Source organism: Pituophis catenifer, unplaced genomic scaffold, assembly GCF_029215685.1.
Source record: "Pituophis catenifer annectens isolate HBS135680 unplaced genomic scaffold, rPitCat1.0.hap2 SCAF_2, whole genome shotgun sequence".
Lineage (NCBI taxonomy): Eukaryota > Metazoa > Chordata > Lepidosauria > Squamata > Colubridae > Pituophis > Pituophis catenifer.
In genome coordinates this window covers 188,691,414-188,835,592 of record NW_027256882.1, presented here as the reverse complement: position 1 = coordinate 188,835,592, position 144,179 = coordinate 188,691,414, and the positions used below count along the sequence as shown (strand labels likewise).

Below are 144,179 nucleotides of genomic sequence, written 5' to 3'. Positions count from 1 at the left end.
TTTTCTCATCCTGCCTTGAGGAAGTATTTCCCAAACTAGACTGGGCAAAAGATGGAATTTGCAGATGATGTTGTCAGACTGGCCCCAGCCTGCTCCCTAGGAAAGAATGACCCTTGACTCCATAGGTGTTAGAGAAAAGGTACTTTTACTACAGTGAAAAACGGGGTGATTCATTTCAGGTTCTTTGGCAGTCCTAGTTGTACCATGACCTGATTTATAATTTTGCTAATAGGCCTATGTATTTTTTTGACTGTTGGATGGACTATATGTATTTTTTTGACTGTTGGGTGGACTATATGTATTTTGTGGACAGGTATACTCTGTCACCCACTTTAAACTCTTTTGGTTTGGCACATTTTTTATCAGCCTGTTGTTTGTAACCTTCCCACACTTCTTCTAATACTTTGTGGGCTACCGGTCATGTATTTTGCAATTGCTGTATTCACTCTAATAATAAGAGGTTTTGGGGTTTTTGCAGGGATAGCTTGGGGATTGCAAGACCTGAACTTGGGATAAAGACCTGAACTGAAGCTACCTTAAAGAAAGTAAACCCAGTGCTGCTATGCACAGAGTTATTATATGCCACCTCTGCAAACGGGAGGAGATCAGTCCAATTGTCTTATTGATAATCAATGTAGTATCTGAAATACTGTTCTAGTACTGAATTATGTCTCTTGCATCCTCCATTTGTTTGGGGGTGGTTGGAGGAGCTTAAACCCTGAGCGGTTCCCATCAATTTCAAAAATTTGTACCAAAACCACGAAGTGAATTGTACCCACCCACCTACCCTGTCTGAGTTGATGCCATCAGGGATGCCATGAAGTCTGCAAATGTGTTACACAAACAGTTTGGCCAGGTGTGGGTTGATGGGATCTTTGAGCATGGGATGAAATGAATTTATTTTGAGAACAAGACCGTAACCACCCAAATCACAGTATTCGCTTCACTCTCAGGTAGTTGCACTATAAAATCTATAGAGATCTCTTTTCAAGGTGCATGGAGATTTGCCACTGATTGTAGTAATCCCATGGGTTTCCCTGGTTGTCTTTTTGCCGAAGCACATACTGGGCAGTTGGCCACATAACCCTCAATGTTTTTTGAGGGATGGCCACCAAAATTGCCTTTTGACCAAATGTAGGTTTTTTACAAAGCTGAAATACCCTTTTGCCTTTGAATTGTGGCAAGTCTTGTAAAATCATAGCTCGCAGGACTGGCAGGAACATATAATTTCACCCCTACCCAGGCCAGTCCATCCCTCAGGATGCACTCTCCTGTGTGGGTTATTAGTCATTCATCATCTTTTAAGGCAGTTTTCAGTTTGTCTAGCACTTCCCAGGGAATGATCGGTTCTGCTTTCCCCTGGCCCCTCATGATTACTGCTGCTGCCAATTGATTTGATGGAATGACTGGACAGATGATTTCAGGTCTGGCACTGTTGTATTGCGTAATTGGGACAGGAAGTTCCCCCTCCCTTGGAAAAGACAAGAGAGAAAGACCTGCACATGGATTAGAGAACAAATTGAAGTATTGAGGGCCCAACTGGCAAAAGAAAGCTCAGGACCATATTGGTTGGAAACATGCGGAAGAGTCCTTCATCCTGCAATGGATAGACAATGGCTAAAATGATGATAATGCTGCTGCTGCAATATTATTTATTTTTTATTTATTTCTATACCGCCCTTCTTCCGCAGGACTCAGGGCGGTGCACAGCCAAAATAAAACATTGTATACAAAATTTAAAAAACAATTTAAAAACAATTAAATAATTTTGGCCCAAATAATTTAAAACAACCCAAATTAAAACCGAATCAATTAAAACTGAGAGGACGGGATCAAGCCAGCCCAGCTAGATGGAATAAGTGTGTTTTTAGGGCCTGACGAAAAGTCCGGAGGTCTGATATCGTGCGTAACTCAGGGGGAAGGTTGTTCCAGAGGGCTGGTGCCGCCACAGAGAAGGGTCTCCTCCTGGGGGTCGCCAGCCGGCACTGTCTGGCCGACGGCACCCTGAGGAGGCCCTCTCTGTGCGAGCGAACCGGCTGGTGGGAGGCTATTGGCGGCAGAAGGCGGTCTCGCAAATACCCCGGCCCTAAGCCATGGAGCGCTTTAAAGGTGATCACCAACACCTTGAAGCGCACCCGGAAGACCACAGGAAGCCAGTGCAGCTTGCGCAGGAGAGGTGACACATGGGAGCGCCCCGTCGCCTCCGGGTGCACCCCAAGGGAAGCCCCATGTAGAGAGCATTGCAGCAGTCCAGGCGGGAAGTGACGAGTGCTTGAGTGACCATGCATAGGGAGTCCCAATCCAGAAAGGGACGCAACTGGCGTATCAAGCGAACCTGATAGAAAGCCCCCCTGGCCACGGCCATCATATGCTCTTCTAAAGACAGCTGTGCATACAGGAGGACGCCTAAGTTGCGAGCCCTCTCCGTGGGGGCCAATGATTTGCCCCCAATAGCCAGCGATGGCACCAGCTGGCTATATCGGGACGCCGGAAGCCACAGCCACTTGGTCTTGGAAGGGTTGAGTCGGAGCCTGTTTCTCCCCATCCAGGCCTGCATGGCCTCCAGGCACTGGGACATCACTTCAAGGGCATCGTTGGGGTGGCCTGGGGTGGAGATGTACAGCTGAGTGTCTTCAGCGTACTGATGGAACTCCACCCCAAAGCCACGGATGATCTCGCTCAGCGGCTTCACATAAATGTTGAACAGAAGGGGCGAGAGGACCGACCCTTGTGGCACCCCATAAGCAAGGTGCCTTGGGGTTGACCGCTGCCCCCCTGTCAACACAGATTGCGACCGGTCAGAGAGGTAGGAGGAGAACCACCGCAAAACGGTGCCCCCCACCCCTAGCCCCTTCAACCAGTGCAACATGATACCATGGTCGATGGTATCAAAAGCCGCTGAGAGATCTAACAGGACCAGGATAGAGGAGCAACCCCTATCCCGAGCCCTCCAGAGATCATCCACCAACGCGACCAATGCCGTTTCCGTGCTGTGCCCAGGCCGGAAGCCGGACTGGAGTGGGTCCAGATAGACAGCTTCATCCAGGTACTGGGGAAACTGCTGCACCACCACACTCTCAACAACCTTCGCAACAAAGCGAAGGTTGGAGGCTGGACGATAGTTAGCCAAAACAGCCGGATCCAGAGAGGGCTTCTTGAGGAGGGGCCTCACCACCGCTTCTTTCAAAGCGGCCGGCAAGACACCCTCACCCAAAGAGGCGTTAACAATCCTCTGGAGCCAGCCTCGTGTAACCTCCCGGGAAGCCAGCACCAACCAGGAGGGACACGGGTCCAATAAACATGTGGTTGCGTTCAGCTGTCCCAGGATCCTGTCCACGTCCTCGGGAGCCACAGGATCAAACTCCTCCCAGATAACATTCTCAAGGCCTGCCTCAGTCATCCCGTCTGGACTTACCCAGTCAGAGGCCAGGCCTTCCCGAATCTGAGCGATCTTGTCATGCAGATACTGCACAAAGTCCTCAGCTCGGCCCTGCAAAGGATCATCCCGCGCTTCCAGATGGAGGAGGGAGCGGGTCACCCTAAACAGGGCGGCTGGGCGATTATCTGATGACGTGATAAGAGCGGCAAAATAGCTAGATTTTGCCGCTTTTCGCCACTAGGTAGGTCTTTTTTTTTTTTAATAAAAAGTTTTTATTTTCTGATCAAACAAGTATACAATATAAACAATCATTCAAACTATCATCAAGAAAAAGAGAGAAAAAAAATCAATCCTTGGTAAACTCAATCTTCAACCCCTCCTCACCACCCCCCACCCCCGACTTCCCAGAACAAAAACAGGGCATAGATTTCACCAAACATTCGCTAAAATAAACTAGCTAACTGCAAGATTTAATAACTCCCAAGATCCCTTAACTCCCCTTTTACAATTTCATCAACCTCCCTTTTTATAGACTCAAAGTAGCATGTAATCCAATAACTCTAAGAGTTTTAAAACCATTAACAAATATTAAACATTCAAACCTAAAAACATTTTCCCCCTCCTACTTTTCTCAAAGTTCAGATATTTTGAAATCTCATAACAAAAAATAAACCTTAGGTATTCACTAATTAAATTTCTACATTTTTTAAATTTCTAAATTTCCCCCCTTCATTATTCCTCCCTCCAACTTTTAAAATTTTGAAAGATAATCATCAACATAATTAACCATTAGTACATAAACTAGAAAACCAAAAAGGATTAATCAACCATTAATACATCATATTTAAAAATCAATATTTAACTTTGTACTTTTTCCCCCTCAGTAGTTATAACACCTAAAACATAATCATTTTTAACCATGAGTAGAACAACTACAAAGCCAAAAGAAAAGGTCAATCTTCCATTCTTGCTTTCTTTTTATATTTTTTCCAATCTTTCTGCATCCCTCCTACTTCTATTTTGAGGAGGTTTTTCATTTTAATTTGAGGTTGATGTAACTGCAAAGATTGTCCCCTTTTTGAGAAAATTTCCTCTGATTTAGAGCCCCCAAATCGCCTCTTCATGCTTATATAAATCAGTTCATTCCTTCGTCTGTAAAACCAAAGTTTGTCAAAAGTTTGTGAAAAAAAGTTCAGTTGTTTCTTTTCTATTAAATGTATAAATGCCACTGGCAAATCTCCTTCATTTTCTGAAACTTCGAAAGTCTGGTCATTTACTACTTTTTTCCAAACCAAGTCATAATTTTGAAAGATTCTATCAATTTTTCCGAAAAGAGCAGAGAATAAGCTCGAAAATTCTTGAGAAGATTCTTCCACCCTCTCTGCTGCAATCAGAATATCTCCTGAATTGTCATCATGCTCCGTAGTTGTTTTTGTCTCCTCAGTCATTTCTGTTGTTATCCCTTTAAGAATTGCTATTTGATTACTTATAGTTGCAGTATGATTATTCATGGCTTCTTTTATAAATTCTGTAAATTCTGCATCAAAATCCTTATAACTCTGTAAATCAGACAACTGTTTCGTCTCTGACACCTCCAAATAGCTTCCAGCACTTTCAAGATCTCCTTTCTTAGAAGCCATTTTATTTTAAAAAGATTTTCTTTCTTCCCACAACCATAAAATCATAAAGTCAGAGCCATCCTTTTGAGCAGCTTTCAGCAATTTCTTTATAAATCACCAAACGAAATAATATTTTCCCAAACAGCTCTTCAAAATCTATTCCAGCAACTTAAAGCCAGTCTCTGAGCACGAGTCTATTAGCAAAGACTTTCCTTCTAACTTTCACTTTTAAAATCGCAACAAAGAAACGCCATCTTAACTTCCAGCTCAGAAAATCCAATTAGAAACATTGTATCCCCGGAGTTAAGTAGTATACTTGCAAAAAGCTTGTCCTCCTGCTTCTGTTCCTCCTGCTTTTTTGAAATAATTTAATCTTCTGTTTGACAGCAGAAATTGGACGCAACACCTAGCTCTGTAAAAAAAAACAGAGTCCCCCCGGATCCGGAGCTTCAGTGGGCTGAACGGGGAGCTCTCGCCCTCCTAACCCCTGGAATTAATCCAGGGGTTTTCGGGGAGCTCTACCCTCACCCACCTGCTCTCCTCCCCTTCTTTTCCCGAAGGGGAGATTTTCAAGCCGTTTGACAGCTGATTAACGCTGTCAGAACGGCTCAACGGAATCACGGGGGCGGCGGTCTAAAAAGACCGTCAATGGCGCTGCGGAGCCAACCCGGAAGTCGCCACTAGGTAGGTCTTAATATGAGACCTCACCAGTGTTCGGTCGGTTTCGGAGCGGCTGGTCCTCCAACTACTCTCCAGGAGTCTTTTCCGGCGCTTCATCTCCCTCAGCTCCTCGGAGAACCAAGGAGCTAGGTGAGTTCGGTGCCGGGTCAGAGGCCGCAAAGGCACGACACGGTCCAAAGCCCCGGCGGCCGCACTGTCCAGGCGGCCACTAGGTCTTCAGCCGAGTCATGAGCCAGAGTCTCAGGAAATGGCCCAAGCTCCATCTGGAACCTATCAGGATCCATCAGGCGCCTGGGGCGGAACCATCTAGTTGGTCCCGCCTCCCTGCAGCAGGGTGCAGCGGTTAGAAAGTCTAGTCGAAGGAGCGAATGGTCAGACCATGACAAGGGTTTGATGACTATATCCCCTGTATTAAGGCCACTCGACCACTGACCAGAGACAAAAACTAAATCCAGAGTGTGTCCACCTGTGTGAGTAGGGTCATGAATTAACTGAGTAAGGTCCATGGCCGTCATGGAAGCCATGAACTCTCGAGCCACCTCAGACGTTTCGCCGACGGATGGCAGGTTGAAATCCCCTGTCAGCCTCAGCTTGCCTGCTTCAGCTGCCATAAGAAACGGGGAGGGATTAGTTATGGAGCAAAGCGGGGGAAGAGAGCAGGAGGTGGTTTTGTCTTTGTAGGAGGGGACTTCGTGAGAAATGAAACTGAATCTTCAAAAGGGGACGGCTGACCAACTGTCCGACATTCCTGATGAATGACGCTGCCAGACGTGTTGCCACCTGACCTTTGGAAGACCTTTGGATTGGCTGATGATTTATAAACACGAGGGGGGGAAGAAGCTTAGTAGATGCATTTCGCGCGTTTTGCTCACTTCCAGCTTTAACTGGGTTGTTAATCATTTCTTATTCAGTAAAAGTACCAAATTCTTCAAAATGCTTGAGTTTGGGGTTTTCTTTCCTGGATATTGAAGGAAGCATACCTGACATTAAGCTGGAAGTCACAACCAGTCATCCCGGACAAAAACCGAGGGGACTGTAAATCCAAAATATGTCAGATCGGGGAGTGATGGAGAAGAGAAAATGGGGGCAGCCAGTTCAACTGCCCTCCAGTTGGAAAAGGAGACTGCAGAATGGTTGGGAAAACTCCGTTTGGAGACGGAAGAGGCTAGATGGTCAAAGGGAGTGGGGAGACTGCCAGACTGGGGAGAGGAACCCCGGGGAGTGACAGGAGGCAGTGTGGATGCAACAGCAGAAGGAACGCCTCATGATAGACCAAGCCTTGCAGCTTATCCGTGATGTGGAAGAAAGCAGGAAAAACCGTGAGTCTTTTGAAATTCCTGTGGAGAAGGGGGAAGCAGACCCCAGGGGGGAGCCCGAAGAGACAGCCTGCGGGGGAGAGGAAGATTTTGAGGAGGGAACATCCCAGGCTTCGGCAGCTCGAGGGAGAGATGCAGCCGGCCAGAGAACCCCAGCCTTGCAGGCCCCCCCCCCCGCAGACGTAAAAAACCAAAAATCCCCCCCTTCCTGGGAAGTTTGATGGGAATCCTAAAGCCTTGGGATTTTTCCTGACCCAAGTGTGGAACCACATGCAGGACTGGGGGGAGGACTACGAAACAGAGGCGGCAAAAGTCAGAAGCGTCGCGAATGCCCTAGAGGGAGTAGCTGCTGAGTTCTCCACAATAACAATTCCCCCTTGCTGAGAAATTACAACCAGTTCATGAGGGCCCTTAGAAGGCGTTTTGAAGACCATTTAGCTGAACAAAAGGCGAGACTCAGAATGAAGAGCATTCAGCAGGGCCGGAGGCCGGTGGCAGAGTATATCCAAGAGTTTCATGAACTGGCACCCTATATGACAGGCTGGTCAGAAATGGCTCTTTTGGAGAGTTTCAAAGATGGATTGAATGAAGAGATATATCGAGACTGCAGGAGCATGGGGGTCCCCGATGATTTGGATAGATGGTACATAGTAGCTGAGGATGTGGAGATCGAGCTAAAACGGAGCGAACTCCGAGGCAGACGGATGGGGGACCAGTCATCCTCTTTCTACCGTAAGGGGGCGCCCAAGATGACTGGCGGGAAGACCGAATTCAAACCCAAGTCAAAGCCCTTCACCTGTTTCAAATGTGGGGAGGAGGGTCACCGGGCAGCCAAATGTTTCTCCAAACCACCGCCAAAAGCCACCGGGGCCAGCCAAAAGAAAGGCGATAAAATACCCGCCAAAACCCGCGGCACCGCCCTGAAAGGAGAAGTCGTTGAGTTCACTCCCCGGAACCAGGGTGAGTTGGGAACTCCGACCAACGATGACGACAGCGAGACGGACTCCGACTCTGACACCGACGAGCGGGTGAGTCACACGGAAGAACCCTTACTCATCCCCGTAGAAGTAAGGGTGCCCTCCACAGGAACTCACGCGCAATTGTTAGCCCTGTTGGACTCGGGGTGCACTAGGTGCATAATTAGCCCCAAAGTAGTGGAGGAAATGGGACTGAGACTGAAAACTTTAAAAAGACCCATTGCATTTTGTCAATTAGACGGGTCGATTGCAGGAGGGGGCCCAGCTAGTTTTATGACCGAACCCCTTGAACTGCAGTTGGGGAATCATGTAGAGAAGCTCAGCTTTATCGTAGCACCTGGCATGGAAAGGCCCCTCATTCTAGGACTGCCCTGGCTTCGTAAATGGAACCCACGAGTAAATTGGAAAACGGGGGTCCTGCGCATCCGTACGGCAGAACCAACTCCGGAAAAGGAAGGCCCCTCCCTAAGGGACGACATAAGACCAGAAAGGGCAGCAGTAGCCATTAACTATATTGAGGGAGAAGAGAAAATTCCAAAGGAATATTGGGACCTCAAGGAAGTGTTTAGTGAAAAAGCATCGGATGCTCTGCCTCCCCACAGGGCCACTGACTGCACCATTGAAATACTCCCAGGGGTGAAGCTTCCCAAACCAAAAATATACCCCATGACACCTCGAGAATTGGGGGAATTGCGAAATTTTATTGACAAAAACTTAGAACGGGGATTCATCGAACGAGCCAAACCCAAGGTGGCAGCGCCAGTAATGTTCCGCGAAAAGAAAGATGGATCCTTCAGATTAGTAGTTGATTATAGAAACATGAACGCCATTTGCGTGGAAAATGTCTATCCCCTCCCACTTATGAAGGACATGTTGGCCCATTTAGGGAAGGGAAATTTTTTTACCAAACTTGATTTAAGAGAGGCATACTACCGAGATACCTGCCAGGTCCGCTCCCCCCTCCTGAATAAGATTGTAGATGAGGGGGGCTTTATTTACCACGGACCTGGCATTACATAACAACAGCCGAAGACTCGGGCCCTGAGAGTCTGAACAGCCTGGGGTGGGAGAAGGGCTTTGGGGACCGGGGTGCGCCACCACTCGAAGATAGCGAGTGCGTACCCCCACCACATGATACAGCCCCCTGCTCACACCATATCTGCCCCTCCCACTCAGCACATTGATAGAAAGGCCCTCGACAGAACGGACTCTAATGTCCCCCTTACCCCCGGAATCCGCACCCTCCGTGGCCCCACTAACAGCTGGACTGGATCCCTCCCCCCGTGGGTTAACCCCCAAACCCACACAACCCTCCCTCCCCTTAAAATCCCTTAAAAACCTATCAAAAAGTTTCCCTAAAAAACCCCTCAATCCCCTTTTTGCGACATGCCACCTCTCGGGGTGCCAACGCCCGTCATAAAGGTAGGCCCTTGATAAAGTGGAGGGCCACATCTGCGAGAGGGGGGAGTCTCGCAGAATAAGAAGTTCTGTTAGCGAATACATCCAATCAATCAATCAATCAATCAATCAATCAATCAGGGGGAAAATCCATGGCCTGGGGGTTGATCAAGATAGTCCAAATCTGGAAAGGGACATTCAATCAATTCCAAGTTAATAAACTCCACTGCCCTCTCACAGCAGTGGATGGAGTCTTAAGCCACTTCAGGCCAGATGTTAACACCAGCCGCCCTCTCACGAAAGCTGGGAAGGGCCAGAACCGCAGTCATCGTCCGGCTCCATGCGAAACTTGAAATCCAGAATATCTCCCTCTACAATTGGGGGGCATTGATGACGGCCACCAATCTACAGGTCTGAGGACCAAGAGAAGACTCCGATGGCTCTGGCGGCTGAACCTATGAGATCTCACTTGGAATACTGCATCCAGTTCTGGTGGCCATGATGCAAAAATGATGTTGAGACCCTAGAAAGTGTGCAGAGAAGAGCAATAAAAATGATAAAGGGTCTCAGGCTAAACTGTAAGATAAATGGTTAAGGGAACTACTGTATGTACAGTATATCTAAGCTATTGAAGAAATGGATTAGCAGTGAAGCTGTCTTCTAGGAGCTGTCACAGAAGAGGGAGCGAACATTTCTCTGAGAGCAGGAAAAGAAGCAATGGATGGAAGCTTGTTAAAGAGCAATCCAACCTAGAACAAAGGAGAAATTTTCTGATAGTGAGAACAATTAAACAATGGAACAACAACAATGGAGTTGTGGGGGCTTAATTGCTGAAGATTTTCAAGAATAAATTGGACAACCATTTGTCTGAGATGGTATAAGTCTCCTGTCTTGAGCAGGGGTTGCACTAGGTCCCTCCAAGGTGACTTCCAGCCCTGTGATTCTACAAACACAGACATATAGACACTTGATTTTTGTATTGTGCAGTAGACAAATATGTGTAAATATGACTGGTTTTGCCTAAAACAAAAACCTAGCAAGAGCCAGTTTGGATTAGTAATTAAGGCAGTAGACTAAAAACCAGGAGACTGTGAGTTCTGATCCTGCCTTAGGCATGAAAGCTGGCTGGGTGACTTTAAGCCAGTCATTCTCTCTCACCTCAACTCATTTCAGAGGCTTGTTATTGTGGGGGAAAGCAGGAGTTCACCAGCTTGAGTTACTTATAAAAAGTAATAAAGGAGGGATTTTTAAAAATCTAAAAAAAAAATAAATCTAATTTAAAAATCAAAAACAACTTACCTACCAATACCAAGTCTATGAAATTTTAGCTGACATTTAGTTCCTGAATGTGAGATTAGTGAATAAATAATACTTATAACAATGCCTGTTCCTATGATTTGATAGTTTGTGGAAATCAAGATATATTATACAGTATATTATACAGTATTTACAATATTTACCCTCAGGAAATTATGCAATAAAATGTAGTTGATAAGGCAGGAATCTCTGATTCTCAACCCAGCAAAAGCTTATAAACATGGGAGAAGTGTCAAAAATGCTAACAATTAAATTGTTACATGGTTATTGACTAAAAAAACCTAGAAGAAAGCGATTTCAAATATAAGGTAGATACATTACTGGATGCTATTAGGGAAAACATCCTGTATGTGGGATTTTTTAATTCTTTGCCATATCTAACTTTGACTCTGTTTGAGAATGTGGGCTGCAAAAAGTCTAATCTCTGTACTATTACAAAATATATAAGATGGTAGATGGAATGTTAGATAGTCTCCTTTCCCCCATCTTTGAAGATAGGAGGAAACAAGGCATAATTTAGATGGAAATATTTTAAGATTAGAGAAGTGACTTCAATTAGAATATTGTATCGGGTTCCATACATTGAAAGTGGAGTTAGGGAGGGAGAGAGGATGGAAAAGCAGTGATGGGAAGGGAGACATAGAAAAAATAGAGTGGCAAATTGGCATGTAATCCTGAAAATTTTTCAGGTGACAAAACAAAGGAAGGGGTTATCAGTTTTTCTTGAAAAAGCAACTTCTTTTCAGAATTATTTGACACCAATAAGTTCTATTTACATTACTAAGTGATGATTTGGCAGAACAATACCCATTAAATATCATTGAAAGATTACATATTATTTAAATTATTCTCTTCCCACTTTTAGCTTTGGTCATGACCACCAATGATGCACAATCCCTGGAAGATCCAAAAAACAAATGCAGCTCTTAGTATAGGCTATTATCTAGGAATAACTCCTAATCAATTATAACATTTATTTTAACAAAAAAAAAGCTAGATAATTTTGCACTATAAAATTACAGGTAAACCATTATACTAATATCTGCAAGCATCTTTAGAAATGTGTACAGCAATGATGTGAGGGAAACCAGAAATCAGTTTTGGAGGTCAAATTGTACTTCATAGGTTCTACATAATCAGTTATGCTATTAAAATCAGCAAGATGGCAGAGCAGTGTTTCTCAACTTTGGCAACTTTAAGATATGTGGACTTCAATTCCCAGACTTCCCCAGTTTGCAATGATAAGAGACTTTGCAAGTTTATTCCTTGTAGATATTTGAGGCTACAGTACATTATTTTTTAATTCCACATTGTATATATTTCTTACTATTCCTTTGATATATTTTACCTATCTTTGGTCTTTTTCTTACTGTTTCTCTATTCATATAATTCTGGTACCGGGTCATATGGATCGTTTATTACATAAATTGTATTTTAGTCTTCCTTCCTTCCTTCCTTCCTTCCTTCCTTCCTTCCTTCCTTCCCTCCCTCCCTCCCTCCCTCCCTCCCTCCCTCGAAAAATCTCTCTGTAACCTCTCACTGGGTTTCAGATTTGTCTTTGGCTCTTCCTTAGCTTGGGATGAACCCCTCTGCTTCCCTTGGGATGGAGGCAGGTGTTGCTTCAGTCGAGCGCATGCAACCAAATTACAGGACCGTCTGTCATCTCTTATGGGAAATGAAGAAGAGAGGGAGGGGGAGGGGGGAGGATCAGGGAGGCTGGAAGCCACTTCTTCAGAAAGAAAAGCAGATTGGTACTGATAACAGAATGAAAAGACAAGTCTCTTTCGTCCACAATCAGCTCCACCCCAAAATATTTCCTGAAATAGAAACATCATTGATACAGCCAGATGAAAACTGAGAAGAGGAATTGACTCAAGGAAAACATAGCTTGTGTTAAGAGACTGTATTCTGCGTTCCTTTCCATATATCTATGAAAGCAAAGCCTGACCTTTGTCATGATTCTTTTGTGCTCTCTAATAGGCTTAAAATATCAAAAGAAAACTAATTTCAACCTATCTTTATGTAATAGCAATATTATAAACATATTACGCACCTATGATTTGGTCTGATAATTCAGAGAAAAATCCCCTTTTTTTGGGGGGGGGGGGTTCTTCATAAACATTAGCCAACCCCTTCTTAATAAAATATGTCTTTCAAATTTCAAACTAACAGCCTATCTTCTAATTAAAAAATCCATTTTTCCCAAGTCCAACCTTATCAGTGAAAAAGGGTAAACATGAGTGCAAATATAATGAGTAGACTACTGCTTGATCACTTTATTCTCAATAAACTTGGGAAAATGTGCAAACAATTTTATTACTTTTGGTAGGAGTTGATTTTACAGGTCACATCATAAAGTGCAAAGTACTGCCAGACTCTTGTTAGTAGGGAAAAAAGAAAGGGAGGAATAGCATTTGCACATTGCTTTCCTTCTTGTTTGTTCTTCATTTAATTGATATTGCTCAAAGCAATGAGGAGGAAGTAATCCATTCTAGCCCATACTGGTAACTATTTTGTTTTGTGATAGTGATGAAGGACCAAGAAAACTATAGATCATATTAGGGTTTTCCCAGCATCTTAGAACCCAGCCCAACACTGTGTTCATTTGAAATGTAGCCCAAATACATAGTCTGAATGGGTAAAAAAAGGCACCCACTAATTATTTAGTATAGGAAAGACATATACAAATTGCCACATCATTTTTATTTTCATCAGGATGAGATTAACATTTTATTAAAATTTAGAACTATCATAACTTCCCAAATGCAGAGGATTATTAGGTGACAAAAAAGCTAAGAATTTTTTGTATGGCTATGTATTACCATCAACATCAGAAAAAATGCAAGGAATTTTGCAGCTGATATGTCAGAATATTTTAAGTAAAAAGACTGTATTGAATATTATGCAGATCATATAGCTTTGTAATATTATGAATGTATATTGTTGTAAACATACATGTTTGTATACATACGTTTGTGTACACTTCATTATACAGAAATGTTTAAAAATGCAAAAAAAGAAGGAAAAAGGAAAAAAAAATTATAAAAAGATGACAGAAACATATTATAATCCTATCTAGTTATCTAGTCTTTAACTACAGCATTAAGCATTAACTATGTAGATCAATATTGATCATGCTTTCCATTAAGCTAATAGAGAGCCACTTTATAAATAAACAGAGAACAATACATTTCAGTCCTAGATTGAAATCACAGTCCAGTTTGTGATAATTTTTTCTTATGTGTAGCAAAATAATTTTCTTGGCTATACCTGATATTTGATCATCCAAAGTTTTGCTATACAGATAATCCCCGAGTTATGAAAGTTCACTTAGTGACCATTTGAAGTTATGACCTAACCCCACTCACCCCAAATATGATACGGTCCCAAAATACGAATGTTGCAGTACCACAGCAGTTGTTCACACTTACGAACAACTGCAGAAGCTCAGGAGTGTTCCTAATTAATCTGAATCAAATTATGAAGTACATGAGATATACTTCAATTAACTAAATAATCTGAAAATTTAGCAAATCAATAAACTTTGATACAGGACACCGAAAATTGACAATAATATATAATGTACCATCAACACATAATAACAATTTGTGTTAATTGCAGCAAGTGTTGCTAGTATCAGTTAAAATATTTGAGGAAATAGGAGTTATTCTTGACAAATTGCACAAGTCAATTTAATGGATAATGAAACAATTCACTTTGCAATGACCATGAGTACAGTACTATGTGTGTTGTATCTGCCTTCAAAATCAGTTACTGTATATGTCTCAATGAATAAGGTCAGGAAAGAAATCAAAGATTTCTAGCAATATGAGAGTTAAATAAAGTATAATCAAATAAAATAAATATATATCTTGTACAAGTTGATAGGATCAGCAATTTTTCCTGTTCTCACAGATTCAGTAGTACCTATTATTTCCTGGAGGGATAATATATTATCTAGATAAGCAACTTAAACACTCTGTAATCTTCCAAAAACCCATTTTATTTAAAAAAAAAATGATTGCTTTCTTCCTCATTATTGTAAAGTCAAACATAAAAAAAAATATTTTATCAGAAATCATTATATTGTCCAAACTATTGAACTCTGATTAAAAACAAAATGATAAATCTTATCCATTCTACGTATGTTGGTCAGAACACACTTAAAGTACAGTATTGTGTCCTGTTTCAGGGACATAGAGAACTAACAGAAACAAAAACTTTGTATAATGCAGATATAAATTACCTTGCATAGATTTCAAAAATTTCTTACTATTTTCCAAATTTTCTAGATTTATTATTTAAATCTTTTTTCCATGAATGGTAATTGGTAATATGACTACAAATATGTCTTAAAAGCACCCAAACATTAAATTCACCAAGCAATGAATAAGTTAGGCTGGGATCAAATGAAACAAAGAAGTAGAAATCTTTTTAATCATATTTAATATTTAAATATTTTTAGGGAGATAGCATGGGGGAAATTTCTTTATTATAGCTTTAATATGTCCCTTTTCTATCCTTATGATCCTTCCTTCCTTCCTTCCTTCCTTCCTTCCTTCCTTCCTTCCTTCCTTCCTTCCTTCCTTCCTTCCTTCCTTCCTTCCCTTTCCTTCCATCCATCCATCCATCCATCCATCGCATTTGTACTGTCCTTTCTTCAAATTTTTAATAATATCTAGTATAACATAGTTTATTGAATAGCCCGAAGGCCTTTTCAAACAAAACAGAAAAGAAAAAGGGAAAAAGATAAAACAGTTACAAAAATAGCAATCTAAAAATATATGATAGATGACATTAAAATTTTACAATATCAAATTTCAATAGCTAAGTTGCCAAGACTAGATAACCCAAATAGGATAGCTCCTCTCTAACTGAGCTCATCTTCCTTACAATCGATAATTTTTTTTTATATATAACTGGCTCATATTGCCGCATTCTTTTAAGGTATCGAAATGCTAATTTTTGGCTTATATTCCAGTGGGGAAATTTATTTATAATTGGGGACAGATATTGTTTTCTTACTTCTTGATAGAGACTACATTCGAATATTATATGCGCCGTGTCCTCCACGACGTTTACCCCACATATGCATATTCTTTTGTCATACGGGATTTTCCGATAACGGCCGAATCTAACGTTGGTATCTAGAAGTTCGAATCTATAACAAATAACTGTCTCTCCACTGATGGCATTTCTAAATGTAAATACTTTTCCAGAGTGAAAGTTGTTTTAACTGCTGTCAGCAGTTTAAGGGAATGATTAGTTGAAAGGGTTGCCATGTCCATTTGCCCATATATATCTTTAATCCGTTGTTTAACTTGGTTCAATGTGTCACACAACAGGAACCCTACGCCATATCAGTTCAATATTTCTGACAGCCGGGTTAGCCAGGAATACCTTTGAGGATTTGAAATCTGCTGTTCCTCTAGACATATTTTAGGGAGTCTGCTGGCATCCATCTGAGTCATTTTTAGCCAGTAGGCTACCGCCCTAGTGATTGTATAGGTGTACAGTGAGAAATGTCCCAATTCAGCTCTGACAGCTGCAGCTGAAGTGGAATTGTTTACCCCAAGCATCCTCCTTAACAAATTATTTTGAGTTCTCTCTAATATGGGGGCCTCAAATTTCAGCACCATAGAGCATGATCGGAACAAGTTTAGCCTGAAAGACAATAATATCCTTTCTTCTTTTTGTACTCATGCTTATGTTTTTACAGTTTGTTTTTTAATTTTATCCAAGTTAAATATGCATTTTTTCTTTTTCCTTGCTCTGTTTTTATATAACATTTTCAACCAAATTGTCTTTAGTTGCTACCTGGACAGTAAAAGGTCACAGTTATTCTTATTGTACAGGTATTGATTAAACTGAACAATTTCAAATTGGAACTTTTTATAATGAACTCTTATTATTCTAGGTAAGAAGGATATTTTATGTAGAAGATGAAGTAGGTCATATGTATATTACAGATACTTCAAAATTTACTAGAGGCATTTTAACTTTGACTAGTAAGTCTTAAAAACTGTTGTAGAGCAAATACTTTTAAAACATTAATGATAAAATGTACTGGTAATTGCATGGCACTAATTAATTAATATGGCATTACTAAGGATTATCCAGATGTTATATACAGGTGTTTTGAGTATCTTTCTAGTTTAGCAAGCAGATCAGATAAATGTCACTAGAGATTTTAATCAAGTTTTGGATCCTTTGTTAGATCATAATGTTGTTCCAGCTGATTTAATTCTTTTAAATCAAAAACTTTACAAGCTTATTTGCAGGACTTTAATTTAATGGATACATAGCAACATTTTAGTTTCTCTCAGCAAGAATATAGTACTTTTTTCTCTCATTTTCACATTAGGCTTGCATTTGGTTTGTTTGTTTTTTAGTGTCTCAATCATGTTGTAATATTGATAGTGTTTCAATAGCCAATTATAGCAACATTATAAATTGTAACATCTTCAATTTTAAAAAAATGAAACAAGACCTTGGATTCTTCATTTCAGCAACATGAATGTAAAATCCTTCAATCTTGAATGGCAGGAAATATGGCAACATCAGTTGCACTGTCCCAATGCATTAGGGATTGTCCCAATGGTTGAGACTTATTTTGCCTCACTGACAAGCTTACGAATAGCGCTGAGCATAGAATTTGAATGCAGGAAAGTACAAGGATGGATCTCCTGTCTGCATTTTTCCTAACACATATTATCATATCCCAGCTGGAAAACATCAGTTGCGATCCTTTTAACATTTGGTGGGATGGACTATAGGCTGGTGCCTGGGGTGGTAGCTTTAGCTATCTTTCAAGTTGCCCAAATGACAGATAAATAATATGGATGTTTCCCACAGTGCTACCCCATTACTCAGGTTATTTCTGAATTTGGGATGAGAAGTGTTTCTGTTTAAACACATGTCCAAAATGTAGCCAAATTTAATGCCACAGTGTTTACTGTGATAAGTATCAGCAGCATTCCTTTCAACAACTAGAAGTTCATAATCTGAAGGGCTTTTCCTCACCACAATGCTCAGGTAGTAATGTCATCCATCCATTATGAAAGTAAATCAGAAATGAAAGAACGCTGTAAGTGAATTACAGGTTATACAATTGTTTATACATCAAAAATGAGTTTGAGCTTTAAGTACAGGCAGACAAATCTGATTTAATGGAAACTTGAGGGCATGATTACCCCAAAGTAATTCCACAAACAGGAGAGAAGCAACAGAAAAGCAGAATGAGCTACATTTCATGTTAATGGTAGTATACTTAGGAATCCAAAGGAATGAAAGTAATAATGAAGAGCATCTGGATTAAAATTTATAAAAGCATCTGTCTAATCAAGAAGACAAGGATAGTTTCCAAAACTAAACTTTCGGTTTGATGGAGTATGACTTTCCTTAAATTTTGTTCTTGATTTGTCTTAAACTCTGTCTTTCATATTGTAGATACTATATCTTGCTTTTATCAAAGCGTTTGTCAAAATATCTAAATAATATTCTGATTAGCAAGTTTGTTAAATGTGAGCTGGAAGGTATGGTAATTAAGTGGATACACAACTGGTTTAAAGAATGATGTGTCAAGTGAGATGCCCCAAGTTTTAGGCCTGTAGTTCTCAATATTTTTATTCATGGTTTAAATAAAGAAGTAGCGGGAATTGTTATTAGAATTGATTGTTGCCAAAAATGGTGAAATTGCTAATTTCCTAGAAGACAGAAATAACAGAAACCTCTTTAACTGGGGTAAAAAAATGTCAAGATATGACTGCATGATCAGTTTTTCTCTTTTTTAATAGGCAGCACATGTTTTAAAAAGGGCAGAGCTTTGATCATACAATTAGACAGCATTTTGTCTAATTGCATTTGTTAAGTGAGTTTGCCCCATTTTATCACTTTTCTTGCCATAGTTATTAAGTGAATCATTGCATTTGTTAAGTTAGTAACATGATTGGTAAATGAATGTGGCTTCCTCGTTGAATTTGCTTGTCAGGTCACAAAAGGGGATCACATGACCCTGGGACACTGCAACTTTCATAAATATGAGTTAGTTGCCAAGCATCTGAATTTTGATCATATGTCCATGAGGATGCTGCAACAGTTGTGTGAAAAATGGTCAAGTCACTTTTTTCAGTGCTATTGTAACTTTGAACGATCACTAAATGAATTGTTGTAAGACAAGGACTATCTGTATGTATCAATTAATTTAATAATAATAAAAACATAGCTCTGTGAGGGTCTGTATACAGGAGGAGCTGAGGAGGTTACTGTGGGGGAGGCGGGCTAGCAGGCAGGCAGCTACCGTATTTTTCGGACTATAAAACACCCCGGACTATAAGACACCGCTTAATTTTTGGGGAGGAAAACAAGAAAAAAAATTCTGCCTCTGCCTACCAGCATCAGGATCAGCGGCATCCTCACTTCCACTCGGATTTTGATAACAAGCAGCACAGATCTTTTTATCCGTTTAAAACAAACCTATAGCCATAGGTGTTGAAAGCCTGGCTTTCTCGCAGCAAGGCCCGACAGAGAGGCAGCACTTCAGTCCTCCTGGATGCTGCCATCTCGTAAACATGGTGCCAGGCTTTCTGGCAAGCCCCCTGCGCCTTTGCTGCCTCGGTCGGAGCCTGATTCCTGAAGTGGCCTGGGGAAGTGCGGAGGTCGGGACTCGTTTGGAGAAGCAGGCGCTGTGCAGGGGGCATAAGGCAAGGCACTGCCACCCAAAAACTGTTGCCGCGATCTCTGCCACCTGGAACTGCCTGAAAATGCGATGCTCTTTTTTTGCTTCCGCATGCCCCATTTTTGGAATCAGGAAGGAAAAAGAGCATCGTGTTTTTGGGCGCTGTGCAGGAGGTGTAAGGCAAGGCGCTGCCACCTGAAAACACTGTTGCCGCAATCTCTGCCTTGCCTTACGCCCCCTGCACTGCCACCCGAAAACACTTTCCTCCCCGATTCCAAAAATGGGATGTGCAGAGGCAAAAAAAGAGCATCATGTTTCAGGCAGCGGGCGGTTCCTGCTGGTGCTGCCGCCCGAAAACACTTTCTTCCCCGATTCCAAAAATGGGATGTGCAGAGGCAAAAAAAGAGCATCGTGTTTTCAGGTGGTTCCAGGCAGCAGAGATCACAGCAACAGTGTTTTCAGGTGGCAGCGCCTTGCCTTACACCTCCTGCGCAGTGCCCGAAAATGCAATGCTCTTTTTCCTCCCCAATTCCAAAAACAGGGCATGCGGAGGCAAAAAAAGAGCATCGCATTTTTGGGCACTGTGTTTACAAGATGGCACATCCAGGAAGACTGAAGTGCTGCATCTCTATTGGGCCTTGCTGCGAGACCCGGCTATAGATAGGAAGATGGGGGCATCATGAGAGTGGAGTCTTCAGTGCCAAGTCCCTCTTCTGTCCCCATGAAAATCATCCCCCACCCCACCTTACCCACTCCAGTTAAATGTGCGTAGGGTGATAGGGTTTGTTTTAAATGGATAAAAAGATCTGTGCTTCTTGTTATCAAAATCCGAGTGGAAGTGAGGATCCCCGCCACCTGTAACCACCAGAAAATGCGACGCGCGGAGGCCAACAACCTCCAAAGGGTCGAGGCTGGCGGGTGGGCGTGGCTACATTCGGTGTATAAGACACACCCAATTTTTAACCCTCTTTTAGTGGGGGGGGGAGTGCGTCTAATTCTCCGAAAAATACGGTAGCTAGCTAGCTAATGGCAGATAGAGGAGATATGGTGAGAAGCTGCAAGCAAGCCATTCACAAAAATGACAGGGCTAGCAATTTGGTGGTTGGTAAATCTAAATAAAGTATACTGACAGCTTTGATCAGGGTAAGGAAATATGGTGCTTACTGGTACTAAAGAAAGTGAAGCTACCATGTTGTTTGGGATCTCTGGGATCTCATTCAGCATTTCCAATAGCCAAGAGTCTCATTCATGCAACAAGCTTTTCCTGGCTTTTGGAGCTGTTGAGGTTTCAAGGTGATGCAGAATCACACTGCTGCCATGGTACAAACAATCTCTAAGATAAAGCCATCTTAGAAGCTTTAAGAAGCTGCTTCTTATAAATTTCATACAATATTTGTAAACTAAAAAAAAATCCTTGATAAAGAGACTTAACTTCAGAAGTTGTTTTTATGAATAAGTAACAAGCCATGATACAACTGCAGTTATGTTCTGCCATCATGTTGAAATTTCTTTTTTTATTTTATTTTTTTCTGGCTTTTCTTCATCAGGAATAATACACTGTGAGCCCCATTATAATCCCCAAAGGTGCTGATACAATAATGGTCAGAGCTTTGTGTGGTACAGAACTTTGGGTATATCATAACTCCTTTCAGAGTAGGTGACAGCAATGATCCATTTTTACCAAAAGTCAGACCTGTTTGAAGCCTCTGTTTATAGAAATAATAAGCTATTCTGTATAACTCATAATCATGAATATAAGTACTCTTGTATTAAGTTTTTCTTTCCAGAATAAAACTTTAAATTCTGAGATTTTGACTGCTTTATGGGATATGAGTAAAAATAAATGCTGTACACATATAAAATGCTACACCTAGATCTTAGGTTTTAGAATTTGGCCAAATCTGTAATTAGGGCAGCATGCTGGTAGAGCTGCATAAATCTTTTCTTACAAGTGTGCCAAAATTATTATTTTCTAGTAATTAATATTAATATTGAAACATGATGACACCCAGCTGTACATTTCCACCCCAGGCCACCCCAACGATGCCCTTGAAGTGATGTCTCAGTGCCTGGAGGCTGTGCGTATCTTGATGGGGAGGAAGCTCAACCCTTCCAAGACTGAGTGGCTGTGGCTCCCAGCATCCCGATATAGTCAGTTGACTCCATCACTGACTATTAGGGGCGAGTCTTTGGCCCCCACAGAAAGGGCTCGCAATCTGGGAGTCCTCCTGGATATGCAGCTGTCCTTGGAGGAACATCTGACGGCTGTAATCAGGGGGACCTTTTATCAGGTTCGCCTGATTCGCCAGTTGCGGCCCTTTCTTGATCGGGATTCCCTGTGCACAGTCAGTCACGGCCTCGTCACCTCTCACCTTGACTACGGCAATGCTCTCTACATGGGGCTCCCCTTGAAGAGCACCCGGAGGCTCCAGCTGGTCCAGAACGCAGCAGTGCGGGTAGTGACGGGAGCAGCATGGCGCTCCCATGTAACACCGCTCCTGCGCGAGCTGCACTAGCTCCCGGTGGTCTTCCGGGTGCACTTCAAGGTGTTGGTTATCACCTTTAAAGCGCTCCATGGCATAGGGCCTAGCTATCTTCGAGACCGCCTGCTGCTACCAACGACCTCCCATCGACCCGTGCGCTCCCACAGAGAGGGCCTCCTCAGGGTACCATCAGCCAAACAATGTAGGCTGGTGACCCCCAGGGGGAGACCCTTCTCTTTGGGGGAACCTACCCTCTGGAATCAGTTGCCCCCAGAGATAAGGAGAATCCAAGACCTCAGTGCCTTCCGCCATGCCCTTAAAACCCACTTTTTCCAGCAAGCCGGGCTGGCTTAAGAAGAAATTTTTAAATTTTTAAAATGTTTTAATTGGTTTGTGATTTTTAAATTTCTGGGCCAAATTTATATATATTTTAATTGTTCTTAATATTTGTAGTTCATGTTCTTAATTCTGGCTGTGCACCGCCCTGAGTCCTTAGGGAGAAGGGCGGTATATAAATTGAAAAATATATAAATAAATAAATAAAACATACTGAATAGCACAAAACTGACTTTATCATATATTTTTCTGAGAAATATCATGTGCATTGATTGTAGAGCAATACCAATTCAATAATGCATCAACAATGTGATTGCATATACAGCATGTGTGCTCACATACAAATATATATTGATACAAGCAGTCTGTCTCCTTCCTTTCCAGCTTTGTGCACATTATAAAGGCAGAAAGAGATGACATATTGGCTAAGTCTGATGCATCCTTTTATTTTTAATTTTTGGAAGGTGCTTTATAGAGCAGTTGTTCTTTCTCTTGCCTGAATAAAAGCCATAGAGGAGTATGAAAGGGTTGCATGTGTTGCAATGTAGCCCAAGGATATGTGTTATTATTCTTTGCCTCTTGACCAGCAGGGTCTCAGATCTCTCTTCCTCTCAGGCTTTTGTTTGAACAGATGGGATTGGGGAACAGAAAGAAAGAATAGCAGTCTCTTCTCATTAACTCTCCCAGTACACAAATACAGGGCTGAGCACTGGGGACCCAGAAAACAGGCCAGCTTTCACTCCATACCAATTGAGGCCAGATGCACTGGTGCACAAAAGAATGGAACATGATGCAGAAAAACATGGACATTTACCTAAGAGGGTTTCTCTATTTCGATATCAAGTGGTAACCATTAATTTATTTCATTTTAGTCAGTCATGTAGGTCTGAAATCAAAATAAGCTCCATGTATAAGACCATCTAACTGATTATTCCTGGGCTGGATGATGAGGCCAACCTTGGGCTCGAAGGATTTCTGCATGGGTACTTTGCATATTTAAAGTCAAGAGTTGTACCAGGATAATGTACCCTATGAATGAAAAATAACAGTAACAGTTGGAAGGGATCTTGGTGGTCATCTAGTCCAACCCCCTGCTCACACAGGAGACCTGTACTAGGGATTCGAACTGCCGACCTTTCTGATTGACAAGCTCAGTGCTTTAGCCACTGAGCCACCTGGGATGGTTCCTCCAGTCAGCAGGCCATTTGTCTATGAGAGATAAATTATACCTTCCCATATAGATGCTGGAACTCATCAAATAATGGAGGCCTGCTCTACGGCCTATGTATGATTTTGAGCAACATATGAATGGGAGAAAGGATTTGTATTTGTTAATTTTGAGAAAATATCTTTTAATATATTCACTCTAGTAAATAGGTTTGAATTATTTTATTTTTATCCCACCTTTATTATAGGTGGAGAACATACCTAATACTCCTACCTCCTCCAAAAAACCCTGTCAGGTGGGTTGGGTGAGTGAATGATTGGCCTAAAGTCACCCAGCCAGCTTTCATGCCTAAGGTGGGACTAGAATCCATGATCTCCTGGTCTCTAGCCTGGTGCCTTAACCACTACTCCAAAATGGCTCTTTTGGACTGTTTTGCACAAATATAGAATTGAAGGTTGGTTGCTGAATGCAGTATGATAGAAGAGAAGCCTGCAGATAATCAACAGAATGCTTAGCAAATGATTCAACGAGTAAGACAAGAATGTGTGATTTCCCCTTGATTTGTTTATGGATAAATCCATAATCAACTGTAAACCATTTTACTGTCCACATGAGTTCTCCTCATTTCTACTAATTGCTGTCTATGTCCCTCCACAAGCCTGTGTAAACAAGGCATTACGAACTCTAGCTGACCAGATTATGGAGGCTGAAGCCAAATACCCCGATTCACTGGCCATTATTATGGGAGATCTAAACAAGGCAAATTTAAGGAAAGAGCTACCAAAATACTTTCAGCATCTCAATTGTCCCACTAGAGGCAAGAATACCTTAGATCATTGCTATACAACACTAAAAGATGTCCCAGCTGTGGGACACTCTGATCATTGCATGATTCACCTTGTACCTGCTTACAGGCAAAGACTTAAAACCACAAAACCAACAATTAAATCACTGAAGACCTGGACGGAGGAGGCAAAGTTAAAACTACAGGCCTGCCTTGACTGCACTGATTGGAATGTTTTCAAAAGTACCTCTGCAGACTTAGATGAACTCACAGATACTGTAACATCATATGTCAGCTTCTGTGAAGACCTATGTGTACCCACCAGGAACTTGCGAATATACAAATCTTGCTTCACAGCTAAACTTAAGCAGCTACGTCGTTCCAAAGAGGAAGCCTACAGAAAAGGTGATAAGCTGTACAATCAGGTCAGAAATGTATTATCAAGGGAGATCAGAGCAGCAAAAAGAAGCTACTCTGAAAAGCTAAAGAATCAGTTCTCAACAAATGAACTAGCAAACATGTGGAAAACTCTTATTTTTAATATTACTGGTTATGGCAAACCTCCTTCCCAGGCTGAAGGAAATCAATAACTGGCAGATGACCTGAACATGTTTTACTGCAGGTTTTAAACGAAATTACAGCCACCTATCTCCACATCCCCCATCTCAGGCTCACCAACAACAGCCAAATGTCCTACAACTGACCCAGTGGTGAAATATAAAATTTGTTACTACCGGTTCTGTGGGCATGGCTTTGGGGGGGGAGTAATATGACTCGGTGGGTGTGGCCAACTTTTTTTTTTACTTTTAAAAGCATTTTTTCTACAAAGTTCACAGATGACACAACAGTGATTGGTCTCATTCAAGACAATGATGAATCTGCATACAGACGGGAGGTTGGACAACTAGCCTCATGGTGCGACCAGAACAATCTGGAACTGAACGCACTCAAAACTGTAGAAATGGTGGTAGACTTTAGGAGAAACTCTCCCATACTACCACCTCTTACAATACTAAACAACACAGAATCAACAGTAGAGACCTTCAAATTTCTAGGTTCTACCATATCTCAAGATATAAAATGGACATCTAACATCAAAAACATCATCAAAAAAGCACAACAAAGAATGTTCTTTCTGCGCCAACTCAGAAAGCTCAAACTACCCAAAGAGCTGCTGATACAGTTCTACAGAGGAATTATTGAGTCTGTCATCTGCACCTCCATAACTGTCTGGTTTGGCTCTGCAACCAAACAAGACAAACACAAACTTCAACGATAATTAGAACTGCAGAAAAAACAATTGCTACCAGCCAAGTCCCCAACCATTGAGGACCTGTATTTTACAGTCCCCTCGCATCCTGGACATAAACTGTTTCAACTCCTACCCTCAAAACAGTGCTATAGAGCACTGCACACCAGAACAACTAGACACAAGAACAGTTTTTTCCCAAATGCCATCACTCTGCTAAACAAATAATTCCCTCAACACTGTCAAACTAGTTATTAAGTCTGCATTACTATTAATCTTCTCATTGTTCATATCACCCATCTCCTCCCACTTATGACTGTATGACTGTAACCTTGTTGCTGGTATCCTTAAGATTTATATTGTCTGTTTCACTATGACTATCATTAAGTCTTAGAATCCTATGATTCTTGACGAATGTATTTTTTATGTACACCGAGAACATATGCACCAAGACAAATTCCTTGTGTGTCCAATCACACTTGGCCAAAAAAGAATTCTATTCTGTTCTATTCTATATGAAATGCACGTGGTGATATAGTTTGTTGATATGAATGTACTTTGTGCATAGAAAGTGCCATATTATTGGCTGAGAATTTAATTTGCAGAATATATTAGATAGATTGTATGATAAAATCTATATAAGAACCATGGACCTCAAAATTTTAGAGACCAAAATAGTTTTGTTTGAGAAAGAATATGTAGTGAATTATTTTAAGTTATATATAATAAACAATTAGAGCCAGTATATTAATCTGTATATCTTAATAAAATGTTAACTGAAACTGGAAATCAAGAATAAAACATAATCTGTGAAGCAGGGCTGGACCTATCTATATAGGTCTGTTAGAACAGAATAAAAATACAATATAAATGCAATACAAAGTAAGTTATCTACAAACATTAAAATAGAATGTAAATAAACCAGCAGGTATTGCAAAGGCAGGGATGTGGTGGCTGAGTGGCTAAGACGCTGAGCTTGTCAATCAAAAGGTCGGCAGTTCAGCAGTTCGAATCCCTAGTGCCGTGCAACGGGGTAAGCTCCCATTACTTGTCCCAGATTCTGCCAACCTAGCAGTTCAAAAGCATGTAAAAAAAATGCAAGTAGAAAAATAGGGACCATCTTTGGTGGGAAGGTAACAGCGTTCTGTGCGCCTTTCGCATTTAGTCATGCCGACCACATGACCATGAAGATGTCCTCGGACAGTGCTGGCTCTTCGGCTTTGAAACGGAGATAAGCAACGCCCCCTAGAGTAGGGAACAACTAGCACATATGTGCAAGCACATACTGTATGTTAACTTATTGCAAAGGCAGTAATTATGACTAAAACTACTTAAAATGATTGTAGAAAAGAAAAAGAAATCTTTGCCTACAATTTATGTACCAAGAAACCTCGGGTGAAGGATGTTCCATAAATTGGATGTCATTACTAAAAGCTTTCTCACCTGATCTCACTATATATTTAAGGTGACCAGATTTTAACATTGGTAAAGCGGGACACCCACCATTTTGTGGGCGTGGCTTGGAGGTCATGTGACTGGGTGGGCGTGGCTAGCTGGTCATGTGACCAGGTGGCCATGGCTATGTGTATAGAAAAAAGTCATTTCTGACAGGTCCTCGCACTTTTGACTGGTCCTCACACTTATGACCATCCTCACATTTATGCCCGTGCAGCATTCTTAACAACCATGTCACTCATTTCACAACTGCTTCTCTTCACCATGGTGACAAGATAGGGCAAAAACGTAAAATGTGAGGACAGTCGTAAGTTCGAGGACTGGTCAAATGTGTGAGGACCAGTCAAAAATAACTTTTTCAGCCCTCTGAGTAGTCCATATGCATAAAAGGATACAGCAATAGAGAGGGATGAAGGAAGGGAAGGGAAATTAGAGTAGGAGTGAGGGTAAGAGAGGGAGGAAGAGAGGAGGAGAAGGAGAAAGGAAGAGGAAGTAGGGAGGAGAAGAAGAGAGGGGGAAGAGAAAGTAAGAAGGAAAGAAAAGAGAGAGGTGGTAGGTTTGAGGAGAAAGATTGCTGTACAAAAAAAAAGATGAAAGGGAAGAAAGCCAACCCCAAACAAATATAAAGATATTAAGATAAAGAATGAATTGTTAAACTTTAAAGAATAAAAGAGAACAAATATGAATAAATAGCAATAATTAGAAACACACATACAAACATACAATGTATTTTCTTTGAACAGAATATTTGGCTGGTTCACAAATTTAAACAGTGTTTAGTCATTTCAATTAAATTTACAATTTCTATATTTCCTTTTTGCCATATTTATTCCTCATCTATTTTTTTAAAAAAACAATATTACCCTTCATCCTCATCTCTAATCTTAATCAAATTCAATTTTTCCCTTCTATTCTATATTATACCCCTTCCCATTGTCATCTATTTTTATATCCATCCTCACATTGATTAATTATGTAATTATGTAATACAGTTGTTTAATACAAATTCAACATTTTAATATAAATCAATTAGTTATATAACTATCTTTTTTGTATATTAATCAATATGAACATGAATATTCCAATTATTTCCATGCAATCCAATTTCTTACAAATCAATTAATTATATTTACCAATAATAATAAACCAAATAATTTCCCCCATATATTCCTCCAAACCACAACTTAACCATTTCTGCTTTCAACACAGTATACAATTAATACTATCTCAATTATTACAATTCTCTAGTTAAATTTTTTCTTTTGTGTTTTAAAATCTTGAACTCTCCTCTTTTGCCCTAAATTTCCCATTGTTTGCAGTTTTGCACCTACCTTTTTTGGTGAGGAAAAAGAAAAAGAAATCTCTCTCTGCCTCATTTTGCCACGTTGCACCCTGCTTTACTTTCAGTTTCGCTTTTAAAGCATAGTTAGGGGGAAAAAATCTCCAGCACTCTGCAGCTAACAACTACAGAGCCCTGAGCAAAACAGCTGAGAGCAAATCAGCTGAGAGTAGGGAAAGCCAATCTAATCAACTTGTGCTAATTAACCTATGCTGAAGCTTTAAGGGGCTGTTTTTTCTATTTTTGCAGGCATCGGTCTACTCATTTGTTTTCTTTTAACACTGATCAGCTGTAGGACGGCCCTTTGAAGCCCCGCGGCAAGAGTTTAAACAGTTTTTTTTCCCTCTAGCCATACGCTGGGACTCAGGAGGCAGCCGGGAGCAACCCACCACTGCGCCGTGCATTCTTTCCAAAAATTGGGACTTTTTTAAAATGGCGCGGGACGCGGGACAAATTGTTCAAAAGCGGGACTGTCCCGCCAAAAGCGGGATGTCTGGTCACCTTATATATATATTGGAACCTGGAAAATTGCCTCATGAAGGCCTCAGTAAAGACTCCTTCAGGTAACCTGAATTTCAGTTAAATACTTAACAGAATAGGAAAGGTAAAATAGCAAAAACCGAGCCTGAAACTTTTTCCAATGGTTGACAGGTTTATCATAGTCTAAATCAGGGTTCACCAACCTTTTGGACCTCCGGGACCATTAAATTCATAATTTTAAATCCCGTGGACCACTAATATGATCTGCCTAATGACTGGCTGGGTGGGTATAACTAGGTGGTCACATGACTGGGTGGGCATGGCCAAATCAATCTCACTCATGTCAAGGGGCGCTTTGCCAGCCTCTACTAGCCCCTCCCCTGCCAGCCACTCCTTGCCTCCCCGCCTGGGCTTTTTAGGGTCCCAACAGGAAGCAGTTGTTGGAGCTAAGCAGCCACCATGAGAAAGAGTCGGCAAAACAGATCAGTTCAAATTGGATCTGATGAGAAGGAGGTTCAGTAGAAGCACCTCACTGAGGACTACGAGCATAGGCTTTCCAAGCAGAGGGAAGACCTGCGGGAGTGCAAGGCCAGGTACTAGCGCCTAGAGGCTCAGCGGGCTGAGATGGTCATCCAGTTCCAGGCCATGATGCAGTCCCACTGGAATGAGGCCCTCCGGCTCTTTGCCACCAGCGGTGCTTCCCTCCAGTCTTCACCCAAAGCCCCACACCAGGAGGCTGAAGCAGACCCCAAGTTGGAATTTCTGCCCCCCTCTGCCCCACACAAGAAGACCCCGAAGGGAGAGACTCTGCAGCAACACAAACATTCATTGCACGTATCTGTCCCGTAGTTTTAGGACCCCTGATTTAGTGCAATATAAAAAATGCAAATAATTTTTCTGTGGACCACCAAAATTTTCTTGCGGACCACCGGTGGTCCACGGACCACCGCTGGTCTAAATGCAAGGAATTAGAGCAGTTTTTCAGCTTTGGCAAATTTCAGATATATGGACTTCAAGTTCCTGAATTCCCCAGAGAGCATCCATACAGTTCATACATCTTAAAGGTTGAGATACCCTAAATTAGAATATGCACAATGGGATTAAAGGGAAAGTATATGCAGGAGTGTTGGGATGGATGGGATATGGAAGTGCAAATGAAGGAGGCATTCTAAAAGCAGTGCAATAAATGTCTCTAATTTGTGGAAATTGCATGTGTCATCTGCAAGGATGGCTTTCTATTTGGGGATATATAAAAATGTGGGTGTATATAAACCATAAGTTAAAAAAAAATGTTCACATGGTGTTAATTATCTTTGTGTGCCATGATCTTGCTTTTCTCCACCACCCTCCTGCCCCCATTGGCTTACTGTGAAGCAAAGAAATACATATTCAACACTGCAATCATAGTATCAACTGTCATTGGAAACCATTGTTTATAGCATGCACTTAATATACAACTATCTACAACCGTTCCTTTCACTGAAATTGCAGATGTATAATATGCAAAGGACATTAAATGGCCCTTTGCTAGCTGTATCTCCTAAATAGGTGAGGAAAATACATTCCCGTACAAGGTAAAGCATTAAAATCAATTGTACCACTGCACTTCAGTGTTCCCAAAAGATCGCCTGGGCGATGAACAGGGCTTGGCTGCTACCATAATAAGGAGAAAGTATCCAGATGACATGGCGGTTTAACAAACTGCTCCTGACTGGACTTTTTGCCATTAAAGAGAGATGCGGCTCCCGTTTGAATTAGGTTTATGATACTGCGAAGCGTTAGCTTTCAGTTTTTTAAAAAATCAGATCTCACCCAAATTGCTCGTGATCACAGGAAATTAAAAATAAAAGACTGGAGTGAGACTTTAGTTTTTCTGTTCTTTAGCTTTTGATATATAGGGGATGGGATGTTAGAAATTGTGAGAGAAAGCATTTCTGAAAGCAGGAATCTGATGTCGGCAAATCAATAGCAAAGCAGGGTTTGCGTCAGAAAGGAGATTTAAAGAACATTAATCACAGAGATCAACAAACCCGCTACATCCGTTCAAAGACCACATGCTCTATGCACGTGCCCAAGAAGAAAGGAAGAAGGAAGTGACCTCTGATTAGGAGTTTCACAGAGAAAGAGCATATAGAGAGATTGACGAAGAAGGGACACAAGTACTGTAAATCCTTAACTCTCTATCTACACCCTACTGCCCTCTTGTGGTCAGTGAATCTGACCGCCAAAAGTTTGAAGAGGATGTTTGCAAGAACAGTACCGCTAAAAATCTAATCCAAATCTCTCCGCATTACCATGCAAATAATATCAAATCCCCCTTTGAGGTAAAAGGATTTTCTCTTACAGTTTTGTACACTATTCACAGAAACAAGAGCCTAACAGGGGGAAAAGGTTAAGAGGAGAACAACATATGGATTTGTCCTACAGGCACCCAAAGTTAATAGGGAGTTGCTGCACAGAATAACAATTGCACAATCAAAGAACTACTTTGATATAAGCTTCCTAAAAGCATCTGCCTGGGTACTTTGGAAAAGGCATACTGGATTCCACAGATGTTTGGACTTCCAGCAAAAGGTGAATTATTGAAAAGTGTTTATAAGTACAACTTGTTCCCAGAGTTTAACCTCAACTCTATAAATTCAAATGGCCCATTTCAAGGTCCATTCCAGGGGTGAAATGCTCCCGGATCGGACCGGATTGCCCGGTCCGGTAGCGATCTTGGCTGTTGGTTCAGCGATCTGGTAGCGATGGCAGAGCAAAGCTCCGCCAACCCACCTGGGTGTGATTACTTCCTGGTTTTAACCAGGAAGTAATGTGTTTTATGCATGCGCAGAAGGTCTGCGGCCTCATGACGCGCACGCTTCCGAACCGGTAAGGAAGGTAAGTAGATTTCACCCCTGGTCCATTCAACATACTCATCTAAAAATGTCTTCATGAATCTGTAGAATTGTTTCTAATTGTGTGTGCTTGTTCTATTAGACTTAGTCCAGTGGGTATGCTCTAGGTTGCATAAAAATTCAAACATACTGTAGGTCTACAGAGCTCTGCCTCATCTGGGGCTGCCTTTGCCCTGTGATATAGTATCCTCCTCCACTGAAATCACATGACCCAAGATTATATGTCATTTAGTAAGAGAGAGAGAGAGAGAGAGAGAGAGAGAGAGAGAGAGAAAGAAAAAGAAAGAAAGATTGTTTATTAAAATAAAATTCATTTGTGAACACCTAGAAATGAGCAAAATGTTTACTAGAAGTCAGACCTATTGCCTTTGTAGGAAGAAAAATCCATCTGGTTCAATTCCGAGCTGGAAGAAAGGTGCTGGAAATAAAATGGAGGCTGCTTGGAAAGAAGGATTGCGTTTATTGATGAGCAAGACCAGCATGTGGTTCTGGGACAGTTGACAAATTAGTTTGATGAGTGCAAGGATTTTTATAGTTTCTGAAATGCTACAGGGGTTGTGCAATGTAGTGAGCCCAGAGGTGAGATTTACTTACCTTCCCTACCGGTTCGCAAATGTGAGCGCGTGCACGCTCACTTCTCTTGCATGCACCACCTCTGCGCATGTGCATGGCCTGTAATGTGCAGTAGTCGCGCATTGCGTCCAGGTGGGTGGGCGGAGCCTCTCACAGTTGCCGTTACTGGTTCACATGATCCGGACAGAACCGGATGAATCCCACCACTGAGTGAGCCTGGTATCTTTTGCTATTCTAATGGTGGTGGGTTAATCTTTTTTTTTTGAACAATTTTTTTTTTATTTTTAAACAAACATAAATAAAACCATCTTCAATTGCAAACAGTGTGTCGGTTGGTTATCAGTGTGTCGGTCTTTTGTGCATCATTCACCAAATTCATAGCTTACAGTTTACCTAAATTCTCATATCATTAACCTAATAAATATCTATATATTATTATCCTCATTATGTTCTGTCCCCGTACCACGCACACACCCAACCAGCCAGCCGAGGGTTAAATAAACTCTTCAAACACTCAACGTCAGTGATAAGGAACTTGGCAGCAACTCCGTGGCTGCCTGCCAAGAACTTTTACTCCGATAACACAGACAAAAATACACACAGTTTGAATAGTCCAGTTTGTAAATCCACAGCAAATAGGTGTTGTGTCCGAAGGTGCAAAGTGCCTTGCCAGAGATTAGCTTTGTCCGTCACAGAGTCCGAATGGCCACCACACTCCCTTTTATAGCCTGTGGGGTGTGGTCCAGTGACTCAGCTTAATCTCTGGCACGCCTCCTTTTCTGCTGCGCCCACTTGTCTCTCCGATGCTGGCGTGGGTCCAACCACAATGATTCTTCGTCACTATCCGACGGCTTGGAAACACCTGGCTCCTGGCCAATCACTTCTCCTTCAGGAGATACCTGAGGCATTGCCAGAGAGGAGGGTCCTGGAGAGGGAGGCCTGGCCGTCTCCTTTCCTTCATGTTCAGAGCCTTCTTTCTCCAATAAGATAGGCTCGGAGGATGGAGCCACAACACATTAATCATTTATTTGACTATGGCTATTTCTTCTCTCATTATTTAAAATATTCTAAGATTTGAGTTAATTTTTATTATAACATTAATTTCATCCTCCTGAATCTATCCAGTAATAATACTGTTATGTCCTTATATGGGCATCCCCGCCGGATTGGTTAGTCCACCGGCAGGAGTTTTGAAGATCTGTCATTGGCCGGCCTGCCTGCCGACTCCCTTTATAAGGCGAGCCCGGCAGCACAGTCCAAGTTCTGATTCTCTCTAATAAAGTACTGAACGGACCACTCACTGCTCGCGTATTCTTTTCCCTGCGCCAATCTAACACTGGCGACGAAGGATTTCAAGAACCACAGCGAAGAACCTCATGGCACGATCGCCACCCGGCCCGACTCAACAGAGCAAGTCACTGAGCTGGAGTCACTTAGAGCTGATAGCACGAGAACCATGGCAGTGCCACAAATCTCGCTGGCACCATTCAACCCCGATCAGGAGAAGTGGAAAGCCTATATGATTAGGTTCCGCCAATTCCTGACCAGCAACGGCTATGAAGACCTGGAGGACAACCGCAAACGAGCCTTGTTCCTGGCACATTGCAGATCGGCAGTCCTGGAGCTGGCCATCGACCTCGTGGCACCCCAGGACATCGAGACCATGGCGTGGAGCGACCTCCAAGACGTTCTCCAGGAACACTACGCCCCAACTGGCACACCGATGGCGAACAGATTCACCTTCAGCCAACGGAACCAACAGGAGGGCGAATCCATAAAGGACTTCATGGCTGCACTGCGGAAGTTGGCTGCCAACTGCGAGTTCGATCACGTGGACAACGCCATCTGAGATCACATCATCTTTGGGATGCGGGACATCTCCCTGCAGAGAAAGTTGCTGAGCAGGAGAAAGTCTCGCTAAAAGACGTGATTGAAGAGGCCACAGCCACAGAAACATCAGAGGTGGCAGCGGCAGCGATGCAGAGAACCAAGGCAATCCACAAAATCAAGAAAGCTCCCCAGACCTCATCCGGAGAATCCACCACGGGATCCAAGTCGGACGAGGAAATGGTGGTCCATTAAGGTCTCCAGGCCACCAAGACGCGAAGCCACACAAAATGGCGACCGAGGGGAGAGCTGTACCAGCTGCAACAGCGACCACATGAGAGCCAGATGTCGGTGGAGAGATGCGACCTGCCGACGTTGCCAATGAAAAGGCCACATCGCTGAGGCCTGCAGAGCTCCAGAACCAGTCTGGGAGAAAGCCAAGCTGGAAAATCGCGATCACCAGAGGACATCCAGATGGTCCTATCAACCAAGGCGCGAGGGAGTCGGGTACCTGCGAAGCAGAGCGGTCCACCAAACCACCATTGCCCAGACCGATGAGCACAATGCTACAAAGTTCATCATGACCGTGCACGTGGAAGGGACTCCATGTGCCATGGAAGTAGATTCGGGCTCAATCTACTCCATCATGGACTGGCAGCATCTCAAAAAGCTGAAACCGCAAATCTCAAAGAGCCAACTGCAGCCGCTTCATGCAAGGCTCATCAATTTCGGCGGAAACCCCATCGGGGTCCTGGGGAGAGCTTCACTGAGTGTCAGCTACCACGGTTTCAAGGGCGACCTACCCATCACCATCGTCAAGGACAGCCGCCCGACCCTGCTTGGAGTGGAGTGGTTTGAGCCTTTAGGGCTCTCAATCAGAGGAATCCATCAGATTCGGCAGGATGAACTCGACAAGCTCCTCGAAGAGTTCAAGGATGTCTTCGATGGCAGCTTAGGTAAATTCCTGGGGAAACCCATATCTTTCAATTTAGATCCCTCAATCACCCCAATTCGGCTCAAGCCTCGCAGGGTTCCATTTGCACTTCGGCCTAAGGTAGATGCTCAGTTGGATAAACTGATTGCCAAAGGCATATTGGAACCAATTGATCATGCTGCATGGGAGACCCCCATTGTGACCCCAATGAAGCAGGATGGATCTGTGCGCATCTGCGCTGATTATAAATGTTCCATTAACTGGGCATTACAGCAGAGCGCATACCCAGTCCCAGTGGTGCAACATCTGTTGCATTCACTCGGGAGTGGGACCGTATTTGCAAAACTGGACCTGGCCCAGGCTTACCAGCAACTGCCAATCGATGAAAAGACTGCGGAGGCTCAGACTATTGTCACCCACTGGGGTGCATTCAAATGCAACCGCCTCCAATTTGGAGTCAGCGCAGCCCCTGGCATTTTTCAATCAATGATGGAGCGCCTTCTCCAAGGCATTCCAGGGGTGGTGCCATACTTTGATGATGTACTAATCTCCGGCACCTCCAGATCTCAACTCTTGGAATGGCTTAGGCTCACCCTGAAGTGGTTCCAAGAGAAGGGTCTGCGTGTGAGGAGAGATAAGTGCATCATTGGGGTCCAGGAGGTCAAGTTCCTGGGCTATTTAATAGATAGCACTGGCATACACCCCACCAAATCTAAGGTCAAGGCGATTCATGAAGCTCCAGCTCCCCAAAATAAGCCAGAGCTTCAGGCTTTCTTAGGATTGCTAAATTTCTATAGTGTTTTCCTTAAACAGAAAGCCACGGTTGCTGAGCCACTCCATTGCCTTTTGGGAAAAGCGGCCCCTTGGAAGTGGGGTAGAGCCGAAAAACTGCTTTCAAGAACGTCAAGGGGCTCCTATCCTCGGACAGCTGGCTGATACAGTATCACGAGACATTTCCGCTGGTATTGACCTGTGATGCATCTCCATATGGAGTTGGGGCTGTCCTCAGCCACCGACTGCCCAACAACACGGAAGCCCCCATCGCCTTCTTCTCTAAGACTCTGGCGGCAGCTGAGCGCAACTACAGCCAGCTGGATAAGGAAGCCTTGGCCATCGTGGCTGGCATCAAGTGCTTCCACGAATACCTCTATGGGAGGGCATTCAAAATCATCACTGACCATAAGCCCCTCCTCGGGCTATTCGCAGGCGACAAACAAACACAGACATATATGTCGTCCAGGATGACACACTGGGCCATTTTCCTCGCCGGGTATTCGTACACTCTCACACACAGACCCGGTAAAGCCATCAGTAACGCGGATGCCCTCAGTAGGTGCCCAACGCAGGAACCGGTGGAAGACCCCGCACCCACCCTCGGCCTTTTCCACATCGACGGAGACCTGCAGTGCCCAGTATCTTCCACTGACATGGCAGCCCAAACGAAGAAGGATAAGACCCTCAAGCAAGTCATGTCCTGGGTCCTGAGGGGTTGGCCAACAGAAAAAGTGGGCGAAGAGTTCAGCCCTTTCTTAAGAAAGCAGCAAGAACTCTCAACCATGAAGGGCTGCCTACTCTGGGGCGACAGAATAGTGATACCACGACCGCTGCAGGAGAGGACCCTGGAGAGCCTTCACATCGGGCACCCGGGCATCGTGAAAATGAAGGCGCTGGCCAGAATCTATGTCTGGTGGCCCACCCTGGACAAGGACATTGAACATTGGGTATCCAGATGCACCCCGTGCCAGGAGGTCAGACTAGCGCCAGCACAAGCCCAACCCACAGAATGTCCCACATTCACATCGACTTTGCAGGGCCTATGGCAGGCAAATACCTCCTCATCGTAGTGGATGCATTCTCCAAGTGGCTGGAGGTCATCCAAATGCCCACCATCACCACCGAGGCAACTGTCCGGGCCCTGAGCAGGCTCTTCACCACCCACGGCATTCCAGACGTCCTGGTGTCGGACAACGGGCCACAGCTCACTGCCAAGCCGATGGAATCATTCCTGGCCAAGCTGGGCATCTACCATGCCCTCATTGCCCCATACAGGCCGGCTGGAAATGGAGAAGCTGAGAGGATGCTGAGACTCACCAAGGAAGCCCTCACCAAGATGGGCACCGGGATTGGCAGGAGAGGATCAAAAAATTCCTCTTCACGCAGCATATCACCCCGCACGCCACCGCACACAGAAGTCCAGCCGAATTACTCATGGGGAGGAAGCTGAGGACACCATTGGACCGGCTACACCCCCAGTACAACCCCCAAGAACCAGCGAGCACAACCCAGCTGCCGCGCACCTTCACCGTGGGAGACCCGGTCTACACTCTCAACTTCCGCGAGCCTCCGAAGTGGCTGAAAGGAGTGATCAGCAGAACAACGGGCCCAAGGTCATACCAAGTGGAGCTGGGAGACAGGCAGATCATCAAACGCCATGTCAACCAGCTCCGGAAAAGGTGGAGGGAAAGCGGTGGAAACAGCAAAAACCAGTCCGATGAGGTAGGCCTACACCACCCAGATGAGGCAGGCCTGCACCACCCCGATGAGGTAGGCTTACCACAACCAGACGAGGTAGGCTTGCGCCACCCCGACAAGGTAGGCTTACCACACACAGACGAGGTAGGCCTGTGCCTCCCCGACAAGGTAGGCTTACCACAACCAGATGAGGTAGGCCTGCGCCACCACGATGAGGTAGGCTTACCACACCCAGATGAAGTAGGCCTGCGCCACCCTGACAAGGTAGGCTTACCACAACCAGATGAGGTAGGCCTGCACCACCACGACGAGGTAGGCTTACCATGACCAGACGAGGTAGGCCTGCGCCACCCCGACGAGGTGGGCCTACAACACCCAGTCCAGGCAGACCTACCTCACCCAGACGAGGTAGTCCTACAACACCCAGATCGGGTGGACCTCCGACACCCTGGCAAGGTCGGGCTGCTCCACACCAGCAGAGCAGGCCAACTACCACCACCGGAATGCGAGGACTCCCAATGACAATCGCGACGGCTGCAGCGGCAACCGAAACCAAGGACCCGGATGACAGCGAACGCCTCCAGCGCCGAAACCCAGCCACAGAGCGAAGGGAAAAGAACCATCGACTTACCGGGTTCCTGGGGTCCAGTCCTGATCAGCAGCGAGTTGCAGCGGCCAAGGCATCGTTCCCCGGGACTGCCGGGGAGTCCCAAGAATCCAGCCGGAGGTGCTGGGCCAGAGCCCGCACACTCGACGGCCGAGTTCCAGACGGTTCCAAGGAGGGAACCGGGTGATCTGTCCCCGTCCCCACACACACACACACAGCCAGTCGAGGGTTAAGGAAACACTTTGGAATGCACCCAGTTCTTATCTCCAACTTGGCAGCGATAGACACACCGTCTGCCAAGTTACTTTATTTTCACAAATAGACAGATAAGATACGAACGTTCAAGAAAGTCCAAACAGAAATAATATTCCTCCCAGCAGTTCCGGACGAGGCTTTAGTGACTCCAAGGTTTTGCTTTGTTCGTCACAAAAGATCCTTGACCACCACTCTCTATTATATAGTCTCTGGGGTGTGGTCTCTGGGGTGTGGTCCAGTGACTCAGTTCTAATCCCTAGCACGCCTCCCAAGCTGCTGCAAACGTTTATCACGCCTTCGGAGGCGTGCGTCCAGGAATGATGTGTCATTATCACTTTGACTCGAATCAGCTGTCTCCTCTCCCTCGGCCGGCACTTGAGACAATGCCAGAGGGGAGGGGCCTGGAGAGGGAGGCCTGGCTGACTCCTCTTCCTCATGCTCGGAGCTTTCTTCCTCCGATGGGACAGGCTCAGAGGGCGGGGCCACAACACTATCCCCCACCGCAGGGCCCTTCCCCCGGGTCTGACGGTCGGGATTGGGTCGGGACGGGAACTGTTCGTGGAAAGCCCGCACCAGGTCAGGGGCCTGAACGGCAGACGCGTCCACCCAGGTGAAATCCTCGGGCCCGTACCCCTTCCAGGCGATGAGGTATTGGAAGCGCCCCTTCAGCCAACGGGAGTCCCGGATACTGTCCACCTCGTACGTCGAGGCGTCGTCCTCGTCGGCTGCGGCTGGGGGGGCAGGCGTCGGCGGGGTGCGGAGATGGCTCGCGGGGGCCTCAGGGACCAGGAGGGACCGATGAAAAACAGGGTGGAGCCGCATGGAGCAGGGTAGAGTCAACCGGTAGGCCACCGGATTGATGACCGCCTCGATAGGGAAGGGACCGATAAAGCGTTGGGCCAGTTTCCGTACCGGCCGGTCCGTGGGGAGGTGTTTCGTGGACAACCACACCCGATCTCCTACTTCCAGCGGTGGCGTCGCCCGGCGGGCGCGATCGGCGAACCGTTTATAATCCTCTTTCGCCCGGATCAGCTGCCGCCGCACCAGTTGCTGCACCGCCTGCAGCTCTGAGAGGAAGTCCCGGGTCTCGGGAACAGGGGAGTCCATGATGGTCAACGGGAAAAGCCGTGGATGGTATCCGACGTTGGCATGGAACGGGGTCATCTGGGTGGAGGTGTGTTGGGAGTTATTAAAGGCGAACTCCGCCAGGGGAAGGTACTCGGCCCAGTTGTCCTGCTGCTGGTTGACAAAACAGCGGAGGTACTGCTCCAGTATGCCGATGACCTTCTCCGTGCCCCCGTCAGTCTCCGGATGGTGCGACGACGACAGGCACACCTGCACCTCCAGCGCGGCCATCAGGCTTTTCCAGAAGCGGGCCGTGAACTGGGCCCCGCGGTCCGAAACCACCCGGTCCGGCAGGCCGTGGAGGCGGAAGATATGTAGCAGGAACAGGCGAGCCGTGGTGCGGGCCGAGGGCAGGCCGCGGCACGGGATGAAATGTGCCATCTTCGTGAGCGCATCCACCACCACGAGGACGGTCGTGTACGTAGCGGACAGGGGCAGGTCTGTCAGGAAGTCCATGGAGATGGCTCCCCACGGTCTCTCCGGTGTCGGCAGTGGCTGGAGGAGTCCAGGAGGGGGGCCGGACGCGGCTTTGGCCTGTCGGCACGTCACACAGGACGTCATGTAGGCGTGCACGTCGTGCCGTACCCGAGGCCACCAAAAAGTCCGTGTCACCAGGTTCAAAGTCTTAAAGAAGCCGAAGTGCCCCGCCGCGGGGTTGTCATGACACTGGTTCATGACGAGGGCTCGGAGCGGACTCGTGGGCACGTACAGCCGACCCCGATGTCTGAGCAAGCCCTCCTCCACAGTCCATGGGGACGCGGGGCCGACGTCCGCTCTCCGCTGCTGCGACCAGTCGTCCCGTCGCTGCACTTCCAGCACCTGAGCCCGCAGGTCCACCGGTTCCTGGACCGCGGCCAAGGAGTCCGCTGGCAGCACCGTCCGGGGGGGAAGGGAGTCCTTGGGGCAAAAGTATTCCGGCTTACGGGATAGCGCGTCCGCCCTCTGGTTGAGGTTGCTCGGAATGTAGGTGACGTGGAAGTTGAACCGGGCGAAAAACAACGACCACCGGATCTGCCGCTGGTTCAACTTCCGTGCCGTGGTGAGGTGCTCCAGGTTCCGATGGTCCGTCCGCACCTCCACCTGGTGTCGGGCCCCCTCGAGGTGATGTCACCAAGCCTCGAACGCGGCCTTGATGGCCAGCAACTCCTTTTCCCAGATGGTGTAGTTGCGCTCGGAAGGGTTGAGTTTCCGGGAGTAGTATGCGCAGGGAAAAAGAGTGCCGCCATCCACCGGAGCCTGTAGCAGCACCGCCCCAATCGCCACGTTGGACGCGTCTGTCTCCACCACGAACGGACGGTGTGGATTGGGGTGCCTCAGGACTGGCTCCGTGAGGAAGGCCTGCTTGAGGACCTCGAAGGCCTGCTGCTGCGGGGGCCCCCACTGGAACGGGACCTTCTTCCGAAGGAGCTGGGTCAACGGCAAGGTCAGGGTGGCGAAGCCCGGGATGAAGGTCCGATAGTAGTTGGCGAATCCCAACAGACGCTGGACATCCTTCACCCGACGCGGGGGTTCCCAACTGCGCAAGGCCTCCACCTTGTGCGGGTCCATCGCGATGCCCTCGGGGGTGATGATGTGCCCAAGGAACTCTATGGAAGTCTGGAAGAAGTAGCATTTCTCCAACTTCGCATAGAGCTGGTGCTCCCGCAGGCGCTGCAGGACCTGGCGGACATGCTGGAGGTGACTTTCCGGGGTCCGGGAATAGATCAAAATGTCATCCAAGTAGATCACCACGAACCGATCCAGCATGTCCCGGAACACATCGTTCATCAAGTGCTGGAAGACCGCGGGGGCGTTGGTCAACCCGAACGGCATGACGGTATACTCGAAGTGTCCGTACCACGTGCCGAACGCCGTCTTCCACTCGTCCCCCTCTCTCACGCGCACCAGGTTGTAAGCCCCTCGGAGATCGAGCTTAGTGAAGATCGAGGCCTCCCGCAACCTCTCCATCAGCTCCGGGATCAGCGGCAGGGGGTAGCGATTTCGCACTGTGATGGCATTCAAGCGCCGGTAGTCGCAACACAGGCGCAAGTCCCCCGTCTTCTTTTTAACGAAGAGGACCGGGGCCGAGAGCGGGGAGGTCGAAGGCCGGATGAACCCACGGGCCAGGTTCTTTTCCAGGAAGTCCCGCAAGGCGGCCAGCTCGGGCTCCGACATGGAGTACAGGCGTCCCGAAGGCAGAGGCGCGTTGGGCATTAGGTCCACCGCACAGTCGTAGGGTCGGTGCGGGGGCAAGCGGTCCGCCTCCTTCTCGCTGAACACGTCGGCGAAGGGCGTCAGCTCCGGAGGCAAGGAGACGTTTGGGGCAGAGACGTCCTGGCCGGCGCAGGTGTGGCGAAGGTGGTCGACACACTGCAGGCTCAGGAACGAGATGGCGTTTCTCGACCACGCCACCTGAGGGTCGTGCGCCCGAAGCCAGGCCATCCCCAGGACCAAGGGAAAGTGCAGATCCGCCGTTACGTAAAACTGGATCGCCTCCTCGTGGTTTCCAATGGCGAGGCGCAAGGGCTGGGTAGCGGTTTTGATGGGCCCCGCCACGAGTTCCCGCCCATCTATAGTTTCAACCCTCAACGGAGGGTCCACTGGAACCAAGGGGACTTTGTAATGGGCCACAAAGGCCTGGTCCATAAAGTTCATGGTGGCCCCCGAGTCCACCAGCGCGTGCGCTTGGAGCCCCTCCGACCGGTTAGCCAACAACACCCGGGTGTTCAAAATCAGGTGCCGAGGGGGCTCACAGTCCACAGCCGCCGACTCCGGCGGGGCATGGTCACGTGCCTGACCCAGAGTTTCCCCTAGGCCAGGCCTGGCCCGTTTCCCGGCAGGTCACGCCGAGACTCCGGAACAGGCCTGAGCGGTCCACTCCGCTTCCGGGGACACGAGGCGGCAAAATGTCCCGCCTCGCCGCAATAGAGGCACAACCCCCCTTGACGTCTCCGCATCCGCTCCTGGGCCGTCAGTTGAGGTCTGGCTGCTCCGAGCTCCATAGGCTCTTCAGCCGTCGCCACAAAACGCTGTGCGGTTCGGAGCGCTGTCGGTGCGAAACGCGGGGGTGCCGACGCTGTCAATGGTTCCGGAAGAGCCCGACGGGGCCGTCGCCGTTGCAAGCGGGCGTCGATACGCAGGCATTGGGTCACCAGCGCGTCGAGGGTCGGTGGCGCCTCCACACGAACCAGCTCGTCCTGCATCTCATCGGAAAGGCCGTCCTGGAAGGTGTCCATCAGCGCCACCTCATTCCAAGCCGAATCCTGGCCTAGCAGTCGGAACTCTGCAATATAGTCCTGCAGGGGGCGCTTGCCTTGGCGGAGGTCCTTGATGCGCCTCGCTGCCGTCTGCACCCGGAGGGGGTCCTCAAACATGGTGCGCAGGTGTTGTAAAAAGCCCTGAAAGTCCAGGAGCAAGGGGCTATCTTGCAACAACAGGGGCGTGGCCCATCGGGCGGCAGTGCCCGAGAGGGAGCTGATAACAAATGCCACCCGAGCCCGGTCATCCGGAAAATCCTCCGGCCTCATTGCCATAAACAGTTGGCATTGTCCCAAGAAGGCCGGAAACATCTCCTGCTGCCCAGAAAACCTATCTGGCACGTTCACTGGGCATCTCAGGCGGGGAGGGGGAGGAGGTGGAGCTGCAGGAGCATTTCCCAAAGCAAGTTGGGCAGTTAGCTGTGCTACTTGCTGTTGCAGAAGCTGATTGGCCTGCAGTATCTGCTGTAACTGCTGCTGCAGCTGTTGGTCCATCGTGGGTTAACGATGGAGTATGGGGTGACGAACAAGATGATCTGTCCCCGTCCCCACACACACACACACAGCCAGTCGAGGGTTAAGGAAACACTTTGGAATGCACCCAGTTCTTATCTCCAACTTGGCAGCGATAGACACACCGTCTGCCAAGTTACTTTATTTTCACAAATAGACAGATAAGATACGAACGTTCAAGAAAGTCCAAACAGAAATAATATTCCTCCCAGCAGTTCCGGACGAGGCTTTAGTGACTCCAAGGTTTTGCTTTGTTCGTCACAAAAGATCCTTGACCACCACTCTCTATTATATAGTCTCTGGGGTGTGGTCTCTGGGGTGTGGTCCAGTGACTCAGTTCTAATCCCTAGCACGCCTCCCAAGCTGCTGCAAACGTTTATCACGCCTTCGGAGGCGTGCGTCCAGGAATGATGTGTCATTATCACTTTGACTCGAATCAGCTGTCTCCTCTCCCTCGGCCGGCACTTGAGACAATGCCAGAGGGGAGGGGCCTGGAGAGGGAGGCCTGGCTGACTCCTCTTCCTCATGCTCGGAGCTTTCTTCCTCCGATGGGACAGGCTCAGAGGGCGGGGCCACAACACTGGGAGAGACAAGAGCCTCATCTGCACGGGTCGACAGCGAGGCAAGAAGTGATCTGCGCAGGTCAGATAGGACGGGGAGGCGCCCCGCCTACCTGCGCGACTGCGGCACGTATGTGACCAACGGAAAAACAGACTAAGAACTAGGAGGGGAGGGGTGTTATGTCCTTATATGGGCATCCCCACCGGATTGGTTAGTCCACCAGCGGGAGTTTTGAAGATCTGTCATTGGCCGGCCTGCCTGCTGACTCCCTTTATAAGGCGAGCCTGGCAGCACAGTCCGAGTTCTGATTCTCTCTAATAAAGTGCTGAACGGACCACTCGCTGCTCGTGTATTCTTTTCCCTTCGCCAATCTAACAAATACCTCTTTATGTTATATTTCACATAGTTCTAGAATTCTTGTATTGTGAAGATCTCTACCATATTTCAATTCCATATTTTTTTATCTAATCATTGATAAAATAGATCCCATATCTTATAGTATTGTTTGTCTTCTTGTTCTCTAATTTCAAATGTCAATTTGCTCATTTCAGCACATTCCATTATTTTCTTAATAACTTCATCCTGCATTGGTATTTTCTCATTTTTCCAATTTTTAGCAAACACAATCCTTGCCGCTAATACATTTACAATCAGATATCTCAATTCTCTATTATATATTTCAGGTACAATCCCCAATAAAAAAATCTCTGGTTTAAAATCTATGTGTTTTTTTATCATTTTTTCCAACTATGTGTGGATTTTAGTCCAGTATCTTTTGGCTTCTGCACATGTCCACGGTGATGGGTTAATCTTATTACATCCTAAAGGTCATGTCCTGTTCTTAGAATTCGGGTGGAGTGGGATGTAAATTTTAATCCCGTCACTGGAGGTGAAGATGTTTTGTTTGTGAATAGAGTGGCCTGATCTTTCTTAATGGGCACAAAACATCCATCTCTAAAGACTTCAGGCATCTGCTGGAGGCTATTAAGAAAGACTGGGGCTGCTTTCTGCCTTTAAGAACATGTTTCTCCATTTCTCCTTTGGGGAAATATAATATTCTGCTTCTTAATATTCCCCAAAATATTTAATTCTTCAGGGAGGTGAGGGGGCTTCCCACATCTTCTTTGACAAAGTGACTAAATGAGTGGACGATTGAAATTCTGTGATATAGTATCCTTGGACTTCAGTAAGACATTGGACAAAGTAGATCACACCCTACTTCTTGGTAAGACCGAAAAATGTGGAATAGAAAACATCACCACCAAATGTTAAATTTATATTTACCGACAAAGAAATAAAAGGAGACTAGTATAGATTTATTTCAAGCTGTTCAGCTCTCATCTCATCAGGATTTGAACCCAGGCTACTTGGGTAGACCAGGTTGCCCTGATAGATCGGTCTCATCGGAAAACACTAAATCTCTCCTCTGGTACAGCCAACAAAACAAGGAGAACCCATGATTTAGAGGTTAATACATCTACCTAATATGTAAATAGCCCAGGTTCGAATCCCAGAAGGTTCAAGTAGAGTTTTTAAATCTTCCTATCGTGTTACTGCAGGTTTGCTGTCAGCATTGTTGAATAGATAGGATGTGCATCAACAACAGCAAAGTAAAAATTTTGTATAATAACGGTAATTCATTTCAGTCCTCTAACTTAGTTCTGTTGATAAAAATGTACCTTGTTATGCTCAAATGGATAACAGCAATACTGAATATGGCCACTAGATGGGAGCTTAATTTCTCTGTCAAGAAATAACATGCTTGGATATGAAAAGGTGAAAAATGCAGCAAATACATTTAATGCATGTATTGAATATATTAAGACCTACATCCCCCAAATCTTCCCATTATATATTGTTCTATAATGTCAGTAACTTTTAGGAATATGTTGCAACTAGTGTCATATTTCAAGGAGAGCAAGTATAAGCCACTTTTGAGTTCTTTCTAGAGGTGCTGCTGCTGCAGTTTTTCTAAACATGCTTAAGTAATACTGAGAGGAAGACATTTAATTAAACCAGATGCAATAAAGAGTCTTATAGCATCTTGAAGATGATTATTGCTTTGGCTGGCTCCTCAGTCTCTGACCTTGACGACTTTTCTCACTGTCCACTCCAGAATGTTTAACTGAACTAACATTTCCTGTGGCAACATTCTGTCTTTATAACAGAATAATATTTGCTGCTATACTATGTAGATAACCACAGAAGAAGGCACAAACATATTTTGAGAGTATTAACTGGCAAATATGGTGAGTGGAAGTCCTTCCACACTGAAGGCCCCCTGCAGCAGCACAGTGTAGAGCTTAATACAGGCACCATTGCTTAGCCAGTTTTTCCCATTAGTTGTCAACTGGTTTTGTCACTTAACTAAGGAAGTAATGGGAAGCAGGGTGGAAAAATACACAGCTAGGTGTAACTCCACTGGCAACACTAACTACCTGTCTTTTAATAGCCAATATGTTGACAAAATTATTGACTGGATCAATAATTATTGGCAAAGGGATTTTATATGCTTTATATGCCTTGGAAATTTTTTAGCTGATCCAGTCAGTAAGTGGAATTATCTTAACCAGCCTCTCCTCCATTTCTGCATATTAATCTACAATTATCCAATTTGGTTCTTTATTAAGGTGACCAGATGTCCCGCTTTTGGCGGGACAGTTCCGCTTTTGAGCAATTTGTCCCGCGTCCCGCGGCGTTTTAAAAAAGTCCCGATTTTTCATTCTGCCTCCTGAGTCTCGGCTGCCTCCTGAGTCCCAGCTGATGGCTAGAGGGAAAAAACCTGTTTAAACTCTTGCCGCGGGGCTTCAAAGGGCCGCCCTACATTGATTAGCTCGGCTTCCCCCTCTCAGCTGATTTGCACAGGGCTCTGCTCTTGCTAAATTGCTCAGCAGTTTTTTTTTTCTCTTTGTGCAAACCAAGCTCAAAACGAAACTGAAAGTAAAATAGGCTGTTGGCTTTGCTGCTTGCTTGCAACGTTGGAAAATTAGGCAGCAGATTTATTTTCCTTTTCCTCACCAAAAAAGGTAGGTGCAAACAATGGGAAATTATTTAGGGCAAAAGAGGAGAGTTCAAGATTTTAAAACACAAAAGAAAAAAAAGCTCTTTTTAACTAGGGAATTGTAATAATTGAGATAGTATTAATTGTATACTGTGTTGAAAGCAGAAATGGTTAAGTTGTGGTTTGGAGGAATATATGGGGGAAATTATTTGGTTTATTATTATTGGTAAATATAATTAATTGATTTGTAAGAAATTGGATTGCATGGAAATAATTGGAATATTCATGTTCATATTGATTAATATACAAAAAAGATAGTTATATAACTAATTGATTTATATTAAAATGTTGAATTTGTATTAAACAACTGTATTACATAATTACATAATTAACCAATGTGAGGATGGATATAAAAATAGATGACAATGGGAAGGGGTATAATATAGAATAGAAGGGAAAAATTGAATTTGATTAAGATTAGAGATGAGGATGAAGGGTAATATTGTTTTTTTAAAAAAATAGATGAGGAATAAATATGGCAAAAAGGAAATATAGAAATTGTAAATTTAATTGAAATGACTAAACACTGTTTAAATTTGTGAACCAGCCAAATATTCTGTTCAAAGAAAATACATTGTATGTTTGTATGTGTGTTTCTAATTATTGCTATTTATTCATATTTGTTCTCTTTTATTCTTTAAAGTTTAACAATTCATTCTTTATCTTAATATCTTTATATTTGTTTGGGGTTGGCTTTCTTCCCTTTCATCTTTTTTTTTGTACAGCAATCTTTCTCCTCAAACCTACCACCTCTCTTTTCTTTCCTTCTTACTTTCTCTTCCCCCCACCCTCTTCTTCTCCTCCCTATTTCCTCTTCCTTTCTCCTTCTCCTCCTCTCTTCCTCCCTCTCTTACCGTCACTCCTACTCTAATTTCCCTTCCCTTCCTTCATCCCTCTCTATTACTGTATCGTTTTATGCATATGGATTACTCAGAGGGCTGAAAAAGTTATTTTTGACTGGTCCTCGCACTTTTGACCAGTCCTCGAACTTACGACTGTCCTCACATTTTACATTTTTGCCCTATCTTGTCATCATGGTGAAGAGAAGCAGTTGTGAAATGAGTGACATGGTTGTTAAGAATGCTGCACGGGCATAAATGTGAGGATGGTCATAAGTGTGAGGACCAGTCAAAAGTGCGAGGACCTGTCAGAAATGACTTTTTTCAGCCCTCTGGTTAGTCCTTTTGTGCATATGGACTACTCAGAGGGCTGAAAAAGTTATTTTTGACTGGTCCTTGCACTTTTGACCAGTCCTCAAACTTACGACTGTCCTCACATTTTACGTTTTTGCCCTATCTTGTCACCATGGTGAAGAGAAGCAGTTGTGAAATGAGTGACATGGTTGTTAAGAATGCTGCACGGGCATAAATGTGAGGATGGTCATAAGTGTGAGGACCAGTCAAAAGTGTGAGGACCTGTCAGAAATGACTTTCCAGCCCTCTGAGTAGTCCCTATACACATAGCCATGGCCACCCGGTCACATGACCAGCTAGCCACGCCCACCCAGTCACATGGCCTCCAAGCCCGCCCACGCAATAAGCCACGTCCACAATGGTGTCCCTCTTACCAATGTTAAAATCTGTTCACCTTACCCTATACACATAGCCATGGCCACCCGGTCACATGACCAGCTAGCCACGCCCACCCAGTCACATGACCAGCTAGCCACGCCCACAAAATAAGCCACGCCCACAATGTCCCTCTTTACCAATGTTAAAATCTGGTCACCTTATTCTTTATTACAGTAACTTTATACAGTATAACATGTTTTATATATTTTATTAATGTTATTGTAAGCCACATAGAGTCGGTTGATAGTGAGATGGGGAGCTAAGTACTGTAAATTGAATAAAAAATTAAAAAGTAACCAGTACCACAGAAAAAGGCAAATAAATAAAACAATACAGTAATTTGCATAATGAAGCCAGATAGAGGAGAATGAAACATAACCAGAAAAGGATCAACATGCCAATTTACTTTTATAACTTATAAGTTATCTATTATAGTACCACATTAAGACTGCTAACTAAAATAACAGCTGACAGATTACCCAGCCGTAATTAAATTCTTCATACTATCAAGGAAAATTTGGCTACATTTGAGTCCTAGTAAAAAAAATAGACATATGTTCCTCAGGTCATCAAGGAAATAATATACTTTTAAACTATTACAGAAATCTCAGTAAATGAAAATATAGCAGGGCATAAAGGAGGAATTCAGATAATCTAACCATGGAATGATCTCCTTATAAAAGAATCCATCCTCTTGCTACTCTTCTCCTTTCCAGGACAGAAAATCCATATGAAGAGTCTGTCAATGTATTTAGGGCTACATCTGAAAAAAGCTGTATGTTGTAACAGTCATGAATCCTGAATAAAGCCCGCTAGCAAAGCATGTTTACATGTTTAAACGTAACAGAAATTTTGAATTTCACCCTAAATCCATCTCTGTTGATACAACAATCAAAGTAGTTGGCAAATCAAAGACTCCAATCCAGTCACTGCCCTTCTTGTCAGACCTGCCTGATCCCCTAGCCCCCATTTCCTTCCCATTGATGACACATACAACTCTTTAAATTTTGGTGCTGCCATAGGATTTATAATTCTTTAATTAAGGTTTTGGAGAGATCATTTCAAATTTTTCTACAGATGTCATCTTTCCAGGATTGTCAGCTTTTGGAAATGTTAGAAGTAGCTGTTATTTCTAGAATGAAATGTAAAAATATGGGATCCTTGATGCTCTCTGAGCTTGGTTGTTTTCTGGCAGACATTTTATTACCAAACTTCGTAACATTATCAAGTGCTAGTAGTGTTGAGTCCTCACAGTTACGACCAGCGCGCCCGGCTGTTGCCGGGCTACGCTGATTGGTTCTGTTGAGAGCTTCTGAAGTGAAGGGAAATTGCTGCTCGCTCATTGGTTCTCACGTTTGACAGCTTGCTATTTAAGCGGCTGTCAGGAGTTACGTTTCGCTCGGTTACTTCGTCCAGTTAGTTGTTGTTAGTTGCTTGAAAGTTAATAAAGCTGAGTTTGAGCAATCAAGCCTCATGACTATGTTTGCCCACTGAACTTTACACGTGGCGACGAGGATGGGATAAGCCTGAGGTGACGGTTGCAGGGCACTGACCAGCTATAACAGCGACAACTCAAAGCAATCTCTCCACGATGGCAACGGGTCTTCCAGCATTCACGCCATTTGATATTGCCTCGGAAACTCGGGAAGATTACATCGAGAGGTTCGAGTGTTTCCTACAGGCGAATGACCTATCTGAGGTATCTAGCACCCGGAAGAGGGGATATTTCCTCAGTGCGTGTGTCAGAGAGATCTTTGGAACAGCCTGAGCCCTTGCTGCCCCTCAACCTGTGTATACGGTTCCCTGGGAGACCTTGGTGAGAAATTTAAACATCATTACTCTCCTGCTCCCTCGAAGATCGCACGGCAGCACGCATTTCACCAGAGGTCTCAACGAGAGGGAGAGTCCATCGATGATTACATGACTGCCTTAAGAACAGCGGCTCGGCATTGCGAGTTTCGTGAACTTGATGACATGCTCTTGGATCAATTAGTGTGTGGGGTGAGAAACCTGAAGTTACAAGAGAGACTGCTGGCCCGCCCTGATTTAACCCTCCCCATTGCGCTGAACGAGGCATGGGCCGCCGAAATGTCTGCTAAGTCTGCGGCAGAGATCCAGCGTTACCAGCCTGGCGGTGGAGGTCAGACCAACGGACATCCGTCCGTCCACTATGGGGAGGTGGACCATGATGGTGTTTTTGAGGATGATGACATGAGCCGCCTCAAGTCTAACTAGAGGAAGAAGTGGACACCCACTCCTAAGCGGCCCCAGAGTGGCTGCCTGGGCTGCGGCAGCTCGCACAACCGCGCCGATTGCAGGTTCAAGTCCGCTGTTTGTCGACGTTGTGGAAAGCGAGGCCATATCTCCAGAGTCTGCCGCGCGAGTTTCCCAAGTTCGGATGACACAGAGGAGCCGGGGCTTAAGCGACAGAAGTTTAAACAGCCTGGTTGCAGAGAGCGAGAGAGAGGAAGAGAGAGTTTCGTTATCTCTCAGGATGCCGAGGTGTCGGCGCTGGCCATAAGCCACGCCTCTTCCCCACTCTCTGACAGTAAGATTTATCTGACTGTCCTACTGGAAGGAGCCCCATGTAGAATGGAAGTTGACACGGGCTCCTCCAAATCCTTAATCGCATGGCCCACACTCAAGGGTTTCTGCCCCTCTATCTCCCGGCGGAAATTACAGCCCTGTCATGTCACGTTAAGGGACTATCAGGGAAAATTGATTCCAACCCTGGGGTGTGGATCTTTCCGGGTTTCTTATGGCTCATTTTCTGGCCACCTACCCTTAGTCATTGTGTGAGACAGCCTCCAGTCCTTACTTGGTCTAGATTGGTTCTCTGCCCTTCATCTTGGTCTCTCTGGTATCCACTCCACTGGCCCTGCTGTCACTACTGACATCATGAGGGAATTTGCTGATGTGTTTGATGGCCGCCTTGGTAAATACAACGGCCTTCCCATCTCATTCAATCTCGACCTGCAAGTGGCGCCCATACGTCTGAAACCGCGCAGGGTGCCCCTTGCATTGCGGCCCAGGGTTGATAAAGAGCTGGATAAGCTCATCGCTCAAGGGATCCTTCAACCAGTAGAACATTCCAAGTGGGAGACCCCCATAGTAATTCCCCTCAAGTGCGATGGTTCAATTAGAATTTGCGCTGATTACAAAGCGACGCTTAACAGGGCGCTTCAAGCCAACAATTACCCGGTGCCCATTGTCCAACACTTATTACACTCCCTTGGCCAGGGTAAGATCTTTGCAAAGCTTGATTTGGCCCAGACCTATCAACAACTCCCAGTCGATAACGAGACGGCCCTGGCTCAAACCATCATCACCCATAGGGGTGCGTTCAAATGCACCCGGTTACAATTTGGCGTCTGTGTGGCCCCGGGGATCTTTCAAAGCCTTATGGAGCGGCTGCTCCATGGGTTACAGGGGGTGGTGCCATATTTTGATGATGTCCTGATCACGGCTGCAGATCAGGGCGACCTCGTCAACAAACTTAGGGCTGTCCTTACCCGTTTCCAAAAGGCAGGACTAAAACTTAAGAGAAAAGTGTCACATAGGAGTTCCCCGGGTAGAGTTTTTGGGGTTCCTTATTGATGCTTCCAGCATCCGACCCGACCCGCCCCGGCCAAGGTGGAGGCTATTAAACAAGCCCCTACTCCCACATCCAAAGCCCAACTCCAGGTTTTCCTTGGCCTCCTCAATTTTTATTCTGTCTTTTTGCCCCACAAGGCTTCCTTGGTGGAGCCTCTCCATCGGCTCCTTGACTCCAAATCTCCATGGCATTGGGATCAGTGCGCCGCAGATTCTTTTAAGGCCATTAAAACAGTCCTCTCCTCCGACGCCGGCCTGGTGCAGTATGACAACTCTTTGCCTCTCTCTTTGACCTGCGACACCTCCCCCTACGGGGTGGGGGCTGTCCTGAGCCACATTTTGCCTTCAGGCGCCGAGGCTCCAGTCGCCTACTATTCCAGGACCTTGTCAGCTTCAGAGAGGAATTATAGTCAGATTGATCGTGAGGCTTTGGCAGCCGTAGCCGGAATCAAACGATTCCACGACTACCTGTATGGCAGGTTTTTTTTCCTAGTCACTGATCACAAGCCCCTTTTGGGCTTGCTGGCTAATGACAAGCAGACTCCCCAAATCTTGTCTCCGAGAATGTTGCGCTGGGTGGAATTTTTAGCCGCTTACTCCTACCAGTTGCTGTACAAACCAGGCAAAGCTATCGGGCACGCGGATGCCCTTAGCCGCTGCCCAATTCCCCTGCCTGTCCTTGACCCTGCCCCCTCGGCTGCTGTCCTTCTAATGGACGAACTGCCTTCCTTGGTCATGGCTGCGGATGTTCGCGCCCGCTCGGCTGTGGACCCAACACTCTCCAGTGTCCTGGACTGGGTGCGCAGGGGGTGGCCAACCTCGCAGGGCCCTGTGGAGTTTCTTCTCTTTTTCCGTAGGCGCCATGAGTTGTCGGTGTTACAAGGCTGCCTACTTTGGGGTAACCGGGTGGTTGTGCCCCCGGATCTTCGGGATCAGGTCCTATCGAGCCTACACACTGCCCACCCCGGGGTAGTTCGCATGAAAGCCCTCGGCCGCAGCTACGTGTGGTGGCCGGGGTTTGATCAACAGGTTGAGGACTGGGTGGCCTGCTGCCGCCAATGCCAACGCACTTGTCCCGCCCCCCCTCAGCGCCCATACAGGATTGGGAACCCCCAGGGGCGCCATGGGCGCACCTCCACCTAGACTTAGCAGGCCCCTTTTTTGGCCAGACCTTTTTGATTGCAGTCGATGCCCACTCTAAATGGATGGAGCTCACTTTAATGCAATCAACCACTTCCTCGGCCATCATCAGGATTTTGGAGGGCTGGTTCGCCACCCATGGGTTACCGGATACCATAGTCACAGACAACGGGCCTCAATTTACAGCAGCCACTTTCCAACTGTTTCTTCCCCGGTTGGGCATCTGCCATGCCCAAACAGCTCCACTACATCCGGCGGCTAATGGGCAGGCGGAACGGGCCGTGCGCTCCGCCAAAGAGGCGCTGCGCCACTTAGGGTCCACCGATTGGCACCACAAACTCCACCTGTACCTGTTAGCCTAGCACACGACCCCTTGCACGTCTATTAAGCAAAGCCCCGCTGAGCTGCTCATGGGCAGACGACTCCGAACAACCTAGACCATCTGCACCCTAACTATGCTCAAAAGCCATCTCCCGGGACGTGTTTTCCGCCACAAGTCTTCAGTGTGGGGGACTTGGTACACGCACTGAACTTTGACAAAGACATATGATGGCTACCAGGACAGATAATTCAAATAACGGGGCCCTATTCTTATAGGGTCCAACTCGCCGAGGGGAGGATTTGGCGACGACATATAAACCAGCTGAGACGGCGAGTCGCAGACCTCGACCTCCGGCCTACGCCAACAACCATATGCCATCCAGTTGAGACACCTCCCAGTGCGGAGCCCATCCGGCCTCCCCTTCCTGCAGCATCCTTGCCGGAGAATTTACCAGACATCCCGGGTCTGGCGCCGAGTTCGAGTCCTCCTCGTATGAATGACAACCCACTTCCCGCAGCGCCAGAGAAAGAAAGCGGGGCACCTGCCGAGCCTACGGTGCGACGCTCTGGGAGGTGCTGTCATCGTCCCACGTATTTGGAGGACTACGAGTGCGCGAGCTGGGTGCGAAGGGGTGTTGAGTCCTCACAGTTATGATCAGCGCGCCCGGCTGTTGCCGGGCTACGCTGATTGGTTCTGTTGCGAGCTTCTGAAGTGGAGGGAAATTGCTGCTCGCTCATTGGTTCTCGTGTTTGACAGCTTGCTATTTAAGCGGCTGTCAGGAGTTACGTTTCGCTCAGTTACTTCGTCCAGTTAGTTGTTGTTAGTTGCTTGAAAGTTAATAAAGCTGAGTTTGAGCAATCAAGCCTCACGACTATGTTTGCCCACTGAACTTTACAAGTAGGGAATAGGATTTGCTCTCACTTTATATACTAGTGGCTTGCCCTATCAGTTTTGGTGGGAATAGTCTTGGAGGTTCTTTGACTGGGCTGTCTACTATTAGTTTGTTTAGCAGTTCCTTGATTTGACTTCTTGATTGTTGGGCTAATGTTAATATTGGTAATAATCTCAACTCATCTGGGTATTCATTGCTGGTGTTTTGGTTTTTTGGCTTCCCTTTTGGCTTTTTGATTGTCTCTTTTGAATGATATGTAGATGTTTGTGTCTATGTGCCCACTGATGGTGATTTGTCTGAGTGTTAGACTTCTGGGAATTCTCTAGCATTTTTTTGATTTGGCTTGGTTCTGGATGTTCACAGCTTCTCAGTTGAAACTATGGTTATACATCTGCCCATGTCTTGTGATATTAAGGAGTTTTCATCATGTCTCCTGTAATGTAAAAATGATATAAAGCAAATGTAAAATTGATATAAAGACTATTTGAGAAATAATCCAGTAGACGACTCTGTTTTCAGTAGAGAAGGATGATAATTCCTTGAAATACCCCTAATGCTTTCTCAATGTGAGGGCCCAGCTCTTAAGTGAAAGAAGCCACAGCAGCAGTTCTTATGTGAAAAGACATGCCTACTATTAAATTAATAACATTAATGTAAATTGGTGAGGTAGGCAGTAACACAAAGTTCAGCCTGAATAGATGACATGAGGAGAGATCAGTTTTCCTTTCCAGGAGAACAGGAGCTAAAAATAATGGTTCGCTATAAGAAAGGAGTTCATCTTTCTTTGCTCATGCTGCATTTAAATCCCCTTTTGATTTATAAGGAATTGAGAAAAACCTGTCTGACTCCCAAGTTTCCTCTAGCTTTTTTTTTTTAAATCTGATAAATCAAATTACTAAATTTCAATCTGAACAACGGCTCACAGAAGATAAATGCAGAACATTTGTTTACATATTTTTTTTTAAACTGCAAGCTATAGGACAAGTTTTATGGCCTGGAAATGACTTATAATTAGATGGTACATCTGAAGCAAATGGAATCCCCCTCAAATCCCACAAAAAAGAAAATCCCAGAAGCATTTTATGGAGTTTTTCCTTCATAAAATGAATGATAATTAAAGGATCTCATTTAAAACAGTCTTTAATTGTTTTTAGTAAAATAAATAATACAATAAAGTATTTGCAAGGGAAATTGCCATAAACTTGTGCATTCTGGTTGATGATTGCCAGTTTTCTGCACAAGGAAGAATGTAAATCTCCCTTGAATTCTTCCCCACCCTCTGCTTTTCCTTTCTCTCACTCAGAGGCAGTGTGCCAGCAGTCTCTCAATCATGTCATATCTTTCCTTTTTATTCATTGTAGGATCTATTAATAGCTTTAAACAACTGCTTCCTAAAAATGGAGTTCTGAATGACACAGAAGCTGGCCTGAGCTATGTAAGGTATCCAGGGTTTGGTCTCTCAGCTTCTCCTATTTTTTTTTTTTTGCCTTTGTCTTCAAACAAGGGTTACTTACTTGCTACAGATGCTTCCTGGTGACCTGAATCCATCTAGATCAATTTACTGGAAAAACGTGGGGATCAAAACAGTGCATAGAGATTGCTGAATTTCTCCAGGCTTTTCTCCTAAAATTTCCTTTTCTTCTCCCAGATAAACTCACAGAAGTACAGCAGTATGAAGGCAGCTTGCTGGTTCCTGGCAGTTTTTTATGTGCTTGCTTGCTACAGGGCTGAAGAAGGACTAGACTTCCCAACCTATGATGGGAAAGATCGTGTGGTTGACTTGAGTGAGAAAAACTACAAGCAGGCCTTAAAGAAGTATGATATGTTTGGTGTACTGCTCCATGAACCAGTGACTTCCGACAAAAGCTCTCAAAGACGGTTTCAAATGACTGAGATGGTGCTCGAGGTATGTGTAACTACAGGTTTATGTAATTGTTCATGGAATAATTTGGAGTCTAAATTGGAGTAGGATACAGATCTTCAAATAGGCATTTGAGAGAAATATCAATGCAGATTTATATTATTTTTGGCAATTAATTTCTAAATCTTAACAATGCTTTTATAAGTAAAACTCTGCTTTTCAAACTGTACTGTTTCACTTATTTTAAGCAAAAAGTTTCTTTCATCCATATATTGTATTCAGTTATTCTCCTTCCCATTAGGAACTGAACAAGAAAACATTTAGTAAGCCAAGCTGAAACAACTTCAGGTTCCATGTTCTTTGCAGGTTATCAGTCTTGGTTAAGTATTCATTTCTGAGGGAAAAAACCCTGATTAATATTCTAGAGATGAAATGGTTCCAATATTAATGAAGCTAATCTAATAAAATGGAATACTACAACTGCCAGAAATATTCTAGAAAAAGCAGCTAACCACAATTGAGAGAGAAATATTTTTACAGACTGTTAATGGGAAACAATAGCTACTTTATAGAAATAGGGTAGATTCAAGGTCATATTACTAGCTAGTGAAGTCTTTTTATCTATAGCAACTTGTGTTTTCAGAATAAGCAAGTACCTAGAACCACCCACAATATTGTCTAAAACTCATAGTTAGGTCTCATTTGAGCACAATGTCTTCTAGATTTTGTAAGACATGATACTGGAGTCTTATATGGTTAGATAATTTTGTGCAGTTTTTCACAGAATTCAAAACTAATGATATATGAGATGGTTACTATCAAGAAAGAAAGCCAGCTTATGGTTCACTATTACTTGTATGAGAGAAGTACCTATTGACAATATCTGTGTCAGTGCCTAGCTACCCAAAAGCTTCAGTCACACAATTATTCACCTTTAAAGGTTAGGTTCTGGCAGCGGAGGAACAACTATACAGCAGCTTTTTCCTATATTGCTAAGGCAGTGTGAGAAATCACAATGCATATAGAAGAAGTCACTTCTTCAATGTCTCTCTTTATCAGCAATAATATCCAAAGCAAATACCACAATGAGAGAATATGCAGCATCTGTGATCTATCTCTGTGATTTGGTGCTTTCTTTATCACCTGTGAAGGAGTGATACTGTGGCCATCCCTTTGCCAGTAAGGCAACATAACGTCAAAACCAAAAGATACCTGGATTGGGAACACCTTTCATGATCATGACCAGTATGTGGCAAAATTCTCAAAAATTACAAAAGCATATTGGTGGCACATCTTAAATTGTCACAATTTGTCTCTGAGCTTTGCCTGACCCATCAAAAAAAGGAGCAAGAAAACAAAATGCAAAGTTTTGCATAATTATTTACTTTACAGCTATTGATCAAACATAATTTGCTAATCTGCTGATAGATACTATCTGCTCTTGAGAATAGGTTTTTGCTTCTCAGATTCGGATAACCTCCATTGTGTCACTATTGATAATAGGGACACACTTATAGCAGTCCTGTTTTAAGCATTTAAAAAAAGGTAAAGGTTTCCTCTGTTCAATCATGTCTGACTCTGGGGGATGGTGCTCATTTCAGTTTCGTAGCTGAGGGAGCCATCATTATCTGAAGATGCTTCTGTGGTCATTAGCTGACATGACTTTCTTCATCATCATTCTATTTTGCTACAATTTTACCCCCATCTGTGATATGTTCTGTTACTTTCTCATTGAAATGGTTTGTCTGCCACTGAGCATGATTTGAGGTTTGGACTACAAAAACTAGAAACCAAACCTTGCAGTTGCCCATTTCTTAAATTGTATCTTGGAGTTCTTGTCTTCTATGTGCATAGAATATGTATCTTTCCCCTCAGAAGTATAAATAACTAGAAACTCAGAAACTGTTGGTGCTCATGGTCACTTCCACATGAGATTTCTATGGCAATGAAAAAGTAGTTCCTAACTATAAGAGTCTCTTGATCCTGTCATTAAAGATTTAGCATTGCTTATGCATATTATCATCATGCTATGCTCCAGAGTTCTTTATCAGCTAAACCAATGACCTTTTGAAGTTAATCAACGTAAGTGCTGCTCCTCCATAGCTGGACTGGGCATTTCCCAATGGGAGAAATTCCTGTCTTGCCCTGCTTTGGCTCCTGGACACCCCCACTCTCCCCCTCCCCCTCCCCCCTCTTCTCCCCCCCCCTTCTGAAACAAAGCATTCATTACTATCATTCCTTCATCACTTGCTGGGTGCTCTGAGTGGTTGCTTTATCAGCACAGTGCTGGGGATGGGGTTGACCATTTACCTTTTTCAGCTCACTTTTTTCTCCTTTATTACTAAGAATAATTTTGGCAAAGGAAGAACAAGGAAGGGGCAGCATACCAGCTAACTGCCATTTAACCTCCCATTTGCCCCCATTGGACAGCATCAGAGAGTTTTGGCCAATGGAAGGGCAGAAGGAGGTGAGGAATGCTCGACAGTGGCACAGAACTGGTGCATGTAGTTCGTTATGCCGTTGTGAGTTCAGCTGCATTATATAGTTGAAACTACTTTACCCTTCTTTCTGGCTCCTGAGATTTAGGTCCTTTAAGAGCTAAACCTGTGTGAGTTCCTCCAGCAATCCAGATGAAACAACTGAAACTGACATGAGTTTTGTTTCATTTCTTACTTTTCTTCAGCAACAAATATATAGAATCAGCCTACTGAGTATTTTTTTCTTCTTTTCCCTTTTCTTTTGGGAAGAAAAGGGAATAGCGAGAAAAGGGTATAGCGAGAGTGAAAGATTTTGTTCCTGAAGAATCTGCAGAAACTTGATCCACAATGGTATTCTTTATTCCTTGTTCTTGGCTTTTCCAGTTCTTAGAGATGACGGTATCGGGACTGAAAATGATAGTAGTACCTCACGTTAATAAAACCTTTGTATAGGCATGGGTGTTTGTATCCAAATAGCAATGTCATTCATTTGGAGCTTTTTAGATGCTCCTCCAAGTGGTTCTGTTTTTTCCCCCTTATCAAGGAAAATCTGCTAGGGAGAATAGAGCAAAATAACTGCCTATCCATAGCTCCCTGAGTCCTCCAACTAAATGCATTAATTACCAGATGAAAAAATAATGGAGTAGTAAAATACACAAAATCATTATGCCTAAGAGATATAATAATGTTAGTGATAAAGGCTGTTTTCATTCCTTGTGGCAAGTCACTATATTTTCTGTACAATGGACTGGTGGAGCAACACATTCATATTCCATTTTTTAATTGTTGTTCATTGGGAGGCAGCCATGACTGCTAGTTTTCCATAGGACACCTACATCTTATCTGGTTACTTCATCAACAGGAGAAAGATTTTTCAACTCATGCTGTAGGAATGTGACATACAGAGGTGGACTGGTTTGAATGCTGATTGTCTCTTGGAGTATCTCACAAAAGGTTTCATATGACTTGGCTGGATCATATTTTTATTTGGACAGAGTGTTCCTAATTTTAGTGACCTAAGCAAAGTGTTTCAGCTTTCTAAATTTAAAGGGGATCATGGTGAACTTTGGACTTCTTTGTTAACCTTTATTGCCAAGGCCTGTTATGGAAATGCTAAAAGAAAGTAAAATCAGAGGTTTTGCAGTAGCATACTTAATAACTGTAAGAGTGGGGTGCCCTCAAGTCAGTCTTGACTTCTGGTGATTGCTTGGACAAGTCCCAACAGTTTTCTTAGCAAGCTTTTGGGAAGTAGTTTGCTATTATCTTCTTCCTAGGACTAAGAGAGAGGGACTGGCCCAAAGGCCAAAAATTTATCCATCTAGAAAATACTACCATCATTGGCAACCTTCAGTCTTAAAAGACTATGGTATCGTGCTCTGGAAAGAGGTCCTAAAACAGCATCTGGTGTGACTAAAAAGGCCAATTCGACAGTGGCAATCCCTTCCACATTGAGGGCAGATACAGTCTGTCCCCTGCTCAGCCCCCAGATTTTGTTGGTTCTGGGACTGCCTCTTTGCCTTGGCCTGCTGAACAAGTGTCTCTTCGAATTGGAGAAGGCCATACTGTTGTAGCGCGGGAATAACGAGAGGCACAAGCAGGCTAGTAACAACAGCTCTTTAATTCAGGGTGAGACTTCAGCGAAAACTCACAGGCAACAGCCCTCTTTATATACTTTCCAGAGGCAACCCAGAACCAATCAGAATTCACTGTGCATTTGAATTTCCCGCACAAAATAGATACATACACAATACCCCTCCCCTCCCAGAAGGCACTTATTCTATCTATTTACATATTTACATACAAAATCACGCAGGTGACCAGGGCGTGTCTTAATCCTGGTTGACCTGCGCAGTTCAGTTGTTGGCGAGGCGTCGAGCTGGTCGGAGGGACCTCCTGTCTCTCCCGGCTCTGCCAATGGAACCTCCTGGATTTCTCCGTAGGTGTGGCTATCTCCGGCTGGGAGTGTCGGCTCGCTGGGGCGGCGCTGGAACTCAGGGTTGCCAGATAAGTATTCCGGCTTACTCACGCTTGAGGTAGCTGTGTCAGGAAGACTTGGATAGTTAGGACACGAGTTTTCATTTGGTAAACGTTTACGCAATTGATCTATATGTCTCCTCCAGATTTTACCATGCCCTATATCAACTGTGTATGACTTTGGACCGGTAATTCCTACAATGGTTCCCTCTACCCATAAAGGCCCATTGGTGTAGCTTCTAGCAAAAACTGGTGATCCTACTTCGAAATGTCTTAGTCCTCCCCCTTCCCCGGTGAAGCTATCGTAGGAGTAATTAGGATGCAGTCTGTCTAGAACGCATCGTAGCTTTCGGCCCATTAAAAGCTTGGCTGGGCTGCGGCCCGAAGTGGGGCACGGGGTGGCATGCTGTACCGCTAAGAACTCATCTATTCTAGCCTGCCAGTCCCCTGCATCGAGTTGGGAGAGGGCTTCTTTGGCCGTTCTTACAAATCTTTCAACAAGGCCATTAGAAGCCGGATGAAAAGGAGCGGATAATGCATGTCTTATGCCTAATTCGGCTAAGTAGCCTTCGAATTGAGTCGCCGTGAATTGGGGCCCATTGTCGGATACCAGGGTGTCCGGCAACCCGTGTGTTGCAAATAGTTTTCTGAGTACTTCGATTATGGCCTCAGAAGTGGTAGATGGCATTAAGGCAATTTCGAGCCACTTAGAATATGCATCTACAATAATAAGAAAGTTCTGGCCATGGAACGGGCCAGCGAAATCGATGTGAATTCTCCCCCACAGTCCTTTTGGTTTTTCCCATTCCCGAACGGGCGCTATGGGAGGATCTGGGCGGGACTCCTGGCAGGGCCTACACTTCCCCACCCACTCAGTGACATCGTGGTCGAGATATGGCCACCAAACATAGCTACGAGCTAGGCCTTTCATGCGAACAACACCAGGGTGTCCCCCATGCAGCATTTCTAGAACTCTGTGCCTTAACCACAAAGGAATGACCACCCTGTCTCCCCACAACAAGCAACCCCCCAACATTGACAGTTCATTTTTTTTGTTAAAGTACAATTGGAAGTCACCACAGTCCACCTTGGTAGGCCAACCCCTCGTTACCCAGCCCATTACTGTGCGCAAAACAGAGTCTCTGGCAGAAACCCTCACCACCTCGTTCGAAGAAATGGGGCCCAGGGAAACAATGTCAAGCAGTAAGACCGGGGCTTCCGGGGTCGGGTTGTCCAATAATTCGGGCAAAGGACATCGGCTGAGGGCATCAGCATGTCCTAAGGTTTTGCCCGGCCGGTGGAGCAGTCTGTACGAATAAGCGGCCAAGAAAATGGACCATCTGGTCATCCGGGGGGAGAGAGCTGCTGGGGTCAGTTTATCTCCAGCCAAAAGTCCCAAAAGAGGCTGGTGGTCTAGAATAAGTTCAAAGGTGCTGCCAAACAAATACTCGTGAAATTTTTTGACCCCTGCTACAGCCGCTAGTGCCTCCCTATCTAGCTGGCTATAGTTCCTTTCAGCACTAGACAGAGTGTGAGAATAATAGGCGATGGGCGCCTCTAACCCATTCAGCAGTCTATGGCTTAAAACCGCACCTACGCCAAAGGGGGAAGCGTCACAGACCAATACTAGAGGTAGTTCAGAATTGTACTGGATAAGGAAACTGTCCTCAGACAAAAGTCTCTTTACCGCATTGAATGCGGTCGCTTCTCGCTTTCCCAAAACCCATGGAACGTTTTTTCCCAGGAGCCTGTGTAGAGGCTCCGCAACGGTGGCTTTGTGTTTCAAAAACATCGTATAGAAATTGAGAAGGCCCAGGAAAGCCTGCAGCTCTGATTTTGACTTGGGGGTGGGCGCGCTTTGGATGGCCCTAACTTTGCTTTCTGTGGGGTGAATGCCTGTGCCGTCGATTCTGTAGCCTAAGAATTCCACTGATGGAACCGCTATCCTGCATTTATTTCGTTTGAGTTTAAGTCCCGCTTCCCTGAATCTGGTTAGGACTTGTCTGACCCTTTGGCCCAACTGAACTTCGTCTTGGCCACTAATCAAAACGTCATCGAAATATGGGACGACACCTGGGAGGCCTTGTAGAAGGCGCTCCATTGTGCTTTGAAAAAGTCCTGGGGCGATGCTGACCCCAAACTGAAGCCTGGTGCATTTAAAGGCACCTCTGTGAGTTACTATTGTCTGTGATTCTGCCGTAGCGTCATCTACTGGCAGTTGCTGGTACGCCTGCGCAAGGTCTAGTTTTGCGAATAGCTTGCCAGGCCCCAGGGAGTGTAGTAGATGGTGGACTATTGGAACCGGATAGGCGCTCTGCTGCAACGCCTTCTTAATCGAACACTTATAGTCAGCGCAAATTCTAATTGAGCCATCCGATTTGACTGGCGTGACTATTGGGGTTTCCCACTTAGCATGATCCACGGGAACTAGCACCCCTTGCTTAATGAGCTTGTTGAGCTCCGCATCAATTTTGGGCTTTAAAGCAAAGGGAACTCGCCTTGCTTTCAGTCTAATTGGCGCTACGTTGGGGTCTAGATTAAAAGATATAGGGGTCCCCACATACTTGCCTAGAGTCTCTTCGAAAACGTCTCGTGGAGCAGGGTTTCTTTAAGTGATGATCCGCTGATGCTGCGAACGTCCGTGAAGCCCATGCCGAGGGCCCGGAACCATTTCATGCCCAGTAGACTTGGTAGGGGCTTGCTAACGATGGTCAGGGGCAGCTCTTTCTGGAACTCACCGTAGGTGACCCGGAACGTGCCCACGCCTTCAACGGGAACTCGATTTCCCTGGTAGTCGAGTAGGCGGGTTTTCTGATGGGACAGCTCGTTCTTCTGAAGCTTGGGCAGGAGTGCCTTGAGGGTTGACCAGGACATGATCGATAACGTAGACCCGGTGTCGATTTCCATTTCACAGGATTTGCCGTTGATTTCTACTTTCGTGTAGACTTTCTCGTCATCGGTTGTGCTGGCTTGGCCGATTCTCGTGCTGTAGGTCTCCCACTTTTGAGGTTCGCGCCGTTTTCTCGTGCCGTCATCTTTGATTGGCTGTTTTGAACGAGCTGGTTCTGGTTGGTCGCGGTAGTCACGTGGCTTTCGACTACGCGGAAATTGAGCTCTGCAAACTCGTGCTAGGTGGCTTCTATCACAACGCCTGCAAATGGCTTCTCTGTATTTACACGAATGTCTCTCGTGATCCCCACCACAGCTAGGGCAGTTCTCGTGGCGGCGGCTTTGTTCGCTCAATTTCTTTTCTGTATGGAAGACGTCCTCGTCCGACTCTTCCTCTGTGCTGGTTCGCACCTCTTCTCTGTGGACGGGGGCTGTTTTTGGCCTGTCTTTGCTTGAACTTGGTCGCTGCAGCGCTTCCGAAGCTTTCGTTGAGGCCTCATGTGCTCGGGCTTCATCTAGCGCACCAGCTAGCGTTAGGTCTGGCTTAGCTAGAAGACGCCTTTGTAAACGGGTATCTCGAACCCCGCAAATCAATTGTTCAAGCAGCGCGTCGTCTAAATCTCTGTAGTCACAATGTGTTGCGGCTTTTCGAAGTGCAGCCACATAAGCGCTGACCGGCTCTCCTTCTTTTTGAACTTGTTATTGGAGTTCGTAGCGCTGAACGAATTTAGATGGAACTGGAGCGTAGTGGGCTCTCAGGTTGGCCTGGAGGACGTCCCAGGGAACCGTCTGGACCGGGGTTGGCTCGCAGAGTGATTCGGCCATCTCGAACACGTCTGGTCCGCAGTGGCTTAAGAACAGGGCCCTTTTCCTGTTTGCTGAAAGCCCTTGCATTTCGCTCGCTTCCAGGGAGCACTCGAACCTGGTCAGATACGAACCCCACTTCTCTCGGGTCGGGTCGAAGGGTTTTGGCGGAACGTAGGCAGACATGCCGTGTCTCCGTGTTCGCTAGTCACCCTGGCTGAAACTCCAAGCTCTTTTTGATTTGCCTCTTGTGGCCTCTATCCCATCCTCGTCGCCAATGTTGTAGCGCAGGAATAACGAGAGGCACAAGCAGACTAGTAACAACAGCTCTTTAATTCAGGGTGAGACTTCAGCGAAAACTCACAGGCAACAGCCCTCTTTATATACTTTCCAGAGGCAACCCAGAACCAATCAGAATTCACTGTGCATTTGAATTTCCCACACAAAATAGATACATACACAACAATACTGTGTCTTTAGCATCCATGCTGAATGATCAGAGGTCAAGGTTTCCCAGTCATTAATGTCTATTCCCAAGGCCTTTAGATCCCTCTTGCAAATATCCTTATATCGCAGCTGTGGTCTCCCTCTAAGGCACTTTCCCTGCACTAATTCTCTATACAGGAGATCTTTCGGAATCTGACCATCAGCCATTCTCACGACATGCCCAAGCCAGCATAGACGTCACTGTTCCAAGACTGTGCTATTTGGAACTTTGTCATGCCAGGTAATGCCAAGAATATGTTGGAGACAATGCATATGAAAGGTGTTCAACTTTCTCTCCTGCCGTACGTAAAGTGTCCAAGTCTCACTGCAGTACAAGAGTGTGCTCAGGACACAGGCTCTATAGACCTGGATCTTTGTATGTTCCGTCAGCTTCTTATTAAGCCATACTCTCTTTGTAAATCTGGAGAATATGGTGGCCGCTTTACCAGTATGTTTATTCAGCTCAGTATTTAAAGAGAGAGTATCGGATATGGTTGAACCGAGGTACACAAAGTCATGGACGACCTCCAGTCCTTGTGCAGAGATTGTAATACAGGGAGATAAATCCATGTCCTGACCCATGACTTATGTATTTTTCAGGCTGATTGTTAGCCCAAAGTCTTGGCAGGTCTTGCTAAAACAGTGCATAAGTTGTTGAAGGTCTTCGGCAGTATGAGCAGTAACAGCAGCATCGTCAGCGAAAAGGAAAACTTGTAAGCATTTCAGCTGGACTTTAGACTTTGTTTTCAATCTAGAAAGATTAAAGAGTTTTCCGTCTGATCTAGTCCGGAGATAGATACCTTCTGTTGCAGTTCCAAAAGCATGTTTCAGCATGACAGCAAAAAAGATCCCAAGTAAAGTTGGCGCAAGGACACAGCCCTGCTTCACTCCACTTTGAATGTCAAAGGAATCAGATGTTAAGCTATCAAAAACTACAGTGCCTTTCATTTCCTCATGAAAGGACCTAATGATGTTAAGGAGCTGAGGTGGACATCCAATCTTGGAGAGAATTTTATAAAGGCCGTCCCTACTAACCAAGTCAAAAACCTTTGTAAGATCTATGAAGGCTACGAAAAGTGGCTTCTCCTGCAGCTGTCTAAGGGAAAATACCATGTCAGTAGTGGACCTGTTGGCTCGAAATCCACACTGTGATTATGGATAGACTCTCTCTGCAAGCACCTGGAGCCTCTTCAGTATGACACGGGCAAGCAGCTTCCCTATGACACTAAGAAGAGAGATGCCGTAGTAGTTGTTATAGTCACCCCTGTCGCCTTTGTTCTTATACAGTGTGACGATATTTGCATCCTTCATGTCCTGTGGTACTCCACCCTCCCTCCAACAAAGACAGAAGATTTCATGCAATTCAGTGGAAATGTTCTCTTTCAAACACTGCAGAACTTCGGCAGGGATATTATCTTTCCCGGGTGCCTTGTCAGAGGCAAGGGAATCCAGGGCCACGTTTAGTTCTTCTAAAGTTGGTTCACTATCAAGCTCCTCCAAGACAGGCAGGCATTCAATGTTATTTAATGCTTCTTCAGTTACCACGTTTTCTCTAGAGTATAACTCAGAGTAATGTTGCACCCAACGTGCCATCTGCTGTGTTCGGTCCTGGATAACCTCACCTTTAGCTGCCTTTCTGCTACCAAATAGGCAGGTAGGCCTCTTTCCTCCCCTCCCCCCTATTCCTGATCCTGCCTTTCTGCTACAAACTTTCCAAGATGGCGGCGGCAGCCACAACACCACTGCGGAAAACAACACCAGGAATTCTTTGGCTCCTCCCTTACCTATCGAGATGAGGAGTGCTGGAGGAGTAATACCTCCCCCCAAAAAATCCTTGGTCCAGCTGGCCTGGCTGATAGCACCTCATAAGGGCTTTCCAGGGTTACAGGAGAAGGTGGTCAATGGTTTTTGACAGCGGAAGAGGGCTTTATGCCCCAATGGTAGATAAAACAACAGAACCATCTTCTAGGAGAAGGGAAACTCTGATTACAAACCTCCACTGCTTTGTGGCTATATCTACTACTGGAAAAGGCTTCAGGAGTCAACCTCAAGGCAAAATCCAGAGCCAGAGTCCCGGAAGCAGTTTGTGATTGTGTACAATCATGTTCTGATAGCTGCTGCGACGTAGCTGGAACTAATCGTATCGGCTCTGCCATTCCATTGGACTACTCCAGCAACAACCGCCTAGAGAGCAGTTGGAGGGCCAGCCGATCTGAATCTGACTTGACACTGGTAAGGTCTCATATTAAGACCTACCTAGTGGCGATAAAAGCAGCGAAATCTAGCTATTTTGCCACTTTTATCGCGTCATCAGATAACCGCCCAGCCGCCCTGTTTAGGGTGACCCGCTCCCTTCTCCATCTGGGAGCGTGGGATGACCCCTTGCAGGGCCGAGCTGAGGATTTTTTACAGTATCTCTTTGATAAAATAACTCAGATTCGGGAAGACTTGGCCGCTGACTGGGTTAGTTCAGACGAGATGACTGAGGCAGGCCTTGAGAGTGTTATCTGGGAGGAGTTCGATCCTGTGGCTCCCGAGGACGTGGACAGGATCTTGGGACGGCTGAACGTGACCACATGTTTATTGGACCCGTGTCCCTCCTGGTTGGTGCTGGCTTCCCGGGAGGTTACACGAGGCTGGCTCCAGGGGATTATTAACGCTTCTTTGAGTCAGCGTATCTTGCCGGCCGCCTTAAAAGAGGCGGTTGTGAGGCCCCTCCTCAAGAAGCCCTCCCTGGACCCGGCTGTTTTGGCTAACTATCGTCCAGTTTCCAACCTTCGCTTTATTGCGAAGGTTGTTGAGTGTGTGGTGGCAGTTCCCCAGTACCTGGATGAAGCTGTCTATTTAGATCTGCTCCAGTCCGGTTTCAGACCTGGGTACAGCACGGAAATGGCATTGGTCGCGTTGGTGGATGATCTCTGGAGGGCTCGGGTTAGGGGTTATTCCTCTATCCTGGTCCTGTTAGATCTCTCAGCGGCTTTTGATACCATCGACCATGGTATCATGTTGCACCAGCTGGAGGGACTGGGAGTGGGGGGCACCGTCTTGCGGTGGTTCTCCTCCTATCTCTCCGACCGGTCGCAATCTGTGTTGACAGGGGGCAGCGGTCGACCCAGAGGCGCCTTGTTTGTGGGGTGCCACAAGGGTCGGTCCTCTCGCCCCTTCTGTTCAACATTTATGTGAAGCCGCTGGGTGAGATCATTCGTGGTTTTGGGGTGGAGTTCCATCAGTACGCTGATGATACTCAGCTGTATATCTCCACCCCAGACCATCCCAACGATGCCTTGGAAGTGATGTCCCAGTGCCTGGAGACCATGCGGGTCTGGATGGGGAGAAACAGGCTTCGACTCAACCCTTCCAAGACCGAGTGGCTGTGGCTGCCGGCATCCCGGTATAGCCAGCTGGCGCCATCGCTGGTTATTGGGGGCGAATCATTGGCCCCCACGGAATGGGCTCGCAACTTTGGCGTCCTCCTGGACGCACGGCTGTCTTTAGAAGAGCATATGATGGCCGTGGCCAGAGGGGCTTTCTATCAGGTTCGCCTGATACGCCAGTTACGCCCCTTTCTGGATTGGGACTCCCTATGCACGGTCACTCAAACACTCGTCACTTCTCGTCTGGACTATTGTAACGCTCCAACTGGTGCAGAATGTGGCCACGCGGGTGATTATGTAAGCGACGGGGCGCTCCCATGTGACTCCTCTCCTGCGTGAGCTGCATTGGCTTCCGGTGGACTTCTGGGTGCGCTTCAAGGTGTTGGTGATCACCTTTAAAGCGCTCCATGGCCTAGGGCCGGGGTACTTACAGGACCATCTTCTGCCACCAATTGCCTCCCACTGGCCAGTTCGCTCCCACAGAGAGGGCCTCCTCAGGGTGCCATCGGCCAGACAATGTCGGCTGGCGACCCCCAGGGGGAGAGCCTTCTCTGTGGTGGCACCTACCCTCTGGAACAATCTACCCCCAGAGATACGAGTGATCCCAGACCTCCGGACTTTTCATCGGGCCCTTAAAACCTACTTTTTTCAGTTAGCCGGGCTGTCCTGATTTTATGATGGGTTTTTAAAATTTGAAATTGGTTTTAAATTGAAATGTTTTAAATTATGGGCCAAATTTATTTAATTATTTTAAATCTATTTTAACTTTTGTGTATAAAGTGTTTTACTTTTGGCTGTTCACCGCCCTGAGTCCGAAAGGAGAAGGGCGGTATAGAAATCTGAAAATAAATAAATAAAATAAATAAAAACATGAAGAGGGGGGATCTGCTGCTTAGGTAACAGTCTATCCTCCATATTAATATACCCAGATGGCACTTCCCACCAGCAAGACTAGCCAAAATGATTAATGATATATCAGCTAAATGTTGGAAGTGTAATCAGACTCCGGGCTCGTACTACCACATGTGGACGTGCCCAAAAGCAAAAACATATTGGACAAAAATACATACTTGGATAGAAAAAATGATAAAGGAATCTATAGATTTAAAACCAGAAATATTTCTGTTGGGTATCATATCAGAAAAATATAATAAAGGGACTATGTATTTAATATTACATGTGTTAACAGTGGCCACAATTGTATTTACACAACATTGGAAAAGTGTGGAGATCCCTACAGAAAATAAGATAATAAAAAAAATATTACCATGTTTCCCTGAAAATAAGACTCTGTCATATTTTTTTTGAACCCTGAAATAAGCGCTTGGCCTTACTGCCATGTGTTCAAAAGCCTGATTGGGCTTATTATCAGGGGATGTCTTATTTTGGGAGAAACAGGGTAGAATGTGCAGAAATTGATAGATTAACACTTGAAATTAAAGAGAAGGAAGATACGGAATATTTTGAAACATGGGATTCATTTTATCAATGGTTAAATAACAAAAACAGAAGTCAGAATATTTAAAATTATAAGAGAAGGATTAATTTTACTGTGAGGGTTTATTATGATATGTTTATTATTAATATGATTTGGTATCAACAATTAAGTATTAATATTATGTTGAGAAAATACTGTTATTATATGATCACTACTAATGAACATTATTATGACTATTGCTCAAATTAACTATAACCATTGTTTATATAGACTTTGAAATTGTTGCTCTTTCTTTATATAGTAAAAATAAAAAAAAATATTCAAGAGAAGTGTCAAGAGCAGAATCATGAATTGTCCACCACCTTTGTGGATCTCACCAAGGCTTTTGACACTGTCAGTCGTGAAGGTCTGTGGCATATCATGTCAAGGTTTGGGTGCCCTGATAGATTCATCCTGATGGTACATCAGTTCCACGACGGCATGACGGCTCGTGTTCTGGATGATGGAGGAACTTCAGATGCCTTTCCCATCACAAACAGCATCAAGCAACGGTGCATGCTCACACCGACCCTGTTCAGCGTAATGTTTTCAGCCATGCTGTCAGACCCCTTCCAGAACAGTTCCTTGGGAGTCAGCCTGAGAAACAGGACCGATGGGAAACTGCTCAACCTGCAAAGACTCCAGGCTGTCACCAAGATAAAGGAGACTGTGTTACGAGACCTCCTTTTTGCTGATGACTGTGCCCTGAATGCTGGATCAGAGCAGAAAATGCAAGCCAGTGTGGACAAATTCACAGCAGCATGTGACAATTTTGGCCTCCTCATTAACACAAAGAAGACTGATGTGATGCCCCAGCCAGCTCTGAAAGCCCAACACCAAGAGCCCATCATCACAGTGAAGGGACAAAAGCTGCAAGCAGTGGACCAATTTACATATCTTAGCAGCCCCCTTTCCCGTGACAATTGACATTGAGGTCAACTGCTGAATCGCCAAGGCAAGCTCTGCATTTGGCAGACTACTGACCAATGTGTGGGATAAGGTGACCAGATTTTAACATTGGTAAAGAGGGACACCATTGACCGGGGGCGCGGGGAGGACAAGATACCTATTCTAGCTGCTAATGAAAGCCAAACCAATTGAAACTACCTTTTCCTCCAGCAAAGGATAAAATTGCAGTTACATTTAGGAGCAATTAAAATATCCTCTACTCCAGAATACTTTCATTTTATCTCTCAGTGGGCCAAAATAATGTCACACTATCGTTATTCAACTGTCCATTCATCTATCCTTCCTCTCGCTTCTATAGATGACCCTGAACACCTGTTAAGGGACATTTGGGAGCCTATCCCACCCAGTCCCATCGAGCAAGTGGCTCCCCTTGCAGTCACATGCCCGCTGTCTCTCCCAGCCGGCGTCCTCCACATTCCCAAGGGCAATCGCCTTTCCTTTGTGGCTCATTCACCTTGCTCTCGAATGGAAACGGCGACCGCTTCTCGTGTTTATTTGCACTTACCAAGAACCTTGTGGAGCTGGTCCCTTGGTCGATGGCTCCCACTAGGGGACCAGTCGCTTCCCCCTGGGCCACAGCAGCGGCCATAGGGAGGCTCTGTCAGCACGCCCCTGGCCCATTTCCTAGGCGACCCTGCCCAAGCAAGAAGCGGCAGAGAATCCACAGGCTCTCACACCAGAGCCCTCAAAGCCAAACGCGTGTGTCTTCTCAAAGGAGAGACTGAAGGCGGAGTAGAGGGTGCTGCCCAACATGCTGCCGCTTGGCCGCCAATCAGCAGGCGAACTGGAGTAGAAGGGGGTGGGGTTTTCCACCAAGTGCAGGAAATAGGCTAAAGGTTCTGGAGTGGGCAATTGCCTCTGAGATGACTGATCACATGCCTCTGACGTATCTGATGGGATTTCAGGTTAACTCGAGATTTGCTGGCTGTCGCTGTCTCGGATTGCAAAACGTTGAGGAGAGAATCGTTGCCTCCCTTGCCAGGAATTTAGAACAATTTCCGCGTTCCTCTGCCTATTATGAAATAATCCGTCATTCCAGTCCGTCAATATCCTGGCTAAATAGCCACATGGCCGCCAAAAACCATATATTCCCTTCCTGTTCTCCCACTGTTCCCTAGCTTGTCGTGCATTCTTTCCAAAAATCAGGACTTTTGTAAAACGCTGCGGGTAGCGGGACAAGTTGTTAAAAATCGGGACTGTCCCACCAAAAGCGGGATGTCTGGTCACCTTAATGTGGGACCACCATGGAGTAAGTCTTGCTACAAAGCTCAAAGTCTACTGAGCAGTAGTGCTGACTACCCTGATGTATGCCAGTGAGACTTGGACCATATACAGGAGGCATGCTAGCCAATTGAACCACTTCCACACGACCTGCCTCCGCAGACTTCTGAGGATCCGGTGGCAGGACAAGGTACCAGACACAGAAGTCCTCTCTAGAGCAGGCCTGTCATCAATTTACACCCTGCTGATCAAAGCTCAGACACGCTGGGCAGGCCATGTTGCAAGGATGCCAGACCACTGCATCCCCAAACAGCTCCTCTTTGGTGAGCTGTCTCAAGGAAAGTGATCACACGCAAAGACATGCTGAAAGCCTCTCTCAAGTCCCTGGATATCGACACTACTTCCTGGGAAACCCTGGCACAAGATCAATCGACATGGCGCATATTGAGCCACCAAGGCTGCCAGACATTTGAAGACACAAAGATAACCATAACACAAGAGAAGCGAGCACTCCGCAAAGCCAGAGCTGCAAATGCTGCAATAGTGGTGCCGACATGTGGCAGAACATTCTGTGCCCATATGGGCCTTACCAGCCACCTGTGGACACACTGTGGACAGCCCACAACTTGTTAGATGTCAAGGTCCTCTTCGAAAATGATGGCTGATAGAAAAATGGTTTAACTCTGGTACATTTAGGGCCTTTTCACATTACTGTTAGGGTACTAGCTATCATCACTTGACTTCTTCCTAAGAATAGCAAGATTTTACATATTGTGAAGATGTCCTTGGGCAGGGTTGAAATATGGCAGAAAATGAATAGTATTCTGACATTTATTCAATTAAGGACAAATGAAACACCATGAGATGAAGGCAATGTACTGGCAACGTAGAAGAAAAAAAAATATGGCTGGGGCATATTTGAGCCATGGTAACATGCAGTATATGTGGCTTTAGTGACAACATAAGATTGGGATGAAATGAAGATAATGTATGACCAAAAGGGTTGCCAAAGCATGATGAAGTGTGCTAAATTGCCAATGAGGGCAGGGTATAGATCTTAACTACAATAATAGAGACCGTATTTCTTAGATTTTTAGATACACTCAATAGTTGTACAAGCAGTGTCTTTTCCAAAATTGAAATAAAATGTAGTTTCTCTTGAATATTCCAACTTTAGTCTCACAGAATATGATTTGAAGGGCCTATTATTATTATATCAGTTAAACCAGGGGTGAAATGCTCCCGGTTGGGACCAGATCGCCTAATACGGTAGCGATGGCGGTGGGTGGTTCGGAGAACCGGTAGCAAAAATCCCTGCGCCCCCCCCCCATGCCCAGCTGAGCTGCATGATCATCAGAGGCTTTTTTTTTAACTTTTAAAAGCATTTTTTCTACAACTTCTTCCGCCGAAAAAATGCTTTTAAAAGTAAAAAAAAAAGCCTCTGATTATCGCGCAGCTCAGCTGGGATCTCAGAGGCTTTTCAAAGCATTTTTTTCTGCAACTTCTTCCGGGGAAGAGGTGGTTTAAAAAATGCTTTAAAAGTCTCTCTGACGATCCCAGCTGAGTTGCCTGATTGTCAGAGCATTTTTTAAAACGATCAGGCAACTCAGCTGGGATCATCAGAGAGACTTTTAAAGCATTTTTTTCTGCAACCTCTTCAGCGGAAGAGGTGGTTTTAAAAATGCTTTGAAAAGGCTCTGACGATCCCAGCTGTGTTCCTGATCGGCAGAGGCTTTTCAAAGCATTTTTTTGCATTTGCAAAAAAAATGCTTTGAAAAGTTAAAATTTAAAAAAAAAAGTTGGCCACGCCCACCCAGTCACATTACCACCCCCCACCAAGCCACGCCCACAGAACAGGTAGTAACAAATTTTACATTTCACCCCTGAGTTAAACCCCATTTTTCCTCCATCCAGATAAATAAACTTTTCTCTGTAAATAGTGTAAGGCCAGAAAAGTGCTCATAACTTCTTTCTTCCTCATAATCAGATAAAGCAAGATTAGATTAACAGAATTAGATTTTTCTTTAGGCTTTCTGCTGGGTTGTGTTTAATAGTTAGGAATAATGGTAACCTATATTTTAAGTAATTTTATTTTTTTTCTTTCAAATTTTTTTTTGCAATCTGAAGTGTTTTTTCTAGCATGTTATATGTTTAAGGATACTGAACAATAACACAATGAAAGTTATAGAAAACTGGAATGAATAGAACTCTGCTGCCATAAATTGGATTTCATTGTTAATCATCAGGCATGCTACACGAAATAATTTCTGAATTGTGCAATTGCTTTATTAAAATAACTTCAGGCAGAAAAAATATAGAATAGGCACATTGTCCTGTCAATTAACACAAATTAACTGCTAATGTTTATCAAAAAGGCTGTTGTAATTAAAGGTTAAGTTCATTGTGTTAGTTTTGTTGATCACAATGTTGAACATAATGTCTCTTTAATGTGCTCACAGTAGTTGACTAGATTATTCATAATCTTAGTGAATGAAGTCTAGGATTTCCTATTCCATAAAGTCTGCTTCCTGTGATTCCCTTTCCCATTGACTTGGGGTTCTTCCTTCTGGACATATTAATGTGGTATTCTGCCTCAGGAGCAGTGCAGAAGCCTACTGCTGTCTATGTACATTTAATATGGAACAAATTAAGGGATGTGTTTGATAGATTTGTCTAATTTTGTTAGGAATAACCCAGGCTTCTGCCTCATTCTCGAGGAAAATAGGGTTACCCATCAAAGCATTTCAAATTACATTGGCATGCTTTTATGCCAACTCAAGAATTAGAAGAATATGCAATAATGTAGTCATGAGGAAGAGACTCTAGGAATCAGATTATTTAAAGATTAACAGAGTTAGAAGGGACCTTGTAGTCCAACCGCCCACCCAAGCAGGACACCCTACACTATTTCTGACCAATGTCAGTTCAATCTCTTCTTGACAGTCTCAAATGATGAAGCTCTTACAACTTCCGAAGGCAAGCTGTTCCACTGGTTGATTGTTCTCACTGTCAGAAAGTTCCTCCTTATTTCCAGGTTAAATCTCTCCTTGTTCAGTTTCAATCCATTATTCCTTGTCTGGCCTACAGGTGCTTTAGAAAATAGCTTGACTCCTTCCTCTCTGTGGCAGCCCCTCAGATATTGGAAGACTGCTATCATGTCTCTCCTAGTCCTTTTCTTCACTAGACTAGCCATGCCCAGTTCCTGTAACTGTTCTTCATATGTTTTAATCTCCAGTCCCCTAATCATCCTGGTTGCTCTTTTCTGCACTTTTTCTAGAGTCTCAACATCTTTTTTTATACAGTGTGGTGACCAAAACTGGATGCAGTACTCTAGGTATGGATTTACTAAGACTTTATGGAGTGGTATTAGTATCTCACTTGATCTTGATTGTATCCCTTTGTTAATGCAATTTAGGATTGCATTGGCTCTTTTGGCTGCCACTGCACACTGCTGGCTCACATTTAGCTGGTTGTCCATTAAGACTCCAAGATGCCTCTCACAGTCACTGCTATTAAGCCTGGTTTCACCCAGTCTATATGTGTACTTTTGGTTTTTCTTTCCTAAGTGTAGGACTTTACTTTTCTCTACATTGTATTACGATTATATTACGTCTCCATCCACAATAGATCCAGTAAACCTTTTCTCAAGAAATTTTATTCTTAAAAGTTGAGAACAGAGAATTCATAGAATTTATCTTAGTGTGCAAATAGATCTTATATTAAACTTTGTTTTCATCCACAGTTCTAAAGGGTGTTTCACAAGTTAATTTTCCAAACACTGTCTTTAAAACCCACACTAAAAATACATGGAAACTGTCACACCAAGGTTTCAGGTACTCAATGCAGGTAGGCAGAAAATGAAGAAAGGAGACAAGTGCCTTGACTGTTTTCAGTGGTTTTGCCATGGGATGGGGGACCCCCACAGGGTGGATAAAAATCTTTAATATATGGTTTATTCATCTCATCGCAAAACTAAGGCAGCAAATCAGAATGGCATGTGACCTTCAAATGGTTTGAATAGATATTTATATCTGTGGTGCAGAGTTCTTTCCATTCTAAAAATATAGACCATTATATGGCAGTAACCTCACAATACTTTCATAACCTTTCATACATACTTTTAACACAAAGCCTAAAACATAATAGGTCATACATTCTCTCACACATTCCATTTTATATAGTATAATTGAGGGCATGCAGTTCTCTAGGCAATGCAATTCACTACCTATACTATTATGTCTTTCTGGAATAATATATATATATATTTAAAGTGTTCTCTTCCCAAGTGTAATACTAACATTTTAACAAAAGTTTGGATTCCTGCCTATAAAAGCAATACTCTAGACCAATTCAATAGCAGTAGAGAGAAATTAAGTTTGATGTTTCTTACCCCCTTTAATCTCCTGGTACTTTCCTGGGTTCAGGTTATTTATAGCATAGTAAAACTAAGCAACAGCACTTCAACAAGAGCTAAGCTGCTGTATGACATTTCAATAATTCTAAGGAGATATGCAAGGAAAAGGACTTTGTACTGCTAGAGTTTTCATTGTTACCAAAGTGGCCTTCAGGATCGGTTTTCTTCTTTTTACACATAATAGGTCACCATAAAATGGAAATGCTGGGTCTGCAGGGTCACTGTTTCCCAAAGGTTTTGTGCCCTATTTTTGTTGAGAGGAAAACTTTCAGCTCAGATATTATGACACAATTCAATGTAAGAACAAGAGAAAGTACTGCTGTTTCCAGATAAACCTTTTACAGTGCTTGTGTTAAGTACTTATGGTAGTTTCGTGATGGTGTCTTCGTTTAGCTGTTTCTTATACATTTTTAAGGCATTTCTAAACTGAAGACTCTTAAAAATTTTTGTTTTATGTTGTAAATAATAGAATTGCAAAATAGCCTTTAAAAGGGAGAAATGTAAGGTATTTCATTCAAGGAAAAAAGAATTAGGATATAGGTATAAGATACAGCAGTCATTACTTGAAAACACTACATATGAGAGGAACTTTGCTGTGAACATTAGTTTAGTTTAGTTTAGTTTAGTTTAGTTTAGTTTAGTTTAGTTTAGTTTAGTTTAGTTTAGTTTAGTTTAGTTTAGTTTATTAAACTTCTATACCGCCCTTCTCCCGAAGGACTCAGGGTGGTGTACAGCCATATTAAAACACACATAAACTCACAAAATTTAAAAACAATTTAAAATGAATATATAAAATTTGGCCCACAAAGTTAAAAATTGACAAACAACCCAATTTAAAATTCATATTCTAAACCAGCCCGGCCTGTTGGAACAAAAGAGTCTTAAGGGCACGGCGAAAGGTACGAAGGTCGGGGATCATACAAACCTCCAGGGGCAGGTCATTCCAGAGGGCAGGTGCCCCCACAGAGTGGGTGTCGCCAGTCGGCATTGTTTGGCCAATGGCACCCTGAGGAGTCCCTCTCTATGGGAGCGTATTGGCCGGTGGGAGGCTACTGGTGGCAATAGGCCATCTTGTACATACTCAGGTCCTAAGCCATGGAGCGCTTTAAAGGTGATAACCAGTACCTTGAATCACACCCGGAAGACCACCGGGAGCAAGTGCAGCTCGTGCAGGAGAGGTGTTACATGCGTGCGCCGTGTCGCAGCCATAATTACCCGCGTGGCCGCATTCTGGACCAGTTGGAGCCTCCGGGTGCTCTTCAAGGGGAGCCCCATGTAGAGAGCATTACAATAGTCCAGTCGGGACGTGACGAGGGTGTGAGTGACCATGCGTAAGGCGTCCCGGTTCAAAAAGGGACGCAACTGGTAAATCAGGCAAACCTGATAGAAAGCTCCCCTGGCCACAGCCGTCATATGGTCTTCTAAAGACAGCCGTGCATCCATGAGAACACCCAAGTTGCGAGCCCTCTCTGAGGGGGTCAGGATCTCGCCCCCAATAGTCAGCGATGGAGCTAGCTGGCTATATCAGGACGCCAGAAACCACAGCCACTCGGTCTTGGAAGGGTTGAGTCTGAGCTTGTTTCTCCCCATCCAGATCCGCACGGTCTCCAGGCACCAGGACATCACGTCAAGGGCATCATTGGGGTGGTCCGGGGTGGAGATGTACAGCTGAGTATCATCAGCATACTGATGGCACTTCACCCCAAAACCACGGATGATCTCACCCAGGGGCTTCACATAAATGTTGAACAGAAGGGGTGAGAGAACCGACCCTTGTGGCACCCCACAAACAAGGTGCCTCGAGGTCGACCTTTGACCCCCTGCCAACACAAACTGCGTATGGTCAGAGAGGAAGGAGAAGAACCACCGCAACACAGTGCCCCCCACTCCCAACCCCTCCAATCGACGCAGCATGATACCATGGTCGATGGTATCAAAAGCCATTGAGAGGTCTAATAGGACCAGGACAGAGGAACAACCTCTGTCCCAGGCCCTCCAGAGATCATCAACCAATGCGACCAATGCCGTTTCCATGCTGTACCCCGGCCTGAAGCCCGACTGGTACGGATCTAGATAGACAGCTTCATCCAGGTACTGGGGAAGTTGTCACGCCACCACACTCTCAACAACCTTCACCACAAAGCGAAGGTTGGAGACTGGACGATAGTTTGTTAATACAGCTGGATCCAAGGAAGGCTTCTTGAGGAGGGGCCTCACCACCGCCTCTTTTAGGGAGGGAGGGAAGAACACCTCACTCAACGAAGCGTTAATAATCACCTGGAGCCAGCCTCGTGTGACCCCCCGGGAGGCCAGCACCAACCAGGAGGGACACGGGTCCAATAAACATGTGGCAGCGCTAAGCCTACCCAGAATCCTGTCCACGTCCTCAGGAGTCACATGGTCAAACCCCTCCCAGATAACATTCTCAAGACCCACCTCCGTCACCCCATCTGAATCTACCCAATCAGAGTCCAAACCTTCCTGAATCTGAGTGACTTTATCATGCAGGAATTGCACAAAATCCTCAGCCTCATTGACACAAACTGAGCATAAATCAGCAATATAAGAGAGCTACCAGAACAGCTCAATCAATTTTTTATTATGGTCACATACCAGAGTTAAAAACTAAAACATTAAAATAAAATAAAAAATACAGCAGAACAAGACTTAATAGTACATTATAGTTAGTGGTGAGATCATTGATAGATGGCCAAGTCTGCCTAATTTTACAGACAATAGAGCAGAATTTAGCTACATTCAAAGACACTATATCAGGGTTGAAATCCAGCAGGTTCTGACAGGTTCTGGAGAACTGGTAGCAGAAATTTTGAGTAGTTCAGAGAACCGGTAGCAGAAATTTTGAGTAGTTTGGAGAACTGGCAAATACCATCTCTGGCTGGCCCCAGGAGTGGGGAGGGAATGAGGATTTTGCAGTATCCTTCCCTGGAGTGGGGTGGGAATGGAGATTTTGCAGTATTCTTTCCCTGCCATGCCCACCAAGCCACGCCCACAGAACCAGTAGTAAACAATTTTGGATTTCACCACTGAACTATATCATACTGATCTGTTAGTAATAGTTGTAAATAAAAGAGAACAGAACTTCCTGCATATTTTACCAGTTAAGAAATTATAAAATGAGTCCATGAATCCTAATAAAGGGAACAATATCATAGGATATGAGCTGTAGTTTCAATGGACCCTTGTCCAAAGAGCCACAATGGGACTTTTTTGTATCAGCCCTCCAGAACAGTGAGGAGAGCATTACAATGTGCTAGAATTAGTGCCATTCAAAATTTAGAAACAGTTATATAATATAGATGTCAGGGCTGCCTCTGATTAATTCCTAGGAAAGAAAACCTTTTACTCCATAGATTCAGAGAAAAGATACTTTTACTAAGAAAAAAACTGAATGCAGCAAAAGTCAGGCAAGGTCTGAAGCAAACATGCATGAAAAAGATAAATTGAAAATTTATCTAGAGTTAAAACCAGAGATATTCTTATTGGGAATTTTACCAGAGAATTATAGCAAAGAAGATACATATTTGATTATTCATATAATAACAGCAGCTATAATTGTATTTGCACAAAACTGGAAAGCAGATAAAATTCTGTTGGAAGGAGAAATTATAAAGAAAATTTTAGAATGTGCAAAAATGAATAGATTAACATCTGGGCTTGACAGGTTCCTCATCGATATCCAGTTTCTCCAGGCATTCTGCTTTGTCTTGGACGTGATATGATCTAGGAAGGAACTCCCCTGGAGCCCTAGTCTTCAGTTTTCTCTCATTGCTGGACATTTAGATGCTCAGTCTCCACAGTAGACTGCAGTCTCCAGGTTGACCGTTAAAGCAGACCTTGCCTAATGTCAGGGTTGCCTCCGATCAATTCCTAGGACAGAAAACCCTTGACTCCATATATTCAGAGAAAAGGTACTTTTAGTAAGAAAGAACTCATTGCAGCAAAAGTCTAGCAAGGTGTGAAGCAAATAAGTGTGAAAAAGACAAATTGAAAATTACCCCAGACCCCCATCCCCCAGTAGTCAAGCAGATAGAGTCCAATCATCAGCCAGGAAGTTTTGGGAATGTTTCTGATCCAGATGCTCCACACTGCTCTCGTGCATGCCATTCCCAGGAGGGCTGGCCTTGAAGATGTTAAAAACTCAAGTTGGCCTCTCTGAGTCCAACCCTCCCCATCAGTTCTCAGCAGTTCCGCTCTCACACCACCTGCACACTTCCTCTCCCAAATATCCATTGCTCCCTGCCTCCCCATTTCCATGGCAGCTGACAGCAAGCTTGAAGGAAAGCAATGATGGTCAGTGTTATGTCTGCACAGGTGTGACATATTTTAAAATTATTGGTTAAAGGCTGACAGTTTTCCTTTAAAAGGGGCTTGTTGGTTTTACTGAGTCATTATCTGCAATAAACATTGCTGCTGGAAGTTTGGCTTCTCCTCTGTGTTCCTACACCCATACATTCCATTGGCGACGAAGGTGGGATTGCTGGGCCATGAGCCAACGTAGAGATAAAAGAGGCACGTGTGAGTGGCGACTGTTTGTTTTGGAAAGAGAATGGCTAACTCACCACAGTTTGTTCCATTTGATCCTGAAACACAGATGTGGGATTTTTATCTAATCCTTTTTGACTGTATATTGGAAGCTAATGACTATACAAATATCACAGACAATCGTAAATGAGCACTTGTTTTGAGCATTTGTGGAAAAGAAGTGTTTGAGATGGTGAACCAGATCACAAATGAGGGGGGCTTTATTTACCACGGACCTGGCATTGCACAACATCAACCGAAGGCCCAGGGCCTGAGGATCTGGACAACCCAGGGTGCAAGACGAGCATTGAGGGCTGGAGCACGCAATCGCTCGCAGACAGCGAGTGCGCCCTCCCATAACATGATATGGCCCTCTGCTCCCGCCGTATCTGCCCCTCCCACTCACAATGCCAATGGAAATGCCCTCCCCAATATAGGAACTAACCCACCCAGCCCCCTCCGACACTAGTGGGTTACCCCCCAAACCCACCCCAGTCATTGTATTCTCCCTCCCACCCCTTAAAAAACGAATTAAAAATGCATACAAAGAACTCTTAAAATCCCCAATGCCTTCCTGCCACCTCTCGGGATCCCAGGACCTGTCTTTGAGGTATTTCTTGGCAAGGCCAGTGGGCCACTTCCAGGAATGGGGATATTCCTTAAAGCCTATAAATCCGATCTTGAATATAATCATGGAGCCATAGACAGCCATGGAGGAGGGTGCGAAGAATGGCAAACAGGAGATGTTAATCATGGGCTAGAACTGGCTGATTCTCCCAAACATCAGGAACTTCCGTGCCCAGGCGTCCCCTCACAACACCTGGGTGAGGCAAAGCTAGTAACCACCATCGTCCTCTCACCACGACGGCAACCCGAAGTTCACTGGGAGTTCTGTCCGGTGGTATTCTCGGCCATTTACAGAGCTTCCACCCCTGCAAGGCCAGTTCAGTGTCATAGAACCACAACTGCCCTCTCACTGCAGTGGAAATCCCCACCCAAAAACAAGCCAGTTCCATGAGGGAGAAAAAAACCAGCGCCTTCCCAGCCGTCCAAGTCCAAGTCCCAGCTCGCTGATTGCTGGTCTTGGGCGAGGTCCCCAGATGGAACTAAGGGGCCCAGGTTTCAACAGCCCTCTCGGGGGGGGAGATAGAGAAATTATATAGGGTTAATACCCCAAGGACCCCTCATGCGCAAGGAGTGCCCAGAAGAAACAATAGGCACAGCCGATGTAGCTCCAGCTTGTAGTCCCGGCAGCAACCAGCAGAGAGCAGAGGTGGTCCCTTTGATGTCCCATGGGTACAGCAGGTCTTGTCAACGCCGTCGGACTAGTGTAGTAAGACCTGGGCCAGCGAGCCACCTCCAACTCCAACTCCCTTCGGCTCCGCCACTCCGGCTCTCGCCCCCTTCGTCCAACCAGCCTGGGACCCCGCAGACTTCCCAAGTGACCCTCTCTGACACTCCTGGAGAGGGCCCTCGCCGACCTCGCTCCTTGGCCTCTCAACGACCTGGCCCGCCGACTTCGCCACTCCAGCCTCTCCAGGGCCTCGCAGCTCCATCGCCGACTGCCGAAATCCATTACCGAGAGGCCAGACACCGTTTGCAACTTGCCGAGCCCCACCGCAGCCATCGGTCTCGCCCTCGCCCTCACTCTCGCCCAGGCAGCAACAGCGAGCAGGTTCAAGGACTCACGACGACCCTCCGGTCCGCCGGTAAATCATCTCACCGCCCATGTCGGGGGGGGGGTAATAAACAACACCCCCCAAACAGTCCTGTTTTAGCCAGAAATCGCTCACCCTTGGCAGAGGCTCAACATTCAGTGGCCATCTTGAAGGCGGAAGTTGGTCATAAATGTTTGGTTTTACTATTAATACAGATGCTTGTTGTTCAGTGAGGATGAGCAATCAAACCGGGATTCCGGGAAGTAGTAAAATTTGCATTACTACCCTTATTGTGGGATCTCCCTGCTGGATGGAAGTGGATACGGGGTCGGCAACAACAATTGTATCCTGGCAGACTCTACAGAAATTGGTGCCACATGGAGCCGAGCGGAAGCTTATGCATAGTCGTATTCGTTTGAGAGGTTATCAAGGAAATAACATCCCCATTAAGGGTAGCAGAACATTCCAAGTAGAATATAAAGACTTCTCCGGGCCATTTAAATTGGTTGTTGTTGAAGGTGCACTGCCTAGCCTCATGGGACTGGATTGGTTTGCAGAGTTGGGGGAGTTTTGAGTCATCGCCTTCCAGACAATCGTGAGGCTCAAATAGCGTTCTTTTCCAGGACATTATCATCTGCCAAGAGGAACTACAGCCAACTTGATAAAGAGGCATTGGCTGCGGTGGCTGGAATTAAGAGATTTCATGAATAAGGAGATTTGATTTAGTGACAGATTATAAAACGCTTTTGGGACTAATTGCGGGGGACCGGCAAACACTGCAGGTCCTGTCCCCAAGAATGATGCATTGGACAGAGTTCTTAGCAGCATATAGTTATTGACTTATACATCAACCCGGCATAGAACTGGGCCATGCTGACAGCCTAAGCCAATGTGGCAGCACCCGCCCTCTGGAATGACCTACCCCCTGAGATACGCACGATATCAGATCTCCGGACTTTTCGTCGGGCCCTGAAAACACACCTATTCCATCTAGCTGGGCTGGCTTGATCCCATCCTCTCAGTTTTAATTGAATTTGGTTTTAATTGGGCTGTTTTTAATATTTTGGGCCGAAATTATTTAATTGTTTTTTAAATTGTTTTTAAATTTTATATGCAATGTTTTATCTTGGCTGTACACCGCCCCGAGTCCCGCAGGAGAAGGGCGGTATAGAAATAAAATTATAATAATATAATAATAATGTCCAATACCTAATCTAGTGGAGGATCCAGCTCCAGCAGCATCAGTACTGCTGATTGAGACCATGCCGTCTGTTCTTATTACGGCCACAGATGTGGCAATCCAGTCAAGAAAAGACCGAACGATCATGCAAGTGTTAAACTGGGTGTGGAGGGAATGGCCTAAAGAGACACAGAGTGTAGAGTTTAAGCCATTTTGGGCAAGGCAATGTGAACTTTCAGCACAGAAGAGTTGCCTATTGTGGGGGAATCAGGTAGTGATACCCTCAAGGCTAAGGAAATCATTATTAGAGACTCTACATGAAGGCCACCCCGGAATTGTAAGGATGAAGGCATTGGCCCGTAGTTATCTGTGGTGGCCAAATATAGATAGAGATATTGCGGAGTGGGTGGCGTGTCTAGCATGCCAGGAATCGAGACCGGCACCTCCTGCAGCACCACCACGGGACTGAGAAACACCGAAAGGTCCCTGGTCTGGAATACATCTCAATTTTGCAGGGCCAATAAAGGGGTTGTCATTCCTAATTGTTGCGGATGCCTATTCCAAATGGCTGGAGGTGGCCATAATGAGGTCAACCACGGCGGACGCTGTTGTTAGAGTATTAAACAAAATGTTTGCGACACATGGGTTGCTGGATGTGTTGTATCGGACAATGGGCCACAATTTACAGCATTCGAGGTATTCCTAGTAAACGAGGAATACGTCACGCCCTTGTCATGCCATTTCACCCCACGAGTACTGGGCAGGTGGAGCGAATGGTGCAAATGATGAAAGAGGCCTTGACTCGAATGGGTCCAGGGGACTATCAGGAGAAACTTGATAAGTATTTGTTCAACCAACACATCACTCCCTCTGTAAATGTCAGGTGTGCTTCCTTCAAAGTCCAGGAAAGAATGACCCAAACTCCATTGTTTATAGAGAAAGGTAGTTTTACTAGAGATGAAGTGAACGCAACCATAGGAAAGCAGAATCTAAGGCAATACGCGCGAAAAGTGCATATAGAAAGCACCCCCTCCCACTGTCCACCGTAAATCATCCAATCCAAAGGTCTCCCAGGGATCAGGTGGAAGCACACATCTGCCAGCGTCATCAATCAGGAATGTCACGACCGTTGGTCCAACGGCAGCTTCAAAGATACAGTCCGGTGGCTTAACTATCAGTTTTGTTTTCCTCCTCCAGCACGCTTCCCCCCCCCATGCTACCTGCTCTCCCCCCTCCCGTTACTATGGCAGCCAAAGCAGAAAAGGCGGAGGCTGACAGTGACCACCGGAAAGAGCCCAGCCAAATTACTTATGGGTCGCCGGCTGAGAACAAATTTAGTTAGAATATACCCTGATTATTTGACAGAAACCTTCACAGACTGGGAAAGTACGGTCAGAATCTTTGAGCAAGGTGATCTAGTATATGGCCAGAATTATACCGGTCAACCCATATGGGTGCCGGCACAGATTACAGAAGTTACGGGCCCCTGTTCATACCGGGTGGAGCTTGAGGATGGGTGCCTGTGGCGCCGACATATCGATCAACTTTGGAGCTGAGTGAGGGGGACAGCCGTTAGAAAGCTGAAAGAAGTAAACCGGGGTGGGAATCCAGAAGAGCGAGAGAGATGACAATGCAGTGAAAGGGTATCTGAAGGGCTGAGGCCAGTGCAGAATGAAACACCTGTTATTGAGGGTTCATTGCTGCGGAGCTCGTCTCGCTTTTCCCTATCTCTGACTGAGGGATATGTTCGGGAGGGGGGGAGAGAGTATTTGTAAGCCATCTGATGTAGTTGAAGAATTGTCGAGTATGCAGTCGACATGTGAGGGCCTGACAGAAATACAGGAGAGCGCCAGTCAATGCAAAGCCGCCATAGACCAATGTATTTGGATGATTATGTTTGTGGTATATGAACTTTTCCCGAGGAAGGGGGAAGGGGGCTTTCCTTCTGCCATGCAGGTGCGGAACATATTTTAAAGTTATTGGTTAAAGGCTGACAGTTTTCCTTTAAAAGGGGCTGTCAGCCGGAAATTGCATGTTGGTTTTACTGAGTCATTATCTGCAATAAACATTGCTGCTGGAAGTTTGACTTCTCGTCTGTGTTCCTACACCCACACATTCCATTGGCAACGAAGTTGACAAAAGTTATCTTGCTGGTTTATGAAGTAGGTTTCAAACCACACCTAAACTACTCTCTTTAATCAGCTGTTTGATAGTGTCTACAACATGGGTCTGTTATCTTTAGAGCTGATGGTCAGATCTGACATTTTGATATCATGTCACAAATGATCTCAAAATAGTTGACATGATTGTGGACGCTCACATAAAACATTGCTTTCCAGACTCAAATTTTATAGCATGCTGGCTTCTAATGTTTCTAAATTAAAAAATGCGAATTGTTCTTTTAAAAAATGAAATAGTTGATTATTTCTAAAAGCAGGTCGGGTGGTCTCTGTGAGCACCACACTGAGAACTCCTAATGTTAAGAGTTCTTCCTCTGAAAACTCTCAAAACTGGTATAGAATAGTTTTGGGAAATAGACAAAGAAGGAAATGAATTAATATAGAACTGGAAACAAAGACCTTACAAAAATTCTCAAACAACCTAAGTCTATGTGTTTATATTTACGGGTTAAGAGACTCAACACTGGGAGACTGCAATTCTGGAGTGAGGGTACTTATAGAGTGAAATGGAGGTTTGGACTGCATTCATTTGAGTCATACCTCTACTCCTTGTTCTAGACCAGTGGTTCTCAACCTTCCTAATGCCATGACCCTTTAATACAGTTCCTCATGTTGTGGTGACCCCCAACCATAAAATTATTCCTAAAACCATTGAAAATATGTGTTTTCCAATGGTCTTAGGAGACCCCTGTGAAAGGGTCGTTTGACCCCAAAGGGGTCGCGACCCACAGGTTGAGAACCACTGTTCTAGACCCTTTCACAGTCCTTCTGACCTTATTATTTTTCTGGCTCTTTCTTCAGCTTGCTGCACAGGTCCTGGAGGAGAAAGGCATTGCTTTTGGATTACTGGATTCTAAGAAAGATGCAAAGCTTGCAAAAAAACTAGGTAAGTGTAATCCATTTTTCGTTCTTCACCGGGGTGAGAAATTCCAGCACCATGTTTTGTTTTTTTTATTTTATTTAAAAAGTTTTACAAATACATCTCCCCAAATTCCCCCCCAAACCCTCCCTAACCCTCCCCTCCCCCCCATGATTTCCTCAAGATAAAATCCAAATCAAAATACATTTTTTGAAACTTAAACTCCTCCACCCCCTGTGTACTATTTATATCTTCATAGAACTCAGTTAATCTATCCCTACATAATACATTCAGCTAAAAGCTATCTGATATTTCCTAGTTTGATATTTATTCTGCACATAATCTATCCACTTTTTCCACTCCCATACATAAGTCTCTTGAGTTCGATCTTTTAAATATGCTGAAATCTTCGCCATCTCTGCAAAATTGGCCATCTTCAAAGTCCATTCAATAGTGGGCATAACATCATTTTTCCAATATTGACCTATCAATAATCTCGCTGCTGTCACCATATACAATATCAGCTTTGTTTCACCCGATGTAAAACCCTTAACTATACCCAATAAAAACAGTTGTGGAGAAAACTGAAGTTTTTTCTTCAGAACATTTTGCATAACCCACCAAATTTTTATCCAAAAAGCCTTCGCTTTCTTGCAGGTCCACCATATATGATAATATGTGGCATCTAAACAATCACATCTCCAACATTTTGGTTGAACATTAGGATACATGCACAATAGTTTCTTAGGATCTAAATGCCACCTATAAAACATTTTATAAAAATTTTCCCTCAAATTCTGCGACTGTGTAAATTTAACATTCTGGACCCATATTTTTTCCCATGTTTCCAACATCACTGGTTCTGCAAAATTTTGTGCCCACTTTATCATACAATCTTTAACCAGTTCATTTTCCGAGTCTCTTTCTAACAAAACATTATAAACCCTCTTAATATGCATTGGACCTTTCTCTTTTATATGTCTAACCAATTCTTCTTAATGCATCATTATACCAAGTTTTTGATCTTCTTTCCATCTCAATTGGAGTTGATTATACTGTAGCCAAGTTAAATTAATCCCTTCTTCCAACAGTGTTTCTAATGTCTTTAGTTGCCATCTGTCCCCATCATTAAAAAGTACTTCTTTGTATAAAACCCCCCCGAGTGACTTTATATTTATATTCCGTATAATGTGACCAAGATCCAATCACAACGGTATTTTATAATCCCATTTGAGTCGGTGCTTCTTCCATACTCTCATCAAGGAGCTTCTAAGTATATGGCTGTTAAATACTTTATCCACCTTGTTTTCATAAAATAAATATGCATGCCAACCAAATTCAAGATCATAACTCTCAATATTCAATATTCCAGTCTTTGTCCTGCCAAACCAATCACTTGCTTGTGTAAACGCTGCTGCTTCATAATACAATCTCAGGTTTGGAAGTTTAAGACCACCCCTTTCACGAACATCTTGCATAATTTTCAGTTTAACTCTTGGCTTTTTCTCATTCCAAACAAACTTATTCATTCCTTTTTGCCATTCCGTCAACTGTTTATCACTTTTAAGCACCGGAATCATTTGAAACAAAGATAAAAATCTAGGTAGAACATTCATTTTAACTGCTGCTATTCTTCCAAGTATAGACAGCTGCAGTTTTTTCCAGGTTTCCATATCCTTTTGTACCTTTCGCCACAACACCTCATAATTATTTTGAAACAGTTTTATATTTGAGTCTGCAACTTGAACTCCTAGATATCTCACCTTTGATACTATTTCAAAGCCTGCCTTCCTTTCCAGTTCCTTCTTTTGATCAACTGTCATATTTTTAACTATCATCTTGGTTTTTTTCTGGTTCAGTCTAAATCCTGATACCATACCATATTCTTCTATAATGTCTTTCATCTGAATTGTTGATTCCATCGGCTGTGTTAGGGTAACAACCAGATCATCTGCAAATGCCCTTGTTCTGTAATCCTCTTGCCTTATCACTATTCCCTTCAAAATGCTCGAGTCCCGTATTGTATTCAACAAGACTTCTAAAGTTAGAATAAACAACAACGGGGATAACGGACAACCTTGTCTTGTGCCTTTTTCTATACTAAAATTAGTAGTTAAACTTCCATTAATAATAATTTGTCCTGTTTGCTCTTGATAAATTGCTGAAACCGCCTGTACAAACTGATCCCCAAAGTCCATCTTTTTTAAAGTCTTTAATAGAAAATTCCAATTCACTCGATCAAAGCCCTTCTCCGCATCCAAGAATACCAGCACTGCAGAGATCTGTTTATTCTTCTCAAGATATTCCAATAAGTCTATAATTTGCCTAACATTATCCTTCATATATCTGCCTTCTATAAATCCTGCTTGATCATGATGAATCACCTCTTGAATAACTGGCATTAATCTGTTGGCTAATACTTTCGCAAAAATTTTATAATCCGTATTCAGGAGAGATATTGGTCTGAAGTTTTCCGGTTTTGTAGAACCTGCCTCCTCTTTCGGTATCAAAGAAACAAAAGCTGCTTTCCATGAAGGGGGTATTTTTCCCCCTTGTTGTATGCTACAAAATAAATCTTTAAGATGTTCAATCATTTCTGCTTGTAAAGTTTTATAATACACCGCAGTTAAGCCATCCGTTCCTGGAGCTTTAGCTGTTTTCAGTTGTTTAATAGCAACTGTAATCTCCTCGGCTGTTATTGGTAAACTCGTTCTTCCCTTTTGATCATTAGAAATTTTTATAACTCTCTTTTCTTCTAGCTATTTATTTATAAGTTCATTCTGTATATCATCTTTGGCATATAATTTAGTATAATAATCTAAGAAGGCTTCTTTGATTAGTCTTTGTTGAAATACTTCCTTCCCTCTATACTCAATGCTACCAATAGTCCGAGTACACTGCTGTTTCCTCAATGTGTAAGCCAACCATCTGCCCGGTTTATTAGCATTGCAAAATGTATTGTGTTTCGCAAATTGTAAATTAGTTGCTGCTTATTCCGCTGTAAGCATATGAAATTGATCTTTCAAGAGTTTTATAGCTCCTTGTATTCTTTCATCTGTTGGATTTTTTATAAGTAACTGTTCTTTTTTCTTTATCTCTGCTTCCATTTCAAGTCTTTTCTTTTGTCGATTTAATTTGTGTTTAGAGTTCATATAAATGAGTACCCCTCTCATATATGCCTTACTCGCGTCCCACACAATTTCGATAGGGGTACCCTTATTCAAATTCATTTCAAAAAATTCTTTCATTTGCTTTTTAAGTTCATTTAAATTCTTTTCATATCTAAACAAGTTTTCATTTACTCTCCATGATCTTCTCTCAGTCTTTCCCATTTCAATTTCTATCCATACCGGGCTATGGTCAGTTAGAGTCCTTGGAAAAATCTTTGTTTTTTTTGTTTTAACAAGTAAATCAGATGATAATAAAATAAAATCAATCCTAGAAAAGGATCTGTTCCTGTCTGAAAAGAAAGTAAAGTCCAAATCTTTTGGTTATGTATTCTCCAAATATCTTTTAATTCCAAATCTTCTTTCATATCAAAAAAAAAGTCTGCGGTAGTCTGATCCTTGACTTTGCCAAACTCTTTTTATCTATTTTGGGATCAATTACTCCATTCCAGTCTCCCATAATCAGAATAGATCTATAATCCCATTGCAATATTTTAAAGTGCAGTGTCTTATAAAAATTTTCTTGTTGTTGATTAGGAGCATAAATTCCAATCACCAAAATTGGACCATTTTCTGTATAAATTTCTGCTATAAACCTCCCACAATCATCTGCTTCTATAATTTTAGCTGACAGTCTTTTATTTATGTAAATCACTACACCATTCTTTTTTTCCAAATTTGAAGCTATAAATTGTGTTCCTAATCTAGAGTTTACTGAGTATTTTTGATCTTGTATTCGAATATGAGTTTCTTGTAGACAAATAATATCATTATTAAATTGTCTCAAATAATTAAATAATTTCTTCCTTTTCTGTGGTGAATTTAATCCGTTCACATTCCAAGATAGAAACTTAATTGTCATCTAGAGCCTCTTGAAGCGATAAGAATATCTGCTGAAGACTTTCTTCCAGGTTGATAGTCTTCGGCTTAGCTCCTCCCATGGCTTCACATGCTTGTGTATTGCCCTTAGCTCCCTTCTTGTCTTGCTGTGGCTTGGACCTTCCCTGTTGTTGTTTTTCTTTAATTTGCTTATAAGCTGCTCGAGTTATACGCTGATCTTTAGCTTCACACATCCGGGCTAGGTCCAAAGCCACTTCTCTTGTATTCTTGGGTAATCCAGTTACAGTTTCCAGAGGGAGATCTAACAGGGGCTCATCAAGAAATCCCCCTGTAGCTCCCTGCAATTCCATTGCCTCCCTCTCTGTCTGTTTACACTGCTCTTCAGTCTCTTGTTCAAACTGCTTCTCCTTATCACTCTCCTTTATCTCCAACACTGAAGATATACGTGGGGATGTTGAACCTGTTTTAAAAACTGTACAATAAAATTCTTCCGCTTTCTCAACAGTATTTAATCGATATCTTTCTCCTTCAAACCTCAATATTATGCCAGTTGGAGCATCCCACCTGAATGGGATGTTTTGTTTCTTTAGCTCAGTCACCAAAAATCCAAAATCCTTTCTATCTTTTAACATCTTAGGCGGCAACTCTTTATAAACTCCAATTTCCTTTCCATCCACTTGCACAGCAGAAACAAAGGACCTTTGCAAAATATCATTTCTTATTCTTCTATCTGTAAAATATATCACCACATCTCTAGGCAATTGTCTTTGTTTAGCCACCCAAGAATTCACTCTATAGACTTTGTCCATCTTGCAAAAAATCTCTTCAGGGCTGATCTTTAACATCACAGCTAAAGCATCAGCACAGATCTTTCTCAGGTCTTCTCTGCTATTCTCTCTTATACCTCTAAGTCTTATAGCAAATTCCATAGGTCTAAATTGCATCATTGTCATCTCATTTTCAATCCTTTGCATTTTATTATCAGCATTAAAGATTTTATGATCCACCTCCTTCATTTTGCTATCTACTTCTAATCTAAGTTCCTCCACTTTTTTATCAGTTTGCACAACTGCATCTGACAGGCCAGTCACCACTGTCATTAACTTTTTAGTCACCTTATCATATTTTTCTTTTTTTTTTATTGCAAAAGTTTTACAATTACATTTTCACCCCTTTCCCCCCCCTCAACCCACCCCAAACTTCCCAATCTCCCTAACCCTCCCCTCCCCCCACCAGACTTCCACACAATATACTCATGCCAAGTAAAAAAAACCCCTTTGTATAAAACTTGAACCCCTCCCTCCCCCGTATAATTTTTCATCTTCATTACATTAAAATATTACTGTCTTGACATATCATTTTCAAATGAAAGCTATTTGATACTTCCTAGTTTGATATTTGTTCTGAACATAATCTATCCACTTTTTCCATTCCCATTCATAAGTCTCTTGTGAACAATCTTTTAAGTATGCTGAAATCTTCGCCATCTCTGCAAAACTGGCCATCTTCAAAGTCCATTCCTCGATAGTGGGCAAAGCTTCATTCTTCCAGTATTTACCTATCAACAATCTTGCTGCTGTTATCATATACAATATCAATTTTGTTTCACCCAATGTAAAACCCTTAACTATACCCAATAAAAACAGTTGTGGAGAAAATTGAATTTTTTTCTTCAAAACATTCTGCATGACCCACCAAATTTTTATCCAAAAAGCCTTAACTTTCCTACAAGTCCACCAAACATGATAATATGTAGCATCTAAACAATCACATCTCCAACATTTTGGCTGAACATTAGGGTACATACACGACAATTTTTTGGGGTCTAAATGCCATCTATAAAACATTTTATAGAAACTTTCCCTCAAATTCTGTGACTGTGTAAATTTAACATTCTGAACCCAAATTTTTCCCCATGTTTCCAGCATCACTGGTTCTTCAAAATTTTGTGCCCACTTAATCATACAATCTTTAACTAATTCAGTTTCTGAATCCCTTTCTAACAAAACATTATAAAGCCTTTTAATATTCATTGGACCTTTCTCTTTTATGTGTCTAACCAATTCTTCCTCATGCAACATAATACCAGTTTTTTGGTCCTCTTTCCATCTCAATTGTAACTGATTATATTGTAACCAAGTTAAGTTAATCCCTTCATCCAACAGTGTCTGTAATGTCTTCAACTGCCATCTGCCCGCATCTGTAAAAAGAACCTCTTTGTATAAAAACCCCCCGAGTGACATTATATTTGTATTCCACATAATATGACCAAGATCCAGCCATAGCGGTATTTTATAATCCCATTTGAATCGGTGCTTCTTCCAAACTCTCATCAAAGAGTCTCTGAGTATATGGCTTTTAAATACTTTATCCACTTTGTTGTCATAAAATAAGTAAGCATGCCATCCAAATTCAAGATCAAAACTTTCAATATTCAGTATTCCAGTCTTTTTCCTTCCAAACCAATCACTTGCTAAGGTCAAAGCTGCTGCTTCATAATATAACTGTAGGTTTGGAAGTTTAAGACCTCCCCTTTCTGGAACATCCTGCATAATTTTCAATTTCACTCTCGGTTTTTTCTCGTTCCAGACAAACTTATTCACTCCAGTTTGCCAGATTTTCAGTTGTTTATCACTTTTAAGCACCGGAATCATTTGAAACAGAAAAAGAAATCTTGGCAAAATGTTCATCTTAACTGCTGCTATTCTTCCAAGTAGAGACAGCTGCAGTTTTTTCCAGGTCTCCATATCTTTCTGCACCTCTCGCCACAACACCTCATAATTATTTTGAAACAATTTCATGTTTGATTCTGCAACCTGAACTCCTAGATATTTTACCTTCGGTACAATCTCAAAACCTGCCCTCCTTTCAAGCTCGTGTTTACGATCTTGTGTCATATTTTTAACTATCATCTTAGTTTTTTTCTGATTCAGTCTAAAACCTGAAACTTTACCATAGTCTTGTATAATGTCCTTCATCTGGATTATTGATTCCATTGGCTGTATTAGGGTAATGACCAGATCATCTGCAAATGCCTTTATTCTATAATCCTCTTGCCTTATCATTATACCTTTCAAAATATTAGAGTCCCGTATTGTATTTAACAAGACTTCTAGTGTTAGAATAAATAGCAATGGGGATAGCGGACATCCCTGTCTTGTTCCTTTTTCAATTTTAAACTCTGTTGTCAAACTTCCATTAATAATAATCTGTGCCTTTTGCTCTTGATAAATTGCTGAAACCGCCTTTATAAATTGGTCCCCAAAGTCCATCTTTTTTAAAGTCTTTAATAGAAAATTCCAATCCACTCTGTCAAAGGCCTTTTCCGCATCCAGAAAAACCAGCACTGCAGGTATCTGTTTGTTCCTCTCAAGATATTCCAATAAGTCTATTACTTGCCTTACATTATCCTTCATATATCTACCCTCGATAAATCCCGCTTGGTCATCATGAATCACCTTTTGGATTACTGGCATCAGCCTGTTGGCTAGTACTTTTGCATAAATTTTATAATCAGTGTTAAGAAGAGATATTGGTCTATAATTCTCCGGTTTCTTAGGACCTGCATGTTCTTTTGGTATCAAAGAAATATAAGCTGTTGTCCATGATGGGGGTATTTTACCCCCTTGTTGAATATTACAAAACAAATCTCTAAGTTGTTCCACCATTTCCGCTTGCAAAGTTTTATAGTACACTGCAGTCAAGCCATCCGTTCCAGGAGCTTTAGCTATTTTTAATTGTTTAATTGCTACCATTATCTCCTCCTCTGTTATAGGATAATTCATTCTTTCCTTTTGTTGGTCTGTAATTTTTGTAACTCTTTTATTATCTAAATATTTTTCTATAAGTCCACTCTGCCATCATCTTTAGCATATAGTTTAGTATAATAGTCCACAAAAGCTTCTTTAATTAATTTTTGTTGAAAAATTTCTTTCCCTCCAATATCAATATTATCAATAGTCCGTATACTCTGCTTTTTTCTTAATGTGTAAGCCAACCATCTGCCCGGTTTATTGGCATTACAAAATGTATTATGCTTCGCATATTGTAAGTTTGTTGCAACTTGTTCCGCCATAAGCATTTGAAATTGGTCTTTCAGAAGTTTTATAACACCACGTATTCTTTCATCTGTTGGATTTTTAATAAGTAGCTGTTCTTTGTTCTTTATTTCTACTTCCAATTCAGATCTTTTCTTTTGTCGAGTCAATCTATGTTTAGAGTTCATATAAATAAGCACCCCTCTCATATAAGCTTTGCTCGCATCCCACACAATTTCAATTGGGGTACCTTTATTCAAGTACCTTATCATATTTTTCTTGAACCTCCTGCTTAATTTCCTGTTGAGATTTTTTAAATTTTTCATCCATGTTTTCATCTTGTCTCCTCAAAGCCTGAGCAATAAACTCTTTTAAATTTTCAAGATCAATCTCCTTTCTCTGGCTCTGCTGACTAGGAGGCTGTTGTTGCGGCTTGTGCGTGGGAGATCCCCCCCCTGCTGCCTTCACTTCTTGCTTTGTCTGTTTTGAGGCCATTCTGCCACGTAGTCTAAGTTTTTCAAAGAAAGAAGTCTTTTTCCCTTTCTTCCTCCACAGAATCGTCTAAAAGATTCCCCCAGGTTTAGTCAAATTGAAGATAAAGTTAAGTCAGAATCAGGCTTACTTAAAGAAAATTTCCCTTTCTCTTCTCTTGTTGCAGTCAGTATTACTTTGTAGCGTATTGAAATGACTATGCAAATCCACTTTCGCTTTCAGCTTTCACTAAGGCTGAAGCCGGGCTCCATTTTCAGGAAACTTTCAATCTTTCACTTAAATTTAATCACAGGGCTAACACAGATACTTGCTGTTTTGGAGTTCAAGTTCCGATTTCACCCTGTTCTTTTGAAAAATACTCTTTGTTTTCGCTTGCAGGGCTGGTCCCGCCGTCTTGTTCTACGATGTGTAGAATTGCCTCCGAAGTCCGGAGCCTCGGCGAGCTGGATAGGGAGCCTCGCCTGTTTCCTCCCCAGAAGCAAAAAAAAGCAGTCTGGGGGCTTCGCAGGGGCTCTACCTAATCTCGCTGGCTCTTCTCTCGATTCCTTAAGGATTCGGAGTTATCCAAGCCGCTTCTTCTTTCTCGAAGTGGCTCTTTACAGGCGACGGGGCTGACAGTCCAAAAAAAGACCGTCTGGCGGCGACGGGAACCAAACCGGAAGTCCAGCACCATGTTTTCATGACCCAAACTAACCCAGTGTTTGCAGGATAGCCAGCATTGTATTTACTAGATTTTATGCATTTCTGTTAACTTCCAGGCTTAAAAATATAAATGTACCAATGAAGCCAGTGTGTTGCAGCACAAGCTTTTGCTTTAAGTCACTGGCTGAATTCAAACTTACTTATGCAAAAAATTAGTTAGTTTTTCACTGCAACAATCTAGATGACCAATAGATGTCAACAAAGAGATGTTTGCTTATCTAACTGCTTCTTTCTAGTGGCCATCTAGATTTGCATTCCAGATCTTATAATACTATGTATTTTACGAGTACGTTTCTTCAGAACCAGTGATGGGATTCAGCGACTTTGCACTGGTTCATTAGAATCTGCAGCTAACTGTTTGCTCAGTTCGGCGAACTAGCTGAAGCCTCACCCCTCCCTCCCAGTCTCTCCTTGCTGGGAGGCTTGTCTCACCCAAGCTTGCTAGAACTGCTTCGCGCCATGACGTCACCTGAGGGGAGGATAGCGGGAGCAGGGAGGCTCTCTCTCTCCCTTTTTCTGCGCCTGCGCCGTTTGGCCTTTCCTTTTCCTTTTCGGCATCTGAGCCATGCAACTGCCGCCATGGGCTACTAGCCATGGAGGAGGAGGAGTACCATCTACTACTGGAGCCACCCCAGGAAGTTTGGGCAGGGCTCACGCTCCTGGTAGGTTTCTGGCCCTCCCCAACTCCCTCTTTTCAGCCTCTGCAACCGGGCCTGGCAGTGGCAGGGAACACGGGATCGCCTGGCAGCTGCAGGATTGCTGTGAATCAAATCTTAACATGGTATATTTATGCACTTATACTTCCCTTCATTTATCCATTTATCTTCCTTCATTCCTTAATTATTTGTAGCACAAATGTCAGCACACCTGGACAAAATTTCCAAAGCATACTTCTCAACTGATTCTGAATGAAAACATTTTTTCATTTTTTTTCTTTAGCTTTTTTTAAAAAATAAATTGCAGATCAGTCCATGCCGGTTGGAGCATACGCAGCAGCGAGAGGAAGAGAGGCCAGCTGAGCCCAACCCAGACACTTCCCTGCTCCCCTTGTCCCAGATGCACCAACCGTGCCCTCTCTGCTAGCGGCCTCCCCCTTCTTCACACGGGATCGCTTGACAACGGAGAGGGAGAGGGAGAGGGAGACGGAGAAGGGAATGATCACTAGCAGAGAGGGAAGAGGGTGAGGTTGGTGCTTCTGGGATGAGGGGAGTCGGGAAGCATCTGGGTCCAACTCAGCTGGTCACTCTTCCTCTCACCTTGGCTTTCCTCCCTCCCCCCTGCTCGCTCATGCACAGCCTCGGTGAGGGAGCCCGGGCATGGGAGGGGCGCTGTGGAAAGAGGTAGAGTGGGCGGGCGTGTCAAACCTGAGGCATCGGGATCCCAGCAGAACCCATGGATGCTGCCACACAAGTGCCCCAAAGAGAGAGGAGAAAGACATGGATGGCCCTAGCCCCAGAGGTGGAATCAGTGGGTCTGGATTAGGAGAATGAGCATTCTCCTCAAACTTCAGAATTGAGAGTAGCCAGCAATGCAGAAGGACCGGTGAGAATTCTCCCTTCTGCCACATCATCGGTCTCTGGGCAGTCTCTCCCTTGGCTTCACCCACTGGAGGAGAGAGTTTGGTGCAGAGAGAGAAGCAGAGAAAGTGGGAGGGGGATCCCTTCAGTCTTTTGGGCGGGTGCAGCTTGAAGGGAGGGTTCATGGCAGTCCTGGAGGAGAGTGTGGACTTCTTTTTGCCTCCCCCCTGGATCCTACCTGGAGATGGGAGCTGCAATGAATGAACAAAGTTGAGGCCTAGCCCCACAGCCCATGAGAACTTGGGGGGGTCTCTGAGTCGGCTGACTGGGGAATCCTTCTGCACCTTCACACACACACACAAATCTCGATGGGAGTGCCCCTCCCCCAATCACATGGGGTCACTGTCCTGCCCGCCCCTCCCAAAAGCTTCTGCCTTTTGAGCCCTTCCTGGCAAAAGGGCTGCCGGAGGGCAGGTTTTGCCCAGCGCTGTGGGGTTTTCTGACTCACCACAAATAGCAGGTTGGGTTTCATTCAAGCAATGCTGTTGTGGATTTCAATGGGGGGCAAATCAGAGGGGAGGAAGCAGTAATCCCTTCCTTCTTTCCTCCCTCCCTCCCTCCCTCCCTCCAACCATCCCAGAGACAATCCTTGGGATACTCAGACTATGAAAAACTAGATTTTCTCCTGAGGAATATTTGAAAAAGAGCCTTTCCTGGATTTAGCTGCAGTCCTTTGACCTCCGAGCTCCTCCCCACAGAGGAGCTGCTGCATCCTCTGTGGGATGCCTGGGCAGTGGGGCTGACCTTCCCCTCCCATCACCCAAGAGGCCTTACCTCTGGAGTAGCCCAGGCTGCACCTACAAATCAAATAGTTTCTAAGCACAGTTTCTAAGTGGTGTTATTCAGAAATAAGTTATCTGCACAGATAAAACACCTTACCCAAGAAAACTCGGGAATTTATTTTTTATTCCCAGTCATGTGTATTTAGAATTGCAAGTTAAATATGTCTACAATCAGACTGAGATTGATACATTCAGGAAATGCTATCTTAGGTCACAGGTAATAATTCATAAAATATTGAGAAGGAATCTATGTGTGTGTGAGTAAATAGGATTATTTGAAATACTATGTCTTCAGTGGAAATATTCAAATAAATACTGTATCCTCAAGGAAGAAGAACTGATTTAGTTTTAAAATTCATACATGATGGTCTCTCTCCCACCTTCAATTTCCTATCTATAAAATGGGACCAGTATCTGTATTTCACAAGGTGATGGGAATGCAGGTAATGGGAATGCAGACTCTCCACACTTGTGCACAAACATACGTCTGAGAAAATGCTAAGTATCCTTAAATTTTGAGCTCTTTTTTTCTGAGCTAGTCAAGATCTGTGTTCACCTGAATGCAGGACGCATTTTGGTTTGGAGAACAGTATCACCTCTATGTCCCAAAGGTGCTTTTTCAAGTGGCAACTGGACTTTCTGGTTTTTCTTTGAAGACATTTTGCTTCTTGAATGAGAAGCAAAGTATCTTCAAAGAAAAACCAGAAAGTCCAGATGCCTCTTGAAAAATCACCTTTGGGACAACCATGATCTGGATGGCTGAGAATCTCCATAGATATCACCTCTATGAGAAATTTTTAGGATTAGAGATTCTAATTAGAAATATCTTCATACTGACAGCAAGTTATTACATAGGTACTGTGAAGAAAGTATACATTTTCTTCATCTTCAGTAGCAATATTTAAAACATTCATATTCAAAATGCTAGGGATTTAAGTTTGTTTTGTGGTGGTCATTTGCTTAACAAAATCCCCCCTCTCCAAATCCTTTGACCTGAATGGGTTTTCAGGCTGCTTTACAAATTGGTTCTTCCTCATTGAAAATAAGGATACTGGGTGCTATTTTAGCAGGCCCAGAGTGTTAAGGTCATTTCCCGTGCCAAACCCAGTATATTACTTCACAAAGAGAGAGGTGGAAGTGTCCTGCCTCACTTTGGCCACACTCAAATACAAGCATTTTCCGTTCAAGTTAACAAGCACTTTGAAGCAGCATCAGTGATGAAGTGACTGGACTGGGAACAACTACTTAAGTTGCACATAAAGAAAAGAAACGATCCTATTTTTCTATTTGAAGATGGCAGAAATTTACTCAGGATTGAAATTTGGATGCAGATCAAATACACATCTTTGCCAAAAAGGCCACCACAATTTAAAAAGCAGAATACAGTAGAGGTCACCAACTGGTGGTCTGCAGCGCACCCAGGTGGAGGAGCTGCTCTGGGATGACCAATGGGCCAGTCCTGTGACCAGAGCTCTGGAATATGGGACCGGCCAGGCAGCTTGTGGTGGGGCTGGAAATCTCTGCTGTAGAGGGAAGTACGTGCAACTTGCAACTTTGCAGCTGGTGAAGGTGCAAAGAGTAGGGCAGCCCTCGCCGGCCAGAATGAGGTAATGGTGCTGTTGCAGAAATTGGGGGGGTGGCGGCGCAGGCAGGCCAAAGCAATGGATGTCGGCAACCCATAGGTCTTTTGTTCCCCTGCTGTGGCTTCCTGTTGGATGGTCCCATCACTGTCTGTCCCCGCCCCACGCCCTCCCAGTCCCTGAGAAGGGAAGGGCGGGGGATGGAGATTTGCTCCATATTTCAGAGCAGGAGCGAAGCTTCATCTTGTGCTGCTCTCACAGGTGTTTTTTCCAGACTTTGTTGGTGCTGCACGCACCTTGGTTGCACCAGAGAATCAGAATAGAGAGAAAGAGAGAGGGGAGAGAGAGGAGACAGGGGAGAGAGAGGGGAGAGAGAGAGAGAGAAAGGGAGGGGAGAGAGGGGAGAGAAAGAGAGAGAAAGAGGGGATGGGAGAGATGAGAGAGAAAGAGAGGGGAGAGAGAGAGAGTTGAGAGAGAAAGAGGTGGGAGAGATGAGAGAGAGAAAGAGAGAAAGAGAGAGAGATGAGAGAGAGAGAGAGAGAGAGATGAGAGAGAAAGATACTGAGAGAGAGAAAGAGAGAGATGAGAGATCCCGATGTTTTGTTTTCTGTAGGAAATGGGTCCAAATGGCTCTTTGAATGTCTAATGTTGCATAAACAGGCAGCCAAGCTAAGTGCCTGAAGGACCCCATCCCATCACTGGGAGTCCAGGTGCTTCAGCGAGCGGTGCGCTAGATTCATATTAGTGGTCTGCGGGATTTAAAATTATGAACTTAGTGGTCCCTGAGGAATGAAAGGTTGATGACACCTGGAATACTGTATATGTGTAGTGTGCGCAAAAGGATTTTCTATCATACTATTATCTACTTGTTCTGTTTCTCTTGTGTATTTTTGTTTTTTCAGCGGTTTGATTATTGCCTGCAATGTATATGTCACATATAAATGCCTAACACATAACGTATGTGACTAACAGCATGGTAAAGTAAGAGTTAACACAAACCACCCCCACTTGCCTTCTCCCCTTAACCCCTCCTTACCTTGACTCCGCCTCCTAGGTATATAAGGAGCTGCCTCGAAGTCCAGCTGTAGTTCCAGTAGATCACCTATGAATAGAATAAGATGTTCTGAATAAATAATTAATGTTAAAAATTAAATATGGTCTATGCCAGTTATTGGGTTAGATCCTCGAATTAAAGTAACAGTTTAGTCTTTATTTAAAAAGCTTAAACAACGTTCAGATTCCATCTTAACTCCCCCTCCACATTACTAGCCCAACCTTAACAAAAAATTAGCATAAGGGAGTTCACAAAAAGCTTATAAATATTTGCCAAACCAGTCTCTCTTTCGTCCTTGATGAGCACTTGCTCTCTCGGAGTTCCGGTCTTCCATTCAATTGCATTCAATTCCCTTCCCCCGCGAATTTAATGCCATTTTAGGTAAAAGATTCTAAATTGTTCTTATACTGCTTCTGTTTAGTTTCGCCTGGATTAAAATACAGATTTTGTTCTATTCTCAGAACAACATGGGCATAAAGGTAGGTGAGGCAGGAAACAGTTAACAATCTTTATTGAATAACAAGGAACAATCAACAACTGTCTCGCTCAGTGCTAACTATCGAGAGCGAGCGTGCCTGCGCTGACAGCTTCCTATTTAAAGAGCTGTCAGCGGTTCAACCAATCCGAGGACTCTGTTCTCCCACCAGCCGCATGCCGGCTGGCGGACCAATCAGCTGTGCCTCTTTATTGAGTGCCTGACAACAGGACATAACACTCCTTCCTTCTTGGATCGTGCATGCGTAATCGGCCAAGTACGCCGGGCGTCTCCAGGTTCTTTCTGACCTGCGCAATACAATGCCTCCCATCAAAGGAGGCGGATCCTGTGTAGTCGCTTTGGAAATTCCTGGAGATTGCTCGGACTGCTCGGACCTTGCAATCGGTGGCTGCTGGGGTGAAGGCGATTGGAACACAGGAGGTAAGTCCGCGGTCTGCTCGTTGTTGGGTCGGTTGCTTTCTGCTCCCTCTCTTCTGCTAGACAAGGTAGGCGTTAGAGGAAGAGTGGACTCTTGTGACATCAAACGGCGGCGTCTCAATTGATCCACATGTCGCTTCCATATTCACCCATCATCCAGCTGTACTCGATACGAATGGGGCCCTGTCACCTCGACTATGTGACCAGCCATCCACCTTGGGTCTCCCCCGTAATTGTGGGCGTACACCCGTTCCCCTTCCTGAAAGGTATGGGTTCCCCCGAAGAGTCAGGGGGCTTTTCCGGCGAGTATTCTGGATGTAAACGATCTAGATCAGTACGTAATTGGCGGCCCATTAATAGCTCTGCCGGACTACGGTTGGTTGTCGGGCAGGGCGTAGTGTGCTGTGCCAATAGGTAGGTGGCCAGTTTGGAATGCCAGTCCCCTGGGCCAAACTTAGTGAGTGCTTCCTTGACTGAGCAGACTGTCCGTTCAGCAAGGCCATTCCCCGCCGGCCGATACGGGGCCACAAATGCATGGCGAATGCTATGGCGTGCCAGATAAGTTTGGAACGGTGCTGACGTAAGTTGTGGACCATTGTCAGAAACTATTACGTCCGGCAACCCATGAGTTGCAAAAATCCTGCGCAAGCTTTTCACAACAGTCTCCGCCGTAGTTGACAGCATGGATACAACTTCAACCCACTTGGAATATGCATCAACAAGGACCATAAAGGTGTGTCCTTGGAAGGGGCCGGCAAAATCTACATGTATACGAGACCAGGGGGCTTTAGGGGTCTCCCATTCCCTAACCGGTGCTGCTGGTGGGGCTGGCATGTTGTCCTGGCATTGATGACATCCTGATACCCAGTCAATAATTGCGGCGTCAAGATTGGGCCACCATAAATAACTGCGGCCCAGGGCCTTCATTCTAGCTATTCCTGGATGTCCCTCATGCAAGGATTGGAGGACCTTGCTTTGCAGTTCGGGCGGAATGATGACCCGGGAGCCCCACAGTAAACAGCCCCTTAAGATAGATATCTCATGTTGTCTTAGCTTATACGGTTGGAATTCTGTAGCCACCTTTCCTTGGGGCCACCCCCTTCTAACCCAGTCTAACACTTGGCGCAGGATCCTGTCAGTTGCCAAATACCTGGCCACGTCTGATGCGGACACAGGAGACAGTTGGTCATCAATTAGGAGAATTGCCGACGCCGGAGCAGGGTCTTCAACCTGCGCTGGAAGGGGGCAACGGCTGAGTGCGTCGGAATGCCCCATGGCTTTGCCGGGGCAATACGATAACTTGTACGTATAAGTGGCCAAAAAAACTGCCCATCTCGTCATTCTCGGGGACATTATGAGAGGAGTTTGTCGGTCCCCTGCTAGTATGCCCAATAGCGGCTTGTGATCCGTAATTAGTTCAAACGGGCGTCCATATAAATAATCGTGAAATTTCTTCACGCCGGCTACAGCTGCTAGGGCCTCTTTGTCTATCTGCCCGTAATTCCGCTCAGCTGCGGATAGAGTTCTGGAGAAATAAGCGATGGGCGCTTCGCTTCCATTAGACAGACGATGGCTGAGGACAGCCCCGACACCATACGGTGAAGTGTCACAAGCCAGTGTTAGTGGAAGATCGCTGTTGTATTGCATTAAGACGCTGGATGATGTAAGCAGATCTTTGACAGCTTGGAACGCGGCAGCCTCCTTATGTTCCCATTTCCACGGTGTCCGATTATCCAAAAGGCAGTGGAGAGGTTCTGCAATGGTAGCTTTGTGGGGTAAAAACATGTTGTAGAAGTTCAGAATACCTAGAAAGGCTTGTAGGTCAGTCTTATTAGCCGGCACAGGGGCCTTTTGTATGGCCAGAACTTTTGAAGGTGTTGGGTGTATGCCTGCGGCATCGATACGGTACCCTAGAAATTCAACTTGATCCACTCCCAGTTTGCATTTTTCCAGTTTAAGCTTAAGACCGTTTTGTCGGAAACGAGTAAAAACGATGCGAAGTCGGCGAGCAAGTTCAGTTTCGGAGTTGGCTGACACGAATATGTCGTCAAAATAGGGGATCACCCCCGGCACGCCATGCAAAAGTCTTTCCATGAGGCTTTGGAAAATGCCGGGAGCGACGCAAACCCCAAATTGCAGGCGGCGACATTTGAAAGCGCCCCTATGAGTAACAATTGTCTGTGCCTCTGCTGTTAAGTCGTCCACTTCCAGTTGTTGGTAAGCTTGTGCCATGTCAAGCTTAGCGAAAATGGTGCCTCTGCCCAAGGAGTGTAGGAGGTGTTGGACTACTGGAACAGGATAGGGGTGCGCCTGTAATGCTCTGTTCAGCGTCGCCTTGTAGTCAGCACATATTCTAATGGTGCCATCAGATTTGATAGGAATGACGATGGGAGTCTCCCATTTAGCATGATCTACAGGTTCTAATATTTTTTGAGCCAGAAGTCTATCAATCTCCCTATCCACTTTGGGGCGAAGGGCAAGAGGAACCCTTCGCGGCTTAAGCCTTATAGGAGCAACAGAGGGATCCAGATTGAAAGAGATTGGTGTTCCCTTATATCTGCCAAGGTCACTATTGAACACATCAGAGAACTCCTTAAGGAGGTCTGAGAATCTGTCTGATGCAGTGGTATGGATGCCGGTTATAGCCAACCCTAGGGCATCAAACCATTCTAATCCCAGTAGGCTGGGAAGGGACCCATTGACCACAATAATTTTAAGACGGCCACAGAAGTTCTTGTAGCTTACCCTAAACCATCCACAGCCCACTAAGGGAATAGAATTTCCCTGGTAATCTCGTAGTCTGAGCCTACAGGGAACCAATCTGTTTCTTACCAGTGAGGGCACTAACCCCTTAAGTGTTTTCCAAGAGATAATTGACACAGATGATCCTGTGTCAATTTCCATTTTACAAGGTTTGCCCTCTATTAATACAGAGATGAACAATTTCCTCCTTAAACTATCGCTGGCCTGATCTATGACCACCTCAGGCTGGCCCCGCCCAATAGCGAAACAGTCTTCTTCTATTCTTTCGGTCCTAATTCTGGGTTTATAATCATGTGTAGGCTTCATAGGGTTGTTGTTTGCTGGTTGAGCGGCTCGACAAACCCTGGCTAAATGCCCTTTTTTCCCGCAGCGTCTGCACTCAACGTTCCTAAATCTGCATGTGGATCAGTGATGATTTCCACCGCAACCCACACATGGGGTCAGGGTTTTTTTTCCCTCCTTATCCCCATGTCTCTTAAAGGATGTTTTAAGGCGACTTAGGTCATCCTCCTCTTCAGATAATTGGTCAGCCTCTGCCTCCTCTTGATTAACTACAGAGGTTTTCGCTGCTGCCCCTGGGCTAAAAGGTTTCCTAATCTCAGACGCTGACTGAGCCGACAATTCTGAGGCGCGAGCCTCATCAATTGCAGTTTGCAGGGTGATATCAGTTTTAGCAAGCAAACGGCACTGTAACTTGATATCCCGAACTCCACAAATCAACTGATCTAAGAGAAGCTCTTCAAGCTCCTTAAATTCACAGTACAATGCGGCAGCTCTTAATGCAGCCACGTATTGGCTAATGGATTCCCCTTCTAATTGGTATCTATGCCTAAATGCGTAACGCCTAGAAACTCGAGAGGGTAGAGGGGCGTAATGGCCCTTTAAATTACTTAAGAGAGTCTCCCATGGCACATCCTGTACCTTCTGAGGCGCCAATAGAGCTCCGGCTGTCTCGAACATTTCGCGGCCACAAACGCTAAGGAACACAGCCAGCTTCCTATCTCCTGGAATCTCCCTGTAATCATTGGCGGATAGGAAACAAGCAAAACGGTCCATGAATGAATCCCATGTTTCTTCGGCTTGATTAAAGGGTGCAAATGTCGATAGTGTAGCCATATCCGCGGCTGCTGACAAGTTCTGAGGTGAATTCAATTACGCGACGTCTCAATGCCTTGGCTCAGCACTTTGAGGAGACTTCACTCTTCCTGCTGCCTCAAAATCCCATCCTCCGTCGCCAGTGTTCTATTCTCAGAACAACGTGGGCATAAAGGTAGGCGAGGCAGGAAACAGTTAACAATCTTTATTGAATAACAAGGAACAATCAACAACTGTCTCGCTCAGTGCTAACTATCGAGAGCGAGCGTGCCTGCGCTGACAGCTTCCTATTTAAAGAGCTGTCAGCGGTTCAACCAATCCGAGGACTCTGTTCTCCCGCCAGCCGCATGCCGGCTGGCGGACCAATCAGCTGTGCCTCTTTATTGAGTGCCTGACGACAGGACATAACAGATTTATCATTGCAGCAGGTACTAGTTTCGACTTCAACAAGCCTAAGAGTAAATATCTGACAAGCAAGGCGAGAAGTGGCTGGGAGGGGAGGGGCGAGGAGAGGCCAGGCAAGGCAAGGCACCCCTCGACATGAGCAATGTTAAGTTGGCCATGCCCATCCAGTCACATGACTACCCATCCACGCCTACCCAGCCGGTCATTAGAGCAGAGAACCAGTTGTTAAATTATTTGAATCCCACCACTGTTCAGAACCCATAGTGAGCGAAAATATTTAATTGTATCTTATGTAGGAAACGTGACTTGTGTTATCCTTCACTCACACTGCAGCACTGATCCATGTATTTATTTGCATTTTTGTCTTTTTTCTAGGTTTGGATGAAGAAGGAAGCCTATATATCTTTAAGGAGGATCATGTAATAGAGTTTGATGGGCAAATGTCAGCAGATGTTTTGGTTGAATTCCTATTGGATGTAAGTTCATCCTGTTTTCCAGTAGAAATAATATATTATCATTAATGCTAGTTACAGAGATGTTCTTTTGCCAAGGAACACAAATAATATAGTGGAATGCAAATCATCTATTTTAAGTTAAAGAAACAAACATTATTTCCATTCAAAACTAATGGTATCTATTATAAAGAATAATTGTCAAAATACTACTTTTAGATGGGCCCAAACTAATAATAATAAATAAATTATTCTCAATAAATTCCTGAGGAAGATCAAACTCAGCCACTCGATTTCACATGTTTAAAACAGAAGTTCTAGTATTTCAATTTTTCAAGGATTCAGTATTTCAAGGGTTGTCCATTCCAGTACAGTCTATTTTTATAGATCCCCAAATTGATAGTCAAGCCCACTTTTTAAATGGCATAATACCTTGTGGCATAAATTACATCCTCTTTAAAGCATACAAAAATGTTGTGGGGCAACTTAGTCACAGGTGGATTTATCTGTGAATATATAGGGTAAGTGTACAAGCTAACTGAGCCACTGACCCACATTATGCTGTGATAGTGAGTTTTTTAAAGTTTCTGTTCATGTTCTCTTTGGTGACAAACAATAATGTGACATAGACACTGAGACTACAACTTTCCTTGGATTCAGCATGAAGTTTTCCATCATTGCCTTTGTGTTAAGTTGTTCCTGTCAAAATTCTTTCTTCCTGACAGCTGATGGAAGATCCTGTAGAAATCATTAACAACAAACTGGAAGTTCAAGCCTTTGATCACATGGAGGAAGAGATCAAACTTATTGGCTACTTCAAAGGAGAAGATTCAGAACGTGCGTTCTAAGTCATGATGAAATCTGAAGGGAGCTGGAAAGCAATATTATTTTTTTCCTTTGGTTGAAATGAATTGATATGTTTCTTAAAACATTTATACATACTTTACAGCATGCACTGTGTGTAGCCCTGCGTAGAATAGTACAGATGTTCAAAGTAGGTATATATTTTCTGTCCTTGCCCAATCCTCAACACACTCATCCAAGGTTTGAACAGCTCCTTACATTACAAGGCAATGAGCTCTGTTACATCTACAGCTAGTCCTCAATTTACAACAATTCATTTAATGACTGTTCAAAGTTACAATGACAAAAATGTGACTTATGCCCATTTTTCACAGTTTACGACCTTTGCAGCATCCCCATGATCATGTGATCAAAGTTCAGATACTTGGCATCTGGTTCATATTTATGAAGGTTACACAATTTTTGGCTCAATTGTGGTAGTAAGTCGAGGACTACCTGTACTCCAATGTATTTGGGTCTCTGAGACTATGATTCTGAATACACTAAATTAGAAATGAGGTACTTTCTGTGTGGCAATATTAAAAAAACAAACAAACTGAAGTGTGATTCTCTCCACTAGATTGGAAATGCAGTACAAGTAAATAAAAATTGGAACCCAAAGCAGAATGACTCAGGGACCAGAGGGAATTGGGCATGCAACCACTAGATAAAAGATACTGATTAGGAACTTTGGAGAATAAGTCAACCCCCACTTCTCATTGGCAGCCTCCTATGTATCAGAAGACAACTATCATGTCACCCCTAATTCTTCTCTTCATTAGGCTAGAGTGACATACATAGTTCCCTTAGCTGTTCCTAGTGGAATTTATCCTGCAGTCCCTTATCATCTTAGTTGCTCTTCTCTGCACTTTTTCCCCTGGTCTCAGCATCTTTCTTGTATCATCGTGACCAGTATTTCAAGTGTGGCCTCACTAGTGCAGTATAACTTCATTCAATAAAATCCTTGAACTAAGAGATTAGTCATAGAAATTTATAGCAGAGAACATATAATGATATTACTGTAATTTATTTTTCCTACCTTTTATTTAAATTTAGAATGCTTTTTCACCACATAAAGTATGTGTATGAGATTAAGACACCAGGTTCGAAACCAGGAGACCATGAGTTCTAGTCCCATCTTAGTCATGAAAGCCAGCTGGGTGACTTGGGCCAGTCTCTCTCTTTCAACCCAACTCATCTCATAGGGCTATTGTAGAGAAAATAGGACATGGAAGATGTGTTGGATACGTTTGCTGCCTTAGGTTATTTGTAAAAATAATAAAGGCGAGATGCAAATAAATAAATAAATTTAGTATCCTAACTTGAGCCACTATAGTCCTGATGTATGAAAAATTATCCCAAAGTTTATTTATTTATTTGTTGGTTCGATTTAGATGCCCCCTTTCTCCGGAGACTCAGGGCGGCTTACAATGCGTTAAGCAATAGCCTTCATACTTTTGTATATACCTGCTTAGTAGGGCTTTCGCCCCCCCTCAAAGCGGTGTTCTTTTTTATACAAAGTCAGTTTATTGCCCCCACAAACCAGGTCCTCATTAAGTTTCATTAATTATTCACCCAAATGTTTTTCTGAGGTTTGTATTGCTTATAGTAAGCCATTTTTATATAATTTACCTGTACATAATATTTTTAACAATATTTCACAATGAGTGATGGCTAGCATATGAGCTACAGTGATACAAAATATTGTATTGATCTTAATTTAAACAAATAAAATGTGATTCTTTTTTCTTTTTCCTCCTTCTCAGATTACAAAGCATTTGAAGAGGCAGCTGAACACTTCCAGCCTTATGTCAGGTTCTTTGCCACATTTGACAAAGGGGTAAGGACATAAAGATTCCCATGCTGATCTGGTGATTGAGAAAGTGGTAATCTTTTTTTTAAAGTTTTTTTTTATTTTTTACACAAACACACATACAAACATACAATGTATTTTTTCTGAACAGAATATTTGGCCAATTCACAAATTTAAACAGTTTTTAGTCATTTCAACTAAATTTACAATTTCTATACTTCCTTTTTGCCATGATATTTATTTTCATCTATTTTTTTAAAACCAATATTACCCTTCATTCTCATCTCTGATCTTAACCAAATTCAATTTTTCCCTTCTATTCTATGTTGTACACCTTCCCATTGTCATCTATTTTTATATCCATCATCAAATTAATTAATTATGTGGTGTTACAATTGTTCATTTCTTATAGGAATAATAAACCCACTTATTTTATAACATTCATTTCCTTAGGTAATACAATCCAACATTTTAGTATAAATCAGTTAGTTATAGAACTATCTTTTTTCTTTGTATATTCAAAAATATAGACATGGATATTCCAATTATTTCCATTTTCATGCAATCCAACTTCTTATAAATCAATTAATTATGTAACCATCTTTTCTTTTACATGATAATAATAAACCAAATAGTTTCCCCATATGTTCCTCCAAACCACAACTTAATCATTTCTGCTGTCACCACAATATGCAATTAAAAATATTTCAATTATTACAATTTCCCTAGTTAAATTTTAATATGTTCTAGCTGTTATCCTCTAATCATATAGCTTTCCCCATATATTGCTCAAAACCACAACTTAATCATTTCTACTTTCACCACCATATACCATTAAAGGTATTTCAATTGTTACAGTTTAAACTTATTCATATTTCTAAAAATTTATCATTATCTAAGTTTCAAAAATGCAAATAAAAATATTCTAATTATTATTCAATTCATTTTTACAGTCATATGATTTTCCATTATTTCTTACTACAATTCATATTTCAATTCTAAGTATATATAGCATATTCCTCTTTCATTTCTTTCTCCTTTTCTCCCTTTTCATTTTAATTTTTGCCTTTTTCTTTCCCCTTTTTTTCTTTTGAGCTTTAAAATCAAGGGTGAAATGCTCCTGGTTCGGACTGGATTGCTCGATCCGGTAGCAATGGTGGCGGGTGGTTCGGAGAACCGGTAGCAAAAATCCCTACACCCCCCCCCCCCCCCCAATGCCCAGCTGAGCCGCACAATCATCAGAGGCTTTTTTTTAAAGTTTTTTTTTAAGTTTTTTATTTTAAACACATTAAAAACACATTAAAAATCAAACATATACATACAACAAAAAGTAACACAAAAAAGAAAAATATCACTTTTCTTTCAGCTATACACAGCGTCTGCTCTTTCTATACATCAATATTTAAGTATATACTTATTTGACGTTCATTTTCTACTTTATATCATTTCTTCTTTACTAACAAAGGATCATACACATTTTCCCCCTCCTTTCTTCATCATTTAACTTATTTCCTTATGTTTCAACCATTCATACCATCTACTCCAAACCTTATAATACTTTGATTCTTCTTTCCCCTTAATTTCTTTAGTTAATTTATCTAATTCTGCACATTGTAGAATTTTTTTAATTAAATCCTCTTCTGTTGGTAGTGTTTCCTTCTTCCAATATTGTGTGTATACAATACGTGCTGCAGTCAATATATGCAATATAAGGTACTGTATTTCTTTAGTATAGTTGTCTATTGAGATTCCTAACAGAAATTGTTCCGGTTTTCCCTCTATTGGGTTCTGAATTATTTCTACTATCCAAGTTTTGATTTTCTTCCAGAAGTTTTGTGCCATTGTACAGGTTCACCATTGATGATAGTATGTTCCATAGCCAGTCTTGCACTTCCAACATTTCGGGGAGTTGGTAGGGAACATTTTCGCAATTCTGGCCGGTGGGAGGTGCCATCTATAAAACATTTTCATCTGGTTTTCCTTGTATGCTGTCGCAATTGTTAGTTTCATGTTCGTTTTCCACATCCTCTCCCACTTCTCTAGTTCTATCACATGGGTAAAGTTTTGTGCCCATTTGATCATTGTGTCTTTCACCGTTTCCTCTTCCATTTTATATCGAATTAGAAACTTGTGTAGTCTACTTATTAGTTTTCAATCATTCCCTAGTATGATTTTATCTAATTCTGTTTCTTCTAGTCGGACTTGATCTAGTCGGACTTGATCTCTGTGTACTTTGAATTTATCTGCAGATATGTCCACCATTGCACTTCTCTTCCTAAGTCCAGTTCCAATTCATTTCTAGTTTTTAATATTCCTCTCTTAGTTATTATGTCTCTATACCTAATTAATTTTGTCCAGTCTACTAAATTTGGATATGTTAAAGTTTCCTCTGGGGAAATCCAAGACGGGATTTGTATATAATGCTGTTTTTTAATTTTATTCCAAATTATTAGTAAAGAATTCCTAATTGTGTGCCTTCTAAAGTATCCATAAATATTTTGTTTTCCTCCCCACAAATATGAGTGCCACCCTATAGTTAGATCATGTCCTTCTAATGTTACCAGCCTTTTATTTTCCAATTCCATCCACTCCTTTATCCAAACTAATCCTGCTGCTTGATAGTAGATCTCCCAATCTGGGAGGGCGGCTCCTCCTCTCTCTCTGGTATCTTGTAATACTTTTAACCTAATTCTAGGCTTCTTTCCTTGCCAAATAAATTTTGTAGTTAATCTATTTAATAAGTCGAAAAAATTTTCTCCCATTTTTATCGGAATAGTCTGGAAGAGGAATAAAATTTTGGGCAAGATATTCATTTTTATTACTGCCACTCTTCCCATCCATGAAATCTGCAACTTTGTCCAGTTTTCCAAATCTTTCCTAATTTGCTCAGTTAATTTATCATAGTTTTCTTTTTTAATTGAGGAACTTCTTGCCGTGAGCCAGATTCCCAAATATTTAATTTTTTTTTGTTGCTTGGATATTCATAATCCTTTCTAATTCTGTCTCCTGGTTTTTTGTAAGATTTTTAGTTTGTAATTTCGATTTATTCTTATTAATTTTTAACCCTGCTATTTCACCAAATTCTTCTATTTTTCTAATCAGTTTGGGGCCAGATTCTAAAGGTTCCTCAATTATAAAGACCATATCGTCTGCATATGCCTGGACTTTGTACTCCTCACTTTTAATTCTCAGGCCCTTTATTTCTTTATCTTCCCTAATTTTATTTAAAAGTGGCTCCAGTGCTAGAATAAAAAGAAGTGGGGAGAGTGGGCAGCCTTGTCTTACTCCTTTTGTTATTTCAAAGCCTTTTGTCATATCCTGATTAATCAATGCCTTTGCGGTCTGTGTTGAATAAATTTTCCCAATCATTTGTCCAAATTTTTGTCCATAGTCCAATTTCTGTATTAATTGTGTCATGAAGTTCCAGTTCAAATTGTCAAAGGCCTTTTGCGCATCAAGGAAAACCAGTGAAAATCGTTTCTCTGCATGTACCTCATAATACTCTAATATATCCACTATCATCCATGTATTATTTTTGATTTGCCATCCTGGGAGAAAACCACTTTGGTCCAAATGTATGTGTTTGTTCAGAATCACTTTTAGTCTATCCGCAATTATTGACATAAATAATTTATAATCGGAATTCAGTAGAGAGATAGGTCTGTAATTTTGTATTAGTTGTGGATCTGAATCCTCCTTATGAATCAATGTAATTAGAGCTTCTGACCAGGATTTGGGTGTTTTTGTCTCTTGCAATACTTCATTAAATATTTCTATCATAAGTTCTCCAGTCTGTTCTATCATATTTTTATATAGTTCTATCGGTAATCCATCTGGGCCTAGGGATTTATTATTATTTTTTGTTTTTTCATTGCCATTCCAAATTCGGTTTCGGAGATTGGTCTATTCAATGTCTCTTTCTGTTCCTCTGTCAGCTTGCAAACATTTATTTCCTCTATATATCTCTGTATTTCAGTTTCCTTTTTTTTTTCCTGAGTATACAGTTTGGAGAGGAAGTTATGTACTATTTTTTTTTCCCTTCTGTTTTGTAACATACTTCCCCTTCTTCATTCTTCAAGTATTGTATCATTCTTTTTTCTTTTTCTTTTTTCAGCTTAAAAGCTAGCCATCTACTTATTTTGTTTGCATGCTCAAAATGGTTTTGTTTCGCTGCCTTTATTTTCAGAGCAATTTCTTCCTGTGTAATCAAGTTTAATTTGTGTTTAATTATTCTCCATTCCTCTTTAAATTTCTTATTTTGCAGATCTTAATATAGTTTTTCCTCTATTTTTGGGAGTTCTTCCTGTAATTTATTTTGTTGATATCTTTTCTTTTTTTTTACTTTTAAAAGCATTTTTTCTACAACTTCTTCTGCTGAAAAAATGCTTTTAAAAGTTTAAAAAAAAGCCTGTGATGATTGCGTGGCTCAGCTGGGATCTCAGAGGCTTTTCAAAGCATTTTTTTCTGCAACCTCTTCCGAGGAAGAGGTGGTTTAAAAAATGCTTTGAAAAGCCTCTGCCGATCAGGCAACACAGCTGGGATCGTCAGAGCCTTTTCAAAGCATTTTTTTAACCACCTCTTCCCCGGAAGAGGTTGCAGAAAAAAATGCTTTAAAAGTCTCTCTGATGATCCCAGCTGAGTTGCCTGATCGTCAGAGAGACTTTTCAAAGCATTTTTTAAAATGATCAGGCAACTCAGCTGGGATGATCAGAGAGACTTTTAAAGCATTTTTTTCTGCAACCTCTTCAGCGGAAGAGGTGGTTAAAATAATGCTTTGAAAAGGCTCTGATGATCCCAGCTCTGTTCCTGATCGGCAGAGGCTTTTCAAAGCATTTTTTTGCATTTGCAGAAAAAATGCTTTGAAAAGTTAAAAAAAAAAAAAAGTTGGCCACGCCCACCCAGTCACATTACCCACCACCACCAAGCCATGCCCACAGAATCGGTAGTAACAAATTTTATATTTCACCCCTGTTTAAAATCTTGAACTCTCTTATTTTGCCCTATATTTCCCATCTCTTTTCTCTTTTTTTAATTTCCCCACTGTTTACCCCAATGTAATCATTCTGTATTTCAAAGTCCTGGACTCTTCTATTTTGCCCTGTATTTCCTGTTGCTTTCCACTCTTTTTCTCTCTTTTTTATCTTTTCACTGTTAATCCCAGTGTAATCATTTAAGTTTTTTATATTCTTTCTATTCCACCCTTCTTTCCTTCGTCTCTTTCCACCCTCTCTGTTTTTTCCATTGTTAATCCTAATGTAATCTCTAAAAACCTCCTTTTTATTGTTACTATCCACATATTCAATTAATTTTTCATAATTAATCTTGTTGTCTTTATCTTCCTCTTTATTTTCAGTCTCTGTGTCTTGCTTCTCCGTCTTTGTTTCCTTGTCAGCTTGAACATGCTCTATCTCAATTTTTGGGTCCTCAGGTTTCAATTCTCCATGTAACATTGTAATTGTTTCTCTTATTTCCATTTTCCATGACGAGTACATCATTTTCATCATTTTTCTAATTTCCTGCGCCATTTTATTCTTTCTGGGTTGGTATTATTCCAATTTTAAAAGTTTTGTTGTATTCCTTTTTTTTTTTTCAAAGTCAAGCTGCTTGCAGACAAAGAAATCCTCCCCAAAATCCTCCCCTTCTCACGGCTGTTATCATTAATAAAGTTCAAAATTTTCTAAAACAAAGGTTCCAAATTGCAATGCTCTTTTTTCTCCTGAAGGTATATCTTTGCAGTCCACAATTCCTATCAGTTGTCTGACAAAGTATCCATTTTGTTTCAATCCACGTTAACAATCTTTACTAGCTTCTCTTTTCTTCTTTTTAACTTTGAAAATGCCAAATCAGTTTTATAGTCCAGTCCGAATTAAACAGCACTTTTCTTCTCTCTCTTTTTTCTTTTCTTTAGACAGCATTTCTGTTACAGGGTTTATTGTCCACTTTCTCTTTTGTTTTTCTTAAAATTCAAAAAAAGGATCTATTTATTTTCTTTCCAATCCTTTAGCCAATTTTGGGGTTATTTCTTCTAGTTTTTAAAGTTTTCTAAATAATTTTATTCAAAAGTCAATTTTCTTTTCGGGTTTTTGTCCCTTTAAATTGCGCTTCAGACATCTCTTTTCTTCCCCCTATGCCCGTTAGCCGCTATTTTTACGCTGGGGTTTTTTCAGGTTTAAAAGTTTTTTTTATTGTTGCTTCGCCTGTGGGTTGGCTGTCACTCACCCAGCTTCAAAACTCCGTTCCAGTCACCACTCCTGCTCAATACTTAGCCCGGTTGCCCCAGCTTCTTGACAGCCGCAATGGCTGCCGCCTCTGCTGCCGAATCGGAGAGAGTTTCCTCTGACCTTCGAGGAACTTGCCTGTTCCTCTTGGTCTTCCGAGGTGCCTCTCCTTCGTCCCTGTCCCTATAGGACGGTTCCGGTCCGAAGACCCCTCGGCAGTGGTTTGTCAGTCCGGGTTTTCACGGAGCTCATTGGAGCCTGCTAATTCCCTGACTGTCTCACCGCAACGCTTCCGGTCGAATCTAGAAAGTGGTAATCTTGAAGCTCTAAGTGCATTTTATGATTCTGATTATTTGGAATTATTCAGTCAGCCTTATAGCTAGAATAAGGTACTGTTTGGGTTATTTTGGTAGATGGACTATGTCAGAAATTGAATTATGGTGAGGAGAAAGAACATGACCATTCTGGTTCTGTTGGACCTCTTGGCATGTTTTGTATGTGTCCTTTTCTGTTCTCAGATTTTCATTAAGGTTTTGTGCAGTCATACTGACTTTGCCTTAACTCCAAGGGTTGTGTTTGACTATAACTTCAGCTATACATGATCACTTCCCCAAATCTGCTTCCTACTAATTAAGTCAAGACTAGCTGGTTCTCTTCTGCCATCCCTCCATTGTCTACAGGAGAAAATTGTCAGCATGACAGGTCAGAAAGATCATGCTTGCAAGAGTTGTCTTCTAATTAATGTTAAGCCAATTAATGTCCCCCATAAGTTTGACTTTATTTTTATCCCAAATAACTCAAAGCAGCAAACATACCCAATGCATATTCTTCCTGCTATTTTCCCTAGTACAACTTTGTCTGGTGGGCTGAGTCGAGAGTGACTGGGCCAAAGTCACTTGCTGGCTTTCATGCCTTAAGATCAGACTAGAATTCACAATCTACTGGCTTCTACTCTGGTGCCTTAACCACTAAACAAAACTGGATCGCCTTCACTTTATTTTGGAAGATATAGTGCATGTCTTCTCTTTGGTTCAGCAGCAGTAGTAAATAACAACAATGATACTCTTTTCATTTATTTCTTTATTTTGTGCAGCATTGTTAAGTTAATTTGTTTGGATTTTTGAGCAAGAAAAGGTATTTTTAACATATAACGTAATCCCTCATTTTCTGTGTCTTCTGTTCTTTTTGCACAGTTAGTATATTTCATCTACTATAATCCTGCTGTGGGATCACCTTTCCAGGTCTCTATTAGATCTATTTATAATATTTGCTTTCTGTCCTAAAAGCATAAGTTCATAACATTTACGTACCATATTCTGAATATGAATGTATAGACAATTGAAGGCCATTAAATTATGAGCCAATATTCTAACCTTTTTTTTATTTCAGAGAGCCTATTTCAACAATATTTTCAGTTTCTACAACACATATGTTCTTGATTCATGATTCTCATTTTAGTGAAGGAAAATTCCAAAATGTCCTTTATAAAAGAGCCTTGATAGTACAGTGGTCTACGTACCCTGTTATTAACACAGCTGCCTGCAATTTACTGCTGGTTCGAATCTCTCCAAGGCTCAAGGTTAACTCAGCCTTCCATCCTTTCTAAGGTGGGTGAAATGAGGACCCAGTTTGTGGGGGCAATAAGCTGACTTTGTATAAATATATAAAAGTATGAAGGCTATTGCTTAACGCACTGTAAGCCGCCCTGAGTCTCCGGAGAAGGGCGGCATAGAAATCAAATTAAAAAAAAAAACAAAAAACGATTGGTTATGCCCCTTGCAAGTCAAATACAGAAGAATCCTTAAGTTCTGGGTTATTATATAGGCTGTTTTATATAGTAGAAATATTACACCTCTTTTAGTGGACTCCTCAGGATGTAGAGATTATTTTTACGAATACATTACTATTGTTGGCTGATCAATATGACTGTACAGTGGTGCTGGTCTAAAAACCAAGAGACTGTGAGTTTTAGTTCCACCTTAGGCATGAAAGCTACTCTAGCTGGGTGACCTTGGGCCAGTCATTCTCTTTCAGCCCAACCTACCTTATAAGTATTATGTGTTTTTGTTGTGGGGAAAATTGAAGAAAAGTATATTATGTATGTTCACCAGCGAGCTTATTTAATGCAGTTAAGCTGCTATTGTAGCATCATGCCTTTAGAAATACTATTTGTAGTGTCATAACATATGAAGTTTCATAAAAAATATAAAAAATCTTGTGCTTTTTTGTTGATAAGATAAAAATTATATACTGAGCATTATATGCGAGTGCAACTATACTTTTGCTTTCTAACTTTCAAAACAGCTTTGCTGATGACATGGAGTTTAAACTGAAAAATCAGATGGAATACTTTTAACGTTTGAAAAATATTCATATAATATTGATCAATAATATCAATAATCAATATTGTCAAGACAAGAACAATGCATGGAAACTAAGCAAGGAGAGAATCAACCTAGAAATAAGGAGAAATTGCCTGACAGTGACAACAATTATTCAGTGGAAGCCTTCAAATGTTATGGGTGCTCCATCATTGGAGGTTTTTAAGAAGAGACTGGACAGCCCTTTGTCTGAAATGCTATAGGATCTCCTGTTTGAATAGGGGGCTGGACTAGAAGATCTTTAAGGTCTCTTCCAACTCAGTTATTCTATGTTTTATGATATATCCTAAACATTTAAAATGTATTTTTCAGAAATAGAAATTACTATTGTACGTCTACAATATACCATACTTTTCAGCAAAATAAATTACAATAATTTATCAATGTAACATTTCCCATTTCTTATAGGTGGCCAAGAAATTGGGCCTAAAGCTAAATGAGGTGGATTTTTATGAACCATTTATGGATGATCCCATCCGTGTTCCTGACAAGCCATATACTGAAGAAGAATTGGTTGAGTTTGTGAATGAGCACAAAAGGTACAGAGAATGGCATAAGGATCATTTCACCTACATTTCCACCAATTATCTATCTATCTATCTATCTATCTATCTATCTATCTATCTATCTATCTATCATCTATCTATCTATCTATCTATCTATCTATCTATCTATCTATTTATCTAATTTATATACAGTAGCTGCCTACTCACTCACAGCGACTCTAGGTGGCTTACAAGCAATAAAACACAAAATAGAAAAAAAACAAAAAACAATAACCCCCTGCCTGATGACAACACAGTCAAAAAAGTCATTTGGTGGACTCCATCCCACTCTAGGTTCCCCAGGCCCGCTGGCAAAATCTTCAGGGCCTTACGAAAGAGTGTCAAAGTGGAGGCCAGTCTAATTTCTGAATGGACAATATTCCAAAGGGTGGGAGCCACCTTTATGAAGGTACTTTTTCTGGGTCTCACCAGATGTACCTCCTTAGAGGATGGGACCCGCAACAGTCCTTTGCTGCCTACTCTAGTGGGTTGGGTCGATGTAACTGGCAAGACATGGTCCCTCAGATAACCTGGCCTCAAGCTGGTTGGGCTTTACAGGTGACAAACCAGCACCTTGAATTGCACCCGGAAGCAAATCGGCAACCAATGCAGCTCCTGCAGGAGACGCGGCACATGTGCACATCAAAGTCTGCACAAAACCATGCATGTTGAATTCAAGTGTCAATCATTGAAAAATAGTTAATTTATATTTCTTCCCTCCTGAGCTTGGTAGAGTTATTATATCTAGAGTTGATTAATGGCTAGTGTTTTGAAAACTTCATTTTTGTCATGTACTTCCTAAAACCTGGAGAAAGTTAGCATATATTTGGTAACTGAAAAGGAGGATCTAATGGCTGGATGCTTTCAAGATTTCTATTGTGAAAATACTCTATCTGTATTCTATCTGTGAAAAGTACAAAACAGTGGAGATCTATTAAGCCTTCCCGTCACAACACTGTAATCCACAGGGTTTTGTCTACATTCGCTACCCTATTCATTTTAATGTTCATTTGAATATCCAGTTCACATAAAGATTTTGCTATTCAACTTTCCTCTCAGGAAAAGAATCCGTTCTACCTACCTAGGTAGTAGAGGAAACAAGGATGGAAAAGGGTATATAATACCTTGAGCCTGATAGAATCAGCCCTACACACTGCTCTTGTTCACGTTAATACCATCTGCTGATGCTTTTCTCTGAACGTCCTCCAGGCCACAGGTGAAATTCAGCCGGTTCTCACCGGTTTGCCCAAACTGTTAGTAAATTGCTTATGCAGTTCAGAGAATCGGTTAAAAATAAAGTGTAAGAGAGGTTTTTTTCTCTCTCTCTCTCCCTTCAGTTAATAGCTCCACTTAACAGTTCCAGCTGGAATGCAGCCAATACATGCTGAATCAAGACAATAAACAACAGAAACTGACAGGATTAGGGCAGGGAAACCCATCAATCACCCATCTAGGGATGGGATTAACCTCTTCCCTTCAGGACGAAGGACAAGATTACAAACATTTTCATTATAAAGAGTATTAAGTAACACTTCTGTGATCAGCTGATACTCCCTGAAGTTTCCCAAGACCTTTTATAGCTGCTGCAGTGTTGGCTACTTCTTGTTTCTTCCTGGGGGAAAAAATACAGGAGAGGACAATGATGCAGCTTGATCATACAGGCCGTGAATTTAATGCATGTGTGGTCCAGCCAGCTGTATTGCTTCTGCTGTGAAGCACCCAATTTAGAACATAGAGAACATAGAATAATAGATTTGGAAGGGTTAATGGCTTTTGGCAGCACGCCCAGGCTTCCAATTGGCCTGAGCAACTGCTCTTAGTTTCCCTTTCAAATGCTGCATTTGCTTTGGTGTTGACTTTTTTTAAAAAGGGGAATGGCTGTTTTATGTTTTCTGCATTGTTTTAGTGGTTCCTGGCACTGTCCTTTTGGGGTGTACTCAGTGGTGGGTTTCAGCCAGTTTGCACCACTTCGGGAAAACCAGTTGTTAACTTTCTGAACAGTTTGGCAAACTGGTTATTGGAAGAAATCATTAGGGCAGAAAAATTGTTGTTAAATTACTTGAATCCCATCACTGGGTGTACTTCCCTTACCCTTTCTAAAAGCCTCTAGTGATGGAGCACCCACAACTTCTGAAGGCAAGCTATTCCATTGGTTGATTGGTCTCACCCTTATGAAATTTCTCCTTCGTCCTAGGTTGCTTCTCTCTTTGGTTAGTTTCCATCCATTGTTTCTTATTGTGCCTTTTGGTGCTTTGGAAAATAGCACTTTGGATCTACCTCATTTTTGCAGGAGCCCCTCAAATTTCCTGACAGAACAATTAATCAGTGGAACAATGTGCCTCCAGAAGTTGTGAATGCTCCAACACTGGAAGTTTTTAAGAAGAGATGGGATAATCATTTGTCTGAAGTGGTGTAGGGTTTCCTGCCTAAGCAGGGGGTTGGACTAGAAGACCTCCAAGGTCCTTTCCAACTCTGTTATTCTATTCTATTTTAAATATTGGAACAGTGCTATTTTATTGTGAGTTGGACTAAGGAGAAATTTCCTAAGGGTGAGATCAATCGAGTTGGCCATGCCCACCCAGTCACATGACCCATTTCCCACAGAAATCACTGGGAGCCATACAAACTGGGAAGGTGTGGCTGGGGAGAGGTCATGTGACTGGGAGTGACATTGAATTGGCCACCCCTACCAACCCAGTCACATGCCCACTAAGCCATGCTCACCAAGCCACGCCCACAGAACTGGTAGGGAATAATTTTGAATTTCATCTCTGCTCCAGTCCTTCTGGAGTGGAGTTTGTGGAAGAGTGACTGTAATGTTTTATGGAACTGGTTTCTGACCTGCCAGTCATGCTTTCTGAATCTACCTCCCCTACACATATTCTTATGAATCGAGATAGATTTGAATGGAACTGAAAAACATTTGTTTCCCTTTCAGAAGCACACTGCGCAAGTTGCAGCCTGAAGACATGTTTGAGATCTGGGTAAGAGATGGAAGTTGTAAACCTTATGGAATATTCATATGAAAAAGGCCCTGGATTGGTTAGAAAAGCTAAAATAGGGTCATGCAGGCCTTTGTAGGTTGGATGTGTGATTATTCATGCAATAGCCATTCATGCTTATCCAAACTGATGTTTCAACTGTTACAATGTCTTTATAGCTAAGTAGTTTCAAAAATGATTGAGAAATTTCATTTGGCTCAAATAATGCAAGCAAATAGTTAATGATATCATATTATGTTAGTGCTTTGCCATTTCAAGGCAAAATTCAAAGCAATAGTCCAAGTCTATGAAGCCATAGGGAACCTGATGCAGGATATCAAAAAGGGTATCTGTTCCTGCCTATCTTATCCTTGGATTGCTGAAATGGGGCATAAGAATAACCTTGAGGAATGGGAATAAAGAGCTATAGCTAAAACAAGGGTCAAATAGAAAAATCTAAGTCCAAAGGAGGAATGGAATTTGAGAAATTGTCTCAGTCTTGACCGTTCCTAATTCTTTTCAGGATAAAGGCAGAAATGGGATTGCAAGATTCTGTTATTGTAGCAGTAGCAGAATAGTATTCATAACTTAGGTGTTGAGGTTTGTCTACCCTGAAGGGCTGACAGTTGCCTTCTGAAGTCTTTCTCTGGCCAAAGGAGTTAAGAAGGATGGTCAGAAGAAAACGGGTCTTTTCAGTTGGACCACCTTGCTTCACCTGATATTTTATATTTTTTATATTTAAAATATTATTTCACTATTTTTCCTAGTATAATATTGCTAGTTTTATTATTGAAATTTTAATCCCATAGCAATTGCTGTCTTATTGCTGCTTAATATTTTATTTTATTGTGCTGTTTTCCATAGTAGTTTTAATTTTTAAATCTTTTCCTGTATTTTTATCCTGCTCAAAAGTTAAATAAACAAATAAATATGCATTCAGGCTAGGATTCCTCCTCTTTTAATCCACAAAACTCAATTCAAGGCACTTTGTAAATGTCTGAGCTAATTTCTTGCAGCAACAGGAATTGTGTACAAATGAAAAGAATGATTAGAATGAGCCATCACTGCTAAGAAACCTCATTCTAAGAGAAGCAATATCTAGTTTATTCATACAAAGATAGATGTGTATGTACTATGTTATGTTTAAATAATTTTAGAGAATACCTATTCTATTGTTTTACTATAGTAAAATTATGGCATATCAAGATTTCATAGTATTTTAAATAAAAAGAATGATCAAGTCAAAGTGACCTTGTTTTGTCATCAAGCAATTAAGGATAACAACTTCTTCTAGGCTGCACACGTACAGTACTGTGTACCTCTATAGAGGTACACTCTTTTTCTTATAGCAGAAGTGAATTTTGGGACATGGAGAGAAAAAGGCCTAGAAGTACTGAATGTTTTATCATTAAACATTTGCTATTTTCTGCCTCTCCCACAGAAGGAAACACCAACAGCTTGACTCAGTGCAATATTTGGAAGGGTTTTAAATCTAAAAACAGCTAAACATGGTAGTTTTAAATTTTATTTATTTTGATGTTGGCTATAATGCAATTAAAAGAGAACATAGAAAGCTGTTCTGTACCCATATTCTTCCTGCCCTTCACTTCTCACCCCATTCAGGTGTTAGCAGTAAATTTTAGTAGATCTGTTAGCCTTGTGTGGTCTCGCCCAAACAGAACCCGAGTCAGAAAGATAGATTAAAATCTCTTTATTTATGTACACAAGTAAGGAGAGGCACCTTACCCAAGAGAGGAGAGGAGCAGATTGGAAAGGTAGAAGATCATCTTATATGCATATTAGTTTTGGAATGGTTCTTTCATTTGTTAACATTATTTGACACATTCTGATGGAGCATGCATGCTCAGTAAGTCTAGTATGTAATATGTAGCATTCCATAGCATCCCATTATATTCTTAGTATGATCTTGTTGATCATAATCTCATATTCATATTCAGGAACATAATGTTCAAGCCAGGTGTGTCCTTGACAGGTTTAAACCAGTTTTCATATCAGGCAGAACATAACTTTCTTTTCTTCTTCAAGAAGTAGAAGTTTTTAATCAAAAAACATAAATTAATCAAATGTTTAGTTAATAATCTAGTTACTAAAAACAATCAAAGAGGTTTCCCTCTGTCATCACAGGTACAACTCCTAGCAGTGGGATCTTAAGGAAGGAGGAAAGTTCAGCAGCAGTAAACCTCTAAGCACAACACTTCAGACCTGAGATAGAATAGAACAGAGCTGGAAAGATTCCTCCTTTTCCAAACCCAGCATCTTTGGTCTCATAAAATACATGCTTTGCCTATAGAAATCCCCAGCTCAACCCTTTGGATCTCTAATTAAAACTCTGAGACTTAAACCATTTTAACAGGCAGCTCTGAATCCAGTCCCTGATCTTCTGTGTCTCTTAGCTCCTAAAAGCTGAGGGAAAAAAGCTGTTTCAAGCCCAAATAGGGTATTAGCCTATTCTGTGTGAGTCAGTTAGTTGCAGAGAGAGTCAGTCTGAGGCTCCAGCCACACGTCTGATTTGTGCTGTTTAGGAACTGATTCTGTGTTCTTGTGTTGTTCCCAGAATGCCACGATCATCATCATTTTGCATTTCTTCCCAAGCTCACATCTACTTGCTCTTTAACTGTCTCCTAGGAAGATGTGACTAGACTAGTGCCAGGCTTTGCCTATTCCTATTGTATTGTAATTTCTATATAAGAGATAAATGTCTATGAAGATTCTGTTGTCTAGGTCATGGTTGTCCCAAAGGTGCTTTTTCAAAAGGCAATTCGACTTTGTTTTTCTTTGTAGATGTTTTGCTTCTCATCCACGAAGCTTCTTCAGTTTTTGAATCAGAACTGAAGAAACTTCTTGGATGAGAAGAGAAACTTCTTTAAGGAAAAACAAAGTCCAGTTGCCTCTTGAAAAAGCACCTTTGGGACAAGAGATAGATATAACTTTCATCTCTGCTTTATTATAGCTACAAAACTGCTTCCCCTCCCTCCAGAATGCTCCCCCTCACACACAGAATATTTCCACTTCCCACAATAAATTGCACGTCCCTGGCTCTTTAGTTTTCTTCTCTTCTTGCTGAAGTTAAGGCTCAGGGGCTCCTGTCTTCATTGCATCAGATTTCTTAGAATTTATTTTATGATGCTTCATTTTCCCTCCCTCATTGTCCTTCCTGTGGCTATTGCAAGCATTCACCTGAGCTGGTCAGTGAGGGAATATCCTCAAAGACCTGTCCCTGAGCTTTTGCTCTGCTGTGCTTGCATTGGGGTGAGGCAAAATAAAAAAAATTAAAACATTGCTGGCTACCACCCAGAAATCTAGTGTAAAGGCACCTGGGACCCTGAGATAGCTTGTTAATGGTGAGGAAGGGCAGGAGAAGTAGTACTTCCCAGCAATAGGATAGTGTCTTGTCTACAAGCTCCAAGTTGCTCTGGCATCTTAGATCAAAAATTGAGAATTGGGGCAATTGATCCAGAAGAGAATCAGCTTGGGAACTCCAGCTGATTCTCTTCTGAATCAATGGAAGGACTGCATGAAAGTGCCTTTGAACTATGATGCCTTGATACCATTTTGCCAGGCTTCTTAAACTAGACAAGGACTTGCTTTTTCTCCCACCGCCAGACTTCTTCAAAAATGGAGAGAAGGAAAGACATGGACTGAGCACTGGTTTCTTGCCAGCTTTTATTCTTCCTCTGTTGGTTACATCACTGGTTAGTTTAATCACTGGTTAGGCTTAATTTAGTTACATCACTGGTTAGGCTTAATTTACCTCCTCACTTGTATCTAGAAGAAAATGGAAAGGAGGAGATGGACCCTAGAATGTGAACATTTCTGTTATACCATTCACATAAAGTGTAATTTGAGCTCACTGGCAAAGTATTTCTGTTTTGCATATTGAAGATCTGAGGTGCAAACTTTACCATTTCCAGTTAAGTGATTTTGGCTTGGTAGGACTTTTACCTCAAAACATCTGGAATGGTTGTCAATCAGCATAAATCACATAGGGATTGGAATGGATAGATTGGCTCACTAAAACATCATTTTAACTGCAAGAAGAGAAGAGTTGGGTCTTTTGTTTAATGAGTTATCGACTCTGGCATTGTGCTTGTGTTAAGACAGCTGGAGATTGAGTGGGAGAGTATGGGGAAAACAAAAAAGAAGCACAGAAGGCCACACTATCTTGGACTACTTTTGCTCCAATTTTAGTCATAAATCTACTCTAAACATCCCTCTCAGATTCTGATTCCCCTGCTGAAGTCTTGATCTTACATTCTCTCCCATCCCTCCACCAATGTTTTCCACTTATTCTTTTAATTCTTCATTTTATGGGGTTCTGTCACTTTTGGACTCAGAGGGGAAAGACATTAGCATTTAGATGGATTTTTTTCCTCTTGCATTAATACCAATTGAAATTGAAAGCTGGGATTGGCGGGACACAAGGAACATGAGGGTTTTCCATGGTATAATTCCAAGATGACGTTTGTAGCAGGTGCACAATAAACATCCTCCCTGCCAACTCCGGGGGCTTTTGCCAATATAATTTTCACTGAACCCAGCTGCCCAAGGTTTGGATGTTACTTTTGTGGAAGAAAATCTGTCCCAGACTTGATTTTTAATATCAATTTTTCACAAGTAGCCTTTACAGAATACAGAAAAGAGAATAACAGAATTGGAAGGGGCTTTGGAGGTTTTCTAGTCCAACTCCCTGCTGGAGCAGGAGACCCTGTACCATTCTAGACAAATAGCTGACTAGTCACTTGTTAAAAACCTCCAGGAATGGAGCATCCACAGTCAAGGGAGGTAAGCCGTTCCATTGATTAATTCTTCTGACTGTCAGAAAACTTCTTTTTTCTCCTTTTATTGTTATTATTTAACTCCAAATCTCTTATGTGACAAAATTATGTTTAATACAAAATAACAACATTAATCCAGAAGGTGAAAACTTCATTTGATTTCTGTAATCACCAGGTTGCAATGATTTAAATAATCATAGAATATCTAGGTTCAAAAGAACCTCCAGCTCAGTGCACCACTTATATTTCCAAAAAATGGCCATTTAGCCTCTGTGGAGCCTCTGAGCCGTGATGGCACAATGGTTAGAATGCAGTATTGCAGGCTAGTTCTGCCGACTGCCAGCACTTCAATTCTCATTGGCTCAACTCATCCTTCCATCCTTCCAAGGTCAGTAAAATGAGGACCCAGATTGTTGGGGGCAATATGCTGACTCTGTAAACCACTTAGAGAGGGCTATGAAGCACTGTGAAGTGGTATATAAGTCTAAGTGCTATTGCTAAATGCTATTGCTATTGTTTAAAAACTTCCAGTAAAGAGAATTCACTCAAGAAAATATTCCATTATTAAACAGCTCTCATTGCTGGGAATAATTTTTTAATGTCCAATTGAAATTGACTTCTGTGTAATTTAAATTAAATATCCATGGTTTCTTTTCCCATCATCTGGGCAATTGCTTAATGTTGTACAAGACAGCTCTTCTGATATTCAAAGACTTCAATAAGGCATTTGACAAAGTAGACCACAGCCTAAATCTTGGTAAGATAGAAAAATGTGGGAAAGACAGCATCATCACCACATGGATTCACAACTGGCAGACCAACTGCACTCAACATGTAGTCCTCTAAATCAGGGGTGAAATCCAACAGGTTCTGACAGGTTCTGGAGATCCAGTAGCGGAAATTATGAGCAGTTTGTAGAAACCGGTAGCAGAAATTTTGAGTAGTTTGGAGAACCGGCAAATACCACCTCTGGCTGGCCCCAGAGTGGGGTGGGAATGGAGATCTTGCAATATCCTTCTCCCTGGAGTGGGGAGGGAATGGAGATTTTGCAGTATCCTTCCCCTGCCACGCCCACCAAGCCACATCATGCCCACCAAGCCACACCCACAGAATCGGTAGTAAAAAAATTTGGATTTCACCACTGCTCTAAATGCAGGGAAGCATACAGTGGCGTATCTCAAGGTTCTGTCTTAGGCCCAGTATTCTTCAACATTTTTATAAATAATTTAAATGAGGGGATAGAAGTGGAACTCATCAAATTTGTAGATGACACCAAGCTGGGGGGAATAGCCAATATTTTAGAAGATAGACTCCAGATCCAGATGGACCTTGACCAACACTGGGCCCTATCCAGCAAAATGCAATTCAGAGGAAAGAAAAGTAAGGTCTTCCGCAAGAAAAATAAAATGCACATGCATGTATAGAATATGTGGTACCTGGCTCAACAGCAGTGAGACATATCTAAGAGTCCTAGTGGCAACCACTTAAGAATGAGTGTGCTGCAGCTGCCCAAAAAGCCAATGCACTCCTAGGCTGCATCAACCGAGAGATAGTATCAAGATCATAGGAAATGCTATTACTGCTTTATATTGCACTGGTAAGATCACACTTGGGATACTGTATCCAAAACTGGATCATGATACAAAACTGGATTATCATGATACAAAAAAAGTACAAAAAGTACAGAGAAAAGCAACAAAGATAAGGGGTCTGAAGATTAAAGTGTACGATGAACAGTTGCCGGAACTTGGTATATCAAGTTTAGCAAAGAGAAGGACTAGGAGTGACATGAAAGCAGTCTTCCAATACTTAAGAATCGGGGGGTTGACCTATTCTCCAAAGCACCTGAAATAGAAGCATAGAGCAAGAAATAACGAAAAAAAGATATTGAAGAGAGATCCAACCTAAAATTAAAAAGAATTTTTTTTGACAGTGAAAACAATGGAATGGTTTGCCTCCAGAACTTGTGGTGTTCCTTCACTGGAGATATTTAAGAAGAGATTGGACAAACATTTATCTAGAATGGTATAGGGTCCCCTGCTTGAACAGGGAGCTGGGCTAGAAGACCTCAAAGATTCCTTCCAACTCTTCCTATTCTCATTTTCAGGATAAACATAACCAATACTTCTATCTTTTCTTCCTAAATTTATCTGTCTCTCTATCTTGTAAAGCCAATTTGGAACCATGGAATAGCAGTGTGTGATGTATGTATGTTTTGGTGGTATTGTATACTTCACAATTAATGATGGACTCATCAGAACATGTTTCTTACATATAGGAGGATGATCTAGATGGAATTCACATTGTGGCGTTTGCTGAAGAAGACGATCCAGGTACAAAACACATAGGCTTGTTGTAGGTCTTGCTGTAAAGAACATAAAACATGGCTGTCAGGGGATGACTTTCTGTCCGTCACCTGTCTATTACAAGAAAGTGTCCTATGGCATCAAAATGTATGCTAATTATAGGTATTCACCACCATGAACTATGTTCCATTCTTCAGATGTAGGAGAAGTTAGCTTGAAAGAGAGGCATTTATAATATACTCTCATTCTTTTAGAGGAGGGAAAGTGGCTGTATGCATTTTTGCATTTTTCCTTTTTGCAAATAAAAGCTAAAAGCAATTTAATTAGAGAATCAGCTTTGAAATAAAAAGCATTTTCATCTTAATCTTTGAAATGTTTCATTTGCAATAATATTTTAATCGCTGATTCATTGCCAACTGTTCTCCTCCTACTCTGTGTTTCATATGTAACTGGAACCATCTTCACTCTCATTCTGGGGACATTTACTCCCCTGTGATACAATATGTGTAACATTAGAAATAGGGAAAAAATGTTCTCCACAAGAAAGTCTTCCATTCCAGTTCTGAGTGGGCTGACCTCAGAGTTTAGTGTCTACAAAAAGGACTTGGTAGGTACCACCCAAATTTGAAAGCAGACAGTGAACCACTAGTGAAATGGTGGGACTGAGAAATAGTGCACTGAAATAATCTTCTCTCACATGATTGTAGTTGCTTGAAATATGCTATTCTTGTCTGATTACTATAAACACCCAAGTATTCTTCTGCAGAGCAATCCACAAGGTAATCGCTTAACTGTTATTATATTTTCAGATGGCTTCGAATTCCTGGAAATTGTCAAGCAGGTTGCCAAAGACAACACTGATAATCCTGATCTAAGCATTGTCTGGATTGATCCTGATGATTTTCCTCTGGTAAGTAGCCCTATCTCCCAGCTGGTCCCTTCTCATTTTTTACACACTTACATTCATGTACATGTAGAAGTACATAGACATTCCATATATAATAGAGAGCAAAGAATTGCAATCAATTGAATCTATTGTGTACTGCCATCAAGAAAAAAAAATCCAAAATAAATTTAATGTATGACTTTCAGATTTGTAAGTATTAATATGAATGCCTATATTCTAATATTCCTTTTTATATATAATTAGTATTAAAGACTTTACATATGTAAAAGGTAAACATGAAATTATATAATGTAAGATTAAGAAAGGAAAAAATATATAAGAAATTGCAGATAGAAAAAAGGAATATGTACAGTATAAAGAAGTATTAATATGAATGGCTATATTCTAGCATTCCTTTTTATAAGTATTAAAGAATTTTACATATGTAAAAGGTAAACAAGAAATTATATAATGTAAGATTAAGAAAAGAAAAAATATAAGAAACAATGCAGATAGAAAAAAGGAAAATATATAAAGAAGTGACTTCTGATCTTCCTTACAGCAGTTACAAACTTATTATTTCTCCTCCCTCTTTAAAATTACATGATTCCCTTCTACCCATATTCATCCTTTTCTAATCAACTAATCCATAAATGACCAATTCATTTGACAGCCTTTCATAAAAGTACTTATTGTCTTACTCCTGATCAAACAGATCATTTTTGCCATTTCCACAAGTTCCATCATTTTCTCCATTGTGGATATTGCAGTATTTTTCCAACTTTGTGCATAATAGCCTTGTTACAGTTACCATATATAAAATCAATCTTCCATAGGTCTTTTCTAAGTTGTTACCCATAAATCCCAATTTAAAAAATTCTGGTTTCATCTGAATATTGGTTTTTAAAATTGTTAGTATCATCATATGTATTTGTATCCAATTGTTTTTGTTTTTTGCAAGTTCACCATAGCACTAGCAATAACACTTAGACTTATGTACCGCTTTGCAGCCCTCTCTAAGCAGTTTACAGAGTCAGCATATTGCCCCCAACAATCTTGCTCCTCATTTTACTAACCTTGAAATGGAAGGTTGAGTCAACCTTGAGCCAGTAAGGATTGAACTCCTGGCAATGAGCTGAATTAGCCTGCAATACTGCATTCTAAGCACTGCGCCACCACTGCTCTTCAGTTTACCCATGCATGGTAAACTGTCCCATGTTTTTCTCTCCCATTGGCCCATGTGATATATAGCACATTGCATTGGTCTACGTTATAACCCATATAACCTACGTTATCACATCAAATTCAAACAACCCGTATTCCCATGAAGGGATGCATTATTTATTAAATTAATCCAAAAGTACTTTAGAATAAACAATATTAATTTCAGTTCTTCCCTTAATCTGTTTTAAACTTTCTTGGTTCAAGTTCTTGGTAAGCTTTTTTGCTTTTAATTATTTTAAAATCTTTATAGTTATTTCTTTACTTTCTACATTAAGCCAGGTCAAAAGATACTCACCATGTTTAATTGCTCTGCTGCTTGAAGTGTCTGTAGCTCATATCTTTGCAAGTTTTAAAATGTAATTCAAACATGCATTAGAAAGTATAGTTTTGGATAAGTTCCTGAAAAGCAGGCCCTGCATGAGGCTATGCACTTGATGTTTTTCCCCCTGTGGCTCCTGGCACAAGTCATCAACAGGAGCCCTCTCAATCCTGTAGGTTTCCTCACAAGGAGTTGCCCTCTGAAGCACAAACTGGCAATCTCTTGGCTTCTCCTCGTCCAAGAAGCTCTGCTCACTAAGGTTTGCCTGGTCACCAGGCTCCACTACTTTGCTATTCGGTGTGTGTTAGTCCTCCATTTTCTCCATCCAGAAGTTCCCAATTTAAGAACTTAAGTTCTTAAGTTAAGAAACTTAAGTTGTTTCTTACAACTTAAGAAACATATATAAAACATTTTTCTCCTAATGTTTTTCAATACCAGAAAGTTTCTGAATTTCACAAAAGGAATACAAGAGTCAGTTCTATATAATTCTACTTTATAATGTAGAAATCTGTGATTTTCAAAACTTTTGATAACTGTTCTGTGAGTGAGGAAAGGAAGCCCCACTTCTTTTTCTTTTTTTCTGCAATAGATAATTTTTTTAAAAAAATTTTTATTTAATTTGTTAAATTTATTTGCCATCTATTTCACTGTGGGGTTAGTCTAGGCAGCTTTTATAAGGCTATTTATATTTATAAGGCAGCCCAACTCAAACAGTGTGATTGTAGGCTGCTTCTGTTTCTTCATTTAAAGCAAACTGCTGCAAATATTGAATAAGATTGCCATTGCTTTAGCAATGTCATTTATAATTATGTTTTAAAAATTAAGGGCAGTTTTACTGTATATATTCACAACCAGTTTTCTGAGTCATATATTAAAATTCAAATAGGATTAGACTTTAAATCATTTATGCAATAGCTTTCTTTTTTTGGTCAACACATCTTCCTATTTGGAAATATTCAAATAACTCAATCTAGAAACATTTTCTCATGTGTTCCACATGAGAGCACATAACTTTTTAAAATTCCATTTGAATTTTTCTCAATATATCTTGAAATTTAATGAAATAGAAAGGAAGATAAACATATGATTAAAATACATACATTAAATTTTTGATATATAACACAATTTATTAGAGTTGTTATATAAATATTTAATATTTAAATGCTATTCAATATTTAAAGCATAAGAATCCATTGCAAAATGGTTGCATCCAGAAGGTGTTTTTTAACCAATCTTAAACTGCCATGAACATCTTAAAAGTTCATTGCCAATATATCCTGAGTGTGCTTTTAGTATGAGATTGCATAAAATGTTAAGTCCAATTTTGTTTTTATCCAAAGAGTGTTGAACAAGCTATAGTACTGCTAAATTACAATTACTGGCATACAAAGGTTCAGCATTTATGTGTGTACTGGACCATAATCTTGCACAGCATAAACTACAGCATAAACTCCGGGTCCCGTCAGCTAAACAATGTCGGCTGGCGGGCCCGTGGGGGAGGGCCTTCTCTGTGGCTGCCCCGGCTCTCTGGAACCAATTACCTCCTGAGGTCCGGACTGCCCCCACCCTATTGGCCTTCCGCAAAGCGGTGAAGACCTGGCTCTTCCGGCAGGCCTAGGGCCGTTGATCTCGTTATAATGATCTTGCAAGACCCGGCCACGAATTGGAGTGCATGTGTTTTAACGTTTTTAAAGTTTTTAATGTTTTAATGTTTTTCTTTTTAACATTTTTTATGGGATCATTCGCATTGTTTTATTCTTTGTTGTAAGCCGCCCAGAGTCCCTTGGGAGTTGAGCGGCATAGAAATGCGACAAAATAAATAATAATAATAATAATACAGCATGGTGCTGCAGCTACCAGTAAATCTTTTCACTAGGAAATAGCCTTGATGTCCGCTATCCAGCATTCCCCTGCCCTTGTCATTGTTGAAATGGAACCCCAGTACAGTGATGGACAGTCAGGCTAAAAGGAGCCATATCCTGCTTGCATTGTGTCTTGCCTCTGTCTCTTAGCTTCTTGTTGCTTGCATCAGGAGACAATTGAGTGCTTTACCTATCATCGAGATTGATTCTGTTCCTATCATGATGTCTTCAGCTTCCAACTCTTATTGTTTCTTGTATAGTTCAAAATCCCCCCCCCCAACCAAATTTTCTCCACATATCCTTGAAAACCACAGGTAACTGAGAATTGTATTTGAGGACAACTTTAAACTGATACCCAAATGGTACAATGTGTTTTTTCTTTTAAAAGCCTCTGACGATCCAAGCTGAGTTGCCTGATCGTCAGAGGCATTTAAAAGAAAAAAAGCCTCTGCCGATCAGGCAACTCAGCTGGGATTGTCAGTGCCTTTTGAAAGCATTCTTTTACAACCTCTTCGCCAAAAAGGTTGTAGAAAAAATGGTTTTAAAAGTTAAAAAAAAAAATTGGCCATGCCCACCCAGTCATATTACCCCCCCACCAAGCCACGCCTACAGAACCGGTAGTAACAAATTTTAGATTTCACCATTGCTTCTGCCATAGTGTATTCTTGGGTTTAAAGTATGAACATATGTTATGTTGGCTGAAGATCCTCCTGAGCTTTTCTGATATTCTGATATTCCTGCAACATAATGTATGGAACAGTGTTGCTTCATTTATTGTTCTCTTCGTTGTCCTGTGGAGCTCCTGTGGGGTCTTTTTTGAGATTTGATATAGGCCAGTGGTGAAATCTGAACTATTTTGCCACCAGTTTGCTGGCTACACATGCACACTGTGCGCCAAATGTGCGCTGTGCGCATATGCGCAGTATACACCAAATGTGCGCTGCATGTGCATGCACACTACACACCAAAAGGAGGCTTGGGAAGGTAAGTAGAGCAGCGAGGGGGGGAATCAGCTGTGCCACATGATTTAGATTCACTAGAAAGTAGGATTTCCTGCTTTCTAGCGATTTTCAATTGCGCGGCACAGCTGATCGTCGGAAATACCGGTTCAGAGGAACCGGTAGCTTTTTTTTACTACCAGTTCACCTGAACCGGTGCGAACCAGTAGCATTTCACCACTGATATAGGCCCACTTGGGATAGCCACATGTTCTGATGGTTTCTTTGATGTGTTTTCATTCTTTTTCTTTCCCATTTTTGCTGGTAGGCAGGCCTTCAGCTCAGTGGTGTAGGGTTCTGATAGCTCCCATTTTATGCTCCAGTGGGTAGTGGAAATCAAAATGCAAACATTGATCTGTGTGAGTGGGTTTTCTGTAAACCTCAGTGTTAAGTCTTCCTTAATATGTACAGCACAATCCAGGAAGGCTAGACTATTTTCCTTAACATCTTCCCACGTGAACTTAATGTATATGTCCACAGAGTTGATATGTTTGGTGAATGCTTCCAATTCTTGTGTCAGGTTCTGATGGCATCTCAAATAAATTGCACTCCCAAGCAATTAATCTTTGCTGAAATATTCCATTTATTGAGTACGATAGATCTAACCCTGACTTCGTCGTAGCTGATACTAACCCTCTGACACCCAAACCCTTTCTTTTCCGTTCCCCAATTCTCATCTTCTCATTAGCCATCTTCCAAGTCAGTCTCCCCAGCTTCTGATCTCACAGGAATGTTCCCCCCACCATCCCATCTCCTAGGGGATATTATCTACAAAGAAATAAGTAGGTGAAAAGTCAAGCCTCATCTTTTTATGGCAGCATCAGAATGCTGACATCCGGCCCCTCTCCCTTCATTTCTCCAGGGAGGCCTGTTTCAGGGGGAAAAAAATTTAAGTACCGTTACCCCGTCTGAGGGTGTGTGTCCCCCCCCCCCCGCCTTGCCTGGGTGATCTGCATGGAATTTGGCTATAAGGCAATCAGCTTGGATATTTGTGCTCTTCACCCAGGAAGCTTCTGACAAGGGGTAACCCTTACACTTAATTAAGTATTGGAGGCGCCCCCTATGCCACCTCGAATTGAGAATTCGCTGTACCTCATAGTGAGTATGGCCCCCAACAACCAGGGGCTCGGGGGGGTCATGTGGCACCAGCCTCAAAGTTGACCCCACCACAGACTTCAGGAGGCTGCTGTGGAAAACGGGGTGTATCTTCCCTAGTAGCCGGGGCAACCGCAGATGTACTGTAACCGGGTTGATTATTTTTTCTATAGGGAAAGGTCCTATAAATTTCGGGCCCAATTTCTTGCTTGGGAGTCTAAGTCTCAAATACTTGGTGGAGAGATAAACCTTCTCCCCCACTCAAAATGGTCTTTGGGGAGTTCGGTGCTTGTCTGCTTGTTTCTTATAGGATTGTGCCGCCTTGGCCAATGCCCTCTTAACGTTCTCCCAGGTTTCCCTCAACATATCCATCCAATCGGTCAAGTTGACTGAGGAAGGGGGCTCCCTTGGGTACTCTGGCATGGGGACAAAATCCATACCACTCACTATTTTAAACGGGGTTAATCCCATGCTACTGTGGACAGCGTTATTATACGCGATCTCCGCAAACGATAGGAGGTCTGCCCAATTGGACTGTTGCTAGTTGACATAGCATCTTAAATACTGCTCTATCATGGTATTCAGTCTCTCCACACCCCCATTGGTGTTCGGGTGAAACGCTGAGCTGAGGCCTTGGGATGAACCTATGGATCGTAGGAACTCCCTCCAAAATTTTGCTGTGAACTGGACCCCTTGGTCGGAGATGATTCTTCTGGATACTCCATGCAGGCGGTAGATGTGTTTCAGGAACAGTTTGGATAATTGGGCTGAGGGTAGCCCGCTGCAGGGTATAAAGTGTGCCTGTTTGGAGAATAAGTCTATTACAGTCCAGATCACTGTGTTGCCACTACTTCTCGGCAGTTCTACTATAAAATCCATCGCAATCTCCTCCCATGGTCTCGCTGGTTCAGCTACTGGTTGCAGCAGCCCGGGAGGGCATCCTGGTCGTCCCTTCATCATGGCGCAGACGGTACAACTTTTTACATAACTGTCTACGTCCTTTCTCATGTGGGGCCACCAGAACTGTCTCCGTGCTAAGTGCAGAGTCTTTAGGAAGCCAAAATGTCCCGCTGGTTTGACATCGTGGCTCCTCTTGAGGATCAGGGTGTGTAGAGTCTGTGGGACATAGAGTTTTGTCCCCTTCCATGCTAGGTCATCACTTTTTGTCAAGAGGTGTTGATTGTCTCGAAACCAGGGGTCCACTGCTGTTTCGGTTTTTAGTCTTGCAGTTAAGTCACTTGCAGGTTGGCCCTGCTGGTCGCGTCGTTGCCGTCTGGTGACCACCTGATCCGCTACTTGGGTGGAGGGGATGATGGCATTCACTACCTGCTCCCGCTCACTGTTGTATTGGGGCATCCGGGAGAGGGCATCAGCCAGAAAGTTCTTCCCCCCTGGGATGTGCTTGAGCTCGAAGTTGAAGTGATTGAAGTATTGAGCCCACCGGACCTGCCTGGGTGACAATTTCCGTGGGGTTCTGAGGGCCTCCAGATTCTTATGATCAGTCCAAACTTTGAACGGTTTCTGGCCTCCCTCTAGTAGGTGCCGCCAGGTCAACAACGCCCATCTCACTGCGAACGCTTCCTTCTCCCATGCCGCCCATCGCCTCTTCGTGTCGGTGAGCTTGCGGTAGGTGTAGGCACAAGGTTGTAGATTACCTTGGCTGTTCTTTGGAGCAACAGAGCCCCCACTGCCATATCGCTTGCATCTGCTTGGATAACGAAGGGCTGTTCAGGGTCAGGATGCTTTAAGACAGGTTCTTTTGCAAACATCTCTTTTAGCATCTCGAATGCCCATTGGCAGGTCAGGTCCCACTGTAGGGGTTGTCCCGGGTGGGGTTTCGTCGCCGGACTCCCTGTCTTTAGGAGGTCCATCAGAGGTTTGGCAATTCTTGCGAACGAGGGGATGAATTGTCTGTAGAAGTTCGCGAACCCTAGGAAGCTTTGCAGTTGTCTGCGGGTGCGAGGGGGCTGCCACTGTAGAACTGATTGGACTTTGGCTGGGTCCATCTCTATTCCTTCGGTTGATATTCGGTAGCCAAGGTAGTCTAGTCATGATTGGTGGAACTCGCATTTTGACAGTTTGACATACAGGCTTGCCCTCAGCAGTTTTTCCAGCACTTGGCGGACGAGGCGTACGTGTTCCTCTATGGTCTCCGTGTAAATGAGAATGTCATGTAGGTAGACGAGGACCCCCTTATAGAGGTGGTCATGTAGAACTCCATTTATCAGCTGCATAAACACCGCTGGGGCTCCCTGTAGCCCAAATGGCATCACCTTGAATTGAAAACTCCCCAGGGGGCAGTTGAATGCTGTCTTCCACTCGTCTCCTTCCCTGATGCATATTTGGTAGTAGGCTTCACGGAGGTCTAGTTTGGTGAAAACCTTCCCCTTGGCCAGGTGGGTTAGCATGTCTTTCATGAGGGGGAGGGGATATAAGTTGTGTACGCAGACAGCATTGATACTGCGAAAGTCAACTACCAGACGCATAGAGCCGTCTTTCTTCTCTTTGAAAAGGATCGGTGCTGCGACTCGCGGTTTGACCGGCTCAATGAAACCCCTTTGTAGGTTCTTGTCTATGTAGTTTCGCAGTTCTTGCATTTCACAGGGCATCATGGCATACAATTTAGGTTTAGGTAGTTTCATCCCAGGGATGATTTTGATAGCACTCGGCCTCGCGGTGGGGGGGTAGAACGTCACACTCAGCCTCGCTGAATACCTCTGCAAGGTCTTGGTACTCCCCTGGGATCTGATCTGTGTCATAAGAGCTGTTGGATGCGGCCGACAGTTGCTCCCCTGTACCCTCAGGGAGGGGCCCTTGTGTTGGCGGTGTCTTCTTTTGCTGAGGTGGGAGGGATTGGGGTCCCTGTGTGGGGGGCATCTCCCCTGGTTGGGGTGGCAGGGGTTGGGGGCCCTTTGATATCCTCAACCTGTGGGTCCCCTCTTGCCACCAGATGATTGGACCCCATTTGTCCAGCCACGAGAGTCCCAGTATGACTGGGTCTGTCATCTTGGGGGCTATTATGAACCGAATTATTTCCCAGTGATCTGCTAGCTCCAGCCTCACTGGCTTGGTCAAGTGTGTGGCGTAAGTTCCCCCCACTAAGGAACCATCAACTTGTTCAAATCAAATTGGGTGTTTGAGCTTTTTAGCCCGGATCCCCAATTTTAGGACTGTGTGTAGGTTGATCAGGCACCTCGTGCTGCCAGGGTCTATTAGGGCTTGGAAAGTCCCTTGGGTCCCTGTTTTCGGGGCTGTTAGGCGTATGGGGAAAAGAAAAGGATGGACGGGTCCACTCACCATCGGGTCGTTTTCACCCTCGTCCTCGCTGTCATAAGATTCGGGGAATTGATCTCCCTCATCTGGAATTCCTCTTGTTTCGGTCAGGTGAGCGAAGACCTCCGGGCCCTGGGGAGCTTTCCGTGGCACGTGGGTGGCGCGTTTGGGCCCTCGTTCCGGTTGTGCCTTGTGCAGTGGATCTGGTCTCGGTCTAGGGGTTCCACACATTGCTGCCAGGTGACCAATCCCCCTGCATCTGTAGCACCTCAGCGGGCTCCGTTGGACGACTGGCCAATGGGTGGGCTGTGGTGCTGCAGTTCCTTGTCCACTGGGTGGCCCCTCTCCTTGTTATCTGGTTGCTTCGACATGCCGTTGGCCCGCAACCCTCTGTCAACTTTTATCGCTACCCGGAACCATTCGGAGAGTCGGTTCGGGATGTCTCGATAAGTGGTCGCTTGGGCAATTCTCTTATCTAGGTTTGTCCTAAAGAAGTACACCAGTAGTCGCTCCGGTAGGGGAGGCAGGGTCCCAATGACTCTCCTGAATTCACGGATATGCTCTCTGATGGGCTTCCCCTTCTGCATTAGGTTTCTGAGCTCGTCCTCCACATAGGGGTCCTCCTCTGCCTCCTCGAACCGGGCTCGTAGTAGTTGTAAGAACCTGTCTGCGTCTTGCAGTTGGGGGGCCCTGTTCTTGTAGAGGGCTGCTGACCACCTCCTTGCTTCTCCCTCCAACCCTTCTGAAATGGCACTCACTAGGGCTCTGGGGAATGGGTAGAGGTGTCCATAACACTCTATGTAGATCTCAGCGGTATCGAGGAATTGGGCTAGGTAGTCTGGGTCGCCATCGAACTTCCCTCTGAACCGGGGTGGCTCCTCCCTCGCTGCCCTCTCCTCCCAGTGTGGGGCTCTGTAAGTCTGGCCTCAGTGCTGATGGTCCTCTTCCTCATCTCTCATTCTAGGGTAGGGAGGTGCTGTCCCATCTAGGCTGCTCTGCTTGCTGGGCCAGGGGGGAACCCATGGATGCATTTTTGAGCTCCTTCTCCTTCTGCTAGGGAGGGGGGAAGGGCTGCAATTCAGTCTACAGCCTCTCAGTTCAGCAGCCCAAACTGGTTCTCTCTCTTCCTTTGGTCTGCATGATGGCCCCTCCTCCCGAAGGATGGCACAGTCAAATTTCTCCTTCAATTCATCTATGGGGCTATCGAGTGGCTTCCTTGAAATTTCTTGGTGCCTGGCATGCTGCCAGGGCCATAGCCAGTCTGCCCTCCCCAATTCACTTTGGGGTTTCCCCTTCTCCTGCACATTCGGGAAGGGAAACTCAACCTCTGCGGTTTTTGGCAAAACCCCCAAGTACTTATCTGCCTTCTTCTTGGCTTGCAGCACAATCATCTGACCTTGGCTATCTTGCAACTTGCAATGTGTGCCGGGGGAGACAGGCAGGGTTGAGATTTCGTGACTTCCAAGCTGGCTGGAATCAAGGCTGGCTCTTTTCCAGTTGCCTGCAAAAAACTTTCTTCAGCCATGGCGTCAGCTGAATATCTCCATTCACTCCGTACGTCTGGGAGGGAACTGGAGAATTGGAGGTCAGCCAGCTTGGCTTGGAAAGGAGTATCGGCTATCTGTCAGGTTCTGATGTCATCTCAAATAAATTGCACTCCCAAGCAATTAATCTTTGCTGAAATATTCCATTTATTGAGTACGACAGATCTAACCCTGACTTCGTCATAGCCGATACTAACCCTCTGACCCCTAAACCCTTCCCTTTCCATTCCCCAATTCTCATCTTCTCATTGGCCATCTTCCAAGTCAGTCTCCCCAGCTTCTGATCTCACCCCACAGGAATGTTCCCCCCACCATCCCATCTCCTAGGGGATATTATCTACAAAGAAATAAATAGGTGAAAAGTCAAGCCTCGTCTTTTTATGGCAGCATCAGAATGCTGACATCTTGTGTTTTGATCTTGACCCAAGTATCGTCCACATACCTATGCCAGTGAGTGGGTAGAATTCCTGTGAAGGAGTTTAGGGCTTTGATTTCTACCTCTTCCATGTAGAGATTGGCTACAATGGGGTACACAGATGAACCCATAGCGCAGCTGTGTTTTTGTCTGTAGAAACCTTCATTGTATTTAAAATAGGTAGTGGTCAAGTAGAGGTCCATCATGGCACATATATGGTCTGGGCTGAGGTTCTATCACCTAAGGTGCTGTTTTGTGCCAGTCATTTTTTCACTACCATGACAGCTTCAGTAGTTGGAATGCATCTGAAGATGGAAGTCACATCATAGGAAACCATGGTCTCATCGGGGTACCCTTTTAGATTCCAAACTTTGCTAGTGAAGTCCTGTGAATTGTTGATATGATGGGTGGTGCTGCTAACTAAAGGAGCTAATAGGGTGTTTAGATGTTTTGCAATGTTGTAGATGACAGAGTTGATGCTACTGACAATTGGTCTGAGTGGAGTTCCCTCTCTGTAGATTTTGGGGAGTAAATACCCTGTTTCCCCAAAAATAAGACCCAACCAGAAAATAAGCCCTAATGCATCTTTTGAAGCAAAAATTAATATAAGACCCGGTCTTATTTTTGGGGAAACACAGTATATGCATGCGGTGACTTCCCCAGGGTAAACAAAGAGGGGTCAAAGAGGCCATCTATGTCAAAACTGAACAGCCCTCTCTCAACAGTGGGGGAGGGATATGACATCATCCATCTTCAGTCTACAACACAGTCCTTTCAAAAGTTCCAAAAAGGCTCCACACCCATTTGCACCACTCAGGTGACCCTGATGACACAGATAAACCTCCAGATAACCTTAATGACCCACTAAAAGAATGCAAATGGCCAGCTGTCTGCAAGGAGTATAAATCCTTCCATTCCCCACCATCCAGTCAGAGCCGAAGAAGCTTCTTGGATGAGAAGTGAAATGTCATAAAAGAAAAACAAAAAAAGTCCAGTTGCCTCTTGAAAAAGCACCTTTGGAACAACCATGACCTGGATGACTGAGAATCTCCATAGACATCAAACTTTTTGAGTTCACAATATGAATACAAGTATAAGTAAGTTTTTCTTTCTTTTGCTTTTACAGCTTATCACATACTGGGAAAAGACATTCAAGATTGACCTGTTCAAGCCACAAATTGGTGTGGTCAATGTCACCGATGTGAGTATCAGCTGGCTCATAGTTTCAGTGGCCTTAGCATCAAGGCTACTGGATCTGGCTTTGTGCGTCATTATAAGTTTGAATGGTACCTAAATGAAAGGTTGTAAAGTCAAGGACTACCTATATTTTGCTCTGACAGTCAGTTCCTCAGTGATGGATGCCTGTCAAGGACGTATCTATTCATCTAAACATGGGTAGGCAATTTGTGATCCTTGGCTTAATTTTAAAAGCCCCTCGTCTGAAGATCTGTTTTGAAACTTCTGGGAAGATTATCTTCCCTCTGTGTAGTGTTCTGGAAAAAAATGTCAAAATAATAAGAGTGAGAAACAAAAAGAGAGGTGCAGGGAAAGGGAAAGGATGTTTCTGCGAGCAGATGGGCAACATATCCTCTATTCTTGTTCTAGTTAGTATTTATCAACAATTGTGATTATCCCAAACTTCTGGAATAATTCAAAGGAATTTTATTTAGCATGTGTATCTTAACCATATTATAATTTAAAAAATGATTATTTGCCATTTTTATTTGTTAACATATATCATATGGTCATGTAGTATTATTACTTAATGTATATTTGAAAGCTTTTGTATTCAGTTTATTGGGAGGAAGTGTAGAATGAAATCCACACATGATTTTTCCTTTATTTCCAGTTTCCTAACCTCCCATTTTATAAGTAATTGGAGAAGATTTAAGATTTAAACACATTTTGCTCCAAAAACTCCCAGTATGTTGTGACGAAAATGTTCACCCTTCCTTTCAGGCGGACAGTGTCTGGATGGATATCAGGGATGATGATGAACTCCCTACAGTTGAGGAATTAGAAGATTGGATAGAAGATGTGCTTTCCGGCAAAATAAACACAGAAGATGATGATATTGATGATGATGATGATGATGATGATGATGATGATGATGATGATGATGATTAGGTTATAGCTCATTGAATACTGGACACCAAAATCTGTGTGCCTCAAAATACTATGCCTTACAGTATTTCTCTTCTAAGGGGAAAATACTGTTCTTTTTGATTTCTAAGGGTCATTGAAAATTCATAATCTTGATCCCTTTTATTTGTCCCTCTTCCCAAATACAATATTCACCCTTCTGGCTTCCACAATGTGTACTCTATACCTACAGTAAGTCAGAAATTATTATTTTTTAAATTGTGTAAACTCAGTGTTTATGCTCCCTGCAGGAAATTTTAAATCTATGAATATGTTTGTTCATAAGAATAAGAGAAAATAAAGAATTACATAATAGTTCATGAGTTAGCAAGGACATTGCTGCCCTACACTACTCCCAACAGAATGGCTTGCCAAAGCAAGGTGTAGAAAATGAAAATAGTGGAGAGCAATTGGCCTTTTCTCCCTGTTCTTCTATCCCTTCGGATTATGGGCTCATGTTTTCTCCACATGCCATCTGTGGAAGACATGTCCTTTACAATGGAATTTCAGTCTTTGAGTCAAACTGCTGCTGAAGTTTGTTGGTTTCCCCTTTCCTGCTACTTGTTTCCTTGACAGCAGCAGAAGAAATGATCCCCCAACTTTGATGGCCTCATTTCTGAGATTCAGTAAGAGGAACCCTGTGTGGTAGCACTTTTCCAAATGGCATACTTTCTTTCCATCTTGGAGACCAGAGGTGTCCATGGCGGTGGATGTGGGGAAGAGTTCAGTTTACTTTCTTTTGGAATGACTGGCATCTACTCTCCAAATGGGTCTAGGACAATTTATGACAGCCAACTCACCACGGCCACCTCTCCATGGCCATCCGTACAATTCCATGCTGGATAACTCAATGTGATAAACGTTATCTTTGACATTATTTCCATTGACAAAACTGGAAATAATGTTGGAAAAACAGTGGTGGATAACATTTATTGTGTTGAGTTATCCCCATGTGGAATTTTCCATGGTGAATTGTCCCACGGCAAGTTGTTCATGACTAGATGGCTGGGGTCAATTGTCCCATTCTACTCCAAATACCAGAAGGAAAGAACTGGAGAATCGCCCGTAGTGACTGATGTTGAAATTGCTTGGTTCAGAATATGTATTCCCATACTTTGTAATGCTTATGTTCTATTCTTCGATCATGTTCAATTGAAATGTAAAAAGAAATTCTGATTGGACTGATGCAGGATTTTATTTCATCTTACCTCGTTTCTGTGCTTATCAATACTCAGTCTGCAATAAAGCTATCTGGGCCATCCATCACTGCCCTGCTTTCTAGAGGCTGATATCCAAGTTTCCTCCCTCATAATCAAAATATGATTAGCCTATGTGAAATTACTCTGTATAGATAATTGATCAGGATTCCCATTTCCATTAAAACTCCATATTGTGTGTATATTCATATGCACGTATCACTTTTTTATTTATCCAATTAAACAGAATACAAGCTTGGAAGGGGCCTTGGAGGTCTTCCTAGTCCAACCAGGTGCTTGAGCAGGAGACCTTATACCAGGGGTGTCAAACCTGTGTCGTCACGGCGTCATGTGACGTATTGCAACTTTTTTCCCCTTTGCTAAACTGGGCATGAATGTGGCCCGCACGTGATGCATCCGGGTTTGCGAGTTTGACACTACTGCCTTATACCATTCCAGTCAAATGGTTGTCCAATCTCTTCTTGAAAACTTCCAGTAATGGAGAACCCATAATTTCTGGTTTATATGATTTATATCATTACCAATCATGTTTCAAATTATGTGCAGCTGATAGGTTAATATCTGAAGGGGTGAAATCCAACAGGTTCTGACAGGTTCTGGAGAACCGGTAGCGGAAATATTGAGCAGTTTGGAGAACCGGTAGTGGAAATTTTGAGTAGTTCAGAGAACCGGCAAATACCACCTGTGGCTGGCCCCAGAGGGGGGTGGGAATGGAGATTTTGCAATTTCCTTCCCGCAGGAGTGGGGAGGGAATGGGGATTTTGCAGTATCCTTCCCCTGGAGTGGGGAGGGAATGGAGATTTTGCAGTATCCTTTCTCTGCCACGCCCACCAAGCCACACCATGCCCACAAGCCACGC

General features: G+C 43.2%; 1 protein-coding gene across 1 annotated transcript; it reads left to right on the top strand.

Moving 5' to 3' along the window:
- Positions 1 to 55,660: 55,660 nt before the first annotated feature.
- Positions 55,661 to 143,561, top strand: CASQ2 (calsequestrin 2). Its single transcript, XM_070938355.1, has 12 exons — positions 55,661 to 55,678; positions 55,887 to 56,144; positions 86,546 to 86,630; positions 106,386 to 106,486; positions 107,188 to 107,299; positions 109,072 to 109,145; positions 118,126 to 118,256; positions 121,201 to 121,246; positions 128,318 to 128,372; positions 129,155 to 129,255; positions 141,088 to 141,162; positions 141,921 to 143,561. The coding sequence occupies exons 2-12, from the start codon at positions 55,911 to 55,913 to the stop codon at positions 142,086 to 142,088; spliced, it is 1,182 nt and encodes a 393-aa protein (XP_070794456.1). The 5' UTR covers positions 55,661 to 55,678; positions 55,887 to 55,910; the 3' UTR covers positions 142,089 to 143,561.
- The last annotated feature ends 618 nt before the right edge of the window (positions 143,562 to 144,179 follow it).

Bases quoted from the DNA above. Each gene is read 5' to 3' on its own strand.
- CASQ2 (XM_070938355.1), top strand. From the start codon at position 55,911: ATGAAGGCAGCTTGCTGGTTCCTGGCAGTTTTTTATGTGCTTGCTTGC. The intron at 106,487-107,187 runs GTAAGTTCATCC...TCTTCCTGACAG, and splicing joins TGGTTGAATTCCTATTGGAT to CTGATGGAAGATCCTGTAGA. The intron at 107,300-109,071 runs GTGCGTTCTAAG...CCTCCTTCTCAG, and splicing joins CAAAGGAGAAGATTCAGAAC to ATTACAAAGCATTTGAAGAG.